Source organism: Talpa europaea (assembly GCF_964194135.1).
Source record: "Talpa europaea genome assembly, chromosome: 8".
Lineage (NCBI taxonomy): Eukaryota > Metazoa > Chordata > Mammalia > Eulipotyphla > Talpidae > Talpa > Talpa europaea.
The window spans coordinates 110,578,406-110,721,166 of record NC_140075.1 but is presented as its reverse complement, the minus strand read 5'-3'; the positions used below and the strand labels follow the sequence as shown (position 1 = coordinate 110,721,166).

Genomic DNA, 142,761 nt, shown 5'->3' with positions numbered 1-142,761 from the left:
GGTTACACGCACGCGGGTGTGTGCACACACAGTAACCTACTGGCACGCTGCTCCACACTCTGCTCCATTTTGTGTTTGTGCAAATACCATCCGGGCTGTCCAGAGAGCTGGGACCTCCGAGGCTCTTCCTGCCGCTGAGCTGCCGCCTTTTCCCAGCCTCACCCAGCGGTTGCTCATATCACACACACACAGGGAGCCTGGGATCCCATCACACAGATGTGACAAGATTGACTTTATGTGCCCTCCTGGGTGAGCAGGGTTGTTGGGCTTTATTGATGCTGTCTCAGTTCTTGGTGAGTACCTGCCTGGGCCGTCAGCCATGTGGCTGTGCACAACGGTTAGAAGTGGGCGCCAAGGAGTGACCGGCCCAGTGGCTGGGCCTCTCACACTCACACAACACCAAAAGGCACCAACCCCCCGGGGTGAGAGGAGATGAAATCGAGCTTGCTGGGCATGTGGGCGAAAGTCAGCTCCTGGGGAGAGGGTGGAATGGGGTGAGGGGGGTGGTGCTGCCTGAGGGGAGGTTGCCCAGCTCCTCTGCTCAAGGCCACCAGGCTAGTGAAGTCCCCGTCCGCAGGGGAGTCCCTGTGCTCGTGGTGGGTCAGAAAGATTCACGCCAGTGGACACCACCGCGGGCAGGGAGCCAGCTGGGGGGCCCAGCCTGACTGGAGTCTGAGTAAGGAACAGGCCTGCTTTCTTGCTGAGTCACTCCCACTGGGATTGTCAAGGAGGGGAGCAGGACTGGAGAGAGAGAGCGTGTATGAGACAGGGAGAGAGTGAGCAGGAGCATATGAGCTCACACACATATACACACACACACCCCTGCGACACCCCCCACACCCTTCACATACAAACCCCCTCACACAGCCCCCCCACCCTCGTGACACCTCCCCACACATACCCCTGTGACACCCCTCCTCATACACACCCCGACACACACCCCTGCGACACCCCACACACACCCCTGCACACACCCCATACACACACCCCTGCTACACCCCCCAAATCCCCCACATACACACACCCCATATACACAGTCCCTACACATACCCTCGTGACACCCCCACACACACCCCTGCAACACCCCCCCACACCCACACCCCCCCACATACAAGCCCCCACAGACACCCTCGCAACATCCCCACACATACACCCACACACACACCCCTGCAATACCCCCCCACACCCACACCCCCCCACATACAAGCCCCCACAGACACCCTCGCAACATCCCCACACATACACCCACACACACACCCCTGCAATACCCCCCCACACACACCCATACACACCCCACACATACCCCTGTGACACTCCCCCCCCACAAGCCTGAGACATCCCCCCCACACACATATACATACCTCATATTCTTTTTTCCCCACAAAATGTAAAAGTCACAGGGACAAAGGGAGAGCAGCTCCTATTGCCTCTCTGCCTCAGCTGCCATTTTGCACCCCATTTCCACCAGCCCTCTCCTCCCTCAGCCCTGCTTCTGCCCTGGAGTCACCAACTGTCCTGGATGGCCCAGGATGATGCGCAGCCCTGGGAACTAGTTGGCCACCCAGTCACCTGACTCCATTCCCTCCTCATCTGGTCTCTGTCCCTGTGAATTACCCCAACCTGGCCCCTCTCAGGGGATGGAAGTTTTCTGGCTCTGAGGTGGGGCTCCCATGTAACAGGCTTTGGGAGACTCATCCCTGTGCCGTGGGGGCAGAGATGAGTGATCCTGGGTCCGTATGCCCATTATACTCTGGGGGTGAGGAGGTGCTCATTTCCCCAGAGCTGGCTGGCTGGGTACCGGGCCCCCTGGGAAGAGGCAGCCAGTGAATGGCCGGGCTCTGGGTGGGCTGGAGACTCAGGGGCTGGACAGAGTGTCTCATGCTTCCTTCCATTAAAAGTCACTTTCCGTGGTAGAACAAAATTCCAGCACCCAACTGCTATCTTCCACACACCTTTCTATTCCTATGGATCTGGCTGTGGAAAAGTCTGGATATGACAGGATTCAAACAGCACACGTTTTTGCTTTGTCTTTAATCACAGCTTTCAACCAGGCTTGTCAAATCTCTTCTGGCCCAAACAATACTCCTGGCAGAATCCTAGTTCTCTGCTCACTTTCAATTATTAAAAATCCAGGTTAGTCTAGTCCAATTTGAAAGTTAAACATCACCTACAAACACAAGGTGATCCTGCCTTTCCCTCAGAGCCAAGCAAGGCTAGGAAAGGGGAGGTGTCTTCTCCTCCCACCCCCTCAGAGTGCTTTCATCTCTGAGGTTTGCGGGACTGAGACTGGGGTGGGACGCAGGGGTGAGAGCTGGAGGGGCCTCATGCTCGTGGGCCAGCGCTGCTAGAGAAGTAGGCTTCCAAGTGGGGTGAGTGGTTGAGTTCTCTGGGGAGACAATGCCTCTTCCCAGGCCAAATCCCTCTAGCACCTCCCAAGGTTTACTTGACTCACAGGAAGCTCCTGCACCGTGGCCTGACCACCTGGGGACACAGAGGCCTCCTCTGCTGCTCTGACCCTGCCCATCCTGCTCCCCAACTCTCCTCCTCTAGGCCATGGGACAGCTGAGACAGTCAGCTGGTACCGCCTGAGGAATGGGATGCACGTCCCTCCTGGCAGACAGCCCACTGCTGTGAGCAGCTGGTGCCCTCTCTCTGCTTGCAGATGCTGGAGGGGAAGCCAGAGCACTCTGTCCTGACCAGGGATGTCTGGCCCTGAGGTCATCCAGGGGCCTACCCAGAAGTGCCCCACACTTGGCCTAACTGCTACCTTGACTTTCTTCATGGTTTCTGAATAAAGAACCACACCTTTTCATTTTTCACCGCTCCCTGAAAATCAGGCATCTGGCCTCCCTGGGACTGACTGCTCTCCTTGTCCCCACCTGCTTGGGGAAAGGGTGGGGGCGTGCAGCTGGTTTGGGCAGCAGAGCAGCTTCTGGAGCCTGCAGGTCTCCACAGTGACCCCACCTATCCTCAGAGGGAAGGATGCCTGCACCACACCTCCTCCCCTCTGGCTTCCAGCCGGTCAACACTCAGGCAACAGGGCCTGAACTCATCAGCCCCCTGTTGGGACACGGTCACCCTTTGGCTGCTCACACATTATCCACATCAGGAATCAGACTAGCTCAGGTTACATGCTTTGCTTTTTTTTCTTTTAGCAACAATGAAATCATGTTGTATATATTGTTTTATAGCTTGTTCTTCTCACTTAGCAGTGCATACATATCTTCATGGTGAAACCACTCAACATAACCTGCTTTTCAGTGTATTTCCGCTACACCTGCTGAGCGACACACCACCCCAAAACCCAGAGGCTTAAATCAGCAGTGACTCACTGTTCCTCATTATTCTGCGGGTTGACCAGGCAGTTCTGACCATCCACCCAAAACACACCATCTAGAAAGAGAAAAGCTGAGCTGCAGCATCAGTGGAGCCACTTCCTACTTGCGTGACCTTGGCCAAGTTCTTGAACTTCAGATTCCTCATCTGTAAAGTGATACAGATGCTAATAGTGATGTCACCCTTAGCTGAAGTAATTTGAAGGTTAAATGAGAATAATGACAATCGTTTCTACATTGTCATGCTGTCGTGAGGATTAAGTGTTCCCCTGGCTTAGGCATAACAAACATTAGCTATTACTATTACAGACTTGGGCAGGGGTGAGGCCAGCAAGGGAATTTCTGGGGTAGGGGTGTAGTAGGCTCTCCAGCTCAGCATACCGACACAGGATTTCTAGGGGAAGAGGAAGATCCTAAAGGAGGCAGTGAACAGAGCTGAGAGTGATAAGTATGGCTCAGCCATCTCGCTGTGCAGGAAGGCACTGGCTAGCCATATTTTCCTGCACACTAATAATATGCTGGTAATAAAGTCAGGAGTAAACTGTGCTGGGAAGTAGGTAGTTCCAGCTAAGAGGCACCAGACCTCAGCAAATGATCCTTGGGCATTCACAGGCCTATTCCTCTAGCACTCTGTTGTAGGGGCGCCTTCAGCTCTCAGGGAACAGAGAGAAAGACGCGGAACCGAGGAAGCAGCTTTCAAAGGAGGAGAAACTATCAGGGAGAGAAAATCTAGACCCTGTTGGTTTTCTGTGGCTCAAATATCTTATTTCTTTCATTATACTCTCAGACTCTAACATGTAGACAGTCATGTCTGTGTTTAAAAATTATGTCATGGGCCTCCCTGGTGGTGCAATGGGTTGAGTGCAGCACTGTGAAGCTGTCCGCAGCCTCTGCAGTGTGGGTTCAATTCCCGATGGCCAGGGAGAAACCCACATGGCGCAGCAACCTCTCCAGTCTCACCCACTGCTCCCCTCAGCAGTGTTTTTGGTCCATCTGCCTGTTCTGTTCCCCGCTCTGTCTCTGGTGAATTCTCTCACCCTCCCATGCCTCTGGCCTGTACCCCAGTTCTTGTATAAATAAATAAATCTTAAAAAAATAAAATTATGTCATATTTAAAACAGACAAAAAGATTTAAGAAATAACACAAAAAGCCCTGTTCTTGCTACCTGTTGAAGAAATAAAATATTGTCAATAATTAAATTTTCCCTGGTACTTCCCACCACGTTTTCTGACCTTCTAAGAGGTAACCACTACTCTGAATCCTGATGTTGACAATGCCCTTGCATGCTTTTTTATTTTCCAAGTACAGAAATAGATCAGATAGAAAGGATAGACTGCTTCATAGAGATCTGAGGTCCAGTGAAGAGCCTTTCACTGGGTTCCCTGGCAGGATTGAGATGACCTGCAGAAAAGCTGCAGGAGAACCAGAGAGGGAAAAAAGGAACAGAATTTCAGGAGCCTGCCACAATATCAGCTGGATTAATATATATATATATATATATATATATATATATTTTTAGACTCTTGTAGAGGTTGAAAAAGAATGGCTGAAAATTTTCCAAATTCCATGAAAAATATAAACTCACAGATCCAAGAAGTGAATCAAAGCCAAACACAAAGATCACCCCAAGCACATATTTAAATTGCCAAAAACTTTTTCAAGGAGCCAGAGAAAGAAAAGCAACATTACATACAAGAAAGAAAATATAATAATAACTCTGACTTCTTATTAGAAATAATACAAGGCAGAAGATGATGGAATTAAATCTTTAACATAATACAAGAAAAAAAAGAAAATACTGCCAAATTAGAATGCTGTATTCAGTGATAAAGCCGAGGGATTGTATTGCCTGCTGACTTGTATTTCAAGAAAGGGTGAAGGCTTGAGGAAATGACATAAGATAGAAAGTCAAATCTCCACAAAGATTTGAGTGAAACAAACACTGGACATGGTAAAAGTAAAGATATTTCTCCTCATTTTTAAACTTATGTGAAAGATAAGTAACAGTTTAAAAAATAATAGCAATATACTGTGGCATTTAAAATGTATGCAGGGCCTCCCTGGTGGTGCAGGGGTTAAAGACAGTGCTATCAAGCTATCGCCAGACACTGCAGCATGAGTTCGATCCCCGGCCAGGGAGCTACCCACATGGTGCAGCAGACCTCTCCTGACTCGCCTGCCACTCCCCTCAGCAATGTATTTCAGTAGATCTGCTTGTTCTGCTCCCCACTCTGCCTCTGATGAATCCTCTCACCCCCTCCTATACCTTTGGCCTGTGCCCCAGTTCTTGTATGCATAAATAAATAAATCTTTAAAAAAAATTTTAAAAATATATGCAGAAGCAAAATGTACGCAACAGGAACACAAAGGACAAGTGAAGAAGGAAAGGGTCCAGTGTGGGGAGCTGCTGGTGTAATGTGTGAAGCTGTATCATGTCATTTGAAAGTAGACTGTGAGAAATGAAAGATGCATAGTGTACATTTTAGAGCAACCACTAAACAAAGGAGAACAACAGCAGTAGGCCAACAGAGATGAAATGGAATCCTAAAAATATAGTCAATACAAAAGAAGGTAGGAAAGGATGGAGGAGAACTTTGAAAAATTATTCAAAGTATAAGGAACCAGTCTTAAAAGGCTACACATTGACTGCACTTATATGGAACATCTAGAAAAGACACATCTATGAAAATAGAAAGATTAGTGTTTTCCTAGGACAGAGGAGGTGGGTGGGGGATGTGGTAGGGGACTGGAAATGGCTGCTAATTGGTAAAAGGTTTCTTTTGGAGGTGATAAAAATGTGGCGGTGATAGCACATTTCTGTGTGACTCAGTGGTAAAAACTATTGAATGGTACACTTTAAATGGGTGATTTGTATGATCTGTGAATTATATCTCTACCAAATGGTTTTTTAAAAATAAATGAACTAAATATTCTAAGAAAGGCATCAAACAGCTAGTAAGAAAGTAAGGAACCGGACAGCTCCACAGACATCGCGAAAGTCAAGACTGATCACAGCCTATGAAATATAGGCTTAGTATTTTTAAAGAAATAACAGTTCCGTGTGAAAAAGCTGCAGACTTGGGCTGCCAGGCTGGCACCCCAAAGGTCTGGTCTTAGAGTGTAACTCACAAAGAAACTGACCCTTGCGTAAGTCCTTAGCCAGGATTTTTCTCAGATGGGTGACCAAGCAAATCCTCTCTAGGAGAGATATTGTCATGATTGGCTCAAAGAATTTTAGCAAATACCTTTTCAAATGCAATCTCTGGTTATACAGCACATAATTAAATCAAAGATAGCCAAGTACACAATGAAATAATACACTATGAGCAAGAAACAGAATCAATCATTAGGAGGAAAAGACTCAAAGAAATGAGGCATTGGAATTCTTGATCACAGGCTATGAAGCATAGGCTTACTATTATTAAAGAAACAAAAGTTCAGTTTGAAATATCTGCATGGTACAAAAAGAATTAGAACAAAATCTGTTAGAAATGAGAGCAGTCAGTGTAACATGGCACTATATTTATATAGTGCCTCTCCTGTATTCACCCACTGCTCCCCTCAGCAGTGTATTGCAGTGGATCTGCCTGTTCTGCTCCCCACTCTGTCTCTGGAGAATCCTCTCATCCCCTGCACCTCTGGCCTGTACCCAAGATCTTATATGCATAAATAAATAAAAGAAATCTTTTAAAAAATTAAAAATAGTTCTACCTATGATCCATTAACTCTCTATATTATATGTCAGAGCCATGTTGACATTTAAAAGGAAAAAAAAAACCCGACCATTTTATTGGATATAGTTGTGTTTGATAAAATTCAATATCCATTCATCATGAAAACTAGGAATATTAGCCTAGGCCTTAATTTGATAAAGGGAATCTGTAATCATTACAGCAAACATCATTCCTGGTGGTAAAACAATAAAAGTTTTCCCTTGAGGTTGGAATCAAGACAATACTATCATATCTTCTATTCCACATTCTAGCCAGTTCAGAAATATAAGAAAAAAGCAATGATGAAGGAAGGAAGGAGAGAGAGAGGGAAGGAAAAAGAGAGGGAAAAGATATAAGGATAGTGTATAAGTTTGCTCAGGCTATCATAACAGAATTATACCACACTGGAGTCACTTAAACAGCGGAATTTATACAATTCAAGACATACAGTTGTAGAGGCTGGAAGATCAAGGTCAAAGTGCCAGCAAGGTTGGTGAGGTGTTTCTCCTCACTGGTCATCTTTTCTGTGTGGCATAAGGAAAAAGGGAGTTCTTCCTATTGAATTAGGGTTCCACTCTTATGACCTTACTTAACTATAATTACCTCCTTAAAGGTTCTTTCTTCAAATATAGTCACCTTGGGGGTTAGAACTTCAACATAAAAATTTAGGGGAGGGCCTCACTGGTGGCGCAAGGGGTTAAGCACCGCACTATGAAGCAATCTGCAGCTTCTGCAGCCTCAATCCCCAGCTGGCCAGGAAGCAACGCACAAGGCACAGCAGACCTCTCCCAACTCCTCCGCTGCTCCCCTCAGCAGTGTACTTCCGTCGATCTGCCTGTTCTGTTCCCCACTCTGTCTCTGGTGAATCCTCTCGCACACACCCCCCACCCCCTGCAGCTCTGGCCTGGACCCCAGCTCTTGTATGCATAAATAAATAAATCTTCTAAAAAAAAATTTAGGGGAATACAATTTAGTCCATACCAGATAGAAAAGGGAAAAAAATTGTCATATTGATTATATGCATACATAGAAAATCCAAAATAATCTAGGAATTACTAGAATTTGGCAATGTTAATACATAAAAATCAATTCTATTCCTATATAGAAGCAACAGATGTTTCAAAAATAAAAAATTTCAAATTTATTTTATACCATATAAAAATATCACAAGTTGGAAATACATGATTTGTCTTTAATGTAGAAGTTCTCTGTAAGGAAGATTATAAAATTATACTATTTTCTTGATGTGATACGGCAATATGCCATATTCTTGGGTTAGGATATTCAATACTTTAAAGATGTCCATTCCCAAATTTTGTATAGGTTTGATTCAATGTGAGTCAAAATATTACCAGGTTTCTTTTTAGAACTTGGCAAGCTAATTCTAAATGCAAAGAGCCGAGAAAAGTCAAACTGTTTTGCACTGAGTTGCACCATTTTACATTCCCTGCAGCAATGTATGACCTCTCTGATTTCCCCCACATTCTCAGCACTCCTTGTAATTATTGCACTCACCCTGGAGGGTGTGAGGTGGTATCACAATGTGGTTTTGATTTGCTTTTCCCTAAGGACTAATGGTGTTGAACAAATCTTTTTATATGCTTATTGGCCACCTTCTTTGGAAAACTGTCGACTTAAATCCTTTGCTGATTTTTTAAAAATTGGGTTGTCTTTTTGTTATTAAGTTGTCAGAGTTTTTGAAATACTTTACTGAAGTAACATTGTCTTGTAACATTATATAGGTTTTGGGTGTACATCATTGTAAATCAACACCTATATATACTATAAGAGTTCTTGATATGTTCTTGATCTAGGTTCTTCTCTCATATGAGATTTTCAAATATTCCAGCCCATTCTCTTGATAATGTCTTCTGATACACGAAAATTTTAAATTTTGATGAAATCCAAGTTTTCCATGTTTTCCTTTGTTTCTTATACTTTTGATGTCAATTTGAGAAAGCATTGTTGGAACAGAATTGAGAGCCCAGAAATAAAACCACTTATATACAGGTAACTAATTTACAACAAAGGAGCCAAGAGCAAACAATGGAACAAGTAAAGTCTCCTCAACAAATGGTGTGTGAAAACTGAACAACCACAAATAAAAGAATGAAACTAGACTATTACCTAACATTGTACACAAAAATTAGTTAAAAATAGATTAAAGACTTGGATGTAAGAACTGAAACTTTAAAATACATAGAAGCAAACATAGACAATATACTCCATGACACTGGTCTTGGTGATGGGGCCTTGATTCCAACAAAAGCAAAAATAAGCAAATGAGACCACATTAAACTAAAAAACAAACAAAAAAGCCAAACCAACCAAACAAAACTGTGCATAGCAAAAGAAGCCATCATTAAAACAAAAAGGCAGCCTACAGAATGGGAGACAGTATTGCAAACCATTACCAGAGGAGGAGTTAGTATCCAAAATATGTAAAAAACTGATACAAATTCAACAACAAAACATACAACCCGATGTAAAGATGGGCAGAGGATTAAAATAAGCATTTCACCAAAAAAAGACGTCCAAATTAAGATGAAAAGATGTTCTATGTTGCTTATCATTAAAGAAATACAAATCAAAACCACAATGAGAGTTCACCTCACACTAGTTAGCATGACTATTATCAAAAAGTCAAGAAACAGTAAGTGTAGGCAAGGACAGAGAGAAGGAACCATTGGGCACTGTTGTGGGGATGTAAATTGGTGTAGCCACTACGGAAACATATGGAGACGCCTCAAAAAATTAAACATAGAGGGGGCCTCCCTGGTGGTGCAGGGGTTAAAGTCTCAGCGCTATCAAGCTCTCACCAGTCACTGTGGCGAGAGTTCGATCCCAGCCAGGGAGCAACCCACATGGCACAGCAGACCTCTCCTGTTTTCACCCACTGCTCCCCTCAGCAGTGTATTGCAGTAGATCTGCCTGTTCTGCTCCCCACTCTGTCTCTGGCGAATCCTCTCATCCCCTGCACCTCTGGCTTGTACCCAAGATCTTATATGCATAAATAAATAAAAGAAATCTTTAAAAAAATTAAAAATAGTTCTACCATATGATCCATTAACTCCACTTCTGGGTATTTATCTACAATATGAAAATGCTAATTCTAAAAGATACATGCACTCCTACATTCATTGCAGCACTATTCACAATAGCCAAGGTATGGGAACAACCAAAGTGCCCAATGACAGAGGACTGGCTACAGAAGACGTGGTACATATACACAATAGAATAGTGCTCAGTCATACAAATATGAAACCTTGCCATATGTGACAGCATGGATGGACACTGAGGGAATTATACTAAGTGAAATAGGTCAGAAGGAGAAAGACAAATACCATGGATTTCACTTACTTGAGGAATATAAAGAAAACAAAGCAAACTAACAAACAGAAAAATGCTTAGGATCCCACAACTGAATGGTGGTTACCAGAGGTGAAGGTGGATAGAACAGAAGAGGGGATTGGTTGAATTTCGAATGGGCAAAAGACCTTACCAGACACCTCACTAAAAAAGATATATAGATCGCAAATAGACCAATGAAGAGATGCTGAACAATATATGTCATTAGGGAATTGTAAATTGTAAATTAAATAGTAAATTAAATTATAAATTAAAACAGCAACGAGGTCCCCACAACACACTTATTAGAGTGATCAAAACCCAGAACATGACAAATATCAAATGCTGACAAGGATGTGAAGCTATAGGAGCTCCCATTCATTGCTGGTGCAGATACAAAATGATACAACCTCCATAGAAGACAGTTTTGTCATACCGTTATCACACAATCCAGAATTTGCCCTCTTTACTACTGAATCAAATGAGCCGAAAACTTACATCCACACAAAAGCTTGTATACAGAGGTTTATGGAAGCTTTTCAAATATTTATTTATAACTTGCCAACATTCAGAAGAAATTAAGATGTTCTTCAGTGGGTGAATGGATCCACTGTGCTACATCCAGACAATGGAATATTACTCAGCACTAAAAAGAAATGAGCTATCATGTCATGAAAAGATATGAAGGAAACCGAAATGCATACTTCTAAGTGAAAGAAGCAATCTGAAATAGCTATCTACTATACAATTCCAACTATATGACATTCTGGAAAATGCAAAATTATGGAGACAGTAAGAGAATCACTGATTGCCAGGGGTAGGGGGAGAAAAGGATGAATAGGCAGAGCACAGAGCATTTTTAGGGCTCTAAGTATCAAGTCTGATACTATAATGTGGGTATATGTCATTATACATTTGTCAAAACCCACAAAATGTACAACACTAAGAGTGAATTCTAATGGGACTTTGAGAGAGAGAAAGGTGTGTAATGTAGGTTCACTATTTTAACAAATGTATCACTCTGATGTAGGATTCTGATAATGGGGAGGCTGTGCATATGTGAGGGCAGGTGGTATATGGGAACTCTCTGTACCTTCTGCTCAGCTTTGCCTTGAACCCAAAATTGCTCTAAAAAATAAAGTCTATTTTAAAATACCATAAAGCTGCTTTTTCTTGATTAAACATTCCCCTGGTTGCTTCAAGCTTATGGTTAATTTCTCGAGATCCAAAACAGTTGACTTGCCAGTTTCTGACAGCTTATTTGTTGCTTTTGTGGAGGGGCAGCAGACTTTTGGAATTATTTCCTCTTCTGCTTTCACTGACATCCCTCCAGATAGATTTTAGACTTAAATGAAAACACAAAAGACTTTAAACTTTTAAAAGACAGTACAGGAGAACATCTTCACATCCTCAGGGCAGGGTAATGTTTTTTAAATGTGATCCAAAGAAGGTTAACTTTCAAAAAGACATCAATTTTACTAAATTAAAATTAAAGACCCTTGATCATCCGAGACCACTGTACAGAGACTGAAAAGGTCATCATAAAATAGAAACAGATAATCGGAACAACTAGAATGTACAAAAACTCTATAATACCCTTCAAAACAATTAGAAAAAGACAGCCCAGTTTTAAAAAGAAATGAATGAAATGCCTGAACAAGTACCTCTGAAAAAGGTTCTCCAACAAATTTATGACCATGTGCCTCATCTCATTAATTATTCATGAAATGCATATTAAAACCACAACAAGACGCTACTAAAACCCCACCAGCCCGGTAATAAGTTCATCAATGCCAAACACTGGAAAGGTTGTGGAGTATCAGAACTCTCATGCACTGCTGGTGGAGGTATAAGTTGATAGTACCCTACTTTGGGAAACATCTTAGCATTAATTAGTAAAGCTGAAGAAACACACCCCCAGTGTATGACCCCACACATTTTACTCTCCATTTATAGAAGCCTCAATATGTATGTACTAGGCATAGTGATATTGCAAAAAAAAAAAAAAAAAAACAAAGTTAATGAACAAAAAAACTAGAAATAACCCAAATTTCCACCAATCAGGATAAATTATTCATGACACAGTCAAACAATGGATCACCACACAGGAAGAGCAATGAATAAACTACACCTACATGCCACAACCTGATGAATCCTAACTGTAAAATGTTGAGCCAAAGAGCCCAATGAAAAGTAAATACAATATATATGGGCTGAGATTCCATAAATGTCCACTTAAAAAAAGACCAAACCAAGTTATAGTGATCAGGGATGGTAAAGTACAAAGAAGGGCAAGGAAGGGTAACCATAAGGGCCAGGATGGGGTTCCCTCTGGGGTGGCGGGCAAGTGAAGGAGAGGGTGTGATCAGGAAACAGGAATGCCTGGTGATGATGTTCTGGTTCTTGACTTGTTACCCAAGAGTTTCTCTTGCGATTATTCGTTAGTGTGCTCATTCATGTTTTAAATATATTTTTCTCTGCATGTGTATATCTCACCAAGTTAATAAAGGTTATAAAATGAAGCAAGGGTTTATTACTGATTTGACATTACAGATGTCAAATCTCAGTAGAATGAGCATGATGGAGCTGATTTCAAGAGTGTGGCCATTCTACTTTGCAGCCCAGAAGAAACCCAATAGGAAAGTCACATTTCTATCCCATGAGGATCTGCTTCAGGGGGAACTTTAGTCTCAATAAAACATCAACATGAGGACTCAAGTATTCTGTAATGACCTAACGGTGCATGGCGTGAGCTGGGCTCCAGGCAGAATTGAGGTATGGCTGTGCAGGCTTAATACCCACAGATATGTTTGGAAACACTCTAGCTCACTTCTGTATGGGGACCCCCTCCCTCTCCAATGTTTCTAGAGTTCCTGCAAGGCGGGGGGTACAAAAGTGACATCCTTTGTGATGTCACCAGCATCAGCTTCTGACCTGGCCTACCAGGAGTTTTCAATATTGGTAGTGGCTGTTGATGGTGGAGGATGGTGGAGGAAATACAGTCATGGATTTTCCAGGAGAGACGTACTTGTAAAAGAGATGGCTGCTAGCTAAGAGCACCTGCCTGGTGGGGTGCTGGTGAGTGGGGCTCACTCTGAGAGGGCAGGGTGCCAGGGTATCTCAGCAGCTATGGGGGGGGCCAGGGGTTAGTTCTCCGCCATGGAGGGCCAAGTGGTTATAGGACCTTGACTTCTCCACTCTGGTCCCAGCAACCTGGGAATTGCCAGCTTCTAATGAGGAGTCAGTGATGTGTGTCTGGACCTAAGCTGAGGTCTTGTCTTCTCTCAGACTCCACAAACCCATGTCTGGTTAGTCAGTGTCCACTAGAAGAATAGTTTTCCACCCCAAGATATTGCTCCCCTACCCTGTGCACAGGAAATCAAATACCCTTCTGTCCAGAAAAGCAGATTAGAGTGTGGACAGAAGCCAGAACTCCCAAAATGGACCCATATTCTTGGAGAGTCTTAATTTGACCCTTGGGGACAGGGGGTACCCTAAAATATTTGGACCATCATTTCAGATGTGAATAGAGACTTGGTTCTTCCCTGAAGATAAAGTTGCTGGCAGTGGCATCTATTTAGACTCTGAAACCAGAGCAAAATGTGGGGCATCTCACACCGACCACCTCCAGACTTAGGGACCCCTACTTAGCAGTCTCAGCCAGCACCAGGTCTTGGGGTGGTGGAGACACTAGTTCCTCCCTCCTTTTGCTGAAAGCACCAGAGTTGAACTGATGAGACACAAGCAGTGAGCACGCCAAGCTCTCTCTTTCCTGGGCCTCTCAGTTTTGCCCCCTCATTTTGAGTTTTCCTGAACTCATCCAGGCATTGGGAGAAAAGCCATGTACAGGTGTGCAGATTGTGTGGGCAGTTACAGCCAGTTCTGCAATGGTCATCTTTATAGGTAGGTCTCACGAGCACAGGGGAGGGTTTATAATGAAATAATTCTAGACAACAAAGGCCCAAGGTCACAATGAGCTCATGGACCCCCCCTGCAGCTCTTCACTGGGGTGGTTTATGACCTCAGGCAATTTCACTGCTCAATATTCCAAATTACTGCTACCCTGCTAAGCTCTATCATCTAGCATAAATTCACCCTCATAGTCACTAACTAGTATTTATTGAGTCAGGGCACTGTGCTAGGTTCTAGAAATAAAAAGAAAAAGGAGACAATCTGACCTTAGAAGGATTTACAATCTAGTGGCAGAGAAGGCAAATATCAAAGAATCAAAATCTCTATTTTCTGACCCCTGAGGAAAGGTATCATTGGGATGACTGAGCTTTCTGGTTGTTGAAGGTTTCTGCCCTTAAGCATACAAGTTTTGTTTTATGTGAGCCATTTTTTCATCAGAAACACTTTCCTTTTGAAATAAAATATTTGGTCAGAATTAATCTTCTCTTTGCAATTCAAGATTGTTCTGAGCATCTTTCCAGCATTAACCAGTGATACAGTGATGCTCTCAAAGCTTGTTGGAGTGACCTTGCACTAAATGGCCCCAAACTTTTGAGTCTGCTTGTTGTTGTTTTCTATATATGTCCTTTTTCTCCTTCTGGTGCTCCTTCTCATCTGCTGTGAATTTGGGAAACTAGGTTTATCAGCTGGGCTAGTGGCTCAGCTGCTTTAACAGAGACAAAACAGTGAATCTCTCCAAGGGGTCTTGCTCTCTATGGAAAAGTCTAAGGGAGTCACTGGTCCAGGGATCTTCTCTTCCAGGTCATTATGAAACTCAAGTTCTTTCTGTCTCACCTTAGGGTGTTATCCTTGTCATCATCATCAAATCTGCCTGCCCCCACCCCCAGGTCCAAGGTCAAATCTGTATGAAGGCAAGGAGAAAGTAGAGAGCAGACTCCTTCCTTATAAGAATGTGGCTCAGAAGTTAAGCAAATCACTTCCATTCATATATCATTGGCTACAACTTAGTTCCATTGTGGCATCAGGCCGCAAGGAAGTCTGGGATATGTAGTTTCCAGGAGGGTAGTCATGAATCCAAGTTCTACCCTTGAAAGTTCTACTGCTAAAAGGCAGAGGGGAGGAAAGGCTATAAGCCGGGCACCAAGCAGTCTCTGTCACCTGGATCTGTTGAAATTGTGTGCAGAGTAAAATGGAGGGGGGATCTTACTGAAGACACCAGGTGTTCTGAAGAAAAAGCACCTGATTTTTGACAGTGTGACAGTTGTTGGGCTGTTTAGAGGCTTTTATTTTTTGTTGTTGTTCTGGAATGTGTTTCCAAATAAGGCAGTGGAGATTAACAAAGCGGTCATAGAGACAATAATGGTCTTCTTTTAAGATCTTCCGCCTTAATCCACATGAGAACAAGCATGAAACATGTTCTCAGCACCCACAAACCTGTCCCTTAAAAACTTCTCAAGGCTACAAAGACTCAGATTTTCGTTCCCACATCTTTACTAAGCAGCCTCCTAATCATCCAGGTGACTGGTTTTTAGTTGGTTGGGACCTTGGGGTCATCTCATCAGGGTATAACCCACCTTGCACTTCCATGGATTCTCCATCCTGCACCCCCCTTTATTGATCATCCTTGATGCTCATCTATCAGGTCTCATCACTGGGACCTAGAGTGGCTAGATCAAAATCTCCCCTGTTGGCTACTGCTCAAAAACTTTCTATGACTCCCTTGCACCTACTAATTCCAAACTCCTGAGCCTTGCCAAGACCTGCTTCCCATTCTGGGAGACCAAGCCTCCCATTCTGTCCTCCGATCCCAGCAGAGGGCATGTTCAGAGACTGGCGCTCATTTGGTGAAGGTGGGTGGAGAGTGGCTGAAGCCAACTCTGCATCTGGACTAGTACACCCACCACCGAGTCTCCTCATAGGACACTCAGTCATTGTCTCCCACTCAGCATGGGAATTTCAAGGCTAAGATGTCTCCACCTTCTATCCAGGTCCTTCTACAAAGAGACAGAATAACATTAATCAGGCATCTTCTGTGTGTGCAAAACTGAGCTAAGCATCTTACATGCACTTTATGCATACAGCAACTCAATGAAGTAGAACTACTATTGACCACCTTTTGTTTGCATTACAGCACTCATTTTACAGATATTAATCTCAGTATGGTTAAATAACTTATACAGCATGGTTACACAACTAGTAAGAGGCAGAACCCAGATGGGCACCAAGGTTCAACTAGATCCAATGACCATGTTCTTTCCACTTAACACCCTTCTAAAGGAACAGCTTGACCCATATTCCTTCCACCTTGGGGTCAGATACTAGTTCTGTAATGAGAAAACAGAGAACTAGGGGACAGACGGCTGGTGTCCAGGTTTTACTCTTTCCCACCAGTACCATAACAACAGCAACAGGGACACTAATCTGAACATCAGCTTTGTATGCAAGATCTCATTTAATCCTCACAATCAGCCATTAAAGTTGTCATTATTATTATTACTTCACCCATTTACTTATGCAAAGAGAGAAGCAGATGGATTAATTCCATAGATAGATGGCCCAGCTGTAATTTGAAACCAGACAGCTGGAGTTCTCAAACACTACTCTTGTATTTATTTGGTTTATTTTTGTTGTCACCAATCCCTTCCCAAAAGAGAGTAACAATGGTGTTAGGACCAGAGACACCTTAGACCCCAACTAGTGTAGCCCTTTCAGTATTGCAGAGAGGGAAAAACACAGAGCAATCAAGCAAGTCACCCAAGATTGTAGTACAACACATTAACAATTGGTGCTGGGTTAGCACTCAGACCCCTGATTCCTATTGCCATAGCATAACACACATCCTAAAAGCCCTCCTGGGCCATGAACGAATTAATGAGTGAATACATGAATGCACCGATAAATGAATGACAGAATATACCTAATGGCTCACCTTGGGTTTTCTTGGGTGGCTCGGCCAGAAGAACCAGGGAGTGTAGGTGGGAGGCAGGTACAAGGCAGAGGGAGACAATCTGGGAGTATCCACCTGGAGGGGGTACAGTGCTGCTGGTTGGGGTGTGCGGGGGACACCCCGTGCAAGCAGAGCATCTTCTCACCTTGTGTTCCTGCTACTTCTTTATGGCCTTCTTTATCATCTTGCTAACAACCCTAACAATTAGTATCTTACCGCTATAAAACTGTTGAGAGTCACGGTCAGAAATTGTTCGGCAGCCCTCCCACTAGCTGTGGTGCTGCCAGCCTGGATCACAGTCTCCCTGCCCGGAAAGCAGCTGTTACTACTGTCCCTTTCTTTGCATACTGCTCTTTGGGGATCCAAGCCCTGGTACCTGCCCCCCACAGTCAAAACTGGTTATCTCTAGCAAACTCTCTGGCAGATTAGCCAGGAAACTGGTTACCTGCAGGAGAGTAGCCCATGACAAACAGGCCATGACTCAGTCTGCTCGCTCCCAAGGGCCTCCAGGAAGGACTCAGGCCAACCTGTAGATCTTCCCTTTGCTGGGGAAGGAGGAGGCGGAACTGTGCACCAGGCACGGGGCGGTGCCAGGAGCTGGCCCCTGGGCGGGGCAGAGCGCCGTTATCTTTGTGTGGTTGTGTGTCTTTCCTTGCTTTGGCTGGCGAGGTGGAGAGATTTCAGCGGAAGACAAGCCCCGGAGGAGAGTTGAGGGCGGGGGTGAGGGCTGCGGGGTGGGCCCTGAGCAAGACAGCTGCCAAGGCCCGGAACAGCAAAGGGGCTGCAGCCGGGGACCGGCAGCCTCGCGCTTAGCGACGGTAATTTGCAGATGGTTCCTGGCGGCGACAGGGTCTCCGAGGCGGAGCCTGGGTCTTTGCATATGATAATGCAGCCAGGGTTCCCCGGCGGGTCAGACAGCCCCGGGGCGGGGCCAGGGCTGGCTCTTCCCGGGGAGGAGCCGGGATGCTGCTCCCGCGGTGATGCGGAGGGGAATTTGCTGACAGTCCCTTGCCAGGTGGGGCTGGCTGGTGGAGGCTGGCGAGGTGCAGGGCCGGCGGGCCGTCTCCCCCCAGGTAGGAGCGGGCTGCCCGTCCCCGCACCCGACGGCTGGAGCGCGGTGCCCGGGGCTGGGGCCGCGGCGCGGAGCGCGGGATGTGGTGAGCGCGCGCGGCTGGTGCGAGCTGGGACTGATCGCGCGGGGTTTAGGGGCGCAGGATCCGGGTCCTGGACGGTGGAGGGGGTGGGGAGGCATCGCTGGCTCTAAGCTCTCCCCGACCTCGGGCTGGGAGGGCTGGGGGTGGGGAGACTGCGCCACACTCCCTGGCCATGCCTGCCGTCCTCCGGCCTGTGCCAGGAGGCGAGTGGCATGAGCCGCCCACCAGCGCGGCTGTGGCTTGGTCGACCTCCTCCGCGGGCGGGGGTGGGTGGGCAGGAGACACGTTTGGGGTCCCCCGCTAGCCAGCTGCCTTACTGAGAGCTAGGTGGGAGCTGCCTCTCTGGACCACCCCACCCAGGGAGTCCCCGAGCCCAGGCCTGGGACGGGCAGCGTGCGCTCTGGCCCGCAGACTGTACCGTTAGGAGTTGGCCACAGCGTCTCCCGTGCCCTGCTGTTGTGGGGTGGTGGGCGGTGGTCTCCTTCTGCGCGGGCTGGGCTCGGCTCCTGGGTCCCCAGGGGCAAAGAGATGACACCTTTTCTCAGATGCTTTCAAAGGAAGGTTCTTGTCTCTATCCCCACTTGTCCTTGGGAGAAAAGTTTGGATTGGAATAATGGCCGTGGGGAAACTGAGTCCCAGCAGTCACTTAGTAGGTCCTACAGAACTGGTCTGTCAGGCGATGCTCTGACCTGATGCTTTCTGGAGGGGCAGGGGCCATTCTTGCTCTCCCGCCAAGCTGAGGTGGATGGCCCACCTAATGCCCCCTGTGCTCAGGCTCTGAGATTGGAAAGAGGTACACTGTCTGGGGCTCCAGGGTGTCATTCCTGTAGCACTGCAGGGGTCAGAATTGTCTGGGGGCAGGAGAAAACTGCTGAGGAAAAGCCTCATCTGAACAGAGGGGGCTGTGGGCCTCTGCTGTCCTCCTGGGTTCAGGGAAAGAGAGAGTTGGCTTTGGGGAGAGGGAAGGATCCAGGGCCCAGCCCAGGTCCAGGCTTCAGTTTCAAGCGCCAGCATTGATAGAAGCCACTCGGAAGTTCCGAGGCTGCTGTTGGAAGGACAGGATACAAGGAGATGGACTTTCTCCATTACTGTCCCCACATCTCGCTCAAGAAGAGGCCAGGGAACTGTGTTAATGACTCAGTCCTCTCTTTGCATCATTTTCTGTGGTATCATCTTAAACTTGTCCTTTCTCCGAATTCTGTTCCCAGAGAAATGGGCTATCTGGGATCTGTTGTCCTTGGAGGTGAACTTTTCCTGTATCACCTTGTCATCCTCTCCCTGGGAGAGTTGCCTCTCTCTGGAGGGAACAGAGATAGCTAGCAAACTACAGTTTTTTAGAGCTAGGGCCAGCTAGCATCATTGTGCAGGTGGGGAAACTGAGGCAAGAACATGCCATGCGTTGGGCCTGGTCTCTTGTCTACACATAGGTCCTAACTCCCTGCCCCATCACAGGGAAGACTGTAGCCTCCACTTCCTGTCTTCTCTCCCGTAGCTGTCAGCTCCGATAAAGTGGGCCTATGCTCCCTATGGGGGGCCTGGGTGGGGTGGACATCAGGGATAGGGATAGCTCTGGCATTTTCTCCTCCTTTAGGGTATGTTTTTAAGTTTCTTGGGAAAGTAGCAACTTGAAGAGGGAAACCAAAGTCACTTGATTACATTTTCTATCATGTCCCCATGGGTCACACAATTTCTATAGACCTCAAAAGCCAACCAAATTAGTTCCCACCTGCAGTAGTGCCAGCCGCTGTGATCAGAGCTGGGAGGGCACCCTGGGCAGCAGGACTTCAGTTGTCTCAGAAGCATCCCAGAGGTACTGCCCAGCCTGGCATTGAGAGTGAGCGGGAGCTCCCAGTGTGAGCTTGGCTCCTGCACCGGCTTCAGCTGCCGTCTGAGCTCCAAGCCCTGGCAGCTGGCTCCTGGCTATTCCACAGCACAACTTGGTGTGCATGACGACCACAAGTAACCACTGGGGTGACCTGTGGAAGGGGATGAGACTCCCCATAAGTGAGATCAAAACCAGTTAACTGTAGGTGGCAGTACATTGTCACAGAGGGGACACCCACCATATTGGAGAGAGACAGTGTGCCGACTCTTCTGCTGGGCTCCCCATGGGTCTGTTTAAGCCCTTCTCCAGGAGGAGGGCATTACCCATGGCCCCTGGAAGCTGGTGGAGTGTGGCTCCCAGTTAGCAGAGGCAGTGAGGCCTCACAGAGTGGTCCCCCGTGGTGGGAAGAGAATCACTTGCAGAGCACAGCCCAGCGCCCAGTTCAGACCATAACCCTTCTTGGCTGGTACTCTGCCCTCAGTTTCCCCACTTGGCAGCTGGGCATTAAAAACACCTTCCCCAGATAGGTGGGAGGGCTTGGAAACCTCTCAAGTGTTTATTACAGATGGGAAATGTCATTCCCACAGACTCTGGTCTGATTGAAGCCTTCTGTTCCCCGCCTCCATGTGGGAAATATGGCTGTTCCCTCTCAGGAGGATGCACTCTCTCTCTGTGGCCAGTCTGGCACACCTTTCTAGGCTTGGAAGGTAGGTCTTGCCTCCCCAGGCCACTGTAAGTTGTGTTTTGGCCCCTGAGGGCTTCCTTCTTGTCCCTCTCCCTGCCTGTGATACTCAAGGATCTCTGCACCATAAAATGCAAGTGGCTATTGGACCAGTAGCCCTTCCTGTAGGCCAGTGTCTTCCCCACTAACTCTAGAATCCCATAAATTCTACTCGGGTTCTGCCTGGGAAGCAGCTGGTAGAACCATCGAAATAATGTCCTGGGAGCTCTTTACACAGTGTCCGATGTGTGGGAATTCGAGGGACTTATGGCCACGGCCATTCCCACTCCAGGAAAGGCTGTAAGGAAAGTGCTTAGGGAAAATGGTCAGCGTCCAGTGAGGTCAGCAGCATTTAGTGTCCTGTGGCCTGAGGTGGGGCCTGGCCCCTGGGAGGCCAGTGGTTTTCATGGCTCTCTCAGGCATCAACACAGGTGGTAGAAACAGACTCCTGTTCCCGCCCATGAGTTGGTTGGTGCAGCTTGTGCTGCAAGGAAGGGTCACAGGGGTTGCTGAGATGACAACCTGAGTCCTTGAGCTGAAAATGTGAGGAGCTTAGGAGGCATGATGTGGCTTTGTTCTAGATCTGTCTGGATTGCTCTGGGCCAGCTGAGGGTGGCTTTTAGCAGAGCACCTGTGGCTGCACCTCCTGTGGCCCTAGGGCATCATCACCCAAGCTACCCCCCACCCCATCTCAGTATCCCCAGGACCGGTCCTGAAACTTGCAAAGGCAGAAGAGTGGGAAGCACCTCCCTATTGTCGCCTCCTGCCTCCTGGTGATTAGTAATCTTCCAAAAGAGAACTGAAGCCTGGACCCGCTGAAAAAGCCAGGACTAGGGTACAAGTGCCTCAGGCTCCTGCTTTGTTTTTCCCTCTGTGCACAATCACCCTCAAGATGAGATGGGAAAAGCTGGATGGGGAGCAGGGAGAAGCAGTGTAGCACAGTCCTGTGCCTGCACACCCTCTTCCGTGCCAGGTCAGGGCCTCTGCCACCCTCAGAGGGTCAGAGGCAGAGGGGCCATGCCAGCTTCCAGGGGGAAGCCAAGCCTCCCTCCCCATCACTGAGTGGCCTCACCAAGGAAGGTGGCCCTGGAGACCAGAGTCTCCTCACTGCCTGAGTCATCTCAGAATGTTACCAGGGACACTGGCCTGAGGCTAAGGGTCCTGGCACAAGGGCATGGGTCCTGAGATCTAGGGAGCTGCAGGTGAATGAGGTATACTGGTTGACCAGATATACAGCTTTTTGTTGGGCTTCTGATGTGGGAGTTTTGTCACCTCGGGGGTCTGAGTGGCAGTGATTTGGTATAGATTAGAAATGGCACAGAAGGTAACTGGACTGGTCCAGGGCCCCGAGGGGAGCCAGCCATGTTTGGAGAGACTGCCTGGGCATTGCAGGTGCACGCCGCTGCTGCCTGGGGACACGTGGAAGTTGGTTCTCACCTGCTTCTTTACCTGCTCCCTTCGTCCCTGTGAGTCTGCTATTCACTGCATGGCAGAATAACCCCTCCGCACAGGGCCAGTGGGAGGAGGTATGGGAGGAAGCAGGAAGGTGCCTGCAGGATGTGCTTAAAGACTAGGAGCCACCTTTCCTTCCCACTCACTTGTCCCTTTACATCGTGCTTGGTGTGGCTGTCCCGGAGTGTCTGGGCTGGCTGGCCACACTCTGGTGGCAGTGACTTACCAACAATGTTGATTGCTCCAGGCTCTGTTAGAACTGAGTTTTTCCCTTTGAAAGAGCTTCAGACCCCCAGGACCTGGTAGAGTGGGAGATTTGGGTATGTCAGACATTGGGATGGGCTGGGGATGTGAGGGGAAGGGAGGGTGTCCCTCAGCACAGCAAATAAGCTATGGCTGGGCCAGGCATCCCTCCTGGGCTGGGACCTCATGTGCACAGTCCTGCAAGCGACGCCAAGATTTGGGGACAGCTTCTCAGGCACCAGAAGAACAATAGTCTGAGCAATGTCCTGGCCTGGGAACCTGGTGCCACTGAGTGATTTCACATTCCTTGTTGTTATGTTTGCATCTTCTGGATACCTAGGTGAGAGGTAGTGCAGGTGGGAGTAGCTTGCTTGACAGATGCAAAAGCTGAGCCTCAGAGAGGTGGTAATAGCCCCCACACACACACATACGTGTGCATACACACATGTACACTGGTCTGAGTCCAGTGGAGTGTCCCTCCTCCCTAGAGCACTATTGACACATCTCCGCTCACCTGCTATTTCTGCTGCTGCTGGTGGTTTTGCTGAAGTTGCTTAAGACAAGGGACTTGGAAGTGAAGGGCGTGCGTCTCTCCCGTCCCCTCCTTTCTGGGCAAGGCGCCCAGAGCTAGGTTCTCCTGAAGGACAGCAGGGAAAACAGAAGGATAGGATTCCCACCCCACCCCTACCCCACGCCCTTGGCTCATGGCTTCGTGGAGGGCTCCTGGTGGCCCAGGCCCCTGCACAGACCAGCCAGGGTGGAGAGGCAACAGGAAGTGGCTGGCAGCCCTTGTGGGAGTGCACAGAGCTGTATTGGGGAGCAGCAGAAGGGACCCAAGTCCCAGGGCTCTCCTGCAGGAACCCAAGCCAGCTCCCCCATCTTTTCCCAGAGAATGAGAATGAAGGGGAGTTGGGAGGGGGAGGCTTTCTGACCCAGGCCTTATTCCAGGGGCTGGGCATCCCAGCTATCTACCTGCTAATCCCATGAATCATCTGAGCCCCACCTCCCACCAGCTCCCCAGAGCCCACCCACACTGAAGACTCACCTTGGAGTAAGCCCGAACTACCTTTCCAGCTCGCCCTTTTGTTTCTAGGCCTTTATTCACAATATGTCCTGGCTCAGAGGCTTTTCCTGCTTGGGACAATGATGTACCAGATCACATTGAAGTGTTTATAACATACACGTGCCTGGCTTTTCTACCCCATCCCACCCACCCCCAGCTTGCCTAAGAACCACTACTCTGGCACATCGGATGTGCCCTGCACTGCCTGACCCCCCTCTCCTCCCAGCCCAGACCTTGTCCTTGGCCTCAGCCTCTCCTGTCAGAGTCTCTCTGCCCTTCAAAGCTCAACTCAAATGCCACCTCCTCCAGGAAGCCTTCCCTGGATCCCAGCCAGAGGAGGTCTTATAACCTTTAATGCATTGTTCCATTTAAGTCTCTTTCCTGCTAAACAATGAGCTCATCCTTTCATTTATCAAGTGTTTGTTGTGTGCTAGTCACACGCATGCCCTCCAGTAATTCATTGGGAAGGAACAGCTAGGCAAGCCAACTGATAATGACAACAGCTTCAGATATGTTACAGTAATGGCAGAGCAAAGTGCCAGGGGACACTTGAATAATGGCAATTAAAGCTGAAAATGTATATACTTTATAACCAACAGCTTCACATCTAGGTGTATAATTATCTAGAGAAACTCATACTTGTGCAGAAGGCGAGAGTTGCAAGGATATCTAGGGCAGCAATGTTTGAAACACAGGAGATCTCAACCTTAATATCTTCAAAATCTGTAATAACGGAGCAGACAGCTAAAAATGTAATGTTAGGCAGCAGTTAGAATATCCATAATTGGAGAATTTTGTTATGTAAAATATACCTCTATATACATAGATCTCATAGTTTGCATTAAAATGAATAAATCTCACAAACAGGATTAAGAAAGAAACTGCAGATTAATTCCATTAGCGAACATTAAAAAAAAAATCACAAAACAACACTATTTACAATTTATGGATACAAACCATGGCACAATTCCTACAAAGTTCATGCTCCAGGGGGACTTTAGAGAAGGAGAGAAGTTTCTGAGACTGAAAGGGGAAAAGGAAGGACTTCTAATGTGTCGGTAACTCTTCAAAACAGGCCAGAAGCAAAATGACAGACTGTTAGCATTTGTTAATTACGTTGGTTTTATTCTTCTAACTTTTCTTGCATTTTAAATTCTCAAAATTAAAAAAGAAACATAATCTGGGATATGAGAGCAAAGGGGCTGACTTTTTCCAGGGAAGTTAGGGAAGGTTCCAGGAAGAGGTGGCCGCTGGCAGAATCACCGAGTATGGGGGGACAGAGGGTGTTCAAGCAGGCTCTTTGGACAGAGGGTGTTCAAGCAGGGTGCTCAGAGCAGGCTCTTTGCACGTTTTATTTATTTTCTTTGGACTTTTAAAATGTTTGTTGAATGACTGGTGGTCAAGCTGCCCCTCCACTGCTACCCTCCTCAACCTCATCTCTAATTCCAGCTCTGCTCTTTCTGGGCTGTGTTCATAGTAAATAGGCTTCTAGATGAAAAGTTCGGGTGTTAGATGATTTTTTTTTTAAGGCTAAGTTACTCTAGTGGGGGCCAGGAGAAGAAGGAGCCAAATATATAAAATTAAACATTAAAATGGGGTAAGAGCCACTAATATTGAGAAAATAGAATTTTTAACAGATACTGTGTTCAACAGTATGCAAATTCTATTGAAAACCAGCTGGAACTAGTTTTCTCAGAAAAACTGATATTTTTCTAAGAAAATATAAAATTTCAGTTTGACATCAGAACTAGAAAAATCCTAACAGACCAATAATCATGGAGGAAACTAAGTTTTCATCAAACTACCCTGTTTAGACAGCTTCTGATTTCTATCAAATCTTAAGGGAACAGATAATTCCAGTAGCATTTAATATGCACCAACTGTATTGGATTATATTGAAAGGTTCTAAATTATTCTATGACACCAGAACAACACTGGCAAAGACAGCACAAAAAGAAAAATTACTGAAAAAAAATTGCATGTATGAATTGGTATAAAATTTATAAATTAATAGTAATAAATAGAATCAGGTAGCATTATGTTTAAAAAATGAATAGAACACAAGCAAGTGGAGCTTTCATAATTCAACAAATTAATGGTTCAAAAGAGAGGAAAATCATATAAACAGCTCCAAAAATGCTAAAAATACCTAAAGGCATTTGATAAAAATGCCTAATATCTCTAATTTTAACTCTTATTTAATGAGACTCACTGTATATTGCTTAATATGATTTTATATCTGTGTAATGTGTGCGTATTTGCAGACTTACACATATACCAGGAAAAAATGAGCACCTATATACACCTTCATTCTGTGACACTTCTCTAGAAGTATAAGCCAATACAAATTTTGAAAGCATAAATTCTAAAAGGAGGCAAATTTGTTAATTAAAATTATAGATGATATAATGGACCACTTGGAGAGCAAAAGGACAAGATAGTTCACTAAGAAAAACTATTAGAAATAAGAAAATAATATTCTAAGGTGGATGCTAATATGTTAAATATATTTATTAAAAATATTAAAAACAAAATGCATAGCTTTCTATAAACTTTAGCCACATTTAAAATATAATGCAAGGAAACATTTACAATACCAGTAAAATACTAAAAATGACTAGAAAAGTCTAGCCAGGTGGTGGGTGTGCCCTTTTTTACTGCTTGCCACTTTTGGGCCCCCAGCATCTGTCAACTGGGTCATAGAATCAGTGGAACAGAAAAGTGTATCTAGATAAAGACCCAGGCACATTTGACCTGCAGTGGTAATAACAGTAATCACCAGCATAGTCTGGTCATTCCCACGTGCCTGGCTCTGTTCTGTGCCCTCTCCTGTAGCCTAACATGTGACCTATCCTGGAGAAGATTCCATGTGTGCCTGAGAAGAATGTGTTCTGCTGCTGTTGGGTGGAGTGTTTTGTGTATGTTTTGTTTAAGTCTGTGGGGTCCAGTTGTTGAATATATTCAAATCCTCTGTTTCCTTATTGATCTTATGTCTGGTTGTTATATCCATTATTGAAAGTGGCTTATTGAAATCTATTATTGTGCTACTTTTTTTCCTCTTTAAGTCTGTGTTTTTTTCACATATTTAGGTGCTTTGTTGTTAGGTGCATGTGTTTGTAATTGTAATATCTTCCTGGAAAACTGGCCTTTTTATCATTTATAGAATATCTTTGTCTCTTGTGGCAATTTTTGACTTAAAGTCTATTGATTTATTTTGTACAAAGGACACTTATTTATTTCCTTGTGACAAGCAAAGGAGACAGAAAAACTGGCATTTCTAAAGAAACTGTCTCTTGGAGGGGATAGTTAGGTAAAGTTATATAGTATTATTTCTTGTGGCAGGGGGTCTTCAGAGATGTCTTTGTCTCTGGTTTTGGTCCTTATCTCTGTGAAAGATCTGTGGTCTGTGTATCTTCAGGGAAAGTTTGTCATGCATAGGTTCTTACTTCGGTTTTATTTATGGTCAAGAAGCTTTGCACAGAGTGACCAATGCCTGGTGATCTGGACCAATTTACTATCATGTGCTCACAAATTCTCTTGTCTGAGAATACCCATACCTCATTCTTGAAGGATCATGGACAGAGGTCTCAATCGTCTATAACTATGCCTTACTGATTGTGATTATAGCAAGTATTAGAGGCATAGGGTTACAAAGATAATCCTTTAATTAATATCTTTACCTCTTTCACTTTATGAAAAGTTCTGCTTAACACTGATTAAGTTCCTGGTTTAGGCTGTCCTTGCCTGAGTGTTTAGTCATCATAACCTGTGCCCCAGAATTTTCTATTTTTCTCTTTCTGCAGACCTGACAACACTCCATACTGGCATGTTCAGAGGTCCTACATCTCTTCCTCTGAGAGTCATTTTGGGGAAACAAGCAGCTCCAGCTGTCTGATAGGTCTCTTGGCTTTGGAACTTCTCAAGAAGTTCCATGGTTCAGAAGTTGAGTTGTTCATTTTTTTCATAGAACTGATTTCTCAGTTCTGAGACTACATGAGTCCAAGTGAAACAGTTGTGTCCAATTCTTAGTGGCCTTCTTGTAAGTGGATAAAGAGTATAGATAGTGCAAGAAATAAAAAGCATTTCTTAATTTAACCAGCTCTTGTCAGACACTCAGGATCTCTCTCCATGGCAGCTTTCAGAAGCAAGGGGTGTCCACTCTGTAAAGTTTTTTTCTGGTAGCTTGCAAACCTTTCATATGAGCTTTCCACTGATATGAATTTAATGGAGTAAAAGGCACAAGGACCCAAATCATATGTGACCTAAAGTCTATGATATCAGTAGGACCCCCTCTTTTTTGGTTACCATTTTTGCCTGCACTATCTTTTCCAGCCTTTCACTTGCAGTCTATGTGTGTCTTCACATCTAAAGTGAGTCCCTTGTACACAACACATGGTTGCCTCATTTGACACCATTTACCGGAAATAACTCATTTAATCTTCACAATAACCTTATGCAGATGTTGCCACTGTTATCCCCAGTTTTAGACCAGACTGAGGCATAGGAAGGTTAGGTAACATCTTCAATCCAGTGAGGCTAATGTTTGAACCAGCACTTGACATAAAGGTTATATACTTTGTATGTAGCCTAGTACATACTTAAACTGAGATTTTTAATATAGAGGGAGGGTAGGACATGGATTAATTAAATGTGATTTTGGGATAACGAGCCTCCTTGGGGAAAAAATAAAGCTGAGCCCTATCATACTCCTTGCACCAGAATAAATGCAAGAAAGAAAAGATTAAAAAGAAGGAAAGATTATAAAGACAAGCCTAGCAATAAAAGTGGAAAACAAATTATCCGCAAATGGGAAATACTTTTAACTACAGAGACATCTGAAATTTCTGTAAGTAAAAGATGCCATCATACAGTCAAAGAGAAACAAATGATAATTCAAATACATGTGACTAAAAGCCAATTGCTTTAGTTTAGAAAAACTTAAGTCAGAAAGAAAGATAAAAAGGACATAGAACATAGACATGGCATAAAGGCCAATCGGTCAATAAATGTGAAAATCCTGTCTGCCCTTTCTGATAATTTTTTTTAAAGATTCATTTATTTATGCATTCAAGAGCTGGAGTGTGGGCCAGAGGTGGGGGAGGGGTGAGAGGATTCACCAGAGACAGAGTGGGGAGCAGAACTGAAATACACTGCTGAGGGAAGGAGCAGGTGAGACAGGAGAGGTCTGCTGCACCATGTGGGTCAGCTCCCTGCCTGGGGATCGAACTCATGCTGCAGAGGTTGCAGATAGCTTCATAGTGCTGCATCTTAACCCCTGCGCCACAAGGGAGACCCTCCCCCTTTCTGATAATTAAAGTTTGCAAATGGAATCAAGTCCTCATTTTTCAATTCTCATATTGGCAAAGTTAAAACTTTGATAATGTGCTGTGTGGTTGAGGGTGGAGGGTAACAGATACTGTCACGTGTGACTAGGTTGGGCAAACTGGCTCATCCTCTTTGGAGGACAATCTGGCAATATTGATTAGAATTGCAGATCCACCTAACTTCAGCTTGTCACTCCTAGGAATTTATCCTACAGCTCACCTCACACATGTGCCCATAGATATATACTCAGACATGTTCATTGCAGCTTTGCGCAGCAAAAGAATAGAAACAACCTTAACATTCATTAGCAGGACATTCTCATAAAAGATAATGCATCCTTAGTGGGGAGGACGAGTTGCTATGAGAATAAAGATCTGTCTGTGTTGGTGTGCTTAGATGTGTGATGTGTACTAAATAACAAAGATAGAACACCAGGGCTGTTGCTGGTGAGGTTAAAATAAAGTGCAGGCTTAAGTATTTTTTGGTTAATATTTCTGGAAAATTCTTAAAGAAAACTTGACAATGTTTGGGACAGAGGTCTGGGATAGCAGGGCAACTTTTCATTATGTATTATTTAGAATGGTTTGATTTTTTTCCCTCCTAAGCATATTATTTTCAGAATTTAAAAAGAAGCCAAGCATACAAACTATTTTAAAAGTCTCTCACCATGAACTTTCTTTTTAAATTCATTTCTCCGTGGGTTTTGTCACATATTTTTTTTTTAACCACATCACAATTTTAAATCTGGAATGGTCCAAGTGATCATCTCCAAGCTTCATTTTGTCCATGAGGAAAACAAAGCCCAGAGAGGGTTCAGCAAGTTCCCCAGCGTCTGCTGGTAGAGACCGGACCCCTCTGATGCAGCTTTCGGGAGAGGGGCTGATGACCCCTTTATCTTATCATCAGAGCCTCATCTTTGGACTTGGCCACTTGCCAACATGCAGTCCAGCCTGTCTTGTTTTCTATCATCCACATAGGAGACTTGTTTAAATGCATATTCCCAGGCACCTCCCTGAAGATTCTGATCAGTGGGTTAGTGCATGTGTGCAAGTCCCTCACCCCCAAGATGCTTCCAAAGTCCTACCTGAAGTCACCTGATGGCTCCCAGCTTACACTGTCTGTATACCTAAGCTGAAGTCCCCCTAATCCCAGTAAGGAAAGTGGGGAACTGCAGCTTACCAGGGAGAAGGAAAGTGGGGTCCTCCAGCTCACCAGAGGGAATTGCCAGGGCAGATCTAGGTGCTTATATTCCCCATATGGTGCCCCATGCACGGTTCCCCTGCTCAGCTGAGAGGAAGGAGCTGCGTTTAGAGTTTTTGAGGGGGGTAGACTAGAGAGGTCATTGCTGCATCTAGGGTGCCCCTGACCCCATCAGAACTCTGCAAAGGCAGGCCTTGTTGGAAGATGTTGACCTGGGAGGAGCCTGGTCTGCTTGGGCTAGGAGGGTGCCCTGCAGAGGGGGGGGAGGGGGGGGACTGGGATCCATGCCCGCCTGCACTGAGAGTGCTTCATTGTCTCCGTGCCACAGAGCCTTGGAGAAGCCACCTTTGTGGCCGGAAATCGAGCAGGAACGCATCTGTCTGGGCCACTCAGAAACACCTTTGCCTAAGAGCTGATCAAGAGGAGGGAAGGCAAGTGACAGCTCATCTGTCCGAAACCCAGATCTCACCAGGTAGGTTTTCTGCCATCATACTCCCAGCAGGGCTCAGCCCTCAGCACCAGCTCCTCCCTCAAGCCTGCGAAGGCTTTCCTGAGCCCCCAAACCCACAACCTGGCAGGGAAAGGCAGGAAAGACCCAGTCCCTTCGCCAAAGGACAATGTCCCAGGTGACTTGGGAAGGGGACTAAAGACACTTTCGTCTTGGTTAGGGTTCCCCTGTCACACAAACACCTCAGGCAGAACTGCTCTTCTCCAGTCGATGCAGATTTGGGACAGGCCCAGAACTCAGCCAGACCTGAAAGAGTCCCTTCTGAGGGTCCCTGCCTCTCGCACCTTCTCCCGGGAAAGGATTAAGACAGATGGTATCTTCATAAATTGCTGGAGCTGGAAGGGCTCTTTGTGATACAATACAACCTCGGTCTCTTTTTTCACATGCTCTCAGGCGTTCCTTATATCAATAGTGTAGTTTAAAATGTTGTAGCTGAACATCTCAGAGGAATCAAGTATAATCTTGTCAAAATAGCACAGGAAGCCCCTGGGTCTCACCTTGCCCTTCCTGATTTAGCTGCCTGCCCCTGTCCTGCCCCAGCGTGGCCTTTGCCTCCGACTTTCCCTGCCTTCCACCTCCCTGGTGACTCCTGGTACCATGACTGCTTTGGGACAGGGACACTGGCAGGGATTGTGACCAGACATCCAAAACTAGAATGTGTTCAGGCCCATTAGCATCTGATCTAGTGAGGCTTGCTTCCCTATAGTAAATAGATTAATAAATAAAATCAAGAAAGGGTTGGAGAGTTGATAAGATTTCTCGATTGGAGAGTGTCTCTAAAATTTCTTTTCCATGAAAGAAGTTATTCTGTATGGGATGGTGGCCAAGAAACTTGTGATGGCTGCTATTATCAATAAAAGTGAGCGTAGATAATGCTCTCTTCTGCGCAGATCAAAGTGCTTAATGACACATCTTCCCTATTTCCTGATCTGGCCTTGTGAGAGCCTTTCAAGGCGAGTAGTGTTTCCTTCTGAATTTCTGGCCATGCCCATGGTCCCAGCCCTGCCCCAGCCCCTTCCCCTCCTGTCTAGATTGCTGTGAGAGGTAACATCAAATAGTGGCAAAGAAATCAGTCTCGGGAGCCAGAGGGCTGCAATCCCCAGCTCCTCCATCTGCCAGCCCTGTAATCTCTAAGTACATCAGTGTTTTCATCTGTAAAAATGGGGATAGCAGCAGTAGTGAGGATTCGGGTTAACATTTGTGCCATGCTGGAAACAGCATCTAGCACTCAGTAAGTGCTTAATATAAGGTAGTGCTGATCACTACCAAAGTCTTTTCTACTACCATACTCTTGCCTGATGAACCGCCCTACAGCACAATGCCCTCCCCTGCTCTAAAACCATCAATGGCTCTCTATTGCCTACTTAGTGACTAAGCTCTAATTTTCTCTTTAAGGCAGAAACCATATTGTTTACCTTGCATAGAATAAGGAACAGTGATGTGTGCTGAGAGAGAGGGTTTCCACCCCCCAAGTAGATGAACATAGTCTGAAGAAGCAGAAGTCCAGCACTTAAAGCTCCAGAAATTGAGCAGGGGTGTGTTTAGCCTACTCAGAAGCACTTTTTCCTGAGAGGTTTGATCCAAGCTCTTTGCCTCCCTAACTAGGGTCCCATTGTGTGCAAATGTGGATGTGGGGTGCTGGGTCTGGACACAGGGGTAGATTTGGTTTCCCTTGGGCCTTTTGGGGCTGCAAATGCAGGGCACCTGACTTTGGGCTCCATCCCTCATGGTACACATCAGCGTGAGGACAGGACACCTGGCCACCAGCCAGCACAGGCAGTGACCGTACTCTCCGATGAGTTCAGGCCGGGTGGCAGACGTGATGTCACTGTGCTTGTTCGTCACTGGGGGATGGGCAAAACCTCCATTCCCAGAGCTCAGGTGGGGAGCCTGAGGCCAGCGCAGACCCCTGGATGCTGGGACCTTGGACAGAAACTCAGCAAGCACCACACCCTGCATCTCAGCTGCTTCTGCGGCAGAAGGACAACACTGTGGAGGAATGAGCACTGGGTTGGAGTAGGACATGGACCTGTGTTCAAAACAGGCTCATCTCCTGGTGGGGAGACATTGGCCGTGCCAGCAAACTTCTGTGAACCTCTGTTTTCCCCAATTGTAAAATGGGAGGGTAATGTCCATTTCTTCGTGTTGATGGGAGGACAAAAAGGAACAAAAGGCCCAGAGCCGCTGCCCAGCACCTCGCTGGGGTGGACACTCAGTAATTTGCCATATGCTGATCATCCACCTAGTCCTGCAAGCCTCTGTCTGCCTTTCCTTGGTTGAAATTTTCCTCCCCCGGCGTCCACTCCCAGATGCAGGAAAGTGGTGGTGGTTTGGTGGAGGACGGGAAGAGGAACAGGCTAACTCTCCCCGGATTCCTGGCAAGGGTGAGAGGCCCAGCAGGGAAGAGCAGAGTTCTGTCTGGCTTTCTGAGATTTTTCCACTCGGGTGCTGCCAAGATCGGGAAGCCAGGAGTGAAGTGACAGGGAGGGAACAGCCAGACCATGCTGGTTCATGCATCGGATGGGGGTATTTTTCTTTCAATTCATTCAACAAGTAAATGATTTCTTGGGACTCCAGGCCCTATTCAGCACCATGTAAAGCAGACCGTGACCCTGCCCTCAAGGGCCTTCATTCTAATGGGGTTGAGGCAGACGATAAACAGTATAGACTGTCAAGTACGCTCCAGAGATAAATGCTGGGGGTGGAGGGGGGACAGAGAAGAAAAGGGCAATCAGGAGAACCAGGGGAGTTGTGTTATTAAACACGTGATGCCGGACCTCGCTGAAAAGGTGACATTTGCGATGCCAATTGTGTGCCTCCCTGGGGAGCCCCTGAGAAGCCCTTGAGCAGCTCAGAATCCAAGGATCGTGCTTTTCATGAACTCCCAGGCTAGGAGCAAAACCTGGAAGTCCTCCTCCCAACCCAGACACTGTCAGGTTCTCCTCCTAAATCTTCAGTAGCTCCCTGTCGCCTGCACAATTACGTGCAAACCACTCAAGAGTCAGGGTCTTGATGGCCCTGCTTGTTAGCGCACCAGACAGCCCTTTCCCCACCCCCTGCTTTGCTTTCTCACTCATTTGTCTACTCTGGCCAAACTGCCCCTGTCCCCACTGGTTTCTGTCAGCATAGAAATCCCGCTGACCGCCGCTCTGAAGCCCTTCCCGACCGCATGGAGCTGTGCTCTCTGAGGCCTGTAGCTCTCTGAGCCTTGGCTCAGACCTCTCTGGGCAGGACTCACCCAGCTCAGAGGCCCCGCGCAACTGGGACTAGCTGGGGAGGGAGGGCGCGGTGCCTTTCGCCCACCCAGGTAAGGAAGGTAGAGGTGACATACCAGCATGGTAGTAGCGGGGGAAGTAAAACCTACGTGAGATTTGATGGAGGAACTAGTGCTAGAAGGGGAGAAAGCCCCACCATATTTTCCCCAGGGAGGCAGACTGTCAGAGATGTAAGCGTTAGTCTCTCCCCACCCCCCCCCCAGCAATGACTACTATTCCCTTCAGTGTCCCAGTCAGTGCTTCCTTGAGTCTAATTAGAATACCTCGTGCTGCAGCTAGAGCTCATTTCTTCTGGCTCCATCCCTCTGGATTCAGATTACTTAGTTTTCACCCAGCATGGATCAGAGTGGCTTTCCTGATACCTCCCCTTCCTCACACGCACCAGGGGCAGAGACATGGTGTCTAACACCTCCTCCATGCAGCCTTTCAGGATTGCTCAGGGCTGAAACAAATGTTCCTCCTCTGCTTCCAGCTTGTGCTCTAGTTGAGGAGGCCAGTGACTGCTAGAGTCATACAGAGACTGTCTGGGGTCTGTCGGTATGGAAGCTGTGCCAGCAGCTGTCCCTCAGCCTCTCTGCTCAGCCTCCCTTCAGGGCCATACTTCACAAGCACATTTCTAAATGGAGCCCCCAGCATGCTAGCACCAATTCTCAGGCCCCTCAAGTTCCAGGCCCTCTCGGCCCTCCAGGCCCTGTGTGGCCATTTGAGCCAGACCTGCAGCCTCTGCCATCTGGAGCAGCTGTGCTCTGGAGAGCCCCCTCAATCCGCCTCCCTTCAGCTCCCGCCCATCCCACAGCCAGCTGCCAGCCTGCCTCCTGCCCTAGTTAGACAGATGGGACTAAGCTCGTGCTGCCCCAGGGAAAGTGGGGCAAGGTGCATTTCCACCAGGCGGGCCCTCAGCTCCCTTCAGGAGAAGCCTCAAAACAATCTCACCCCACCACTGTCCTGTCCCCCTCTCCCTTCCTCCGTGCGTGCATGATCTCCTCTCGGGATGTCCTGCCCCACCTCCACAAGCACCTGAGACTGAGAATGTGGCTGGTGACAGTAGTTCCCATCTGAGGATTGTTGTGAGGGTGAAGGGAGATAGTGCTTTCCGAATCTTGCTACAACAGCCTTAAGATGGAATGCTGCCCATCCTCCAAACACTTCCTTGGTTAGTACCTCCTCCACGCTGCCTTCCAGGATTGCCCAGGGCTGAAGTAAACGTCCCTCTCTGCTCCCAGCACCCCTTCACCAGGTCTCCAGAATGCACTTAGGCTGTTATCATTTCTTTGGGGGTCTATGTACCCCCTAGAATCTTGTGCCTAAGCTATAAGTGCCCTGAGTGCAGGGAACTAAGCCTGCTCCCTCGTTTTGCTGAATAAATGATCTCCCAAGTCTGTTTGGAAGACAGACCAAAGAGTGAGCTGTGAGGTCTGACTTCCAGGGCATGCTCTTGAAGACCAGGAGGCCCGCACTGAGGCTTGAGAAAAGTGAAGAGGCTGAAGAGGTCTCCCCACCCAGTTACATGTCTAACGAGGCCATGATTCTCAAGGCATGTCCCAGTCCAGCACATGAACAAATCACCAGGAAATTGTTAGAGATGCGGATTCCCAGACTCCTTGACCTACTGGATCAGAAACTGGGCAGGGCCAAGCTATCTGCAGCAAAAAGAGCCCTTCAGGTGACGCTGAGGCACCAGAACTTGAGAAACACTCTTCTGTGCCTCAACGTGACTCAAGTTCATCTTCCCCTATAGTAACCCAAAGAGGAGAGAGGGTTAGAGCCTCCTTGGGGGGGTCTCTACTCTGAAGGCTTCCAAGAAGGCTCTCAGCTTGTGCCAGAGTGTGGCATCTGCTGGAACCACATTCCTGAGTTTGAGACCCTTTTTGCTGACAGGACAGGCACCTTGGGGGACACTCTTCCTGTAGACCTCCCATTTCCTAGGTGAGTCTAGACCTGGGGGTGGGTCTTTAACCTGACCTTGATTCTAGTCCCCCCCCTCTGCCATTGGCTAGCAACCCCTTGAGGCCAGGCCCTGTAGCAGGGACTGAGGCAGACTTCTGGAATGTTAGGGCTAGAGAGACCCTAGAGATCATTTGTTATACACACATATGCTCACACACACATGCATAAGCATGCACAACTCAACACGCACACATACAAATATATAAATGTGCATGTATCCCAAAATACACACAAGCACTCCAAACCCAAATTGTAGTCACAGACATGTTCCCAAGCATATCCAGATACCCAAAAGATGCACAGATACCCACACACAGATTACATTGATACACACATGCAAAATACACAAACACAAAAGCATAGACCCATTGTCTTCATTTCCTCGGGCACCTGCAACAAGTTATCATAAACTGGGTAACTTAAAACAATAGACATTTCTTCTCACCATTTTGGAGGCTGTAAATCTGAAACCAAGTTGTTGGCCTGTCTGTGCTCCCTCTGCCGCCTCCCGGGAAGAGCTCTACCATCTCTCTTCCAGCTTCTGGTGGTCACCAGCTTCTGGTGGTCACCTCCTCGAATACCTTGGCTAGTGGCCACATCATTCCAGTCTCCACCTTCACGTGGCTGTCTTCTCTGTGTGTCCCCATGCAGCCTTCCTAGAAGGACACCATTACAATGGATCATATTTGCAGAGACCCTGTTTCTATAGAAGGTCATGTTCTATGTTTCTAGGGGGACATGAGTTTTGGAGAGACATCCACATATCAGAAGTGCACTGGTATGAAGAGAGGCAGACAGACAGACAGACAGAGAGGCACTCCTTGCAGATGAGAACTCTGAAGTCCTAGGGCAGACAAGTTCCTTGATGCCAGAGCTGCTTGTTCCTCCCCTTGGGCTCCAGCACAAAGTAGGTCACACTCTTTCTGTGCCACTCATCACATGGTGCTGCTTTTCATCTTAGTTTTTGCTTTTTTGATTTTGTTGGAATTGGTTAGGTAGGCATATAAATTCAAGCAGTGAAAATGATATAATGAAAAGTCAGTCTTCATCACCCTGCCTCAGCCTGCAGCTAGTCCCCTTCTAGAAGGAAACACTCTCAGGAGGTTCTTGGGTCCAGAAACAATTGACCCAGACAGGTGCACAGAGGCAGCTTTCCCTGTGTGCCATGCACACCGGCATCCTGCACTGAGCAGCATCCACCCCCCTCTGCTCTCATCATTGCTTTCATGTGTTGGGGCCTCCCCGGAAGACTGTGTGCTCATTAAGGGCAGCCTGCTCCCTGTCTTTCCTACCTAATTCCTTGCCCAGTGCCTGGAGAGCAGGTGTTCAGGTAAGGCTGGTTCTATCTACACATCAGTGTCTCATCAACAGTTCTTTGGGTCTGATTGGGGCCAGGACTCAGCCTCCAGGTTGCAGAGCTTTTGTTCTATCTCCCTGAATTTGGGGCACCATCCCCCAGAGCCTGTCCTCAGGGGAACAGGGGGTGGAAATGGGCATCCTGCCCATTTGCTCCTGCTGCTGAGTACTTTCTTCTTGGCTCTAACAGGGGCTGACTGGGGTGAGGAGGGCCTCTGCCATGGCTACATCCCCCCTCAGTGCTCTCAGAACTCCTGCACAGGCATCATCAGGGAACAGACTGGGGAGAGAACAGCACTGCTGGGATTTGCTAGTGGAAGGCTGAGTCTGGACCTGTTGCCACGGAGACAGGAATTACAGCAATAACTCAGACTTGAACTGAAGCCTGCGGCTTCACCCAGTGGTGGTGGGAATGTATCTGCTCCCCACACTCAGATATGACATGTGCCACACTTTTTTCTAAATCAAGACAGGAATGACTGCCCTGGCCCGAGATTTCCCCATGCCCTCAGAGTCCCAGGGGAAGGGGCAGTGACAGGGCCGCCCAGCCTTGTGAGATTGGAAGCCCAAGGAAACACTAGCCAGCAGCTCCCTTTACTGGTCTACGAAAGAGGGAGGAACTTGTGTTAGATTTTCAGAGCCTTTTCAGCCAAAACACTGCACCAGTGAGACCCACCTTAGCCCCACTGCCAATCATTCTTTCCTTCAACAAACATTGTAGAGCACTAAATTCTCCCCAGCACAGCAGCGAAAATGAGGAGCTACTGCCCTGGGCTCTGTCGTCAAGGAGCTTTCCATCCACTGGGGGAGTCAGCCATTTGCTATGTGGTTCCCTAAATAGACACCCAATGTACTAGGTACTGACAAGGAAAGTAACACTCGACTGTATTGTGCCGCTGCTGTGTGCTGGGCGCCGGCCTGGTACTTCACCAGAGCTCATTTATTTTATCCTCACAGCCATGCAATAAGGTAGATGCTATTAACATCTCTGTTTACAAATGAGACTGAGGCACAGGGAGGTTAAGAAACTTGCCCAAAGACGTGGAGCAAGTAAACAGCAGACAGGATTTGGACCCAAGGAGCTGTAGGGTGCCACCCCTAGATGCTACACTTCTTCTGTTTCCCAAGATGCTCCGAGGCTAAAAGATGAGCATATGGAATGGAGGGGTGACAGGACAGGCACCTTGGGGGACACTCGTCCTGTAGACCTCCCATTTCCCAGGTGAGTCTACACCTGGGGGTAGATCTGTAACCTGACCTTGATTCTAGTCCCTCCCCTCTGCCATTGGCTAGCAACCCCTTGAGGCCAAGCCCTGTAGCTGATCTGGATTTCTTTTCTAAGGAAGCAAAAATTGAAATTACCTAGTGAGAGAATGAGTTAGCTAGCGGGAGGGGGGATATTCCAGGGAAAGGACTAGCATACGTTAAGACCCTGTGGCAGAGTGACGGTGGCTGCAGGAAGTAAAGGAAAGACATGAGAGGCCGTGGGTACAGATGAGGGATGGGTAGGATGAGGTGAAGCAAGAGCAGCAGGTTGGCCATGCTGGCCTCGTTCAGGAGAGCTTCAGACATCCCTTCTAGCTGGTGATTGCAACCTGCAGGGCTACTTGGGCTCAGCTTGTCCAGGAAGACCCTGGACACTACAGGTTGTGTTCAATGGCTTCACCTGGACTGCTCAGCCCTTCCCAGTTATAACTGCCCTTAGTGCAGGCCTTTATCACCCTGCTTCGAGAACCAGGTTGTGAGGGAGAAGCACATCTCCTCCTCCTTGGCGCCCAGGTCTCTGTGGGGAACTCGGGAAAGAATAAGTGCGTGGAGGGAGGACATCGTTGCTGAGGCCGGTGCTCGGGGAAGGCTGCCTTGTCCATTGTTGACCTGGAGCATTTCCACTGGGGGCAGGGATCAGAGGCTTCCCACAAAGGGGAGGCTTGGAATGGGGAGAGGAAGGCCTTGAGGAGGCAAGCAGCCACCCATGTGCAAGAGCTGAGGCTTCTAGTAGGGAGATGGGAGGGTACCGGAGCCTAGTGAGCCGCCACTGTCCCAGCCTCCACCCCGGAGCAGGCCGGGAGCCTGGAGCTCAGAAGACAGAAGGATCAGGTAGGCCCTGCTAACGCCTGGGCCTCGGCTTCAGGCCGCACACCTCCCTCTGCCCCCCCCACCCCCACCACATCTTGCTGTGCGACCCGGGCAGGCAACTCACCCTCTGCAGGATGGGACTCAGTATCTTCGTTTGTAAAATGAAGACAGTCATCACCCTGCCCCATCAGGGCTGTTGTCCTGCCAGGCGGTGACTATAAACACTCTTGGGTACCTGGAACAAAGTGTAGTCCCGGTCAGGACCACCAGGTTGCAACCTCACCCCAGACTCCTGTTTCTCTTTTATTTCCTCCAGTCTAGCCTTAGTCCACACCTCCAAATTGGCTATAGGAGCCTCAGGGGCCACCATCCCCCACTGACTGATTGAGGGTTGGTGGGAGGGCAGGAGAAGTGGAGCAGGCGGAAGAGGTGGAGCAGGCAGGAGAAGGAGCAGGTAGGAGAGGTGGAGCAGGCAGGAGAAGGAGCAGGTAGGGGAGGTGGAGCAGGCTGGAGAGGTGGAGCAGGTGGCAGAAGTGGATGGGGCCGGGCAGACTGGCCCCCAAGCAAGAACTGTGCTGGGGAGGCCACCAACCCCACCCGATCACCGCCCCCAGGTGCTGATGCTGTGGTCAGCTGCCAGGAGGAGTTCCTGATCTGGAGAGGGAGGGCACCCCGGCTTCTGGGCAGACCCCCTGGTAACCACTGAGACCTCATGCTGCTGGGTCCAGCCCTGATCTTCCTGTGCCTGGTGCTATGTGGGGAGGGTGGGGTGGGGGGCAGACTCAGGCCTTGGCTCTCCTGAGGAGGCAGCCCACACAGGAGCCGCTGAGGCCTCCGTCTCCTCCACCCCCTCACCAGCCCCTGTGGGAGCTGCTCGAAACAAGGGCCTTTAAGGAGCAAAGAGGAGGATTTGGTGCAGAAGGAAGCTGACTGTGCCTGGAGATACCTTGAGATACCAAGTCTTCCTTTTTAAGTCTTTTTCCCCCTAATTTTAATCACTAGCACATGCTCATATGAAATCGTTTTTCAATTCCAAAATTTCTTGTGAAAGACCACTGCAAGAACACAGTCCCTCCCCACAGAAACTGGTCTTTTTTTTTAAAGATTTATTTATTTATTTATGCAAGCACTGGGTACAGTCAGAAGCACGGGAGGGTGAGAGAATTCACCAGAGCCAGAGCGGAGAGCAGAGCAGGCAGAAGGACCGAAGTACACTGCTGAGGGGAGCAGCAGGCGGCAGGAGAGGTCTGCGCGCCATGTGGGGCCCTCACCGGCGGCCGGGGATCAAACCGGCTCTGCAGAAGCTGTGGGCAGCTTCGCAGCCCAGTGCTCAACTGCTGCACCACGGGGGGGGGGGGGGCCTGGTCTTTTTTTTTTTTTTATCACAGGTATCATTGGGGTTTTTGTTCTTTACCTTCTTTTTTTAGAATTAAGATCCTCTCATTTAACAGCTTTACATTCTGCTGTTTTTACTTAGCGCTTTGTCTTTTTGGCACAAGCAGGGAGTCACCCCTTCTCCTCCAGTGTCCCACCGAGTCACTGCTCACTTCCCGGAATGTGGGTGATGACCCCATGGAGGCCTGGCCCCTGCCCCCATGTGGGCATTTTGGCGGTGGCTTGCAGACTTGGGGCCAGGGGCTGAAAGTCATGGGTCACTGGTGGGGACGCAGAGTCTGGAAAACAGGCGATGGAACTTTCCTGGCTAGGGGGGCTCCTGTAGCACCCCAGAGGTGGTGGGGTGAGGGTAGGCTACACACTCACTTCTGGTCCAGGTCCAGGTGGCTGCCCTCTCCCCTCCACCCTCTAGCTGCCTCTGCCTCCTGTCCTTCCCTTTAGCAGGGAGAGCCTTACATGTTAGAGCATACCTGGGTGGTGAGCCTGTCTTCCTGCTCCCCAGAAACACGGCCCTCCTGGAATGGGCAAAGCAGCTCTCCCTAGTTATACCCGCAGAGGCCACCAAAAGCTGTCAATTCCAGTCCTGCCTCTGTCTCTCTAGCCTCTCCTGCCTGCTCCACCTCTCCTGCCTGCCACCCACCCTCAATCAATCAGTGGGGGATGGTGGCCCCGGAGGCCCCTATAGCCAATTTGGGGGTGGTGTGGACTAAGGCTAGACTGGGAGGAAACAAAAGAGAAACAGGAGCTTGGGGTGGGGGTTGCAGTCCTGGTGGTCCTGACCTGGACTACGCTTTAGGCCAGATACTTAACCCCTCTGTGTCTCCATTTCTGTGCCTATAAAATGGGGATACTGATAACCTCCCTCTTAGGCTGCTACCTTTTAGCTTGCTCGGGGAGCATAAGTGATGGTCAGTGGGGTGACGGATAACAAGAGGGCACACATCTCACAAATGTCTGCTTCCTCTCCTTCCCCTTTCTTCTTTTGAGGTCTTCTTGGGGCTGTGCCTACTTGGGCCTGGAGTGCACCCCCGGAATTCCCCATCAGTGTTAGCTTTTTTCTGCCTAGCTTGTCTTCAACCTGGGTACTTCATTCTTATTTGCTGGGCTTGGCATTCTCTGCTATAGGATGGCATCTAGCAAAGGGGTAGGAGGGTCTGCAGAGTCGGCTGTCCTGGGCATCACTCCTTGTGCTCACTGGCTGCTGACCTGGGCCAGTTGCTTAACTTCTTCAGAGAGGTGGAAGACTCCATCCATAAGATGGGATCATAAACCAACCAATTCTTTGCACAGGAAGCAAAGCCACTCTGAAAACTTTAAGCAAAATTAAAAATTTAACCCAGGGAATTACACACTCGCAAAATCACCAGAAGGGTTAGGACCTGGATCTTCAGAGCAGAGCAGCACCGACCCATCTCTTCAGCCACAGCCAGAATGGGACTCTTGAAGCTTGAATTCATGCCTCCTCATTTACAAACCAGGGATCAGGGAGCCTCTGCAGCCTGTGCCACAATCATCTCGCCCCCACCGCTAGAGCCAGAGACTGGGCATTGATCTGCTGCACGCTCCTTCCTCTCCTCAGCCTTGCTTATCAGCAGAGCATGGCCCAACCTCCAGGCAGATGAGTGCCTCCTCCTTCCACTGTATTCTCTATGTCCAGAGCATCTAATTGATGGAATGGAACCTGATGTGTATTCGGAACTCCACTGCAAGGGAGTGTTGGAAATGCAGTTATTAGCTTCCCAGCCTCTGCAGCTTGGGAAGGCCCACTGGGAAGAGCTGGGGGTGAATGCTGATGCCATTGGCCACATCCAACATACAATCTGATGGGCTTGTTCATCCCAATAATGCATTCAGACATCTGGCATGGTTCCTGCACATAGAACTCATTCTGTAGCTGTCAGCTGGTATGACTGGGCGAGGGGCACCCACCGGCCCTGCCCAGCACTGTCCACAGAGCTTGGGAAAGAGACAGCAGCGCAAATATATTGCCCAGTGTGGTGCTGTCCATAGTGCTGACAGCCTCTTTTGCTGGTCCCAGCTACTGGCTGCTTTATTTTAGTGGACCTGATGGCAAGGTGGAGCCCCAATTCACTCACCCCATGCCGGAGCTTCAGAGATGACTGAAGGGGTCCATTTAGAGGTTTCTGAAAGAAGGCTGGCTTCAGTCTTAGTAAAAGGGCTGCAAAGACACAACCACTATTTTGGGTATTCATAGTTGACAAGAATGTCTGCAGGTACTATCTTCTTTATCCTCATAACCATCTTGGCATCAGAGAATGAATGTAGTTACATCCTTCTTATAGAAGAGAAAACTGAGCAACAAGGGGTTCAGTAGCTGTTAATAAATAATAAAACCAGATTGGCACGCAGTCTCCTCATCCAAACATGCATGCTCCCTCCACTGCATGCTGTGACTTGGGGAACAAGCCTTGGTAACCTTGGTGCTGTGGGGAGACAAAAATGAGGGGCTCGGGTATACTCTGCACCCTGTGCAAACCACCCCATGTTATGTCCTGCCCTGAGAACGGTCCTGGGTGAAGGGTCATCCGTCTTTCAGATCTTTCACTGGGACCTCCAGCTTGCATCCTCATTGTGGAAGAACTATGGAAAGTTTGAGAAAGAGACATGAGTCCTGCTATCAAAGAGACCACAGATACACTGGGGCTACTGACTGCTCATGTGCGTGGAGAAGCAAAAGGACAAAGCCAGGCAGTCGTGGCCAAGGCCAGCTTGTAAAGAGAGTGGGGATGAGATTAAATCCTGGCTGGTCATTGGAGAAAGCCTGGGTAGGAGGGATTAGGCTTTGAGCTGCACCCAGGGGCTATAAATACTGCTGAGACCAAGGTCCCATCAAGCCCAGGAAGTGGCTTGAGCTCAGGTGGAGCAGGATGAGCAGCTCTGGGAGACATGGGGCGGGACAATGGGTGGGCACGGTGCCCGTGGAGGAGTGCCCGGGCCAGTGGCCTCTAGTGTAGGTGGAACTTCCAGAGGTTGGGGATTCCAGGGAAGGGGTGATGTGGTCTTTGCATGTCTCCAGCCAACATCCACAGATTCAGAACTAATTAGGACAGGGGAGTACCAGGGAGGCGGGGATACAGAGAGGTCTCCTGAGAGGAAAATATAAGGACTCCCCTCAGGCGCTAACCCGTTACAACATGATTTAAGGGGCACTGAGTTACCATCCTTTATCCCCAAATCTCCCATCGTCTGTCCTTTCAGAGCTTCAAGCGAGAACTCAGGAAACATTTCAGAGCTTCAAGAACCTCCAATCTAGATGCAAATAACTCTAGAAATCATAAGTTGGTGTTTCTTTATTTTGGCTGCAGATAAGAACTGATTAGAGATTCTCACTTTTAAAGCCTGGAGTGTGGCATCCAGATCCAATATCTGGATCTAAACTCCTTCCAGGTGATTCTAGCATTTCCCCACACACCCATCCCCTGCAGGCTGATCCCAAGCCTGGCAGCACTGAATGGAAAACCAGAGAAGCCAAGTTTGCATCCCACAGCCCCTCCCTTCCCAGCCGCGGGTAAATCTCCCAGCCTGCTGGCCCCCCGTTTCTTCATGTATAAATTTGGACAAATCTTCCTTTGCTGTGAAGATGTGAAGTGATAGATGCTGAGGGCACTGAGAGCAAGGGTGGGCTTACTGACAGTTAGGGGAAGATGCCTGGCCAGCTGGCATGGTGGGTGGGGGTGCACATTGGCCAGAACCCTCGCTGCAGCCGCCCCCCCCCCCCCCCCTGCAGAGCACCGGGTCCCCAGCAGTGAGAATGAATCTGAGCCATAGAGCCGACTTCCTGGAAAGGCTGGGGGTGGGGGACAGAGGGAGGAGGGGAGGAGGTCTAAGTTCAAAGAGCACAAAAGGGGTGATGCAGAGAGACCCAGAGAGGGGGAGGTGCAAGAGGACGCCCATGGCCAGAACTCCGGTGTATCTGTTCAAGGCCCAGAACCATGGGAAATAATCATTCCTTATTGTTAACATAAAGGTGATGAATTATTGAAGAGACAGCGGAGGCCAGTTGGTGGGGTGGGGGGGGCAGGCCCTGTGGCATTCTGCACTGTAGGGTGAGCAGGCAGGGGGCGGGGGAGGTGGAGTTGGGATGGCTGTCCACCCACAGCTGCTTATCCTAGGATGGGGCTTATGGCTACAGGGATCTTCTCCAAACCAAAATGCAGGCCTGAGAACCCACAGGGTGCTGGAGGGTGGGCCTGGGCAGAGCTGGTAAATGCAGGCTGAGCAGCTGTGCGCTGTGACTCTGGGACACCTGGAATCCTGGGGCTAGCCAGGACCTTAGAAATCTCCCCCTGAAACTGCTCATCTTGCAGACAAGGAGACTGTGACCCAGATAAAGGCAGGCATCTGCCAAAGGCCGCACTGCTGGACCTGAGCCCCGTTCTCCTGGGGTCCCTCAGGCCACAGTACTCTCCACGGCACTGCCCCAAAGGCCTGGGAAAGGTTTTACCCTTGAACTAGGGCTTGAACAAGGTCATCCTCTTGCCCTGCCCCTGCCCAGCTCAGCAGAGGCCCGAAGGACTTGCGATGCAGCAGAGCAGAGGGTGACAAACTGGCTGGGCTCAAGGGACAGTCTGCCGCTTTAACTTGTGACCATTCGCATGTCTGGCCTTTGAATTTTTATTTCGTCTAGGGATGATTCCAGTACCTTAGGAGACTTGTCAGGATTAAACGAGCTGTTTTATAAGTGGGAAGTATTTATCCTGTACTAAGTGCTCAATAAATGTTGGCTGTTAGTAAGATTGGCCCTTCCCTAGGACTTTCTGGCCACGCTAGTCCTGGGTTTTCGGCTTCTCACACAGAGGACTTGAACTTGGTGCCCACCTGACCTGGAGGGAAAAGTGGGGAGCTACGTGCTGGTCTGGTCCAGGCCAGATCTGGAAATCTGGGAGTGAGCCTCCAACTGCTGAGCCTCCAGCCTTGCCTCAGGAGGCTAGGATTGGGGGGCGGGGCATGTGACTGGGATGGGCACTCGGAAATCCTGACTCACTGAACCAATATTAATACCACCTTTCATTGCCCCTGCTCGGCCCCCAAAACAAGGCTGACGTTGGCTTTTCATGCACAGGGAGACCACTTCCAGGCTGCAGTTTGAGGCGCGCAGGACCCCTTCCCATAATCCCCACCTCTTCCCTTGCCTGTTGAGGACAAAGCCGGGGGATGGAGACTCGGACTGGTCAGGAAGGCCCACCAGTTAGCTGTTGGTGATGACAGTACCGCCACATACTGAGCGCATGCATTTCCCATCTACTGTGCGGAGGGCTTCATCCGAATTATTTTGTCTACACGATGATTCTATGAGCCAGGATTGTCTGGATGTGGAAAGTGGGGCTCAGAGAGGTGAAGTCGCGGCCTATGGTCACACAACTATCAAGGATGGATCAGATGACCTGGCTCCGGGGAGTCCCTGTGCTCTGCTATGAAATTCATGCCCCTAGAGAGGGATCCCTGATGCCCCCCACCAGGCATGTGGCCACCCCTGCTCTTTGTTCCTTTAGCACACCCAGATTTCAGGGTCCATTCTCCCCAGTGCTGATGCGCTGGCCTCCAGAAAGCTTTCTGTACCTTCCTGAGCCCCCCGAGAGGTAACTCCCTCCAGAAAGAAGGAAGGTCAGGGCATGGTGAAGGGGTAATGACAAAGGCCATGTGCTGCTCTAGGTTTCCACGGCAACAGCCTCCCTCATTCCTGCCTCTTTGCTGCTGAGAAAGCAGAAAAGGATGGCAAGATGGGGTGAGTCTCTTCTGTGTTCTCCTTCCTCATCTCCCCTTCCTGCGGGGCAGCCATGTTGAGGGGAAAGCGTGTCCTGACCTAACCCTGCTGGGTGGATTCCACCCCACTGCAAGCTTAGAGACTGAGACCATGTAACTGGGATCCTCCCAGGCAGAACAGCAGCCAGGAACAGGCCTCCCCAAACCCCAAAAGCCATGAACACCCCCAAAAGACCTCATGTTCGAAGTTTAGGTTCTATCTGGGATCAGGCAAGAGTAAATACTCGACAAATTCTTGTTGAAGGGAGGCCTCCCTGGTGGCGCAAGGGGTTAAGTCGCAGCACTAGGAAGCAATCAGCAGCCACTACAGCAAGAGTTCGATCCCCAGCCAGCCAGGGAGCTACCCACATGGTGCGGCAGACCTCTCCTGTCTCGCCCACTGCTCCCCTCAGCAGTGTATTTCAGTGGATCCACCTGTTCTGCTCCCCACTCTGTCTCTGGTGAATCCTCTCACCCACCAACACCTCTGGCCTACCTCTGGCCTATACTCCAGCTCTTGTATGCATAAATAAATAAATCCTTGTTCAAGGAACAAATGGACAAATGAAAGAACGAACAGGTGCTTCAGCCTCCATGCTTGCCAGGACTGTTCATGTTCACTTTCCCAATTGCCTTGCTCAGTCTCCCTTTGCCCATGCTCCCCACCCACCCCCTCGCAGGAGCTTCTCTGCCCCCTCAAGAGTGAGGGGACACTCTCCTGTGGCCTGGGTTGATGGAGGCCTCGGGGGTGTGTGCCTGGCATACCTGCCTGTCTCCCCAGGGTCTGGGACCCTCATGCAGGTGGGAGCAGAGGTGCTAGACCCCCAGAGCCTGGTTTACAGTAGGTCCTCGGCCCTTCTTTGGGGGAGGGAGGAGAGAGGGATACTTTCAGAATGGGAGAAAGGGGAGTGGGAGCTGAGGAATGGAAAGAGCAGCATCCAGGACTCAGACCTCCGCAGAGAAGATAGAAACCTGAGCTCCTCACAGCCCGGACCCTGCCCTGCCTCGCCATGTGCTGTATTAACCAGCAACAGCCACCACAGCCCCGTGACTGTGTAGTGGCCCCAAGTGCTTTTTACATCCTTGGCCTGGCTCCCATCCCCAGGAAGCCCCCGGGGGTGGGGGTGGTGGGGGTGGTGGCTCTGAGCTGTTCCCTTCCTATTAAAGATAGTGCTGCACCCCTATGTTTATAGCAGCACTATTTACAATAGCTAAGCTTTGGAAACAGCCCAAATGCCCAAAAATAGATGACTGGATCAAGAAGATGTGGTACATATACACCATGGAATATTACTCAGCATTCAAAAAAGATAAACTCATGCAATTTGCAGCAACATGGATGGCGCTGGAAGGGATCATGCTCAGCGAAATAAGCCAGAAAGAAAAAGAAAAATACCGGATGGTCTCACTCATAGCAGGAATCTAGAAAACTTAAAGAAGGGACCAGGAAAATGAGTAACTATAAGAAAGTGAAAATCAAAATCAACAAACAACTATGAACCAGAGACACTTTTTGGGGGGTGGGGGGCGGGAGGGGAGGGATTGGGGTCAGAATGGGGGGGGTTTGCAATTGTATGGGGGATATAAAAATAAAATTTATTATTTAAAAAAAAATAAAGATAGTGCTGGAATAACTGGACATCCACATGCCAAAACATGAGCTTAGAACCTACCTCACCCCAGACACAAGCCTTAACTCAAAACACATGGCAGCCTTCCATGCGAGAGCTAAAACGATAAGATTTTTTGAAGGAGACATTGGTAAAGACCTTCTAAGCCCTTGGGCCAGGCGGAGCCGTCTTAGATGCCAAAGGTGTGGTCCATAAAAGAAAATTGCATGAACTGGACTTTGTCAAAATTCAAAACTTTGGTGCTTCAGATCCACCATAAAGAGAAGGGGAAGACAAGAACAGACCGAAAGTATTTGCAAGACCTGTCTGTGGTAAAGAGCAGCAACCTGGGCATAAAAAGGGCTGATGCCAGAAAAGATCTGGTCCCTAAGTCCTGTGCATCTGCCTCTGTTCTTTTGCAGCAGCCCTATAGCTGAGTGGAGCCTGCAGGCCTGACTGGGAGCCTCTCTGGAGACCCCACTCAGGTAGGAGAGGGAATCTTAGGCCTCAGCATGCCCTGCATGCCCCACACGCCCCTCTGCCACCTGCTTCCTCGACACTGGCTTCCTCTGGTGGCCACAAGCAGAACTGCAACTCCCTGCCGGGGCTCAGAGTTGCTCCATCCTCCAAGAGACCCCAGAAGTGGCCTTGCAGCTACTCTGATTCCGGCAAAGGCTGACTTGCAAAACGTGCCATGTTCAATGTAATCTAGTGTATGTTTACATTTGGGTAAACGTGTCTTTGTGAGTTTACCAGTGACCTGGGATAATAAAACTGGGCAGCCTAGGCAGAAAAGGCAACAGAGATTAGGGGTACTTAAAAAGATAAGCAAGAGGCTTCCTAGTCCAGTGAGATGCTAGCCAGGGACATCTTCTTCCTTTATTATGCCCTTTGTTCTGTTTTTGTATGTTAGCACCAGGAGCCTCGGGCTTCCAGGTTACCCCCATCTCCTGGTCATGGCAGGAGATTTATTCCCTTTTCTGTCTCCCCCACCTCTCCCCAGATGAAGCCATTAGTACCCCAACAAAACTCTCCCAGGAAGTCTGAGTCACCCAGTCCTCATGGTCCCGGGTTTGGGAGGCTGTTGTCTCACAAGGGAGGCCTGCGGCCATCTCGAGGCTGCCCTGCCTGCCTTCATCACTTACAGGCTGGCACCGGGCACTGGGTCTGACGTGCACTCACTTCTGTGTTTTCACAGTGAGGAAGAGGCCTTATATCCGACCTGGAGACCCCTCTGTTTACCAGGGAGCCTTCCAGAATGGCTGTCTCGCAGGCCAAACTGAATGTGGTGGAAAAAACACATAACATATCGATGGACGAGTGTTTCCAGTCTCAAAGCACCGTCCTGAAGGGGCAGCCCTTTGGAGGTGTCCCCACAGTGCTGTTCATCAATGTTTTCTTGTGGCTGGTGAGTCTGGGCTCTGTGGTGGGTGGAAGTGAGGTCTGATCTGGGGCAGACAGCCCGGCTCTCACACGTGGTGCAACGAGGGCCTGAGTTGTCCCCACAGACACTGGTGGGAACTGTGTGAATGTCAGCCCTGCCCACGGTGGCCCCTGTGTTTGGGCCTCGGGACCTTGGGGTGGAGGAGCAGGAAGAAATCCCAAGATTGTCTTCCACGCACCGCTGTCCCAAGGCCCACCTGGCTAGGGCCCGTGGACTCCGCTCTCTCCCCTTGCTGATTTCTTCAACAGTTTCCTTGTCTGGTTGTCCAACAAAGCGTGAGCATGCACTCTGAGCCAGGATGCCACTGGGCACTCGGAAAACAAAAAGTCATGGTCCCTCCCTCTAGCTGGGGGAGCCCCCTAAGGGCCTCAGGGACAGGAGCTCCCCTGGGAATGCAGGAGGCTGGCCAAGGGGAAAGCATCCATGAGTTCTCTTGCCCTGATTCGCCTGCAGGTCATCATTGTGGTTTACTCCTTCCTCCGGAAAGCTGCATGGGACTACGGGCGCCTGGCTCTGCTGATGCACAATGACAGGTGAGGGCTGGAGTCAGCTGCTTGCTCCCCTGGGGGATGCTGCCATGACCAGGTGCCCCCGCCTAGCCCACCCTGACAAAGGTGACTTGGAGGGCAGCCATGGCTGGGCACGAGGCCACTTTTTTTCTCAGATCTCAGACTTTCTGGATCCTGTGACTCCCAGATGTGTGGGCACCTGGCCCCAGGGTGACAGCTCTTTATACACAGAGCTGTGTGCTCACAAGCACGTGGACGCGTGTCCACTACTGGGCAGGACTGGCCTGCTGCCCTCAGCCCAGGGAGCGGGCCAGAGACCAAGGCGCTCCTTAGCCTTTTTCCTCCTCTTCCACCTCCCTCTGCCTTTCCTGGCCCTCAGCATGACCTCGCTGATCTATGGGGAGCACAGTGAGAAGACTTCTCCCTCGGATATCTCCTTGGAGATGGAAGACAAGGACAAGGTGAGTGCTGGGGGGCCGGGGCAGGGGTCCCTCATCCGGGCAGCAGGATGGTGTGTGCAGGAAGGAACGAGAACATCTTCTGGCTTGGCAGCCAGCCAGGTCACTTCTAGCAAGGTGACCTTAGGCACATTCTTCAGCCTCCCCAGACCTCGGTTTCCCCATCAGACTCATGGCGTTGTCAACCATAGCTACCTTCTGGGGTGCTGAGTAACTGTTCGCTAATTCTATTGTTTTGAAGAGATTTTTAAATCTAATTTTTCTAGTTTTCTCAAATGTCCAACCCTTCTCACAGCCCCAGTCCTGCCCCCAACCCCCACTCTGAGCCAAGGACTTACTTCCCATTTCATATAGAAGATTCCAGACATCAGGCAGGAATTACCTCAATCTCTTGCCACCCAACCCCACCCCGCGGAGAGTGGTCTTCTCTTCCTCCCTCCCCTCCTCTCAGATGCCACCTTCCACCTAAATTGCTTCGTCACTCAGCTCGAAGCTTTGGAGCATGGCTGTGTGCCAGCTGCTGGCCTGGGCACTGGGCAGCGAGCCAATGAGCAGGTGAAGTCCTGCTTTGTGGCACTGTCTTCCTGGGTGAGAGACCCCCAGACTCGCCTGTAGGGTGGTGGCAAGTGCATGAAGGAAGAAGGGGGGCAAGGATCCTCCCAGCAATCCCAGGAGCAGCTCAAGTGGCATGGCTGGGGGCTGTGGTCGAGGGGGAAAGACCTGGAGGCCTGAAATGACATTGGAGCAGGGACCTGAGTGCAGGAAAGCGTGGGGGAGAGGGAGGCTCTGGAGCTTCCCTTGCACCTCACACCCCCACGACCAACGCCTGTCTCGACCCAACGCCTGTCTCGACCCAACGCCTTGTCTCCCTCGCCATCACAGGCGCTCCCAAAAGGGCAGTTTGCGCGGGGCCGGGCGTCTCCATTTCGCGCTTCCCCTCCTCTACCCCCTCAAATGTGGTGCCACCTCATCATCATTCCACCCAGACGACCCCCCGTGCCACAAAATTCGATGGACTTTCCCCAGTTCTCATCTCATCCCTCAGAAACCTGCCACCGGGCACCTTTCATACCCAACAGGCACTTCATCTGCTTCTGTGAAATGTAGCTGTGGGTTCTCCTCTCCTGTCTGTTCCTCCCCTGCCCCCTTTGCAAGTCCCCCCACCCCATTGCCGACCCCCCGCAGTCCCCACAGCTGACCCCAGGCCCTCCCCACCTCGCTTCTTGCTTTCCCTCCGTGCAACGTCACCCACACTCACTGCTTTGCCTCCGCATTCAGGGTTCCCGCCCCACCTCCAAGGTGGGTGTGTGGGGACTTCCCCACACAGCAAGCAATTCTCAGCCATCAGCAGGGGTCAGAGAGCTCAATCCAATTCCCACACCGTCTACCCAAGAGAACGTCAGGATCCACGGGTGACAGGCTCAGACCCCCTCCCTCCAGACACCAGCAAAGCCCAGGCCCTCACCTGCTCTCTGGGCCGGCTGGCAGCAGCTCAGAAGCACGCTTGATGCTCCACAGGTGTGATTCACTTACTAGAGCGGCTCACAGGAAACCCCTTAACTGCTTAGATCACGATTGATTATAAAGGACTTAAGTGGGGAACAGCCAGCTGCCCGGGGTGCAGAGGGCCAGGTGTGAGGAGAGGGGTCAGCTTCATGTTCCCCTCCCCCCAGGCTTGCTGTTCTCCCCAAATCTCTGCCACCAACCCAGAAGCTCTCTAAAGCCCCTCCTTGGGGGGCCTGTGAAAGCCTCATTTCTCAGGCACAACTGATTAAATCACCGGTGATTGACCTCAGCCTGCAGGTCTCCTCCGCAGAGGTCTGGGGCCGGCCCGGAAGCCCAGCCTGCTAATCTGCGCTTGGTTCTGCCCACCAGCCCCCCACCCCCATCCCGCCTGGGGGGGGGGCTTTCCCAGAGTCACCTCCTTAGCCAATAATAAATGCCTTTATCACTTCACTATTTAGGACATTTGTAAGGGTTTTGGGAGCTGCAAGATAGGAAGGGTAGAGGAAGGCCACATAAATGTGAGGAAAATGTCCATGGAACTGATCACACTTTGGTCATCTCAAGAATTTGCTGCACACGCACATAAAATAAACATCTGCAGATTTCTATCAATCTTATTAATCACAAAAGCACACTTCCCTACCTGATCCCGCCTAAGTTTTTACCTCTGGCCTCCAGTCCCACTTACCCAATGGCTTTTAGACGATCTCCACATAGGCGTAATACAGGCATTTCAGATTCAGTGTGTGTGTTTGAAACATCAGCCACGGTCTCCCCGCACGCCCACCTGTCCCTGCATCTCTGGGCTCCATCTCTTTCCACCATCACAACCACACACGCTCCCTTTGCTGCGGCCCAGGCCCCTGGCCGTAGCCAGTTCATTATCAAGTTTGTGCTGCTCTCGCCTTCTCTCATCTCTCCCACCCTCCCCCAGTCCAGGCCTCCATCAGTCCTTGGTGGATGACTGCAGCAGCCGCAGGCCGCTCTGTTTAGGTCCACACTTGCCTCCTACCCCATCCAGAATGATCCCCATGAACCAAGCCACCCACACCCCAGTGGCTCCCTGTGCTCCTGGGTGAATTGCAGACGCTTGTCTTGGTCTCATGATTTGGCCTCTTGCCCACCTGTCCCTCCTCTTTCTCTTTCTAACTCCCCCAACCCCAGCCACTCTTGAAAAGTGCTACCTCCTTTGCCTGCACTGCACTTCCCTCTCCCCCTGCCCTAGTGGCTCCTCTACACACACACAGACACACACACACACACACACACACACACACACACACCCTTGCTTCAGATTTCAGCTCAAACACCACTTCCCCAGAGAGCAGGCACCCACTAGTGTTCGCTCCCATTGTCCCAGCCACAGTCCAGCCTGTCATGTCATTAGCTTCTGGTACCTATTTGCTGGATGCCATGAGAGAGTTGAACCACAAGCCTTCTGTGATCATCCCTCCAAAAGACCAGGTCCCTTTACCTGCCAGGACGTGCCTGGAACAGAGTGGGAGCTGCAGAGAAGCCTGTGGCCTGGAGGCTCCCTCCGCCGAATCAGGACGGTAACACCTGCCTTGCAAGGTGGCTCTCGGGGCTATGTTTAGAAACATCACCCTGGCTCGTTGTGTGCTTGGTTTTGTTTGTGGGATTTTTTTTTTTGTACAATGACAAAAAGAGCGTTATGTTCTTTACAAACAGGAGACAAATCAGTGTGGCTGAGTGGGGTGGTCAAACTGAGGAGGATAGAAGACAGATAAAGGGGACCCTGTAGCAGTGGCCTCTATAGTAGTGGAGCCAGGATGAGGGAGCTCGGCCAGGCTGCATGGTGTGGGCAAAGCCAGTGGGTCTCACCACAGTACCCCGGGTAAATCAGGGCAGGTGTGATCACTCCCGTGTGTGGAGTGGGGAGGGTGGCGCAGTGAGCCAAGCACTGTCACTTGGTTCTGTCACCTGAGCTGGCTCCTGTTATCTTGTGGGTGAGGTAGGGGGATAGAGGGTAGATGGCATCTGCCTCTCAGCCCTGCTAAGTTTTCTGAATGGTTTAAGCCTTTTAGAGCTTCCATGTATGTGCAGGAGTGTGTGTGTATGTGTGTGCACACGTGTGTGCACGTGAGATGGGTCCTCACATGCTCACTCACATATCTGTGTCTATAAATTTTCATCATGGGCACACAGGTCACACCTCCTCATGACCTCTGCCCTTCCATGAATGGTCCAGTCCTGAGCCATTTCCAGGATGCACCTGTGCCCTGTGCAGTGCACCCCCGTGCATCCATCTTGGGGTGAAGCGATTCCCAGGAAGGTGTGCCCTCCTTCCCCAGGGCCCACCAATAAACCTACTTGCTCCTTTGGTAAATTGCACTCCTGTTTGTCCAAAGGTTCACAGTGGAGAAAATCCCCCCAGAAAGGGAGGGAAGATTGGACTCAGCCCAACCCCTCCCTGGGGCTTCCCAGTCATGCTGTCCCCCTTCGTGTCTCTGACTCACACCCGGGCATCTGTCCTGATTTCAGCTTCCCAGGACACAGTAGGGGAATGGTCCCCCCCTGAGGCTCACACTCCCCCAGATGGGCCTTCCCACTGTTAGTCAACCGAATACCAGAAGGGGACTTAGAAATGGGCCTTATGCCGGAGGGAGTGGGGAACTTCCCTCTGTTTCTTGTTCGCCTGCCCCTCATTGTTTCCTTTGGGAAATAGTCCTTCCCGATGCCATGTGGTTCTGGGGGCCTGTCAACCAAGTGGGCCTGCCTGGTTCACTCATGGAGCAAATCAAGACCTGCAGCCCTTTCCAAGATTTTGCTAAACCCACTGAGATCACAGAAGGAAGCTCGTACCAGGATACAGTCCACCCTCATGCACATATTTCCCAAGTTAGCCCCCTTCCCCACTCCCCCATGGCCAAGGTCACCTTTCCCCACCACCCAGAAACTCCAGACAGCAAAGCCCCCCTGAGAAAGGCACAGTTTACAGGATCCTCAGATTCAGGAGAAGAAACCCAGCTCAGACTAGGCCCTCCCTGGTGGCACAAGTGGTTAAGCACAGTACTGTGATGCTATCTGCAGCCACTGCAGCACGAGCTTGACCCCCGCCTGGCCAGGGAGCTACCCACATGGCACAGCAGACCTCTCCTGTCTTGCCCGCTGCTCCCCTCAGCAGTGTATTTCACTCATTCTGCCTGTTCTGTTCCCCACTCTGTCTCTGGTGAGTCCTCTGGCCTATGCCCCAGTTCTTGCATGCATAAATAAATAAATCTTTTTTTTAAAAAAAGAAAGAAACCCAGCTCAGACTAGCATTACAACAAAAGGGTATCAAGTGGCTTGAGTGTGGGGAAATCCAAGAGAAGTACCTGCTTCAGTTGCAGCTTGATCCAGGAACTCCAGCGATGCCACCAGGATCCTTTCCCCACCCCGTCTTGCCCCCTGTCCTCTGAGGACAAGGCTCTTTTTCTCAGACAAGCCCTTGGCATGTGGCATCAAAATGGCACCAAATCTCTAGGATTTATGGTGCTTCCCAAGGCTCAGGAAGTCAGAAGAGGAGAGACCCTCTCTCCCAACACCAATATCAATCCCTTTAGTAGAATTTTGATGGGTCCCCCAGGGTCATGCTCGCATTGGTGGGAGACAGACAGTGCTCCAGGCCACGGGCCTCGGGGAAGGGCATGTTCCAGAAGGAAGCAGTGGATGTCCACTCCAGAGCAAGTCCCTGCTCTCCCTTAGGTCCACTCCAAGCCCCCATTTGCTCTAACAGGAGGGCCGGGAAATGTTACCTCACTGCTGGGGAGACATCTCCCTCAACCGCCACCACTGATTCAGGCCCAGCTGGTTTCCTTCCAGGACCCAGACTTTCCCCGTCTCCTGCCTGGAAAGGAGGCCCTGTCTGGATGCTCCTCGCGCTCCGCCAACCCCAGCTGCCTGGGATCTTAGAACTGGATTTTCTCACACTTTCTCTCCCTCTCCCCAGGGCTTCTATACCTGGTTCTTCAACACCATCTCCATGAAGTAAGTGCCTGAGCTTTCGAGCTTCTGACAGTGTTGCCTTCTTTGGGGGAAGGGGCTGGGGAGGGGCCCCCAGCCTGCAGGACTGGGGTTGGACCTGAATTCTGAGCCCCCACTGACCACCTCAGTGGCCCCGGCTGAGCACGCTTTCCTGGGGCACAGGGGGTGAAATGCCTCCTGGACAGAGCCCCGGTGCTTCTCTCTCCCGCAGCCCCCAGGCAAGGCCGCTTGCCCGTGCCTGTGAAAATGCTTTTATGAAAGCCACTCTAGAAAAAGACGTCCATCCTCTATTATTATTTGTTTTATTTTTGTGAACATCATTCACCGTATTTGTCAAAAATGGCAAGAAAAACAAACACTGGGCAGAAGAGCCGGCTTCCTCTCAGCTAACTGACTTCAGAGAGCTACTAGCCCCAGCCCACCCCATCTTCTGGGTATCTGTAGTGCCAGACCCCACTTGACAAGGAGACAGACCCCAAGTCACCTGTTTTCTCCTCACACCCCCATACCAGCCAGACACTTTCGCTGAGCAGACCCTTATCAGAGCTCTGTGCCCAGTGCAGGTGTGTGCACACCGGGCACAGCCACACTCGGCTCTGCCTCCACCCCCAGAGCCCAGTTCATCACCGGGTTTTGCCTAAATAGCCGCATCCACCCTGCCCTACCATCCTGCAGACGCTTCCCCAGTGTCCGTCCACACCTGCTGATGCCTACATTTGAGGTATAGCCTCCCTGCTCCCCAGAGGCCACTTGCACCAGGGGGTCTGACTGGACCTGCTAATTTGCTTCTCTCCAAAGGCTCATAGGCCTTCTTCCCCACATGCCTGCATTTAAGGATATTGCTGGGGGCATTTATACATTATCACAAGACCCCACCAACCCCTGCAAACCCCACCAGGGCACATTTTTCCCAGACTGATTGAAGGGCCTGGGACCCAGAGGGGCCACAAGTCACCCTGCCCTGGCCTTAGGAGCTGAGAACCAGGCTTCGGACCAGCTGCCTCTGGTGTCTGAGCCCCAGCCCCTCTGATGGGGGTGTCCCCAAGGCCTTGGCCTCCAGTCTGCTTTCCTGGTCGTCCGAGTCCCAAGAAAGTGACTTAGCTAGTTGGTGTGGGGGTCAGGAATCTTACCACATGTAGTGGGGGGGGCGGCGCAGAGCCTTTATTTCTTGGCACCTTCTCTGGTTTTGCTTTAGTAATTTTTAAATAAGCATAAGTGCACATAAACACGCTTGCCTTGAGAAGCATTAAAGTCCACCTCCAGTCTCTCACGCCCCTCCCACGACCCCTCCACTGAGGTAATCTGTCAACAGATTCAGAGAATTTTACTTTTCAACAAGCACTTACTATTCTTGCATTTTAAAAATAACCAATAATGTGTACGAACATTTGGGGCTTGTTATCCGAAAAGCTGTACAGACTCATTCTGGGTTCCCAGATTTAGAAAATTCATGAATGATGAGGAGGAGGGAGGGTCACGCAGCCCTCTGCGTGGTCAGAGGAAAGGATGCTGAGACGAGGGGGCTGCCCGAGCTGATCACATCCTCCGGGTGGGGAGAAAATGGACCCCTTAGTCTACTTTGAGACCGACTTTCTGCTGTCTGCTGGCGTGTCGGTGGGTGTACACAGGCAGGAAAGAAAGTCTGTGTTGGGGGCGGAGACTCATTTCATGCAGAGCCTCACAAGACTTCACGTGGGTCAGTGTCTGTCGTGTGTGTGATGTGAAGTCCGAGATGCGGGTCACTGCGCTGGTGCAAATCTACAGGGGCAGGTGTCTACATGCGAGCCTGACCTGCCCGCAGTGGGAGGTCAGCATGCACAGTGGGGTGTGTCTGTGTGAGAATCCTCTCCCCCATCAGTGTGGACCTTCCCTCAGGCACAGGAAGGAAGGCTGGGCCTCCCGCTCTGCCTCCTGCACCCTCCCAGAGCAGCGTCCATAGACACTTAGTGCCCCACCTAGAGGGACCCAGAAGGTCAGAGTCCCCATGCACACAGCCCACACGGCCTGGTTAGAGAAACAGGACAAGGGCCTCCCCAGTGGCACAGCAGGTTGAGTGCAGCGCTGTGAAGGTGTCTGCAGCCTCTGCAGCACTGGTTCTATTCCTGGCTGGCCAGGGAGGTACCCACATGGCGTGGCAGACCTCTCCTGTCTCGCCCGCTGCTCCCCTCAGCAGTGTATGTCAGTCGTCTGCCTGTTCTGTTCCCCGCTCTATCTCTGGTGAATCCTCTCACCCTCCCATGCCTCTGGCCTGTACCCCGGTTCTTGAATAAACAAATAAATCTTAAAAAAAGAAAGATTTAAAAAAAAAGAAACAGGACAAGACATGCCCACATAGTTCATAACGGGGTGAAGTGGGGAAGGTGCTGGGGGGACAGGGGCTATAACTGCCGTGGGAAGGGCATTTGGGAAAGTCAGAAATTAATTCCAACAAGGAGCTTCAGGAGAAGCATCGTTTTGAGCAAGGCTGGAGGAATGGAAAGGATTTTGACAGTGGATGAGGACGAAACATCAGAAGGAAACGACTGAGCAGACTTGGGGCAGAGTGGCAGGCCCGTCCAGAAGGCGCACCTGCTGTGGCTAGAAACCTGGTACCTGGCGAGCAGGGGGCTTGAAGACTCGGCTGGAAGGATCAGCTGGCGTCTTGTCATTCAGGCTTTATTCTGCAGGCAGTAGCGGACCCAACTCAGGATAATGATCTGTTTGTAGGCAGGAATATCGTGGTGGCAGGTAAGGGAAGATGGTGGCCAGTTGAGAAAGTGCAAAGGCCAGTGATCAGCTGAGGAGGCTATTCCAGTGTCCAGGTGAACTGTACTAGTGACCAGGGACACAACAGGGAGAAGACAAAGGGGAAGGAGAGGAGGGGCTACTTACTGTGGCTCATGGTGTCCACCTGCCAACCACCTGATTAAGAAAGAGAAAGAAATTGTCCATGAGAAAGAAGAGACTCCTGCCACGGAAGATAACACGGTGCTAAGTGAAATAAGACTGAGAAAAACAAACACTGTAGGACGTTTCTTATCTGTGGACCATAAAAGAGTCAAAAAGCACAGAAGCAGGGGCTAGCGTGGGGGGTCCCTAGGGCCTGTGGGTTTAGGGAAATGGGAAGATGTTGATCAAGAGTAGAAACTCAGGCCTCCCTGGTGGTGCAAGGGGTTAAGACGCAACCTATGAAGCAATCCGCAGCCTCTGCAGCATGCGTTCGATCCCTGGCCGGCCAGAGAGCAACCCACGTGGCACAGCAGACCTCTCCTGTCTCACCCACTGCTCCCCTCAGCAGTGAATTTCAGTCAGTCTGCCTGTTCTGCCCCCCACTCTGTCTCTAGTGAATCCTCTCAGCCCCCCCACCTCGCATCTCTGGCCTGTACCCCAGCTCTTATATGCATAACTAAATAAACATTTAAAAAAAAAAAGTAGAAACTCAGTTATAAGATGAAAAGGCCTGGGGATATAACTGCATTCTGGTGACGATGGTTAATGAGGCGATTATATACTTTAAAGTTGCTGAGACAGTAAACCTTAAATGTTCTCACCGCAAAAAAAGAAATGGTAATTATGTGAGGAGACAGAGGTGCTAGCTAACTGGTGGTAACTGTTCTGCAATGTGTGCGTGAATCAGGTGAACACGCTGTACACCTCAGACTTCCACAGCTTGTAAGTCATTACGAGGTGACCACAGAACCACCTCCTGGGTTAGTTCCGTCAGTGAAGCTGGAAAACATATAGAATTAAAATGATGCCTATCAAGATGATAAGAAAAGCCAGGAAACTTGGGAAAGAAAATGTCCTTCCATTGAACAAGTATTATTTTTTTATTAATTCTTTTTTTAATTTTTACATCATTGTTCATTTTTAAACAATAGTTGCTTACCCCACCCCCTCAGGTGTGGTCCCCATAGACTTTCCTTCCCCAAGGCACCCGTGCACCATCACCTCAGTCCCCTGTGCTCCTCCCGCCCTCCCTCTGCTCCCTCTCCTGCCTCCTCCCCTGCAGGATGTCTCTGTTTATAATCGTCTGTTTTTGCTTTGTTGTGTTTTGTGCTCTTATTTTTTTTTACACTGATGTCTTACTGGGTTCCCCTATATTCCTGCTACAAGTGAAACCATCCGATATTTTTTTTTCCTTCAGGTTTATTTCACTGAGCACAATTCCTTTTAGCTCCATCCACGTTGCTGTGAATGGCATGAGTTTATCTTTTCTGATGGCTGAACAATATTCCATGGTGTATATGTACCACATCTTCTTGATCCAGTCATCCATTTTTTTTTTTTATTTTTATTTTTATAGAGGCATGCTTTATTTATTTGTTTGCTGGTTTGTTTGTTTGTTTTGTTTATACATGCACTGGGTACAGTCAGAAGCGCGGGAGGGTGAGAGAATTCACCAGAGCCAGAGCGGGGAGCAGAGCAGGCAGAAGGACCGAAGTACACTGCTGAGGGGAGCAGCGGGCGGCAGGAGAGGTCTGCACGCCATGTGGGACCCTCCTCTGGTGTCCGGGGAGCAGCCGGGGATCGAACCGGCGCCGCAGAGGCCGCGCGCAGTTTCGCAACCCAGCGCTCAACCGCTGCGCCACCGGGGAGGCCCCAGTCATCCATTTTTGAGTATTTGGGTTGTTTCCAGGTTTTACCTATTGTAAATAATGCTGCAATAAACATAGGGGTACAGGTAACAAGTATTTTCTTAATCAAAATTGGCAATTGTAAACATAGATTTTTTTTTTTAATCTGCCTATAGATGAGGAAATTGTCCCATCTTTCCAATTCATTTTCTTTCCACTATTTGTCAAACCCTAATGGCAAAAGTTTCTAGAAGTAGTTATTGTATATATAAAATCTTTTGTGGATATCATGAATATATTTGTTCACTGGATTTTGGTATAGTGGAACTAGAGAACCCTGTTATCATTTAGAGAGCTAAATTTATGATAAATGTATACTAAGTGTTTCTATGAAACACGGTGCCCCCACTTAAGCCGTGACCACACTGGCTCCTGAGGAATGTCCCGTCTGTGTCTCTTCCAGGAACGAAGATCTAATCAGCAAGTGCGGAGATGACGCCCGCATTTACATCATGTTCCAGTACCATCTCATCCTCTTCGTCCTCATCCTCTGTGTCCCCTCCTTGGGCATCATTTTGCCCATCAACTACACTGGAAAAATTCTGGGTAGGCAGAGCTCAGCAGGCCCTGGGCCGGCACCAGCAGACCTAAGGCAGCTTGGCTGGCGGGCCAGGGTGTGGGTCTTCGGCATCTATAAATCTGGATTTTAATCATCCTCCTGGAAGTTAGTGGTCATGTTAATAACATGTTACCTCTCTTCAGTCTTCTGTGGAGACTGGGGGTGCTACTTCCTTGTCACGTTTGGCCCAGTCCTGGAACTGACTCTTTGTCTATAACCCCCTACCAGTGCTGACCAGGTATTCACCAGGCCCTTGTACGACCCACCGCAAAGAGCCCTGAACCTGATTTCTCCCTGGGCCCACTCTAATGGACACAGCTCCCAGCGTGTGGTGTGCCTCACGGGATGTCTGCCCACAGTTGTAATAACAGGATCAGTCCTTGTGACAAAATTACATATGGGTGAGAGCCTGGGCTTTAAAGAGAGAAAAACCATAACTCCACAACTTGGACCCACATCTGCTTTCTGGAAAATACCTCTGTCCATCACTCCATCACATTATTTCACCTTACAGTGGCAGATCTCAAGGCCTCAGTTAACCTACTGCTGTGGGGATTGGGAGATAAGCAAGGCCCTGCCATGTAGGAGGCCCTCAATAATAACAGTCACTGTTTCCCCGACAAATAGATGCAGCACAGGGCTCTGTGCACAGGTGGCAGGTGCAGCACAGCCCCTCAAGTGCCCAGCTGGCCACCCGCTTCCTTGGGTTGCTCCTTGTTTCCCCTCGGCCAGAGGTAGACCTCGGTTAATTCGGTGTAGCACGCTGAATCTCCAGGCCACCAAGTACTGCTCCCAGAGTAAATAACTTCCGAGTCCTATCGTTCCAAATTCTAAACACTAGCATGTTGGCAATAACACAGGATTTCCAGACACATTTCTGATGATGTGCAAATTGACAAACTAAGACACTTAGCCAGAAAGGTTGGTTTTGTGCAAGTAAGACAGCATCACAGTCTCTGGTGTTTTGGATTCCGTGGTTGGTGCCCGTGGTAACAGTATTGCTCATGTCATCTCTGCCCATGGCCTGCAGCCCAGTCCCTTCCACAAGCATTTTCCTGTGTCTCTGGGCCAGTCCTACTCTGGGGGGGGCCACACCCCACACACTTCACAGCCCGGGAGTCCCAATCAGCAGCCCCAGGGAGAAGAGTCCGCTGCTGTTTTTGTTGCAATTGGAGACGAGAAGGAAGCGTGTGACAGAGGTGGGCACCTTGAGACCTGGGCATTCATCTGGGAACATGAATCCTGGCCCCCAAGCAGCCAGGCTGAGGAGCCAGGCTTGAGGTCAGCCACCTTCTTCTCTTTCAGAATGGAGCAGTCACTTTGGGCGGACCACCATCGTCAATATCTCCACAGAGTAGGTACCTGATCCTCTTACCTCCCATTCTGTTGGCTGGGAGGGGCGTTGGAAGAGAAGGTCCATCACCTGGGCCTGTACTGTCTTTGCTCAGAGAAAGGCCTGCTTTCCTTGGGCACACGCGTCCCGGGAAGGATGCCGAATTGCATTCTCAGCGGTGTGGGCAGGATGCTGGTGCCTCGGTGTCCCTGACTCTCTGGTGGGGACTTGGAAAGATGATCCTATTTGCTTAATATGACCCTAACTAGAGGTTTAACATGTTTCCCTTCCCACAAAGTGGGTTTACATCAACCCTTATGCACCGACCCGACTCCCACGGCAGAGGATGTGGGAACCTCATGACCATTAGCTGGCCAGAGTCTGGGCGGTACTCCCGCCCTCGCTGAACCTCCTCCCTAATCCCTGGCAGGAGAAGAGCTGTTGGGCATGATCTCCAAGCCCCCTTCATCCCTGATGCTTCTGGACCCTGTGAATTTTACTATCACTTCATACAATTGGTAGCTAAATCATTCTGTTCTGAGCCAGATGTGGCCCTGCTGGTCCATCTTGAGAAAATAGACCCACTGGTACCTTGGCCAGACCTGGTAGACTTCCCAACAAAGCTGAAGCAGCACTTCCCACAAGTGTGAGTGAGGGTTCCCAGGCTCCCACTCCACTCCGCTCCCCCACCTGGCTCCCTCTGCCCCTGCGTCCCTGCAACCCATCAAATGCCAAAGTCAGCAGAAGGGGACCCCAGCATCCTCTCACCTCTCCTTCAGCCAACTCCTCCAGGTGCTGCCAACCCCAGTGCAGTGTCTACCAGCCTCCCCAAGCCGGCCCCTGGTATAGGGGTGCTTGTCCCTGCCCAACAGGGGTGAATTTTAACAGGGAGGCAAAGAGCCTTCCACACCCATAAATGTGGCAGAGAGCTGGAATATTCCTAAGAGGCCACATAGCCTCACCTCTAAGGAAGCTGCGGATAGAGCAGCCAGAGTTGGGGAATGTTAAGTGAAATGTCAGCCTATGGGACAAATCGTGCGGATACATTTTGAAGTGAGGCAGCCTTTCTCTCCTCAAACCACACTATAGAAAGCAGACCCTATTTCTGAACAGCCACCCTGGCCAGAGGTCTCCAGGCAGTGTCACGTGAACCCAAAATCCAAGTGCCCTAGTCTTGGTACCCCAGGAGACGAATGGCTGGGTCTCCTTCCTTGCGGGCCTCTAGAGGGCCCCTAGTCCTTCACCACAGACTGTGTGGCCTCTGCCAGGCCTGCTGGGCAGCTGTGGGGTTCTAGCCCTCAGCTGCCGCCAGCCTGACATAGCCAAAAAGAGTCTAGGGCTTCTGGGCCTCCCTGGGGTGGCCTAGGGGTTAAGTCTCAGCACTATCACCACTATGGCCTGAGATCCATTCCTGGCCAGGGAGCAACCCACATGGCACATATCTTGCCCGCTGCTCCCCTCAGCAGTGTATTTCAGTCAGTCTGCCTATTCTGTTCCCCACTCTATCTCTGGTGAATCCTCTCAACCCCTGCACCTCTGGCCCACACCCCAGTTCTTTTATGCAAAAAAATCAAAGGAGTCTAGGGCATCTGCAGCCCTGGCTGCCACCCCTGCCGGGTCACCCAGCTCTGTGACCCTCTTTGCCTGCAGGTGAAATGCACATAGTTACAGCCCCACCCTCACATGGGACAGGAGTCTAGAAAGTATCTTGTTCCTCCGGGCATGGGCTAGAGTGGGCACTCAGTACATGTTAGTCTGGAGTGGGACACCCTTCTCTCCGTGGCCACCCCCTTCCAAGTGCCTGGGTGCTGGAGCACCAGAAGGTGGTCCAGGATGACTGGGGGGGTTGGGGGAGGGTGGCCTCACCCTCCTGTGTCTTTTCCTGGTAGGAATAAGATCCTGTGGCTCCACTGTTTCTTCTCCTTTTTCTACTTCCTCGCCAACATCATCTTCATGGCTCATCACTGCTTAGGGTTTGTGCCCAAGAGGAGCTACAAGGTGAGTAAGTAAAATGCGCTAGCGGAGCTGTTCCCTCCCAGCTGTTGGCCCCTCCCCTACTGGACCCTCCCACTCCAGCCTGCAGAGACACCCCAGCTTGGCACCTCCTGCATACCTGTTGGAGGTAGTGTCCTTGAGCCAGGCAAGCCTCCTCTTAGCCCTGTGAGGCACCTGGATGCCAGAGCTCCCCCTTGCGATCAAGTGCCCGTCACCCATAGTGGTGTCCAGGTGTAGGGCATCCAGCCTAGGGGAGAGCCCTGGGGCACGGCACCCAGTCCCTCACTGGTAGAGGACTGCGTGGGGTGCTTTACCTCCTCCACGCCTTGCTCGCTCTGGAAGTGGGCTGAGTACACCCCCAACACCAGAAAAGAGGGTGCAAACTGAGCCCGGTGTTTGAAGTGCACAGCTGCCTTTGGGGCGGCCCAGGCAGTGGCAGTGCTGCCTGGCTCTTGAGCGCGCCAGCACCATGGGAAGGGACACGACTGTCCGGCACCGATGGGAAGTGAGACAGGTTGGTGGAGTGTCCTTGGCGCCCATCCTGAGCCTATCAAAGTCCAGCGAGTGGGATCAGCACCTTCGAGTTCATCCAAACTGAAGGACTGATTCCCTTGGCCCCACCCCAGGATGCAAATCTACATAGCCGTGAAAGATTCCCTGAACGTCCTGACCTGCCAGGCGTGGAGGCTCAGGCAACCTGACTAGTCTTTCCATCTTGTCACCAGAAGCTTCTGCCAAGACCCCCTCTCTTGCAGCAGTTTCCCAGGCTGTCACTGAGGCCATGAGTCAGGAAGACGTGCCCCACTCCCAGAAGAAAATTTGGTTTGGACAGTTTCTCAACCCTGCCCGAGCCCAGCTGGCCTCTCCATCCCCACCCACTTTGGCTGAGGGCAGCCCCCACCACGTGGGACTTCACACGGGGTTCAGAGCCACCAGATTCAGTGCAGGGCCTTTGGGCCACCCCAGCCCCATCTACAGGCCTGGCTCTTCCTCCCTCGCCACAGTCATCAGCGGCTGGGGCCAGGGCGAAGGGACTGGGAACGGCAGGTGTGATTTACCTGCCTGCGGCTCCACTGCCTGATGACCTCAGGGATGCGGCCTGAGAACCTGGCTCTTGGCTGACCCAGTAGGGGGCCTACTCAGAGACTTCGGGAGAACACAGCCTCCTTTCTCCATCCCTCCCTCTCTAGGCCTCAAAGACGCTGATGATCGCCTTTGTCCCCAAGGACATCCAAGACCCAGAAATCATCACTAAGCATTTCCAGTAAGTGGGGTGATGGGCTGAGGCGTGGCTTGCCACCTCCCAGTCACCCTGCATGGATCCTCACTTGGGTGGTGAGCTGGCACAGGACGGTGGGCAAGTGGTCCCCAGGTGGGGACTCCCCTGGTACTTTGCTGTAGGATCAGCCCTTCAGAATGGGGCAGGCGCTGGGACTGGAGCAGGTTCTGAAGTTAGGGGCTTCCTGCATGGCATGGGTGTGATGGGGTGACACTAACTTCCTTTCCCTTCGTTTCTCCAACTACGAGGCCCAGGGAATTCCTGGACCAAAGTTACCCAGCAGTTCAACAGGAGACCCTTTGTGACCCAAGCTCCTAACCCCAGCTCACGATCTGCCCCAGCCCTGTCCCAGAGGCCCGCTGGAAAGAATGTGGCAAGTCTCAGGGAATGCTGGAGTTTGGCTTTAGGAGCCAGGGATGATTCTCCTGCCTAAGACCCAGGGAGCACAGGCAGCTGGGCCACCCAGCCTGTGGGCCGGAGCTCGGGCAGAGTGGAGACCACAATCTCCCAGCCCCACAGGGGGCTCAGCATCTGTGTTTGTGGCTGCAGGGAGGCCTATCAAGGGTGCGTGGTGACCAGAGTCCACTTCTGCTATGACGTCAGGACCCTGGTTGACTTGGATGATCAGAGGTGAGCTGCCATCAGCTTGTCTCCCCCTGGGGTGGGGATGACAGGAGGATGTTTCTGTTGGTCCCTGATCACAAGAGTCTTCCCACCCCAACCCACCCACCCCTCTGCCCACTGACCTGCAGACGTCATGCCATGCGGGGCCGGCTCTACTACACCGCCAAGGCCAAGAAAAGTGGGAAGGTGATGATCAAGATCCACCCCTGCTCCCGCCTCTGCTTCTGCAAATGCTGGACCTGCTTCAAAGAGGTAGCCACCAGGGTGGCAAGGGCACAGCAAAGGAGGTGGGGGGGGAATACTGGGGCTCCAGGCTCTGTCCAGGGCTCTGGACAGTGCCCCTCATCGAAATCTTGGGGCCCCAGACCCCCTTTGGGTGGTCCCGGGGCTGTGGCTCCTCCCTTCCGTCCCCCCATGTCTCACTCTTGGCTGAGAATGCAGAGGAGCTGCAGCCGTTCTTGGGGCCACCTCTAGAGTGATCCTGGAGGCTTGGTCTTGGATGGGAAGGCCCGAGAGCACGCAGCAGGCTGTTGTCAGCAGCCAGGCCTCAAGCTGGGGCAGGAATAGTTGAAAGCAGTGGGTTCCAGCTTCTCACCCCAATATTACAGCTGAAGGAGGCCCCAGACATGAACTCTGCTCAGGGCAGGAAGAACCGCCAGCCTGTCAAGGAAAAGGATCATCCCCTTTCCTGAAAATGCTGCAAATGTGTTCTGTCACTTCTCTAGAGTCCACCCCGAGTCTGACAGCACCTCTTACCTCCTCCCCCAACACCCCCTCCCCCCACCAGTGCCTAATGGCAGAGTCAGAGCCTCTTCCTGTTCTAGAGTTGGATCTTGGAGCCCACCTGGGTGGGCTTCAAAGGGAGCTGGAACTGGGGCCTCAGACCTGCGCCCCCTGAGCTGCAGAGGGGAGAGAGGCCCACATCCAGGCGAGCCCTTCCTAGCACTCTGACCGCTTCAGCTCTGAGGGCCACATCTCACCCCAGGTTGACGCCGAGCAATATTATAGTGAGCTCGAGGAGCAGCTGACCGACGAGTTCAATGCTGAGTTCAACCGAGTCCGAATGAAGCGTCTGGACCTGATCTTTGTCACCTTCCAGAGCTCCAGGATGGCAAAGCAGTGAGTGCCAAGGCCGGTGGCTTGCTGTACCCAAAGTAGCCCCAAGAATAGCCTTTACTTCTCTGGAACCATGCCCTCTCACCACCACTCCAGCCAAGGGGAGGAGAAAGAAGTTCCCTCCATTCCGCCATATTCTGACCCTCCCTTACCCCTCCTTGCTCCTCACAGGCAGTGCCATCTTGCTTTCCAGAGCATGGCCACGTCTCTCCATTTTCTCCAGCTGCCAGGCTCAGCTTGTGTCCAGATTTGCATAGGCCCTGGGCAGCTTATTCCCATAAGCCCTTACTTCAACACAGAGATAGGTAGAGTAGCTTTTGACCCCTTGGTTCCTGTCTCGGGCCTTGACAAAAATGATATCCATTTTCTCTCTCATTACATGTCACCCCTCTCTTCACCATGAGTGAGAGTCAGGGCAGAGAAGGCCCGCTTGACCTCTCTCCTCTCCTGCTTCATAACCTCCCTGTTTCCCCCTCCTCTTCTCTAGCGTCTGGCAACCCCCCTTGGTAGGGAATGGGTTAGACCCACTCTAGAATGTTCTGGAAGGATCCTTAGGACTGCATCAAATAGATGGGAGCCCCAAAGTCATTCTCCTAAGGTTTATGGGGGTCTTTCTCTCTCTGAGGGGGCCTGATCACAACATGATCAGGATTTTGTCCTCACCCACCCAGCCCTACAGAGGAACATTGGAACAGCCCCGAACTTAGTCACAAAAAATTGTGTGCAATTAAAAAAAAAAAATTGTGTGCAATTTTGCAAGTTGTTTACATTCTCAAACTCCTTACCAGTCCAATTGGATTACTTCTGTCTTCCCTGTCTACCTCCTAGGGGGACAATTTAGTGTGCATTAAATATGAGAACATGCCTGCATGAGACAATGTGGTTTATTGTCCAAGGTACTGTCACTGGGTAGACAGGAGCTGGGGTTTAATTGCAGAAAATTGTAGTCAAAGACCAAAGACAGGGCGCCAGTGCCAGCATCTACCCCTCTTTGGCTGTATATGCAGACAACTCAGACCTCAATTTAGTAATCTGTGCAACCGGGATGATGCTGATCACCAGTTGTGCAGTATCTGGCTCACAGAAAGAACTCAATAATTGGTAGCTGTTAATATTACGAGAAGACCGATATTAGTACCTCCCCACCAACCTCCCAGAAAGGGCCTGTCTTTGTGGCATCGCTGCTGTTAAGAGGGAAAGATATTAACTGAGAAACATGTGGCTGTCCCCCAACCCCCATGCCACCTTCCTGGGCAGTCTGGGGCCTTGCAGTACCTCTCCCCTCCAGCCATTAGGCCTTAGGCACTGCCCACCTCTGAAATTCTGAGACTATTCAAATCCCCGGGGAGTAGATGAACCCTCACAGTAGACCTGGGACCTTGGCATGAGATACTCCCCTTCCCCACAAGCCTGTTCTTTCCCCCAGACCTGTCCCCTTCTCCCCTCTGCAGAGTCCTGGATGATTACAAGTTCATCCATTGCGGCATACCCCCCAATCAGTCCTCGGTCACCACCGTGGTCAAATCCCACCAGTGGAGGATCTCCTTGGCCCCACACCCCAAAGACATTATTTGGTAAGCTCCGTCTCTGCCTCCCTCTCCTCAGAGCTCCTCTGACACTGAAGAAGGCAAACAATGGGGAAAGGAATTGGGCCTGCGCCCCACTTCATTGCCCACCTGCAGCCATGTCCTCTTCTGGGCACTGCAGCCCCTGCCCTCCTGAAACCCACCTCGCCATGAGCATGAAAGGCACCGCACCCTGGAAGAAAAGGGTTTTCCTGCAGGAAGAGCTCACATCAATTTCTGGGCTCAGCTGTGGGAGCCCCAAGGGGTTGTATTGGGCCAGGGCAGCCTGGGTGCATAGCTGGCATGCAGGAAGCAGCATGTGGGCTCTGTCTCAGGGCTGGAACCCGGGGTCCTAAGTGCACCTCCTTCTTCCTTCCTCCCCAGGAAACACCTGTCAGTCCGCCGCTTCACCTGGTGGGCCCGCTTTATCCTAATCAACACCTCCCTCTTCTTCCTCTTCTTCTTCCTCACCACACCTGCCATCATCATGAACACCATCGACATGTACAACGTCACCCGCCCCATCGAGAACCTGCAGGTGCCTGCTTTGCTCAGCCAGGCGTGTGGGCCCCAAAGAGGTGAAGGAGGAGCTCCCGCGAGGATGTGACGGGCCACGGCACACAGCTCCAGGGTCCACGCAGCATCGTGGAGGTGGCAGCGGTGCTGATATGGCTTAGAGCGCCCCTAGTTTTAAAGGGGGTGAAGACGGGTTATTACCCATCTCTGACTGGGGCTGGAAAAGAGAGGGAGAGTGGGGAGCATAGGTAGCTTCTGGGGTAAGTTTGGGGGGTAGGCAGTCCAGACCGGCCTAGATTCAGAGGGCTTCTTTAGATACGGTCAGTCTAGGCCAACTAGAGGTACAAAGGGTGAACAGAGGGTGTGGCGAGTGTCAGCTGTGTCCCCCACCTCCCCTAAAGCTAGGGTCCCTGGTTTGAAGGGTAAGGTGGAAGCTGGGAAAAAGGAGGTAAGTTCCATACTCCCCTCTGAGAGAAGCAAGACTTCCAGATCTGTCTCCTCTTCCCTCACTTCCAGACACCCCTGCTCCAGAATGGGAGTGCCCCACCCTGGAGCGCTGTCCCTGAGGTTGGAGGATGCCTCCTTCTGGTGAGGGCATCCGAGGAGTGCACTGGCCTGTTTCCGAACTCTGTAGCCTCAAGGCTGTTATAACAGGCTTCAAAGGCTGCTCCTTCCATATTGTCTCCGCCATTCATGCACGCATACATGCACACACACGTGCACACACGCACTCATGCACACATGCACACACACATGCATGCACTCATGCACACACGCAGGCATGCACACATGCTCTCATGCACAGGCCACCCGCTTCTGCTGCTTACTTGCCCTCTTTAGTCACCCTCCTTGGAGCTCCACAACCCTCCTTGGAGGTTCTCACTTCACATCCCCTCACCCCTTTCTCTGCCACTTCTCGCACGAGTGAGACAGTCAAGGTCTTCTCCCTGAGGTCTGAGACGAGTGACATGCTGCTCTGGCCTTCAGGTGTGGTCACTAGAGGAAGCCCAAGCTGCCCCCCCAGGGACCTGCACACAGGAGGCCTGTGCTCCTCTGTGTCCTAGGGAGCACCCCCTCCGCCCCTGGGGGTGCCAGCCTCTGCCCACCCCCAGACAGGTAGATCTCTGACAAGGAAGGTGGGTGAGAAAGGCCAGGCCCACTGCACAGCCGCCAGGGAAACCAGGCCTGCTCTGAGTCTGGGTGTGGAGAGACCGGGCAGCCTGGCGAGGAAAGAGCCACTTCTTGTGTTAATGTCCCTGCCCTCTTCCGCTCCACCCCTGCAGAGCCCTGTTGTGACCCAGTTCTTCCCCTCACTGCTGCTCTGGGCCTTTACAGTGATACTGCCTCTGATTGTCTACTTCTCTGCCTTCCTCGAGGCCCACTGGACCAGGTGAGTAGGAGGGACCCCAACCCTGTCCCTCTCCCCACCCTCAATTTGGTGCTCTGGCTTCTCATCTGGCTAAAGGAATAGAATTGATGTAGGATGACTCTGATACCCAAAACTACCAGATCTTTTTTTCTTTGGATGGAGGGCACTGAGTTGTCTTTGAGCCTCTGGCCTCAAGAATATTGAGATATCTCACCATGTAAGGGTGTGAGGCCAAAACCATGTCATCTTTGGGCTGCTCCCTGAGCCTCCAGCCAAGCACTGAGAGGATAGAGCTGTGAACAGAGATCGGGCCATGCTAGGCACTCCAGGCAAAACGCACAGATTAGAATAAGAAGAGACCCCCCCAAGAAGGCTCCTGTAACCATATCAGAGGAGCCCATGAACTGTGTAGCCCTCACGGTACTTTCATTTTATACAATCAGGAGCTTTTTCTTATTTGTTAGCCCTTATAGTGCCCTTATAGTATATATGCCTTATAGTAGTTAATTGGCTAGAAGGTATTTTCCATGTCCTGGGACAAGTTCCTGCTTTGACCTGAAGACTGTGTGGGTCTTAAAGTTATTCTCTGCATCAAAAACTCCTACCATCCTTCCAGGCAGTAAACTAGGAGGTTTGTCCTAACAGAAATCCTGACTAATCTTTCCCCTGGCCAAGAATAAAGCTTATGTCAATTATCGAAACTCTAGGTAATGTCCCTTTAACACAAACATGTCAAGTATTAGACAAATCAGAGCCCTCCTTCCCTTCTTGTGCCCAGGGCAGACATCACTAGTTGATCATGCTCATCTTTACTGCTGGTGCCAGTTGCAGCACAGCTCATCAGGGTCCTGAGATGGCATTGAAATACACTCAAGCCAATTTTCTAGGCCAAGTAGCAGTTTCTCTCTTCATTCTGTAGTTAGATCTTTGGCTCTTATCTCTCACTGATGAACATCTCTGTTTCCTTCTAGATCAAGTCAGAATCTGATCATAGTGCACAAGTGCTATATCTTCCTGGTGTTCATGGTGGTCATTCTGCCTTCTATGGGGTTGACCAGGTACTACACTTCCTCTCACAGCCAGACTCACCCTAGAGTTGGAGCCTCCTCTTGTAGAAACTGTAGGCCTTCCTGTGGTTGCTGCAAATCTAGTCCTCAAATGACAGCCCAGTGCCTGTCATGAACCTAGCATGAGCCAGGTACTCTCAGATTCAGCCATAAACCCTGCCCTCAAAGAGTTTATCATCAGCTGGGAAGAGCCACCATGCCTATCAGCTGCCTGCCAGCCCAGGTGGGGGAAACAGCCAACTCGCAGTAGAAATTCAGGAGAGAACACCAGGAGAAATAGCTGACAAAGGTTTGCTGGAGGAATTGGCCTGAGGTTGAAAGGCCAAAGGGTGAGGGACAGGGAAAGCCCCACACTCGGAAGGAAGAGAGGCGATGTGGACTGGCTAGCTGGAATATTAGGTGGCAACATCTTTGAGGGGTGGGCATGGGCGGATAGAAGAGGGAAGCCAGTCTAAGAGGCATTGAACTCCTGGGTTCATAGGCCTTTGCTCATAGGTTCATTAACTATGGGGCCTGTCTTGCTCTTGTTTCTAGCTTGGATGTCTTTTTGCGCTGGCTCTTTGACATCTACTATCTGGAACAGGCATCCATCAGGTTCCAGTGAGTACCAAGTGCATGTTCCAGGGGACACTGGGCCTTCCCTGTGTGTAGTTCACATCAGCCAGACATGTGTAGTCTTATTTTCCCACACTGGTAGCGATAAGAGCATGCAGGCGCCCTCACTAGGCAGCCTCCTACTCTTTCCTGGTGCCATGGGCCGCTTTGGCCATTCTCTGAATGATATTTTTCAAATAATTTTAGATCCATAAAAAGAACCCCATAAATGTGCTGTGATCCCTTCCCCCAGATTCCTCCAGCGTAGCCTGTTGCATAACTACAGCATAATATCGCAGACAGAAACTGGCCTTACTGCAACCCACAGACAGCATTCAGATTTCGCCAGTTTTTCATACACGCAGAAGAGTTAGCTTTAGGTGCACAATATACTTGGTTTTCAAGAAAACCAAATATAGTGAAATGTTTGATGAAAATATTCTAAAACTTAAATTTGTAGTGATCTCTATGAACACATTTAATAGTAAGACAATGCATTTTAAATGCAGGCAAGGCTAAAGTTTTGTTGTTACTTCGTTGCAGTGTGCATCAGTGTGAGAGCTGATAGAACTTAAAAGAGCATTACATTGGGGCTGGCGTGGACCTTTGACAAGGCAACATGCAGTGGTATTAGACAGTCATTTGAGTTTTTTGTTTTTAGGGGTACAAATGTTGAAAAAGTTTTCAAAAGTCAGAATGTTGCAAATGACCATCAAGCTTCCCTAACTATAGGGCAGGAACCAGAATTCTCCAAGGTTTCTGCCATGGAACTAGAATTGTAATAAATTGGGTTCTCCCCCCCCCCAAAAAAAATGAATGAGTCCTTCTTCTGACAGGTCAGTGTCTTCAGGATAGTTTACGTATGGGGAGGGAAGCAGTGTGAGCCCATCACTCAACTTGGATGTCATCCAGAAAAAAAAGCCTTTGAAAGAGACCTGAAATATGTCCAGGGGCTTTCAGATCTCTCTTTTCGAGGAAGTTGACAAGATGTCTCTTTTCGAGGGAGTTGACAGAATTGTGTAGATGTGACACTGTAAAGCCAGAGTCGCCCTGGTCACCAGGGTGAGGCAGGCAGCTCGCCCACTGGGTGACTGAAGGAATCCATCCCAGCCAACGTTGGCCCGAAACATCTGATACACATGTGCAGACAGGACGATGGCAGTCTCGTGTAACTTGGCTGCATGCCTCGTAGCTACCATCACTTTAAGGGGTGACGAGCACCCTGCTATTGTGAGCTATCAGCTGTGACTGCTCCATGATCTGACACAGCCCTCGAGGGACAGACTCACAGCTGTGGCCGACATTGCTGTGGTTCGTTCCCATGTTCACAATCAAAAGAAGTGCTAAATTGTAGTCAGAGGTTAGTGAAATAAAAATGCGATTTTTTTCCCCCATTCATGGTCACAGTCCCTCCAAATTCTCCTTTGGTTTGTGGCTCCAGACCAAATATCCCAGCTTCAGATCAAGCCAGAGCGTATATCTCCTTACATCGTCACACTTTCTGCAGACCATCCCCCTCCCTGCTCTCGTTAACTTCAGTTGCGCTGGAAGCACACTTGTATATAGGAAATTCATTTTCCCCATCTCTGCCTCCACCCCCCCTGCACTCCCTCGGCTCGCTCCCTCCCCTACTCTCCTCTTCCTGCCCAACACCTCTGCCCTCTGCCTCTCCCCTGGCTCCTGCTGCTGTCTTCCCTTCTCCCCCACGCCCAGGTGTGTGTTCCTGCCAGACAACGGCGCCTTCTTCGTCAACTACGTCATCACGGCAGCTTTGATTGGCACAGGCATGGAGCTGTTACGCCCGGGGTCTCTCATACTGTACTGCACCCGCCTCTTTTTCTCCAAGTCGGAGCCAGAGAGAGTCCACATCAGAAAAGTGAGGGCGGACCCTTCCCTCAGAATGGCCCTCAAGGTTCCCCTTGGGAGGGTGTCAGGAACGGGGCCTGTTGGAAGCACCAAGGGGCCCCAAAAGGGAGGCCTGCTGCAGTGGGGCTGGTGCTGCTCGGATCCCAGGGGTGGAATAGGCTGTCTCCAGGCCTGAGCTGTTAGCCAGCTCTCAGGGGATGGAAAAGGAGCAGCCACGGAAGCAACCAAGCCTATGCCAGCAGGCCACCTTAGTGTTACCCTGCCTTCTGCTCTAGGACCAGGCCTTGGACTTCCAGTATGGGCGAGAATATGCGTGGATGATAAATGTCTTCAGCGTGGTGATGGCATACAGTATCACCTGCCCTATCATTGTGCCTTTTGGTGAGTCATCCCTGATCATCCCAGGACTGCACACCCTCGTGATGGGAGGAGGGGCTAAGCCCCACCACATGGGCCCCAACGCTGGAGCACAAGGGGACCTGGTGCAGGGCATGGAGGTGTCAGGGCCAGGGCCAGATCAGGGGGGAGGATGAGGTAGTCAGGACTGAGGATGGATGACCGCTTGAGATGACTGTGTACGTAGGATGCTTGTTGAATGAATGCATGAGTGAATGATCCAGAGGTCGGCACCACAGCCTCCTCTTGGCCCCTGATGCTCTGACCACCCTGGATCTGGCCCCTCGGGCCCCTGGGGGCCTTGGGACTGCACGGGTCTTGACCGTGGAAGCAGCAGCTGAGGCTGTCTCCATCTTCCGGGCCCCCAGGCCTGCTCTACCTGTTCATGAAGCACATGACGGACCGCTACAACATGTACTACTCCTACGCGCCCACCAAGCTCAACGAGCAGATCCACATGGCTGCAGTCAGCCAGGCCATCTTTGCACCGCTCCTGAGTCTGTTCTGGATGCTCTTCTTCTCTGTGCTACGATTAGGTGGGTGCCAAGCCTGCTCGGCCCTTTGCTGCTCCGTAAATCCCTTAACAACTGTTAGAACAGCAAAACCCCGAAGGAGCAGGGATTATCAAGTGCAGCCAAGCCTGGTGGCTTCTCTAGGCTTAAGGAGTTCATCCAAACCCCACAAATCCTTGCAGCCATGGGAAGGGCTTGAACCAATGCCAACCACACTGTGCATTTGGCGTATAGGCCCCAGGACAAGAAAGGTCCTCTTGCTGCGTTGTTACTCCAGGCAGGAAATAAAATGCCAGCTACCAGGGGCCTCGCTGCCCGTGACATTGCCTCTGGGATCTGAGAAGAGTCTGGTCTCATGGGTGCCTGAGAGCCTGGCAGACTCGCATCGTGCCCCAGCTGCCAGCTTCTTTCCTACTCTTGGCTACACAGAGCGGCCTGCCCCAGTGAGCTCAGGGACACCCTTCCAGAGGAAGTTCCTATGGGCTCCAGACTGAAAATTCCCTGAGACTGGCTCATCCCCCTTCCTCTCGGTCCCTCTCCCCACTGGCCTTCCCACAGGGACTTGACTTAACCCTAATCTTCCCCGTGCAGCGTGCAGCGAGCAGGGCAAGTCCCTCTTTTCTTACCCTGCCTGACTCGCAGCAGTCAGTTCTCAGTTATTGGGGCACCTGTCCACGCCTTTACCCCAGCAGCCATTCCCTGCCCCCTAGCTGACTGCATGTCTTAATGTAACTTCTCTATAAGTACGAAGGACGACCATTTGTTATCAAAAATAGGGAAAATATAAAGATCAAAATTCAAATGACCCATCCTGTCCCCGAGTCTGAAGTCTTGCTCCAGATGCCATTCTGTGTGCACATCTGGGGAAGGAGGGCAGAGCAGGAGTCAGTTTGCTACTTTACAAAATTGTGGCATCATTTGATAACATTCAATCTTGTCTCCAGAGTTCCTTCACTGAACATTATGTTCCTAGCTAAGAAAATAGTGTGTTATTCAAACTCTGAGCCCATGCCTTTTAAACAGCAGCATTAAATTCTGGCCACTGCAGCCCTTCTCCAGCCTTGGATGTTAAGGTTTTCTGGTTCTAAAACTCCAACCATAAGCATCATTATGCAGTAACCTCTACCTGTAAAGACTGATTTTTAATATTTACCTAATGCTACTTCATTAAAAAGTAACTGTATATCCCCAAATGAAATGGACAGAACTTAAATCCTTGATTGCTTTTTAGTGCTATTAGCTCAGATCCCGGAGCGCGCGCACTTCCAAAGTTCTGACAAGGCAAGGTGTGGGTCAGAGACTCCATTTGGGGGCCGTGGCAAAAACGAATGACTCAGAGATTCTTCCCAGGGACCTTGATGGCGTGGGAGGTAACTGACAGTGGAGTGAATGGGCACTTTGTGGATGCTTAAGTCAATTAAAAATTTGTTATGGGTTCCACCAGATGCCAAATTCTAATCTTCTTAAATAGCAGAGGATGAGACCACAGCGGCAGACGCAAGCATCCCAGCTGTTAGGCGAATGGGGAAGGGTCCTTCTGCCCTCGACTCCTGAGTCCCTGCAGAGCTGTGGAGGGGCTTCCCGGGTACCTGCCAGCCTGGGTGGCCTCTCTGCCGGCGTGCTCCTCCCGCAGCGCCGGTCCTCCAGGACCCCGTCCCACGCCCGCTTCTCTCGGCAGGTTCGGCCCATGTCATCACCTTCTTTTCCCTGTCCATCCTCGTCCTTTCCATGGTAATTGCCTGCTTTGGCACTCTTCTGGGGAGACTTCGCACGGTGCATGAACTCGCGGTGAGTTGCAGGCCTGCCTTCCCTCCGCTGGTGCTCCCGGGCCCCTGGGGGGGCACAGCTCTAGGACCCCCTGCTGACCTAGGCAGCCACAGCACCACAGGAATAAAGAGGTCCTTGCCTTCCTGTGATTCTGGGGTGAGGTCCCCAGGCCTGTGTGTGCACGTGCCCATATATCCTTGCCCCCCGGCCCAGCTCTCACCCCTAGAATCATACCTCAGGGGTGGGGAAATTTGGAAGACAGCTGTCCTCTCCTTCCTGCCCCTTCTGTCACCTCCTCCAACCACGGGCTCCTGGCCCGTCCCTCCTACACTGTGAGGCTGTCCAGCCACTGAGCTGGGAGCAGCATCCCAGTGATGGGGAGTTGAGAAGAGAGGGTGGGGGTGGTAAGGGATGGTCACCTGCAGAAGGGGGACAGTCATTGTCTCCGCATTCCAGGGTTTTGAGCCTGAGGTTGTCTGTAGAACAAGCCTGGCCCTGGGGGCCCAGATCATTCCAAAAGGGAGCCAGTCCTTTCCTGTTGGGAGTCATGCCAGGGGCGTGTGTGCGCCCCATCAGCAGTTCTCAAAGTGGGTGTCTGCAGGGGCGTGTTGGAATGAGTTCCAGTGCACTCAAGTATTCTTCATGGTTCCCCATGAATTTTTCTACTTAACCTTCTGTGGATGGCAACTGACAGGCTTTCTGTCAATAATGGTGAATTATTTCCTTCCCCCTTGTATAAGGGGAAGAAAGTAAGTTGATTTAAAATACTGGCATACTGCCGAATCAAAGGAAGAGGACCGTCTTGCCTCCCGCGGCTCCCTGTCTGGCGAGCCCCCCTGCCTGGCCCCCCTCCTGTCCCCTGGAGGGCTGAGCGTCCAGCTCGTGAAGGGCCACAGCCAACCGCACCTCTGGCTTTTCTTCCCGATGCAACGACGCCAAGTGATCTGGGTGCCCGAGCGTCTGCTCTCAGGATGAAGGTGGCGGAGGACCTAGAGCACCTTGGTGTTTAGGGTTTGTTCCCGATAGAGGGGCCTCCCGGGAGGAGAGAGTTGAAGTCAAGGATTTTTTCTAGAGCCCAAGCAGGCTCCTCTTTGAACCCCAGTCTCCACTCTGCTTATGTCCTCCATTACGGCCCTGGAGAATGGAATGTGCCTGAAGGTTCCCCTAACATCCCAGTCCCCTCTCTACCACCCTGGGCTTCGGTCCTGTCCTCGGGTGAAGGCCTGGGAAACAACAGAAGATGAGATCAAGGGGAATGAGAAGCCCAGGAGCCCCCCTGAATGTGGGGAGGGCGGGGGCAGAGGGCAGACCCTCTGTTTATGACCCTCTGCGTCTCTCTCCGCGCAGCATGAGGAGGAGAGGGAGACCGTGTTTGACATGGAGCCCAGCAGCACCTCCTCCACGCCCACCTCACTTGTAAGTCAGCGCCTCTACCCCAGGGGGCAGGCCAAGAGGGGGGTTGGCCACAGGCTGGACTACTCCAGCATCATAGTGGGGAGCACCGGCACCTGGTGCCGGTGGAGTGGGGAGGAGACGGTGGCCCCCGGGGTCCCGCCTCTGATGTAGCAGGACTTGGCCCAGGTCACCTTGCTGCCGTGGCCCTGGCTGAAGACCTGGGAAGATCGAGCAAGCAAGATTTACCGGAGATTCTCTGGGAGGAACTCAGAGAGGAAGAAAAAGGTCAGGGCAAACCCAGCCACAACGAGCTCAGTTGTGTAGATGCAGACATGAGCTGGGGCTCAGCCTCAGGACCGGAGGTTGCCCCCGGGGCACAGGTGCCAGGCGAGCCGCAGACCCAGCTGCAGGGAGGTATTGGAGGCCTGGCCGCAGTGGGTAAGTGAGACCACAGCTGCAAGTGAAGACCAGGACCAGGAGCCCAGCAGCGGGGTGCTGACTCCCACGCCGTAGCTCAGCCTGGAGGGAGCACTCACCCGCCTCCCAGCCACGTATGTGGACACGGGCTCACCAAGGCACTGAGCTGGGTAGCAGGTCAGCCCCTGCCCTGATTCCAGGGTCCTTGGAGGACCACTGAGATGGGCATCAGCCAGCCCGGGCACTCACGGAAGGGGCTTCCTGGAGGAGGGAATGTCTAATCTGACTCCAGGTATGGGGCTGGAGGGGGCGCCAGGTGGAATGGGGTGTGGAGGTGTTGGTGGAACTGAAGGCAAGAGCTGAAGGCAGTTTCAGCGTGGAGGTTGATGCAGAGTGGGTGGCAGGGCCTGGAGGCAGAGACGGCTCCCATTCTGGGCAGGGATGGAGGGAGGCAGACACAGCGGTGGTGGCCATGCCCACTCCCGGGCACAGAGCTGCGGGTCAGCCCCACTTTGGAAAAACCTCCACGGAGGAACCGTGTCTGGGAGGTGGCCGGGAAGGAGGAGCTTCGGGGCTGGAGGTACTAAAAAGGTTCCAAAGTCTCCATTCACCTGGCATCTTGCTGGGGCCCTGCCAACATGATCCCTCTGGAACATTATTAGCCATCGGCTGTTGAAATCTTCTGAACCTGATGCTTTTCCACTCTTGCTCTTAATCTTTTTTATTCTTTTTTTTAAATTTATAGTCCATTTTTTTAATTGTGTCACATCTGTAAATATACATTGTCACTGTTTCTTCAGTAGTAGTCAAGAGGTGTTAGTTTTTTTCTTTAGTTCATAGTTTCCTTTTCTAATTTTTAATTTTTTTAAACAATATTTGCTTCCCCCCACCCCCTCAGGTGTGGTCCCCTTAGAGTTTCCTCCCCCAAGGCACCCGTGCACCATCACCTCAGTCCCCGGTGCTCCTCCCTCCCTCCCTCTGATCCCTCTCCCGCCTCCTCCCCTGCAGGATGTCGCTGGTTTATAATTGTCTGTTGTTGCTTTGTTGTGTTTTGTACTGTTATTATTTTTTTATACTTATGTCTTATTGAGTTCCCCTATATTCCTGTTATAAGTGAAGCCATCTGATATTTTTCTTTTTCCTTCTGACTTATTTCACTGAGCATAATTCCTTCTAGCTCCATCCATGTTGCTAAGAATGGCATGGGTTTATCTTTTTTGATTGCTGAATAATATTCCATTGTGTATATATGCCACATCTTCTTGATCCAGTCATCTATTTTGGGGCATTTGGGTTGTTTCCGGGTTTTACCTATTTTAAATAGTGCTTCTTGCTCTTCATCTTTATGATAAAACTACAAGTAGGGATTTTTATCTCATTTTATAGCAGAGGAAACTGAGGCTCATGCAGGTCAGTTAATGCCGCCCCAGGGCACTGAACAAGGAAGTGGCCAACAAAGTTCCAACCAGTTCTATCCAGCTCTAAAGCCTGAGCTTTAAAAATTACCGAAATCTATTTTTTTAAAGCTTGCATTATTACAACAGGGGTATAAGAATACTGTAGATAATTATAGGGGCAAAACAAGTCAGAAAAAAAGGAAATAGTCACCACATTCCACCACCCAGATATGACCACTGAGAACCCCTACCATTCCTTTTTCCAGATAGATTTAAATATAAAATTTTTGCTAAGATGAAATACTGCAAATAATTTTTTAACCTGTACTTTTAGTTCACACTCTCTACATTCCCATATATAAATTTTTGCCTTTTCAAATATTATGTTCATTTGCAAATGAAAGTATTCCCAGCCAAGACCCCATCCAGTCTTTGTGCTAGATTAATCTAACACCTGTGTAGTACCTGTGCATGTCTCTTTTCTATCAGCACCTTCTCTTTTTTTGATTTGCTGGTGAGATCAAGCCAATATTCCCGCAGCATGTCACACCTTCTTGATTCTTCTAGCTGTTTTTCATGAGGCCCTACAGCATTTTCCACTAACTTCTCTATTTCCTGAAAGCTAGATGTTAGCTCCAAAGGCTGCATCATTCAAGTTCAATGTAGAGGCAACAATACATTCCAGGTAGCACAGCATCTGAGACACATGGGCTTACCTCATTCATGATGCTAAAGTGACCCCCTGATTAGGGGGTGACAGCTGGCTTCTTCCAGGGTTAGTTTCTCCTTATGAAAGGTCATCTGCAGAGTTTCCTTTGGTATTATGCAAATATTCTAGACTCTTGTAAGAAAAGAGCTCCCTCATCAACTAAGGCTGTTTGGTTTCATTGAAATGAATTCCTATAGGAAAGGCTTAGTTCTGTCCCATAATTACCTATTTTCAAATTAAGAAGTTGGTGTTAAAGTTTCTTCAAAGGATGCCAATAACTCCCCCCACCCCCACCAACCCCCAGTTCTTCCTGCATTTCCTATCCTGCTGTCCTCCCAGGCAGTCGTGGGACCATCCTGGGTTTGACCGGCCACGTGACCCAGACCTCAGCTGGCAGTCTCAGTTGTAAACCCAGATTCACAGGCCAAGCAATGTTACATGCTCAAAGGGATGCACCTCTGAAACTGTCTTAGAAAGTGCAGGAGCTCAGGGAGGGGGTCTCCCCAGGCTCCAGCTGGGGAAGCCTCCTGTTTTCTCCCTGTGGGTTCAGCCTAACCTGGAACCACAGATGAAAGGAATGTGGCTACAGGACTAGGGGTCAGGAGCCCTGCATTTTCCAGCCCTGGGGGCTGATCAAGAGCAGCTGGGCTGGGGGTGGAACGGAAGGACTCAGGACGCAGGGAAGCTCTGGGGGTAGGGTGTGAAGGGGAAGGGTGTGCCCAAGGCCTTGTCCCAGATGTGACCTCACCCCCGTGTCCCCTCTGTCCGGAGCAGCTGTACATGGCCACCGTGCTGCAAGAGCCAGAGATGAACCTGACCCCAGCTTCCTCCCAGGCCCGGCTAAGCTACGGCAGCATGAGCAGACAGCTAGGAGAGGAAGAGGAGGCGAGTGTTGCATCGTCGGGCTTTGTGAGGGAGCTGGACTCGACCCAGTTCCAGGAAGGGCTGGAACTGGCGCACGAGAGCCAGTACCACTGACCAGGACCCAAGGCCTCCACCTGGCAACTCCAGCTGGGAGCAGCAGCCAGGGGAGGGCCTGGCAGGAGGGCAGCCTCACCTCCTGGCCACTTCCTGCAGACTTTGGGAAGGCCCAAGTGGAGATGCCTGCTGCCCTGGCTATCGGCCTGTGGAGGCCCCAACCTGCCGACCTGCTGGGCAGTGCAAAGGGACCCTGGATGGGTTGAAGGAGACAGGCTGGCACCACCTCTTGGGAGAGGTGGCTGAAGCTCTGGGCGCAGAGACTGAAGGTTGGGGTTCCCACTGGGATGGAGACAGAGGAGATATGCAAAAAGGAGGCAGCAGAAGAGGCCCACCGAAGACTCTGGGGTCTTCGCCACCCTCTACCAGCTGCCCTGCCAAGAAGCTTCCACTGCAGTTGCCGCCCCAACCCACCCTCCTCCCAGTCCATCCTGCCTCTGCAGTCTGAGGAAGCGAAGGCTCGTGTGCTGGGCCTCATCGACAGGAGGCCGACGAACACCGTCCCAGGTTCCCTGCATGGGCATCCATGAAGAGAGAGTTTCTGCATCGTGCGGGGTGAGGGGTCACTGAGAACACAGACCTGAGAGGAGCTGTCCGAGCCCCTCCTACCCTCCAGCCCTCATCAGCTGGCCCCAGGAGCAGCAGGGTAGAGGCCCTTCTCCTTCCTATTCTTGCAAGGGCAGCTGGGACACGGTCACTCGGGCTCATTAAACGAGACCTGTGTGCATTTTGATGAAGGCAACCTCGGCTGGTTAATATCAGGTGGGGAGGGGCAGAGGCAGAATCCTTGGAGGGGGGGTCTCTCCCCAAATCCTGTGTGAAGGGTATCTAGGTAAACCACCCCAGAGCCTACTGAGAGGACCCCCAAGGCCAAGACTGTGGCCACTAAGAGCCCCTCCTGCCTCATCCCCTCTGAGTGCCCTGGCCCCCGCTCACCCAGCAAGGCCAAGATGAGAGGCAGCTGGGGAGAAGTCCATCCTTCAAACTGAAGGCACTGACCATTCCTTGGCCTCCAAGCAGGGGCCCTTCTGCTCCTCTCGGGTCCACCCTGCACCCTAGAGTGAAAGCCACTCCAAGTGGCCTCCAGGGTAGTCCTAGCTTAGAACTGGGGTTGCCCTGCGGGACTGAGGGGGCTGTGTCTTCGATGACGAAACCCTCTCTGCCCTCCCAGAGCTGCCAGCACCTGAGGCCTGAAGGAGCCAAATCCTGGGTAGGAACAGTGCTGGTGACACCTGGCACCTGTGCTGCAGGCGGGGGTGCAAGCCTCCGCCTCTGGGGACAGACCCCACCAGGACCCCTAGGCAGCCTAGTGGAGGACAGAGAAGGACCAGCAGGAGCTTCCATGGGCCAGAGCCAGTCCAATCGAATGGGGTCCCCATGCTCTAGGGTTCTCCTGAGCTCCAGAGACCTGGGTCCCTGCAGCCAACCTGCTGAAGGTGGGCCCCCGCCACACCCCTGCACTCACTCACCTGGGCCCAGTCCCTTTTCCACCTCTGCCTGCATCTCAGCCTCAGACGCTCCAGGCTTCACCCCAGGCAAAAAATAGCACTTGAGGAGCAAACAGTGCCCTCTCCCAGGTCTTGGCCCAAACTTTGGTGTGAGGGATCTTTCTTCAGCAGACCTTGGATTGACTGGGGAGGTGGTCTCTCCCCATCCTGGTCCAGCTTGGCCCCACAGGACCTCTGCCCTGGCATCTCACCCACCCACAAGGGGAAGGGTCCTTTCTGGAGCAGAGTGGTCAGGGCCTCAGCGGGGATCCCTGTGGGAAGGGGGCCGGCTCAGCCCTGCCCAGCCCGCGGTGTGTCACACACTGTGTGTGCTGGGGTGTCTTACCAGAAGCTGGCCTGTGGGCGCTCCTGTGTCAGCCGCCGGTTGCTGCTGCCTGGCCCCCTCTGATGCGGCCCCCACTGGGCTGTTTCTGCTACTTCTTCTGTCCCTCTCTGCTCCGCTGACCACCTCAGCCTGTGGACGCTGCTTATGGAGGCCTCCCAGCAGATAACATGGCCGCACTATTGGCGGCTCCTCTCTCTGAATTTGGGTTAAGTGTAGTCTGGTTCTGAGAAAGCAGAGGTGTCGGCCTGCTTTAGCTCCTCACACACCACATTCTAGCCTCCAAGTACCTCCCCTCCCTGCTACCATCCCACCCCATGCCACCAACCCCTTCCCAGCTGGGCCTGCCTGTCAGGGAACCACCCCCTCTCAGACCTAATCCTTTCTGGAGGGAGCTGCCCCAGGTGAGGAGGGGATGGAGTGATATTGCCTAGAACCTCCCAGAAGTGCCCCACGGGGCCTGGAGCAGCTCCATGCCTGCCTGCCTCTTTCTCAGAAGCTTCTGGAAGCAAAGTGCCTATCAGCAGCATTGCATCCTCTGGGGGCCCGGTGGGGGTGTGGACTTCCCTTGGCTACCACCACTAAAGGAATGTACCAGAATGCCGAACCTTCTTGTTATTAATGCTATGACCGTGCCTTGAATAAACAAGTCCTCCCAACCTCTGCTCGCTCGAGCCTCTGCATTTGGACAGGCCCAGCAGGGCCTTCCCTCTGCTTGGAAGGAGGCAGAGCTGCTAAGAGATGAACCTCCCTGAGGTTAGGGGCTTTGTCCCTTGGGACCAGAGCTGGCCCTTCTGGGATCCCCTCACCCCTGAGGTCTTCCCTGGCCCCCTCCTGACAGGGCAGACCAGGCAAGTGCTTCCCCAGGTCTGCTGGAGAGACAGGAAGTGAATCCATCTCCCCCTTTCAGCTGTGGGTGCTCTGAGCCCTGCCCCCCAGCAGGAGGGGAGGACTTTCTGGTGAGTACCTGGGTTTTTTTTTCAAAGGCAGGAGCCCCGTGAGCAGGTGGCTGTATGGACGAGAAGGAGTGGGCTTGAGGTCGGGCCTGCACCAGCCCCAGCCAGCCGCACGGAGCAAGGGAGGTCAGGGTGAGCTTGGGCAGTAGGACCGTGTGGGGGGCCGCCAGGTCAGGCCTGGATGGGAGAAGAACAACCTCTAAGAAAGGCTGGGACCTTTGCTGTCACACCTCCCCGCCCCGGGGATGTTCTGGCCTTCCTCTAACCAGCCCAGTGACCCCGGCTGGTCATCTCGTCCAGAGAGTAGCAGCAGAAGGGTGTGAGGTGACCGCTCCGCCTTACTGAGTCGAGTGGATGCGACGGGGGGAAGTGTGGCGAGCCGAGGGAGCAGGCTGGAGAATGTGGTCCACTGATGTCTGTGAGGTCACACACGACACCTCCAGGACAGGCTGCCCAAGAACGGCTCCCCAGGCCCCTTGCTGGACCCTGTCCTCACGCTTTCATAGTCCATCAGTGGACATAGGCTCAAAGTATCCTCGCCCATGGCATCGGCCTGGGCATATGGCCAGGGCCCGGCTTCTTGACCCCTGACCCATCAGAGTCATCACTTGTCAAGTCAGGTGAATCCATAAGGGCTGCTTCAGGGGGGAGAGAAAGAAAGAAGACCACGCTGGCTGAGGAGGGAGGGGCCTTTCCCGAGGATCCAAGAACTGCCGTCTGCGCGGACTCTGGGAATCCCCTCCCCCAGACCTGCAGCCTCCAGGGTCCCCCAGATCGCAGGCCCTGGTTATTCTTCAGCAGACCTCGCAGGAGACTTGGCCCAGGCAGAGACAGATGAGCAGAAGTGTAGAAAGACAGAAGCTGAAGGAAGGTGGAAGGGAAGGTGGCCCTCGGAGAGAAGGAGGGCCTGGTGCCAGCAGCCTTGGGGCAGGTGCACTATTGAGTCATGCAGAGTCCAGGAGCTCTGGACTTTTACAGGCTTCAAAGCTCTCTCAGGGACACAGGCACACCAGGCAGGGATGTTGGGGACCAGAGTCCCAGCCCCCAGGGAATCTGAGCTCTTCCCCTGGGCGCTCCCGCTCTCATTGTTACGTGGTCTCACCTCTTCTGTAGTCACGCCACTTGTCTTCACGTAGCCGTCGTCCATCGCTGAAGGACACCGCCCTTATAGCCCTGGCCTCTAGGCTCAGGTATGCACACTTATGCATGCGCACACCATACTCCAGGCGTCCTCCATCAGGCACACGTGCCCACACCCACACCCAAGTGCCTTCTAAATTAACGCCATAAAACCACGGGTGATAGCCACAGTGGCTAGTGGCGTAAAAAGCCTGATTAATTCATGTACCCTACAGAGGGGATGGCCAGGCCTCTCCATATTCAGGAGGCCTGGAGGCCTAGAAGGTAGAGCTACCTGGACTGGGGGTAGGAGGGAACTGGGGACAAGCCAGAGGCCTGGTACCAGGTATTGTGCAATCATCCCAGGCCTGGTAGGTTCATTATTGATTGAGGCAGACGAAAAGAGAGTTTTTGAAGCCTTGAGTATATTGAACATACCTTTAATGCTGAATCAGGGAAACAGACAACAGGCAGAGCCGCAGGCAGGGAGGCAGCAACCAAGTCCCCTAGCCTCAGAGTGATGCCAGAGCTGAGGAGCCCCTTTTAGCCCTTTTAGCCCAGGTGTCTGTAATCATAGGTGCACGTGCCCCGTGCTCGTGCTCCCAAGTGCTTTTTGCATCAACACAGCATCATCCATGATTAATGCAACCCGGGAGGAGAGCAAGGCCGCGGGTGGCAGTTGCAGAGGCTGGTGGCTGGAGGCGGGAAGGGCCTGAGTACCCCATGTTCCTTGTGCCAGGGAGGCCCAGACGCAAAGGGGATCTGCCCGGGGCACTGGCGCACTGTCTGAGTGACTTGCTGGGCTCTGCAGGGCTGGAAGCAGGAGGCCAAACCTGGGGCGGGCACCTCCAGGCACAGCTCCTCCAGACCTGGTTCCCCCCTCCACCTTCCCAGAGTCATTCTGGGGGCACCTCTGACCTCCCCTGAGGGCTCTCCATGCTGGCTGACTCCAGGTGTCCTAAGTCCACTCCGTGGTGGCCCTGGGGAGGTGCACAGTGGTTGTTTTCTGAAAAGGTGACAGTCCTTTTCCCTTGACAATAGCAGTCCCACTTCACTCAAGCTGCAAATGTGGGGGTTCTCCATCCCAGCTGCAAATGGGAGATCTTGAACAATCCCAGTGTCCAGACCCCATCTCTGAACAAAATTCTTGGAGAGGGACCTGAGCTCTTTTACAGATGATGCTAGAGTGTAGGGAGGGTCATAGCCTCACACCCCTAGAATCAGGGAAACGATTCTCAGCTCCCCACTGTCTCTGAGCCTCCTGCCGTCACTTGTCCTGCAGGAGCTCAGCTGGCAAGGGCCTGGTCGGCAATCAGAGGTTAACTCCAAAGAGCTGCCTTCTGGCTTCTAAGATACCTGGCACAGACACAACTATGTTACGTCATCTCGCTGGGCACTGAGCGGCACTGTTTGCACTGGAGGGACACACCAGGCTCTGGCCACTCCAGGCTCTGGCTGCTTCTCATCTTTGGCAAGGGTCCGAAGAATCTCCTCTTCCCTCCAGACACACAGCCCTGTGGCTTCTGTGTCAGCCTCCCGTTTCTACGGCAATAGGTTACGAGTTACATAACAAATTATATCGTGGGGTGTCAGGTACACATACATTGAAGAAAAAATAAAGTAGGATAAAATAAAGTTGGAGTTCAGGGGGACCAAGGACACCTTCTTTGGGGATGAGTCCTGGGAGCTAGTAGAGGCTGCCGAAGATCTGGGAGGCCCAAGGGAGCAAATGTGGGGGTTACTGGGGAGGCCAGAGCGGCTGGAGCAGAGTGGGCAGCGGCTTTGTAGGCTGAGCTTCTGGGGAGCTCTGAGCAGGGGAGAGACATGGTCTCCTCGGGTGGAAGCAGCCTGCCCCATTGGAGGGAGGCCTCCAGGAGAGAGAGGTAGCTCGACCAGGACAGGCAGGGAATGAGGAAGGAGAAGGAGACATTTGGGTCTGAAGATCCATGGCTGGACTTGATGTTGGGACCGAGAGAGCAAGCAAGAAAGTAAGGACGACTTCCAGCTCTTCTGCCAGAGCAACTGGGCACACCGGTTTGCCAAGGCAGAGAGTGCTGGGAGGAGCAGGTCCTGGGAGATACCAAGAGTTCCATTTTGGGAAGTTACTCTTGAGATGGGGACATGGGGCTAGTGGGAGGGGAATGCAGGAGTCCAGGGGAGGGAGAGTTGGGCTGCTGATGTGAAATGGGGAGTCATCAGTCCCTGGCTGGTGTTTAGATCATGGATGTGGGTGAGAACACCATAGAGACCAGTGCAGAGAGCTGGGAGCAGAATCTGCTAGGGAGACTGAGGAGGAAAACCAGGAGAGCCCCATGTCCCCAAAGTCAAGGGAGGGACTGAGTAGGAGGAGGGAGGCCCGGCTCTCACAACACTGGCAGCAAATACAGGCACAGAGGGGTGCGTTCCACACCCCATGAAGAGGCATCGCCCCGTCAGAACGCTGGCTGTGCCATCAGACAAGCGGGTGAGTCATTGGGACCTGGTCCTGGGCCCCGCCAAGCCCTTCTGATTAGTGGTGTCCTCTCCCGGGGAGCCAGCCTTGTGGCTATAACAGTGTATCCACCTTGTGGATAGAACATACATCACAGTATGTTCTACACCCGGATCTCGGGGTCACTGTGGGGTCTGCATGAAGCCAACAGAGCAGTGACAGCATGGAGAAGGGTGCAGGAGTTTGGGGGAGATGGGAGCAGGTCTAGAAGGGGTACACATGTCCACACATTTCACTGGCCAGGACTCAGTCACATGCCCCACCTAATTGCAAGGGAGTCTGGGAAATGTAGACCAAGGTGTGCCCAGGAGGAACTGGGTTTGGTGCCCTGCCAATCAGTTTCCACCCCAGCCCCTAACTCCGTCTCTGCCACTGGCTGCCCCAGGCCTCTCCTTTTCACCCATCCTGGTCTTGACTCCTTGGCCCCATCTTCCCACCGTATTCTAGATTCACTGCCCCACAGCTTCCTCTGACACAAGTCAACATCCAAGAAAAGACCAGTCCAGGAAGGCCATGGAGGCTTACAGAAGAGGTTTATTCCTTGTGAGTTTATATAACCACAACACAAAAGATTAAAATGCAGGTGACTGAGGGTGAGGACAGAGGGCCTCAGAGCTGCTGCTTCTATCTACCAGCCTACGTACAGCACATGCCAGCTACTAAATATGGGGCGGGGGGCCGTGGACCCACACCTAGAGCAGGCAGAGGCAGAAAAGAAGTTGGGGGAGAACAGACCCAGGCCCTACTGGAGGCGGGTAGTGAGGAGGAGCCCCGGCATGCAGTCTCTCTGGGCAAAGTCACCCCTCTTGCCTGCCCCTCCCCAAGCCCTCCCGGCCCAGCAGCTGGCTGGGTTCCTGCAGGGTGGTAAGGAGGTGCCCACCAGGAATGCTGAGTGAAGGGAAGGGAGACACTGCAAAAGAAAAACTATAGTCAGGTGGCATCTGAGGAGGCCCTAGACCAGGCGAGCCCATCATAGATGCAGGTCACCTGTCTTTTCTCAGCACTTACCTACGCACCTGCTCCTGCGCCCTGTGATACCACATGGAGCCTAAAACTGCCCCTTCTCTTTATGCACGAAAAGCTAATACCCCTGGGAGAGAAAGGCATGGAAGGCAAGATGGGAAGATGCCCAAAGCTCAGCCAGCCGCCAGCCTGCTCCCCAACTTGACCCAGGCACACCTGAGAAGGGTGCATGATAGACACCCCCTCTCAAAGTCCTGGACTTCCCCAGGTGCATTCCACCTCTGCCACAGGATGGTCCCATTCCTCCGCCTCATGACAGAAGAGGGGGTGCCAGAGGGAATAGAAGGCAGGCAGGATGAAGCTACTGGGGATGCAGGGAAATCCAGGAGCTGCTCCTGAAGTCAAAGCCGCCCCTGCTGGCAGGATGGGTTCTGAGACCCAACCCTGCCCCAACACTCTCCACTGTGGCCAAAGGGGCAAGGCCAGGATGCAGGGAGGCTTATGGGAGCTTGGCTACAACAGACACAGGCCAACAGACAGACACAGGCAGGTGAGGGCCGCCAGGGGAGGCCACTGGGCAGGAGCCGCCTCTTACTCGCCATCCCAGCCTCGGCTCATGGCCTGTACCACGGCCCCGTAGAGCTGGCTCCAGGCCTCCCGCGTGGCTGGCGTGAAGGCAGGGCCCAGGCACTTCTCCAGCATGTAGAGCAGGGACTCACCCACCGTCTGCAGAGGCAAGGACACCTGGTCACTCCCGGAGCCATTCCACAGGTGAGCAAACAGCCCCAGGCCTGCTGAGGGCTCAGGGCCTGTCTTCTCTGTGACATAGGGCTTCCTGGGCAGAATTCTGCCCCACTCCCTAGGCACCGTACTGCGCCTACCTTTCTCCTTAAACGCAAGACTTGAGAGTGAACTATGCAATTCAATCCACCCTGGACCTTTTGGTCATTCCATGAGTGAGCAAAAGGTCCAAGGCCTGCCTGAGCAAAGTCATTGCCCCAGGCCTCAGTGTCCTTCTCTGCAGGACCAGGATGTAGAATCAGAAGGTCCTGGGTTCACTTTCTGATACCACCATTTATAAACTGGGTCAGTGACCTCTGGCAAGTTCTGTGACCTCTCTGGGCTTTAGTTACTTTCTCAGTAAAACAGAAAAGGTGAAAGTTCAACTCATGGAGCCGCTGGGTGATTAATTGAGATCATCTGTCCGCAGCTCTGAGTACAGCACTCTGAAAGTGGCTGTCATTTGTTACTCTTCAGCAGAATAAAATTAGCCATCTTGACTCCACAAATATTTACTGGATAGTCACTCAAGACCAGCACTACCAGAGATGGAGACGAAATTGGACACTGTCTCTTCCTCAAGTGCTCCGTGGCTGGCAAGGTGGCTGGCCTGTGAGACAGGTGGTCATACCAGTGGTCTCCTATGAGTCACTCCTGGGGGTTTCTTACTCTTGAGCACCTTTATGCAGGGGTGCATCTCGGGACCAGCTTTGGCCAGGAAAGCAAGAGTAATGTGAGCAGAGGCTGGAAAAGCACTTGCACCCTGGGTGTTCCTCTTGGGACTCAGCTGCCACCCTATAAAGCTGGGGTAGACTACCAGGTGATAAGGGGCTACAGGGAAAGAGATACCAAAGGGCAATAGGCTAGCTTGGACAGTCCAGCCCCAGTTCCTAGTTGCTTATAGAGTCTGAGTGATTCCAGCCAGACCATGTGGGTCAGAAGAACCACCCTGCTGAGCCCCCATCATTGGAAATCATTTTTTAAAACCAGTTTCTTTGGGGCAAGTTTTATACATAGCAATCAAAAACTGAGCTGACCAGTCAGCCCCCCAAGGCACCTTAATTTCCTGTGATTCTATGAGAAGCCATGGAGAAAAGAATTGAAGGTTCAGAGAGGTCAAGCCAGTATGAGTGTCACACAGCAGAGAAGTAACAAATTCAGCCCTGGTCATCTGAGGCTACGGGGAAGGAAAGCGCGAAAGAGCAAGTGGAGAGGGGAGGTTGGGGAGGAGCCCCTTGACCCACCGAGAAGGAGCTGAGCTTCACGCCCACTGCACGGTGCCTCCTGCCCAGGCTGGCAAGATACTCCTCCAGCGAGGACAGGTCCTCCACATTGGTCACCGCGGTGTCAATCACCAGCATCACCTGCCGAAGCCGAGGTACCAGTGAAACCAGAGCCAGTGAAAGCAGAGGCTGGAGCAACCCCACCTGGTTACAACCCGCATTCAGGAGGGCCCAGCCGGAAGTAACAGGGCACCAGGGTCTCAGTGTCCCAGGATCACACCTGGAAGGAACACCTTGTGTTCCCATACAGTGCTCAACATGTGGTGGCCAGACTGTTAATGTCACACCGTGAGGGGAGTCCCTCTTCTCTGAGGGTCTCAAGGCCCTGCCTGTTGCCTGGGGAGTAGGGAAACTGAGGCCTTGCCAGAGTCACCAGCTCCAGCTTGGCCTATAATAGGTAAGTGCCAAAACCACCAAAAGGAGCTAGGGGTCAAGGTCGAGAGCAATGGCGGAGCTTGACCAGATGAATGAGCATGGGGTGGGGGAGAAGGCTGCGCCTTGTGCCCTGGACCAGGCCAGCTCAGTGCAGCGGGGAGCAGATGGCCCTGACTTGGGGAAATAGCAGGAAGGGAGTGAGACAGGCCCGGGGCATTTGCCCTGTGACATGTCCTTCATTCTCTCCCAGGAAACCACGCTGCTGGACCCCAGAGACCACATGGGCTCCCCTGTCCCCTCACCTTCCTGATGTGGTCCAGGAATTCCGGGGAGGAGAGGCAGTCCTCCGGGCTGGAGAACTGGCGGCAGTTGTACTGGAAGAGCGGCAGCAGGTTGGGCTCCAGGTCAAACAGCCTGCAGGGAAGGCCAGGCATCAGCCCTGGGGAGCACCCTGCCCACCCCAGGCAGCCCCTCACGGCCCATCAGTGGAGTTGGGGGAGGGGGCCGAATTTGGGCCGTAAATACAGCACAGCCTCCGACCTGCTACTGACCGCTTTGCTAGCTTTTCACCTCTTCCTTGGGCTCTGACGCGCACCCTGGCAGGAGACACGTGTCCCCAAACTTCTCGAAAGACCTGGCATATTGTAGCTCCTCCATAAATAGCAGAGGAGTGAGGTATGGACTAGGACAGGAAGGGCTCCTCAAACACGAAGACCATAGTTATACCCTGGGGAGGTTGGGAGAGGGAACTCTCTCTCCCTCCCTCTCTCTCTCTCTCTCTCTCCCCCTTCCATTCTTGGGTCAGAATAATAATAGTATTAAGAACTCTCGGGGCCCTCCTGGTGGCGCAGGCGGTTGAGCGCAGTGCTGTGAAGGTGTCCACAGCCTCTGCAGTGCCGATTCAATGGATCCCCGCCAGCCGTGGAGATAATCCACATGGCGCGGCCGACCTCTGCTGTCTCGCCCGCTGCTCTGCTCAGCAGTGTATTTCGTCAGTCTGCCTGTTCTGTTCCCTGCTCTGTCTCTGGTGAATCCTCTCACCGTCCCGCACATCTGGCCTGTACCCCGGTTCTTGTATAAAAATAAATAAATCTTTTTTTAAAAAAAGAACTCCTTATACTTCACATGTTATTAATCCATGTATTCCTTACGCTCCTAAGCAGTATGTACAAACTGTTATCCCAATATACCGGGAAGGAAACAGAAGCCCAGAGAGGTTAAGTAACTTGCCTCAGGTCACACAGCTGGCGAGCAGGAGTGCCTCAGCAGGTGATGAGAAAAAGGTGGTGTTGGGAAAAGTGGGTAAGCACAAACAAAAGCTCTCAAGCAACATCCTGACCTCATTAGGGTTTTGTGTAACTGTGAATTTATTCCCCTTTTGCTGAGAGGAGGAGCAGGAGGGATGGTTTTGCAAAAGCCCCTCGGAAGTTCTGGGCTGGCACACAGAGCCAAGGCTCCCGAACCTCTGATGGAGGAAGTGCTGCCTCCCTCGTGATGGCAGAGGGGTACCTGGAGACCCTCAAGCTTGACTCCCCCTTGGGGTCTCCCAATCCCTTTATCATCTCCCCCAGAGGTGGTGAGACTTGGGAATCTGTCACCTCTTCCCTGGTGGATTTCGGGTGCTAGCCTGGTTCTTTCCTCGGAAGGGTTTATCTTTCTGCTGGTTCTGAACGCACACACCCCTGGGGGGTACCCATGCCTCGCCTCTCAGACCCCTACATACCCTCCCCGGCTTGGGCCCTCAGAGCAGTCTCCCCAGGCTGTCAACTGTGGGCACCCCAGCAGTAAACACCCAAGGAAAGGAACGCTCAGGGGGCAGTGAGCCCGGCGGGGGCGCAGCGCGGGAATCCGAGTCTGCAGCCCCGAGGGTACGAAGCTCCTCAGAGAGGACGCGCCCTGCACCCGGCAGACCCAGCTGGGATGGGGCGCGCGGCGCGGCTCGCCAAGAGGCGCCCACCGCGGAGAGGAGAGCAGAAGGGGTTCGCGATCCTTCCTGCGCCCCGCTCCGCTGGCGCACCTCTGGGGTGTCCCAGCGCCGAGGCAGTGGGCCCGCGTTCGCCCCTCTGTCTCTGACCCAGACACCTCGAGCCCATACCTGGCCAAGCAGCCCGCCGCCCGCACCCCGAGGGGCCCGGCCGCGCTCACCTGGCGAACAGGACGGCGCCGTGCTCCAGCGGGCTGCGGCTCACCGCGCGCCAGCTCTGCCGGATCAGCTCGGGCTCCGGGCCCTCCATGCTCGCCCGGGGACGCGGGGCGCGAGGCGGGGACCCTCGGGCGCGGGCGCCGTCAGCGCACGTGCCGAGCCATCCCTGCGGCGACCCCGGCCGCTCCGCACCCCCTCGCGCCCCCGGCGCCTCTGCGGGGCGGGGTGCAGCCCCCGCTCCTCGCCGGCGGGAGGGAGGGGAGACGTGCCGCCCGCCCTGGGTGGAGGCGCCCCCGCCTTGCCGGCCCCCGTGGCGCTTCCAGGGACCCTGCTCCGGCCGCGGTGCCCTGCGCCCCAGGCTGCGAGAGCGCCCCGCCCCGCCCCGCGCCACCGGGTTGGGGAGTTTTCAAGCCACGCTGCCCCCGCCCCCATCCCGTGCTTCAGGAGGCGCGTCTCGGGGCTACTCCTCTCACCCCGGACCCCCCAGGCCTGAGAAATACCCCGGGCGCGGCGCTCAACAGAAATCCTCGAGCATCCGTAAGCCTCGGTTTCTCCTCTGGAAACTGGAGATAATATCATCACTTCGTCGTGGGGGCCCCGTGCTGCCTGGGATCGTCCCGGGCACGCTCCTGGCCACCAGCAACACTCAAGTGCGGCCCCAGGCCTCTGAATTTGCCGGCCCTTGGCACGGGTCTCTCCTTCCGCCCCGAACTCGGAGCAGGGGCTGCCAGGCTGTGTGCCCAGGCTGAGGCTGGGGCACTCTGCCTGGCTGTGTCTGTGCCTGGGGCACCAGCCCTTTGGGGGCCCACAGAGTCCTCTTAGAGACAGGCCAAGAAGCCAGCCACTGGGGCCTCCCCGGTGGCGCAGCGGTTGAGCGCTGGGTTGCGAAGCTGCCCGTGGCCTCTGCGGCGCCGGTTCGATCCCCGGTTCGATCCCCGGTTCGATCCCCGGTTCGATCCCCGGTTCGATCCCCGGCTGCCCCCGGCCACCGGAGGAGGGTCCCGCATGGCGCGCAGACCTCTCCTGCCGCCCGCTGCTCCCCTCAGCAGTGTACTTCGGTCCTTCTGCCTGCTCTGCTCCCCGCTCTGGCTCTGGTGGATTCTCTTGCCCTCCCGCGCTTCTGACTGTGCCCAGTGCTTGTATAAACAAAACAAACAAACAAACAAACAAACAAAAAAAACCATGCCTCTATTAAAAAAAAAAAATTAAAAAAAAATTAAAAAAAGCCAGCCACTGGCAACCAGCCTGAGTTTTCTGTAGGCTCGTCTTGGGAAGTCTGGCTGCTCAGCCCCAAGCTCAGTTCTGCCTGACCAGGGTAGGGAGTCCACAGCGGCTGTGAGCTTGGCACGATCTGCACACCTGGCTGTCAAGCCCCAAACTTCTACTGCTCCTGGAGTTCCAACAGGCTTTCTTCTAAAACTTTACACAGAATGGGCCTCCCCAGTGGCGCAGCGGTTGAGCGCTGGGCTGCGAAGTTGCCCGCACCCTCTGCAGCGCCGGTTCCATCCCCGGCTGCCGGGGAGGGTCCCACATGGTGCGCAGACCTCTCCTGCCATGCCCGCTGCTCCCCTCAGCAGTGTGTATCATCAGTCTGCCTGTTCTGTTCCCTGCTCTGGCTCTGGTGAATTCTCTCACCCTCCTGCGCTTCTGACTGTACCCAGTGCTTGTATAAATCAATCAATCAATCTTAAAAAAAAACTTTACATAGAAGCATTATTTGTGTCTTTAGACAGAAGAGCAGGCGGCCGAATTTCATGCTTGCCATTCAGTGTGAGTTTAGACCAAGTAGGCCCAAACTTTTCTTTTTCAAGCACAAAAGTTTCTCAGGACCCAGCCAAGTTCTAGAAGCCCAGGCTTGGCAGGACACATCCATTTTCACCCGCATGTATCTTGTCTCCCTGGATTAGAGTTTCCTGTTCAAGTCAAGGGCAGATGCCAGGCAAGGATGGCAATGCCTGTGACATTTCCCCAGCTCCTCTTGTCTCTAGAGTCCCTGAGCCTAGCTCCTGGCAGTCTGTGGTTTCCACAGCTGCATGGAAAGAGGGTTGGGCCTCTCAGTCCACCTCCTTTGGTTCCACAGATACAAGATGGATGCATTTGGGTCACTGAGCTCTGTGCGAGGCATGGAGTGTTGAGTCCTTGCCTTCTAGAACTTCTTCTGACCCTGACTCAGGACTGGGGCCTCATTAAAACGCTTTCCTGCTCCCAGCCAAGTACAGTGAAACCATCTAACTGCTCTTCCAAGGACTTGGGGGTTTGGAATATACCCTATTCCTCCCTGCCTCACCTCCCCACACATCGGCAGGGTCTCTGGTTTGCAGCAGGTCAGCAAGACGCTAAGGCAGTCTGGCTTATGTCTTGCCAGGCAAGAGCTCAAAGGGACCAGGGGTGACAAGAATGGGCGAGTACTCAGGGAACTCGGCAGCCAGGTGAGCAGCCAGGTGGCAGGCCCCAGGAGAAGACCATGTGTCTCCAGTGACCTTTACCTTTCAGAGCCAGGCACCCGGTGTTCTGTGCCAGCCACCTGGCTAACCTCAGGCTGTGCTTCCAGGCAACAGGCTACCCTCACGATGCTTTTTGCCTCCTTTCTCCTTTATAGAGTCTGGGGTGTGAAAATGCTCTTAACTGGTAAGTGGATGAGCCAGGAGAGGCTAAGTGCTCTCTAATCTCTGCTCTCCTGAGACAAGAGGCCTGACAGGCTGGCTGCATCCAAGCAGCCGGGGTGCTGTGGTCCAACCAGGACACCCAGGGTCTGAATCCACATTCGAGGAGCTGGGGAAATGTCACAGGCATTGCCTACCTTGCCTGGCCTTTGCCCATGACTTGAACAGGAAACTCTAATCTAGGAGAGTTCAACAGGATTCTAGAGCTAGTATGTCACTGAGATGGATTTATCATCAATATTTATTGGGCATTCATGTCCAGACACTGTAAGATACTTTGCCTCATTAACCTTTTTCATCCTTTTAATAACTCACTGAAGCAAATGCTATTTACTATACCCACATTTTGCAGCTGAGGAAAAGGAGGCAAAGAGGTTAAGTTAGTAGCCTAAGGTTCACACAATTAATAAGTGGTGGGGCCAGGATATGGTGTAATTGAGATCAGATTCTGGCCCAGCCTCTAGGCCTCCATGCTCCACTGCCTCCCTCACCTCTTTAATGGACAGTGACCAAGTCCTGTGTCCACATTCTAGACTAAGCCAAGGTCACCAGGGTGTTGGAGGCAAATCTTAGACGGTTTTTAAGAGCCAACTGTGTGCATCCTTCCAACTTCCCAGTCTGTGACATCAGGTTGGTAGCTTGAGATAGGGGAGAATTTACACCATGGAAATTGGCAAATGTTAAAACTCAGGACTTTTTACCCCCCAACAAACCACTGGTCCAGATGTACCAGGAAACATCTGGCCCTAGATGAGCTGTTAACAGTTTGAGAATGGAAAGTTTACGTGCTGGGTCTGGACACCTTGGCCAGGCCTTCTCCCCAGTGGGTCCAGGGCTGTGCATAGTTCTGGGAAGGTGTCTAGTCCCAGGATAAACAGATAAAGCCCAACTTGGCACCCAGTTCTGGCTCTGCTATTTACTAACTCTCTTCCTCACCTCCCCACACATCTCTGGGCAAGTAATGAACCTCTCATGGGTAGAAAAGGGACCAAACCAGCGCTGAGTTCCCTGCTCCATGCAGTCAGCGTCACAGTAGAGTGGGGACTTGATAAATGCTCCTGGCAAGCCAAGCAGAGTGACTGGTCCTTTTCCACCTGCCCATCCTTAGCATCTCCCATCTCTGAGGCTCTGCCTGTCCCCCTAACCCCCGCCTCCAGCAACGCTTGGTCATAAGAGGGAGGGGGAGTCAGGCCACTCAGAAGACACAGAGCTGCTGCCCGCCCTCACTACCACCCCACACTCGCCTCAGCCCTCGCCTCCTCTGGACCCAGACGACCCCCACCAGATGGAGCCCCTGTTCAGCAGGAGGGAAGCAGCTACAGAGTCCTCCCGCCTTTCCATGCTGTGTGGGCAGCTTGAAAGAGAAAAAATAAGGCCCAGTGTTCTACTTATTATGGAATGGATAAATAAATCCAAATACAGTCAGCACTATTCAAAGTGTTGAGTAACACTACTCCAAAGGTCCAGAGGCCCCCGCAGGCACGGGGCTCACCTGCCCAGCCAGAGCCTCTGCTGTCACTAGAAAGGCCTCAGACATGAGCAACATGCAATTGTTCTTCACTCCAAACATTCTCTTCTCTCTGGGAATCCAAGGGCAAGTCAGATCCAATTAAGTACAAGAACAACAGAGCAGTCAAAATGAGCTATTTATTACAAAAGTAAATGGCCTCGGATTATCTCTAGAAACATATATATATATATGAGGTGGCTCAAGAAGCTGGCTGGAGGTTGGGCCAACTACAGATGTCTTCTCCACTAGCATGTGAGTGAGGGATGTCACATTTCTGCCAGTTCCTGGGGGCCGGCGTCCATATTCAGAGTGCCATCCTGGAACCCCGATCCCCAGCACCTTCCAACAACACAGCTGGAGCCCTTGAAGCTGCATCAAGCCATGTGGCTTGTCCCCAGACAAGCCAGCCCGTGTGGCTTGTGCCCCATCTCCCCTGTCTGGGCGAGGAGGAGGGAGTAGGCAGAGAAGGCGTCTCTTCTCCTCGGAAAGCAACGGGGATGGTGGGGGGAGATGAGGGATCCTTTGTCGTCAGTATGGACAGATTAAGGGGGATGACAGTTTGCTGGATGGCTTTTCCTTGCTCACCCTACTAGAGTGGCTTCCCCCGCCCCCCCCTTCAAGCTGCTCCTGCTAGGAGATTAAGAAGATGTGCGGAGCGGAACATCAATTACCTCCTGGTTGGCATTGGGGGGCCACTGTTTTCTGCTAAGAGCCCAGCATGGATTCTGCACCCTACCTCCAGTAGAGCCCCACCATAGCGGCCTCCTCCAGCTCAGAAGCAGCCCACGCTCAATGGGGGGCGGGGGGGAGGGATGGAGGTGGGTGCAAGGGGCAAGCAGGGGCTCTCCACCCCTTGCCCGCCTTCCCTTCCAGAAATGCAATTAAGGGAGCTGCCCAGATTCAGCACACAGGCAGTGCTTCCTGCTGGGGGAAGGCAAAGGGGCCGTAGCCCTGAGAGAGGGAGGTCATCAGGCCCCAGATCTAATTAACAAACTAGCCTTGCTCTTGACATTGCTGCATTTCCTCTATTAACATTAATGATGTCTTGTCTGAACGTCCAAGCATGGCCAGAAGCTTCCCTCCCCACCACCCAGTGGGTAGCACAGCCAGTCCCTGGGACCAATTTCCAGTCTCCGTGGCAACCGTCTCCCAGAGATGCTCTAAAGAGCTCTGACCCCGCCTGAGCTAGTGGGGACTACAGAGGAGGGAAGACGGAGTGTGGCAGAGAGTCATCATTAGACCTTGAAGCATCAGAGTCCCCAGAGACAAAATATTTTGTCATATACCAGGAGGAGGGAGAGGAGCTGAAGGGCTGGCCTTGGTTTGGTTTGGTTCTGCCCTGAGGGTTTTCTATTCCTTTTCATTTGGGGAGGAAGTGAAAGGAACAGCTCTGAGCTTCTTGCTTGGGTGTCGAAGCCATAGAGAGAAGCTGGAATGTACCTTTATGTGCTCCGGGTTTTGGTGGAAAAAGACTGGTGAAACAATGACACAGAGAAGGGGAAATGAAATGGAGTGAAAGGGGTGTCAGCAGGGAATGCCCAGCTAGTAACATGGACATCAGCCCACGGGGGCTGGAGCAGCCCACACCCAGGACCCTCTCAGCCCAGCACCACACAGATTCCTGCTCTGCCTCATGTCTTCCTCAGCTGCCAAGAGAGCCTCCCCCATCCCAAGGCTCTCCCAGGAATCAGGAGAAGGCATCTGTCCTGCCCTCGAAGCTAGGTTGGCTGCAGGGGGAGGACAGTTCAAGAGATAGTGCCTCTGACCCGCAGGGCCTGGGAACACAGCAGGTGAAGACAGGTGTTGCTCCCACCAGCCTCATGGCAGGACATCCTCTGAGGGCGGGCGGGGCCCCTGGGGCTGAGGAGAGCCAACCAAGAGCTGAGGAGTTCTCGGTCCCTGGCTCTGAGGCCTGGTGCCCCATCCACAGGGCAGCCACCTGCTTCCACAGAGGAAGCCACCGCAGGGGCAGCAGCAGAGGCACTGGGGTGGCCCCGCTCCGGGCTCTGGGGCTCTGCTGTGCTCATCTGTAGAAGGGCAGTGTGGGTCGGATGGTCCCATCTGCTCAGCCCCGGTGGTGTCCCAAGGTGAGTCAGCACTCTCAGCCCTCTTGGAGGGTAGAGAACTTCTGATGCGTTTTGCTTACAAACCAAATCCAGTGTGAAAAAAATACCAGAAAATACTACGGTAGCCCTGGACTAAATCTTAGAGTTTATGACACTCAGCTGTCCACAGTCAAGGTCTGTATCCCCAGGGATAAGGGCACACATGCACGCACACACACACGCTCACACCCACCCTCTTGCACACTCATTCTTCCTCGGGGAAACGGGCCTGAGAGATGTTGTCCTCTGACGCTGAGCCACCTCGGTGGTGGAATCTGCAGGCAAAACCATGGCTCTCTGGTGTTGGGTTAAGTTCCAGGCATGCGCCCAGAGCTCCATCCTGATGGGCAGAATTCCTCAGCCCCTCGGGAAGCTTCCTCCGCAGCTGGGAGGGTCCAGGGGCTGGTTCCACAGCTGGCTGTCCCAGGGAATCTCCTGGACTCAGCTGGAGTCCTCGCAGTAGTCTCAAAAGTCCCATGATTCCAGCCACCTGAGTCCTGCCATGGGACTTCGGGGATCATGGGCGAGGGGACCAACCATCCCGTAAGCCAGAGGGTGGAAGAGGTAGAAGCTGTTGAGAGACAATCCAGAGGGAAGCAGTTGGCATCCCAGCTGGCACCTGTGAGGGCCTTACAGATCCCTGAGATTCAGCTCCTCCTGCACATTCAATCTCTTCTATCTACAAGACCCTTCCCTTTCATGCCCAGTCTGCTTTGGGCACACGGCAGCTCACGCACTAAGAGGATGCTGGTTCATGACAACGAAGGAAAGGGGTCCCCCCAACAGATCCTGGAGAGGGGCAGTCCAGGGGCCTGATCATGGGCTGTTTGGCCCACAGTGCTCTCAGCTCACACTCCAGTCCCTGTTCACACTCTGACATGGCTCCCCATCCCAACAGGCCAGTGATTCTCATCAGGGGCTCTGTGACACTGGCAAGAAGATGGGGAGGGAGGGTGGCTTTCGACAACCTTCCTGTCAGTTATACTGGGAGGACCACACTATACACACACCCTTACCCCATCCTCCCTCCCACCCCTCACCCCACTGAGAGGTGTTCTGGTAGGGAGCCACTGACACTAACATGGAGCCCATTCCAGGTGTGCCAGTGAGGGGGCAAAGGAAAGAAGGCAAAGAGTTTGTCCATGTTCCTCATGCCTCTGCACCTAAGGGTCTCCTGGGGAGTTGCGCAAACTGGCTGACGAGGCCCCACCTGGTCACATCTGAGTTGGAAACTTCTGGAGCTGGGGTCCAGGTACCAGTACGTCTCAACAGCAGCCCGGGGGATGCTGAAATGCATCTTGTGCTAAGGTGTCACATGTACCTGGGCTGTGAGGGTGGCAGTACAAGGTGCAGGGACGCTCACCTGTAGGCAGTTCCCAGGAGCAGGCTCAGGATTCCCAGCACATGGATGCCCTTGGCCAAGGAGCATATGGCCACTCTCCAGGCACAGAGCCGCAGGAGTGTGTCCCACAAAATGCCTAGTGAAAGAAGAGGCTGCTAGCATGCAGGGGCGACTTCTGGGGATGCAGGAAAAAGGAGCCACCGTCCAGGTCAGGGACACTGGTGAGCGCTCTCAGCACTGCTGCTCCGTGGTGGCCTCCGCCCCAGCCGTCCCCAGGCCTCCCCACTCAGCCCAGGTGGCAGGTGGCAGCACTGACCTGTCAACATGCTGGAGAAGAGCATGGCTGGGAAGTAGTGGTGGAAATAGAGGATCCGGCCCATCAGGAAGAACGGGAAATAATGGAGCATCCAGCCAAGCAGGAGCTGGCCCCCTCCTCGCAGCAGGACCTGGGAGAGCCCTGGGCCCCAAGCAGCACAGCCTGGTCAGCAGCAGGGAAGGGGCAGAGGTTCTGTCCCCTCCTTGCAGCATCACTTGATCAGGCCACGTAACCTTAGTGGGCCTCCCTTCCCTCACCTAAGCCAACCCGAGCAACCTGACAGCAGCTGGAGGACGAGCAACAACTGGCTCTTGACAGGCCTTAGCCCCCACAGCAGGAAGCAACCTGGTCTCTCAGGAAACCGCAGTCTTGTACCCCTATAGATGGGTGCTTCCCCCTTCCTCCATTTCCCATGTCTTTGCTGCCATATAGGTCTTTGCAGCGCAGACAGGGAGGAGGTGAGGTCAGAAGTGAGGAGGGAGCTGGGCAAGAAGGATCTAGGACTGCGGCCGTGCAAGTGGGGAGCTGCAGAGACCCAGGAGCCTGTGAGCAGGTCTCAGGTGCTGTGGTCGGCCACGTGGCAGCTAGGGACCAGGAGCAGCACCACAGACTATGCCCTGAGGGTTCCCGCTACCCTCTAGAGCGCAGGCCCTGTGGAGTAGACGACACCTGCTGACCTGGGACCCAGCTACCCTCAAGATCATGGGACATGGGGCGGGGGGGGGGGGACAGAAAAGATGGGCAGCCCTGAACAGAGACAGGCATTAACAGGGAAGGCAGGCTCCAAAGCCAGACTACCTGGGTTTGACCCTCATGCCTATCACTGACTAGTTACACGTCCCAGGACAAGTTCCCTTCACCTCTTTGTGCCTCAGTTTCCTAATCCATAAAACGGAGGTGATAACGACCTACCCTGCAGAGCTGTTGAGAGGGTGTGACCTGATTAACACACCACTGCGCATTTGGTGACTGAGCTTTAAAGCAGTAAAGGAGAGGGGAACAGGTGGTGGGTGGCGGAGGAGAGCCTGGCCCAAGGGAGGTCCCCTGCTCCTGGAGTCAGGGGAGTGAGACCCCCAAGGCCCCTGACCTTCAACCTCTGCAGGCAGTTGTGTGCCTCTCTGCACAGCTATGCTGAGGATGCTCCCTGAGAGGAGGTAGAGGGCGATGCTCAACAGATTCAGCCACCAAACCACCTGCGTGGGAAGCAGAAGAGCAGGGTGAGAGGAAGGCCACGCTCTCCACAGGCGCAGCTGGAGGGACCAACTGGAAGAGGCGAGGCACTCACCGGGTTGCCGAGCAGATACACTCGGAAGTCTGTGTCATTGACCCCTGAGAAGCGCAGGCCCTGTGGAGTAGACGACACCTGCTGACCTGGGACCCAGCTCACCCCAGCAGCATGGGGAGTGGGGAAGTCAGGGAGACTGGTCCCCTTTCACGGACAGGGAGCCTGCACAGAAGTCACAGGACATGCAAGCCCTACATGCACTCTCTAAAAGGCTGGGTGGAATCAACAGAAAACTGAGCCCTATGCTAGCACAGGCCTCGGGCTGCCATCCTCGCACCCCACCTCTACTGAGTCTCGGCAGCCTCCTTGGGCTTCATTTCCTGGGAGGAGCTCAACCTTGGGCCCTACCTGATAGTTGATAGGCCAGTGCCAGGGTTTGGACGTGAACTCGTTGTCCTTGGGTTTGAGGCCATTGTTTCCCTGTGGGAAAGTGGCAAAGAAAGTCAGTCAAGACAGATCTAGAAAGCTGACAGAAAAGTGAGGTACAGTCATATCAGATAAAAGGCCAAGTGGCAAAAGAAACCCTCCTTCTCTGTCTCCCTCGTTAGTCACCGTGCCCCTGCTCTCCCAACAAGCTCCCTCCATTTCCTACCAGACAGTCCATTCAGCCTCTGCGTGCTTGACAGAAAGAGAAACTAGGGACTTGTTTCCCATGGAGACAAAATATGTCCCCGTCTTCCAGGTCTAGGAGAAGGTATAAAGAGAGTCTGGGGGGAAGGGGTATAAAATTAGGACTGACATATTTGTTCCCTTGGAAGGCCAATTCTAGACAGAGAACCTGAAACTCTGGTAAGTTCCTGAGCTTTTAAAAAAAGTTACTATGAGTTTTTTTCCTAAATGCCCCCCCCCATGCCATTTTATACCACAGCTATACTGAAACCTTGCTGTATACATTTTTTTTTTTAAATCGAGACTGTTTTGTGCTCCCAAAATGCATTTTCATCATCGGAAGCGATGTTGTGAGGGTTGAGAATACACACTGCAGCCTGAAGGAACCATACTCACTTTACACAGAAGCCAAGCATAGCCAAATCAGGCCCTTGCTAGAACAAGAAGGAAAAAGATCAGGATCCCAATACTAACCACCAGGCAGGTCTCACCGTGAGATACTACACAGGCCGTGTCTTGCTCCTGAGGGGGAGCAAGGGGCGTCGAGCAAGGTCAGGGTTCTTAACCTTGGCACTACTTACACCAGGGGCTGGAGAAGTCTCTGATGTGAGGATGCTCTCGCAAGGGGTAGGATGTTTAGTATCCCCTGCCTCTACTCATTAGACACCAGGAGCACCTGTACACATCAGCTATGCCAGCCAAAAATGTTGCTAAACGTTGCCAAATATCCCAAGAGGTGAAATCACCCTCTTTTTGAGAACCACCGACCTAGCCCAAGAAAGATCCGGAAGGTCTGGTTCAGTCAACTGTCAACCAGCATCTTACTAATCCAGCTCAAGGGGTTAGGACTCACTTGAAGGCCTCCCCCCCATGGTGGCTTGGTTCCTCCAGGATCTAAAGTGCTAAGTGTGGCCTCCCTGGTGGCGCAAGGGGTTAAGTCTCAGCACTAATGAAACTATCAGCAGCCACTGCAGCATGAGTTCAATTCCTGGTCAGGGAGCTGACCCACATGGCACAGCAGACCTCTCCTGTCTCGCCCGCTGCTCCCCTCAGCAGTGTATTTCAGTAGATCTGCCTGTTCTGTTCCACTCTGTCTCTAGTGAATTCTCTCACCTCCCCCCCTTGGCCTACACCCCAGTTCTTGGATGCATAAATAAATAAATCTAAAAAAAAAGTGCTAATTGTATGTGGGGGGTGGGTGGGAGGCAGGGAGGGCGCCATATGTGTCAGACTCAAAGATCAGCCCAGTCCCAGTCCCTGAGCCACTCCAGCCATCTGAAAGGTCTCAGAATGAAGACTGAATCATTTTGGACTCCTGGAGCAGCTTCTAAGAGAAATCAATTCCTTCAAAGCAAACAGTCCAGTCCTAAACGCAGAGATTCCAGCCAGAGCCGTAACAAATTAAGGGCATCTTAGTCATTACATTAAATTGTGAGAAATTCAGCTCCTTTACTAAAGCAAGAAATGGAAGAAAGAAGAAATCTGTAGCCATTGCAGGCATGTGCATTTGTATGGTGTTCTCTACCCTTAAAATCGAGAGTGGGCTCGGTGCAGCCAGCCTCCCCAGGCAAGGCGGCCTGCTCTGCCCGAGTCTCAGCCCTCCACTCAGCTAGCAGAAAAGCCTTCAGTCTCTGTAGCCCAGACCCACTATTTTGAGCTCCCTCCCCATCCTGACTCTATTGGTTGAACAAGAAAGGTACTCTAGGTCCCTTTTCTTCCTTGACTCTACCTCTCAGACAATGAAAGAAATAAATGATTTAGACTTAGCCTTAAAATTCTACCCAGACCTAGAATGATATTTTGACTGACAGGCATGTATTCCAAAGAAATATATCATCAGGCCCCAGTGACAGCTGCAAGATGCGGGTCAGAGAAGAAGCGACCCAAAGATTGCTTAATGTCAACTCATCACCTCCCAATGTGCAGAAATGACAAAATTTGAATTTTTCATTTAATCTGGTGAAATAAGTCAACTATATTTACTGAGAACTGCTTATATAATCACTTCTAAGAAAATCCACTTGACAGGGGCTCACCAGGGAAAAACAACAACTGCTACACCTCTCTGCACCCCGTGGGTGGAGCGATCATCATACATCTGGCTCGAGATACAGCTGATTCTTAAACATCATTCCTGCAGACACTGGTTTTCCATAAACCTGGGTAAAGAGGTCTCCCCCTAAACATCAAAGCTGCAGCAGTTTCTCCAGTGCACAGGGAAGATGTAAGCTAGAAGGTAGAATTATCTCATGTAAAGATTTCCTCTCTCAGTTGCCTTAAGTCCTTGATGCTGTGCTGACCGCCATCAGCTACTAATGAGAGTGCAAACAATAAGTCTTAGAAAACCTTAAAAAGAGTCAACCATGCCCAGGGGTTGAAAGGGCTCATGGTTGGGATTTTATATAGCACAGAAACACCATGCTCAAATTAGCTTTTCACTGAGTTGGTCCAAATTCATTTGATGGAATGAATGATCGGTCAAGTCCCAGGATCTTCAACCAAGAGCATGGTGATTTTGCAGGCGCTCTGCCACTTGAACAGATTTGAGAATCACTCCGAGGCAGCGGAATGTAGTAGTAACTAGCACTGACTCTGAAAGGCTGTCAGCCTGGTTTTGAAGCCTGGATCCACTTTGTACATTTAGCTGTGTGACCCTGGGCATGTTCCTTAACTTCTCTGTCCTCCAATTTCCTCAACTGTAAATAGGGAACAATAGCCTCCACAGGCTTGCACTAAGTATTAAATTAGTTAATATATGCACAGAGCTTAAGAGCAGGGCCTGGCACAGAAGAACTACATAATGCTGACAGGTATCGTCATTGTTAGCACCGCCACCACCACCACCATCGCCTGACAAGGGAAATGACTACACTTTCAAAGTTCTCCACTAGGGGGCAGTGAATCTATACCATGGCTACTGGTCTGTGAGCCAAATTTGGGGGATGATCAAGAGCTCCCTGAGAGAAGCCACCAAATGGGAAGGCACCATATACCCGAATCATCACCATGTGGGACTCCAGCAACATCTCAGAAAAACTGGGCTGCAGCACGTCCAGACTGATGTTTGGCACTAGAGGAAGAAATGACAAGAGGAAAATATTTGTCACATATTCTCTCACAGCTGTCCACGGATATCCACATGGCCACCAGAGTCCAGAGCCGCTTTCCTGACGAGCTGACAAGTAGATGCGTGTTGAGGAGTTGGAAGAAAGTGTGGCTTAGTCCTTGATCATTCACTCAGCTTGTCCTAACCACCCGTCAGATTTCCGAGAAATACAAAGGCAAATTGTTAACAAGGCCCAGGGCTCAGACCATGCCCTTTGCTGTAGTTCTGGTTCGGTGCCGCTCTCCTGCTAAGCAGAAGGTCTTTGAGGACAGGGGCCAAGTCTATCTCATTCAACAATATATCCCAGGGCTTATCACAGTTCCTGACATATTCAGTGAAGAGCTCATTAACTGGCTGGTTAAACTTGGTGGTAAAAAGAATAAAATGGGAAAGACAGAGAAGAGAAATCAAGCAGAAGTTTGAAGGGGCAGAGTTTAGGATGAATGATGAATCCAAAAACTTACTGAGTTGAAGATGAAACTGAAGGAGGAATTGGAGCTGGGGGTACAGATAAGGGGAACAGAGCAAGGGCTGTGGCCTCACTTTTCAGAAAAGTGTTGCTGGATGTGGGGAGGGCAGGCACTCTCCACAGGGGCAGAAAGGGAAAGAACTGGCTGCTCTGAGTCTTGAGGGTGGGAGGTGTCCATGGTGCAGTAGATAGAAAAGCCCAGAAGGAGAAGAGGAAGATGGACCTGCACTACAGGTGGCAAGGAAAGAGCTAACACAGTGAAAGGCAAGGACAATGAAAAATGGCAACTCACTCTGGTGCCAAGTGAGGTCACTGCTTATGTCAGGGAGATGAGTCTAAGGCTGGGAAGACACAGGAGCTACTTATCTAGATAACTCATCAAAGAGATTATGCTGAAGAAAGGAAGCATATGGCAACAATAAGAGGAAGTGGCAGTAGAGTCTCTAAGGGCCCACTTTTCTAGGAGTTCATTATAAATGTTTCCCTTCAGAGCCAGCCCAGAAGTGACCTCACTCACATTTGGGATTGATATGATCCTCCACATTCCAGATGGAGCTGAGGGTTTCCTTTAGATATGGTGTGCAAGTAACTTCCAACTGCTCCCAGCCCCTGTGAAAAGCAGTCACAGATGTCTCTCGTAAGGCCAGAGAATAGCCCTGTCAGCTGCTCTTAAATTTGTGGAACCCCTTTTTCTCAAGCCAGTGACAATGCTTTTTTCAAGCTCCCACTTTTATATCCCGCAACTCTCTCACGAGTAGTCTAGGGTACATATTCCCATTTTAGAAAAACTCCTAGGTCCACAGAGCTGCCACAAGCCAGATGTACAAGTGTTCCACTGTCAGAAAACACTGAACACCAAAGCCACTCTGGAGCTCTGTGTTCCAGAACACACCTGATGCCTTTGTTCCCACCACCTACCACTAAGAAAAAGTGAGCATGTAGATAAACATTGACTATTGTTAAATGGAAGCTTCTAGTATACTCCTTGCAGTGTGAAAGTATGAGCTTCTACTGGGACATTCAAACACCGAAGACTCACCACTTGGGCAGGACCTTTCCTGAGGAGCCCAGGACACAGCCCGTGACCAGATGGATGAGGCGGATTCGACTTCTCAGCACCTTGATCCGGTTTCCAAATTTTCTGTTTACAACCTCAATCCGCCAGAAATCATTGGAGTCTCCTGTCCCATTCTGCCACATTGATCAAGAAAAAAAATACCAAGAAAGTAAGATGACTTTAGAGAAGTCATGTCAGAAAAGGAAGAGGGCCACCACTTCAGGCACCACTGTTACAAAGTCAAGACAAAATTCGCCTCAGTGATTAAGATATGAAAGGGAACAAGAGGGCCATGGAAATATGCTAAGTGATGGCCACTACTTCAGCATATTACATACAAGAAAAGTAGCATAACTCCTGGAATTTGAAGTCAAACTGTATACTTCCAAGGGCTAAAGCTTGAGTTCTAAATAAACGCTTTTGCCCTTAAACCAAACTAAAGATACCACCCTGAGAGAACAGATTGAGCCATTTGCTTTCATTTCCTTGGACACTCGCTCACCTCAGTCAGAAAGGTCTGTCTGTATATTGTATTTTGGAAATAAAACAGTTGTGTCCACTTCTAAGGAGATGCCCACCAGAAAAATATGAGAAAGTTCAGTGTTAGTTGTGGTTCAAGATGGGACAAGCAAATATAGAGGGCTGGGAAGTCAACTTAAGGAATCCCGAATCTTTAGTGACACACCAAAGCCCCTAGAGGGGGATGCAATAGTCATAAAGTCTAGTTGCCCACTAATTGTTTTTGTTTTCAACTTACTCCCCAAGTCATATAAATATGCATAGAGCTTCCCCTGTTAACTGCCTCATCCAAAGGTAGTGAAAATCCAAAAGCAATGTGGGTAATATTCCTCTGCAGAACAGGGAGGTAATCCTTTAAAATAAAGCCAGTGAGAAGAATTTGGATCTGGCCAAGGATAAACATAGTCATCTGGAGCCAACTGTAGGTCTATGGCTTCTTTTTTTTTTTTTTTAAGATTTTTTTTTTTTAATTCATTTTTGCGTAGAACTGGGGTATAGGCCAGAGGTGTAGAGGGGAGGGGGTGGTGGTGAGAAGATTCACCAGAGACAGAGTGGGAAGCTGAACAGGCAGATCTACTGAAATCCACTGCTAAGGGAACAGCAGGCAAAACAGAAGAGGTCTGCTGCGCCATGTGGGTTAGCCTCCTGGCCGGGGATCAGTGGTTGTGATAGCGCTGAGACTTAACCCCTAGGACACCAGGGAGGCCCGGTCTGCGGCTTCTAAGACCAATGTGATTTTAAAAGAGACCCAAATAACCATATTTGACATTTATTATGTGTCAGAACTTAAAAATGGCATGATTACTATGGGAGGAAAGAAATGGAGACAGACTTCATAAGCTACTTTTTCCACAGCAACCACAGCCAGAAAAGTTCCCAAATGTTACGAGTCCCCATGCAGCCTCCAATCCAGAGGAACATTCCATAATTCTGGGGAGAATGTGTTTCACCACATGGTCCCGGGCCAGGCCCCACAATTTACATTCTGCTCATGCTCCAGTTGCCAACTTACTATGCCATAGCCAGTGACCTGATAGTGCTTCCGGGTCAGTGGGGCCTCATGATAGTGACTGTGCAAGTTCCGAGAAGTCCTGGAAGTTAAAGGAGAGGTGCCATTACCCTGAAGAAAAGAAACGTGATGTTCCTGTCTTTGCTGAGGATAATCCAAGTTGCTTCACAAAAAATTGGAATCTGAACTATTAAATAGAACATAACCAAGGAAGTTCTTGCTTATTTACTCAAAAGAAATATCCAGAGAATTGGAGAATTGCCCAAACCAAGAAGGACAGATGGTAGAAGTACTAGATACATGCCAAGAAAGGGACTAATTCAGGTGGGGCTGTGGGGGGCGGGGGGAGATAACGCCCTCGGTAACTTTGAAGTACTTGGCTTGAATTACAGTTTATAATCTACACATGCCTGAGATAGGTAAACTCCTACCATTCACTTTTCTACTCTCAACGCCAGTTTCATAAATTGGAGATCTGTGGAGGAGGTGGGGGTTTAACTTAACATCTATTTACTTGCGCTTTTAATAATAATCCTCACTGTTGTCATTAATAAAGTTTCATGATAACAATTTTGGAAATTTACAAAAACACAATTTAATAATTAAAACTTATTTAATAATAAAATACAGAATCTGTAAGATGTTGACAGAGTGAGAATACAGGGCTCCTCTCCTCTACAACAGGAGCAAGCACCCTAGGGAAGGGCTCTGTCCTGGAAAAGTAAAGAGAACAACTCCCAGCTTGTGGCCCCGCCTCAAATGCAATCTGTGCCCACCAATACATCTAATGCTCAAACACAGCCTAGAGTTTGAGGTTGGTAAGATACTAAAGGAGACATTTAGGTTGATGAGTTGGCCTAAGGGGAAGGGATCGGTGTGGGTCTCTACCATGCAACTCTCTTCCCACTGTACAGTAGGGAGCTTGGATTCTTGCTGCTCACTGGGGGCGACCTTATTGCCCAAGCTCCTTTCTCCTTATTACCCCTCACCAGTACCAGGTGTGAAGGCAGCAGTTTGCAAGTTTATCCCTATTAGAACCTAAAAAAAAAAAACCTAAAAATGAAGAGACATAAGATTATATCACAAACACTGGAGCAAAATAACCCCAAGAGAAATCTCAATCCATCAGAACAATGGAATAGACCTGAAGAGAAGTTTGAGGTAATATTTAAAACAATGCTAGCTGAATTAAAAAAAAAATGAATGATGCAAAACAGGAACAGAATAAAGAAAACATGAAACTACAATCAGAACTAATGAGTCTAAGAAATGTCTATATATGTGAATTTTAAAATATAGGAGGGGGAATCACAGCAGACAGAGAAAGGTAATGACGAGAATTTGTGAGCTCAAAAGCACAAGAGAACACACAAACAGAACAAGAGAGATAAAAGAACCAAAAAATGAAATCATGGAAGAGATCTTTGGAATAACCGAAAAAGAAATAACATCCATTTCATAGGGGTGCCAGAAGGAGAGACAGAGAAAGGCATAAAAAAATGTATTTAAAGAAATGATTGTTGAAACAAATGCCTGGGAAACAAACCAAACATCTTGATCTAAGTGATCCAAAGAGTCCCAAACAAAATAATATCAGACAAACACACTCCAAGACACATTATAACAAAAATGCTGAAAGGCGATGATAAGACAGAATATTAAAAACATTGAGGAAAAAAAGTAACCTGTAAGGGAACAACATCCATAGACTTTCCATTAGAAATCTGACAAGCAAGAAGGGATGGGAGGAGATATTTAAAGTACTCAAAGAAAAGATGTTCAGCTGGAATCCTTTGCCCTGCAAGATTAAGACAGAAGGAAGGGTAGGGAGCCTCACTGAAAAGCTAAGAGTTTTATCAACCCCAAGCTGCACATGAAATAAGAAAGGGGTTATTACAAAGCAGCAGAAAAACAAATATAAAGGTAACAGACACCTATTTTATACATCACCGAAGAGTAACGTGTCCCATCAGAACAAGTTTAAGACCAAACAATCCAAAGAGCTACAAAAGTAGTCCATTACATAATAACCTCAACAGGACTATCAAACAAAAATCAATGGAAATAACACAGAGGACAACAGAAATGGAACCTAAACAAAACTTAATAGGAAGATGCAAACAACAAAATGACAAAACAAACAAAAGAATGGCAATAAGAGCAGAAATAAATGAAATAGAAATGAAAAAAACCACAATTTCCAAAGAATGCAAAACTATCAATTCACTAAAAAAAAAAAAAACAACAAAAAACAACTATAAGGTCCCCAATGTTTATTTACAATACTTGGGAAAGGAAAGCAATCTAAATGCCCATAGGAAAAAAACTGGATGAGGAAGATGTGGTCTAGTCACTTTATGGACTACTACTCAGCGATGAGGCAAGATGAAATGTTGCGGAACTCTTCTGCACTGTTGGTGGGAGTGCAAACTGGTCCAACCACTATGGAGAGCTGTGTGGAGATTTCTGGACCTACTACACATAGAGCTTCCACAGGATCCAGCAATTCCACTCCTAGGTATTTACCCAAAGGACACAGAAACATCAATTCCAAAGAGCACCTGCACCCCTATGTTTATAGCAGCACTGTTTACAATAGCTAAGCTTTGAAACAACCCAAATGCCCAAAAATAGATGACTGGATCAAGAAGATGTGGTACATATATACCATGGAATATTACTCAGCATTCAAAAAAGATAAACACATGCAATTTGCAGCAACATGGATGGCGCTGGAAGGGATCATGCTCAGTGAAATAAGCCAAAAAGAAAAAGAAAAATACCGGATGGTCTCACTCATAGCAGGAATCTAGAAAACTTAAATAAGGGACCAGGAAAATGAATAACTATAAGAAAGTGAAAATCAAAATCAACAAAAACTATGAACCAGAGGCACTTTTTGGGGGGTGGGGGGCGGGAGGGGAGGGATTGGGGTCAGAATGGGGGGATTGCAATTGTATGGGGAATATAAAAATAAAATTTATTAATTAAAAAAAAAGATATTCAATAAATAGAACTTTGGTTGGCTAGTTGTCTTGGGAAAGAGAAAGGAGAATTAAAGATGATGGATTTTTCTGAAAAAAAAAAAAATAGCAAATGGAAGGAGCTTGAGGGAATTATATATAGTCAAAATGACAAAGACAAATACTGGACATTTATACAGCAAATGATTCAACTAAGTGAAATACTTATGAAATAAGCAATCATTAATAAATGAAGTGAGGTCACTGAGGTTTGGAGGGAGGTGAGAGAAAGGGTCAAAGAGGATACAAGGGGTGGTGGTGGGAATAAAAATAAAATAAATATGTTAAGTATCCCCAGTCCTCACTAGGAAAAAAAATATACATTGTCTTTCTATATATAATCACTGTTTTTAAAAAAATCTGTATCTGATAATTCTACTATATGAAATGTTTGCAGGGCTGCTTCTGTGTCTATTGTTTATTTGTTCTTGTACAGAGTGCCCTATTTCCTTCTGTGCTTAGTTATTTTTTACTGTGTACCACTCACTGTCACTGAGAAACTATTTATGGGCATGGATGACAATGTCTTCCCCAAAAGAAAATTTACATTTGTTTTTTAGCCAGGCATCTAGGAGACATTACCACTTTGGAGGATCGTATTCATTTAAATTCATGGCTTCAAGATGTTGAGCCCTCCAGGAGAAAAGCATTTGGGCTACAAATCCACGTGAAGGTAACTGGCAGTTACAACTTCTCAGGAGCCAGAGGTAATATCCCCTCCCACCCCACCCCACCACACCAGCCCTCCCACAGCTCTGCTAGATACCAAAATCACTTTTCCTGGGCACAGGTGGATAGAGCAGATTTACCTTTACCCTGTCTGTGGGGGCTCCAAATTGGGGGGAAGGATCACTTAATAAATTACCCCTTTGGGTGCATATGGAGTTTTTAACTTTAAAACTCCTCTCAGGAAGCAGCGCAAACCACAGATCAAAACGCAAGATTGTGGGATAAAGGCAGAAGCGGAGGCTGTGTCCTACTTATTTCTCTGGATTCCGTCTTCCACTTAGATTGGCTTAGAAATTCTTTACTTCCTTGTTAGCTCCTTGATGCTTTTAAGAAGCTTATATTATTCCATCATTTCTACTCATCCTCAGAGAGAACACTGGGTAAATATACCAGCTTGCCAAATTCTCAGAAACAGACTCCTACGTCTTTCTATAGGCAGCCACTTAAGCAGCAGCTTTGGGCAACTCAAATTGTTTTCTTTTTCCCTCTAGGAAAAGAGAAAGTGAAAAATACTCTCAAAACTTAAAGTTCCCCAAAGTCAGAATAGGCAGGCAAAGGCTGGCCTGCTTATTTTATCAACCTTAATAAAATAATCCTCCCATTCTAGCACACAGACTTGTTCCATTTACTAGAACCTCATCCAAATTTGACTACTGTTTATTTCCAGCCTTAAAGAACTCCCAACCTTTGGTGCCCACACCTTATTTAGCCCAAAAAGCAAATTTACTTACTCTTTGTGTTCCAGTCGAATGATGTCTCCATGTCTTACAAACTCCACTGGAAATGAAGGGTCTAAGGGATCTGCCAAGAAGAAACAAGCATTGATATCTGAAATCGCTCACTCCTTAGGTTAGTATTAATTGTTGGCCTACCGGTCAGAGCTATAGCACCACGTGGTATGTGCTAAAGATACTAACAGAGCACTGTGACAGCAGACCTCTCCTGTCTCCCCCGCTGCTCCCCTCAGCAGTGTATTTCAGACAATCCATCTGTTCTGCTCCCCACTCTGCCTCTGGTGAATCCTCTCACCCCTTGCACCTCTAGCCTATACCCCAGTTCTTCTATGCAAAAAAAAAAAAAAAAAAAAAAAAAAAAAAAGCCAACAAAACCAGCACTGTCAGGGCAAAGAGAGAGGGTTCTTAACTATCTCAGAGGGTGGAGAAACGGTGAAGATGAGATGATGATTGAAGAGACTCTTAAAAGAGGGGGAAATATTGTCAGAGGAACAAGTAAGAGTACAGAGGTAGGAAAGGACAAAACTCAACTTGATCAACGGTAAATGGCTTCACACATTCAGAAAGCAGAGTGGGAACAGACGAGGATGTGAACAAGGAGGCAGCCTGTACGCCAGGCTAGGAACGTGGTCCTTTATCTGAAAAGCACTGAAGCCCCCACTGGGTGATTTTTAAGCTGGAAAGCTAAATAATAAGATTTTCCTCTTAGCAGTACAAATACAGTGTTCCAAAAATTAATCCATGTAAATGACCATTTGTCTGGCTCTCTTTCAGACCAAATTTTAAGCCCTACAAAATTTGTTAGTGGTTGTCTGGCAATAGAGGAAAATAAAATGATGAGAGAGACTACTTGTCTTCATCAGCAATCAAGACTGAGCAGGATCTGGAAAGGCAATGACAATGGAAAAGGACATGGCAGTAATCAGAGCAACACGGAGGGTCCTTGAAGATTTCTGTCTCCAGCAGTGACACACTAACACTTGAGGTCAAGAGAGACAAATCTGCCAGCACAAATCACTGGCTCTCATGAGAATCAGAGAACTCGGCTGTGGAGACACCCATTCCTACTCTGCCTTTTAAGTTCTCTTAAAAAGATTAATCAGCAAGATGACAAATCAAATACGTCAACTGGGAAGGAAGTTTTATTTCATATGGACTTGAGGGGAAGGATGTTTATGGCCATTAAGAACACAGAGACCTTCGTATGCACAGTTCCCAACCCCAAAGTGCTTGTAAGATCTCTACAGTCACATAAATCCTGAGTTGATTGGGTGAAATGCACCCATCTTTACACAGAAGTCACAAAAGAATAACCAGCCAGCGACGTTCAGAGCTGTGCCCCTGTGGCTTTAGAAGTAAAGCTGGTCTCCCTACACCCCCTCACTGTGGCAGGCCACCTGCGCCTGGCCTGCTGGACCTGAACACAATCAACACCAGTATCACAAGGTGCAGAAACAGACCCTGTGGAGTGGCGTCATCATCTGTGACTGAGGAGTAGACTGCGAAGGCAGAGATTGTGTATGCCACATTTCTAGGCTAAAATCCACAGCAATCAGAGGAGGTGTGGAAAGGAACAAAGAAGGCAAATTTAGATAGTAGCCGCCCACTTCCCCCACAAAGGCTGTGGTGCAGCAAACAGGCTGAGGCAGGTGGTACTTGCTGAGGAGACAGAGAATAGCTGTGGCATAGACAATCAGTGAGCTCCTCTCAGCTGCAGCAAAAGGCAGAGGCGCAGGTAACAGGCTATCTGACCAAAGAGAAGAAGATCCAAATATAGCCCTAGTCATAAAGCCCCAAGAGCTCCACAGGTGTGCTCAGAGCAGCTTTGCCCAACCCAATCAGGGGGAGTCCATCAGCAGGCATCAGGTGAAGGCCCAAGCACCCACTGAACAAGCCCAGCCACAGGACTGGGGGGCTCAGACGCCCAGCTGACTGGCACAGGCCAGGGGTAAGCAGTGGGCAGCAGCACTGGAGCAAGCACAGTGACTTGAGCTGCACCATATGCTGGGGTCTGCGAGGTGTGGCATGCTCTGAACAAGAAGCGAGAGCTGTCACCTGGTGCCCAGTGTTGGGCTATTCAGCAGCCCCAAGCGGCATGTCGAGAGAACCAATTCTAGATTAAGTCTGAGTCTTGGCCTGGTTCTCTGGCCTCAAAATGACAGCTCCAAGAGTGAGATCTCATCTGTCTTGCTCACTGCTTATTTCGTGGGCTGACAATAATACTTGGAACACAGCAGGTGCTCACTAAGTAATTGTTGAAAGGCTAGCTGAGATCATTACAGATGTTGTTAAAGAATATGCAGCGTTCCAGCTCAGTATCACTCTTTTCGAGGAAAGATCAACATTAAGGAGACTCAAAGTAATAACACAAGAAGCATCAGTTCCCTACCACATTACCTGCATTTGTGTTTTGTTTCTTGATAATCCAAAGATTATTGTAGTCCTTGTGCAAATAGGTGGTGACCTGAGTGGGGTGGGGGAGGAAGAAAGGGGTGGGAGAGAGAAAGACCATCACTGTCAGCAAGGTTGGCCACAGGTCAATCAATAGCAAACCAGTGTGGCTTAAATGTCTTTCAGAACCCCCAGCCACCAAGCTGAGGGGCCATGACCCCCAACGGGGTTCAGAAGTAGCATTAGCGAGTGGGATTCTCTACTTTCTTTGCATTTAGGAAGTCTTATCCACAAGAACATTTTTGATTCCTCTCTTTGTGTCTTTCAACTTTATCTTTAAAGTTCCAGCCTCCAGGGGCCTCCCTAATGGCACAAGAGGTTAAGACGCTACCTATGAAGCCATCCGCAGCCACTGCAGCACGAATTTGATCCCCAGTTGGCCAGGGAGCTAACCCATATGGTGCAGCAGACCTCTCCTGACTCACCCACTGCTCACCTCAGCAGTATATTTCAGTCAATCCGCCTGCTCTGTTCCCACTCCGTCTCTGGTGAATCCTCTCACCCCTCCCCCAAACCTCTGGCCTGAATTGGGGTTCTTGTATAAATATGCATAAATAAATTAAATAAATAAATATGCATAAATAAATAAAAATAAAAATAAATAAAATAAATAAAGTTCCAGCCTCCAAGGGAAGGAACCATTACAGCTTGTGTAACGGTCTCCAGAACATAGAGGATATAGAGCATTTCAAAAAGTAATTAAGACCATGGCTCAAACTTTCTAAATGAAAAATTCACATCATATTTTCTAGTATGTGGTCAAATGAAAATAAAAAGCTCCATAAATATCTCACCAGAGATACCTAAAATTTTAACCCATAGTCATTTTGTGTACTGATTAAAAAATTACTTGTGTGTGTATACACATGCACACCCCTGTAATGTTGCAACAATCTAATGCCAAAAATCTGGAAAGAGTATAAATGTCCAATAACGGAGGAACACTTAGCATGATGGTATGTCCACAGGACAGGCTATTATTACACAAAACGTGCTGTACAATAGTTTCTGCTGGCCTAGGACAAGGCCTGTGAAAAGCTGACTCTATCACCAGGCTCAGTTCTGAGCACAGGGCCACACGCATCTCAGTTAATAACCACTATACTTCACTCATCATCCACTCTTGTGCCAGGCCCTGTGCCGAGCATGTGAGCCTCGCAGGAGCTGGCAGTCACATAGCAAAGAGGCGGGAAGAAGAAGCAACCCGATATGAACAGGGTTTGCACAAAGGCTTGTAAAGGGTGTCAAGAAAGTCGCTCCTATGAGAGAGACTCCCTCAGGGATAGGGGGTCACAGTGGCCAGAAGGAATAGCACAGATTACAGAAGCTGGAGTGGGTCAGGGGAAAGAGAAGGGTGCAGGAGGAAGAAAGTGAAGCAGGGGAAACAGCGCAGGCCAAGGACGGGAGGCAAGAAAGGGGCGGCTTCAGTCTGGCCAATGGGTTGGTGCTGGGGCAATGTAAGTGCAATAAAAGCTCACTGACCTGCTGCTGGCGGGCGCCGATGCCCTCCGGATAGAGGTGACTGTGGGAGTGGAGATAGCCAATGGCCATCCGTAGATTTTTCACAGTGATCACAGAGCCGTAGGCCAAGTCTGGGCGAAAGAGAGAGGGTGTGAGCTGGTAAAGGGCTAGAGCTACCCTGGAGGGGCCTCGGAAGCCACAGGATGCACTGACCCCTAAACTGCACGGGGCCCAGGACTGCCTAAAGCAGGACGCAGCTGCCCTCTCACTCCCAGAGTCCACCCAAAATGGAGCTCACTACAGGGTCTCACTGGTGCCCCCAGCACCCCCTCGTAGGAATGTTAAGAAGTTGGGTATTAGCAGCATTATTATCAAAGAATTGTTTATAAGTGCAAAAGATTAGAAGCAATTTGTCCTTCAGTCAAGGTCTACACATACACTCAGGGGAGTAAAGAAGGAAGCAGCGTTTTATGTCTTCAGCTGGAATGTTCTCTGAGATATAATATTATGACAGATGTGAAGATCAACTTTTCACTATATAATCTTTCTTCCCTTTAAATCTAGTGCCATTGAAGTAACCGTTCAATGGTGTTTTGGGGTTATGTCTTGTTTGTTTGGTTTTTCACTCTGAATTTAAAAGACAGCAACAGAGTAAATAGCTTACCCAAGAGCGTCCCCGCTTCTTGCAGGCTTGGCCATTGGGAAGCCTTTTTTCCTTATTACTGTCCACCTTCTCAGTCACCTAGATTCTGGCTGCCCCATCACTCCCCACCCCAAAGAAACAGGCCTCACTCCACCAGTGCTGGTCAACTCCTATCCTCCGTGGCTCATTCATCTGGTCAACAGAATCTGCCCATTACACTGTGGCTGCAGGCCTGGAAGAGCATAGTTTCGGAGAAGGTGGCTTTACACTGACAAGCTCAGGACAATGGGCAAGTGCGCCAGCAAAGGTGTGACCATGTGCTCTGGTGGGAGCACAGAGCAGGGCAATGATTTCATGTCCAAGGAGTGAGCAGAGGGTGGCTTGAAAGAAGAGATCCCAGCTGAATTAGGACTTCTAAATAATGAGTAGGACTCTGCTAATCTCACAGCTCCACTTTTCTGAGTTCTTATTCCAGTCAACATATGCAGCCCCACATACTGCTGACCACCTTTGCTTCTTAAAATGCTCTCTGCCCCCCTTCTTCCCTCTCCCCTTCATGGACTACCCCTTTTCCATCCTCTTCTCTCATTCTCCAACCTCCTGCTTTCTGCAGTGGCCTGACCTAGGCCCCGTTCTCTTCCTCATCCTAGTTTCCTTACAGATCACAGCCACTGCCACGGCATCAATTACCTGGTTGTCAGCTTTGAAAGCATCGACCCCAAGCATCCACTGGCTCCACTGCACACAATCCCCCAAGGACTAAAAGTCAGCATCTCTAATGTGGAATCTGCCCTTCCAAACCAACTTTTTCACCTGCTTTCCTATTTCTCGTTCTTTCCCATTTGGCAGGCCCTCTGTGTTCCAGGCACTGTGTAAGCCACAAGAGACTGACAGACGTACGTAATCCTTGCCTCCAGGAAAAGTCCCCTGGACTCAAGTCTTCAGTGACATCTTCCTTTCTCCCTGTCCATGTACAATCTCCTTGAAACATGCTCCTTTGCCTTACCCCCGTGGCTCCTATCACCCTGCCCAGCTCAAGACCCCGCAACAGCTCCAGAGGATGCCCCCCGTTCTCCACTCCCCTCCACTTGTAGCCGTCCTACATCAGGGTCATCTCCTTACAGCACAGCACAGCCTTCCTGGCTGCCTCCTGCTCAAAGACCTTTACCAGGTCTCCACTATCTGTTTAAAGAAGTCAAACATCCCATCCAGACACTCCACCCATCATAATTTAGGCCCAACCTATCTTTTCAACCTTATCTTCCAGTACTTCTCTGCATATAACCATTGACTTGACTTTTGCCCTGTCCTTGGCCTTGACTGTGATATGCCTTCTGCCCACTGTGCCTTATCCTGCCTTTCCATCCCTTGACAGCTACTGATTCTTCCAAGGCCTGGCTCCAAGGCAACTCACTCTGTGTACCTCTGATCCCCTCCTCAGCCCCAGCAGAAGTAATCTCTCACACCCTTCAATCCTCACTGCTGTTTTCCCTCTTTATTATAAACTCAACACAGTCACCTCATGTGGGGCCCGACATAGATGCTATACTGAGGGCATCCATCCACAGCCTCCTATGTGGCTGATGCTTGTTCATTTACTATCTGTGAAGAAGTGAAAGGATGTCAGTCAAAGAACACCGTGGTGGACAGTGACCGCTGGCTGTGAAGGGCCTTGTTCTTTCACCAGATTCTCTGATTGGTCTTTCCACAGAGCTACTTTTGATGTTACAGATACAGTGGAGAAGTTATGGTTCAGGGTGTTTTCCTCTGCACTTCCTGTGCCCCAATTCACTCTCTTGAGCACTGGGGCCAGATCTCACTGGACCTTTCTCCCACTCTGCCATCCACAGACTAAAATAACTCAGTTTATCATCCTTGTCTTCTCCAACTCAACTCCCAGGAAAACCACCTGTCCTTCTACCTTTGTGATGGCCAAGAGATACTCACGTTCAGGGATGGAAGCATTGTGCAGGTTGTTTCCTGACAGGCGGGCCTGGAAGGCAGAACTGAAGAAGCCGTCACCAGGACCACTGTGGGGAGGGGAGGAGCAGAAGAGCGCCAAGTCAGTGGAGCAAAATTGTGATTTCCCAGGAGTCTTAGGAAAAGCTCTGCTCCATTATTTTAAAAGAAGTACAGCAGGAGTGGCAGCATGACGCTGTGGGGCAGAGACAGCTGATGGAGCCAGAGAAACCGGAGTCCAAACTTGACTCAGTCCCTTACCAGCCACATGACCGTTGGCACACACCGAACCTTATATTGTCTCAGTTGCTCATTTGTTAATTGAGAATTTTTAAAAGATCAAAAGAACTAAGGAATGATTATAATTAAATGAAATAATGTATACATGCATACATGTGCAACATATAACATGTGTTGAACATAGACCCTGAGACTTGGCTGCTACTCTTTAAATGGGAGTTACTATTATCATCCTCTCTCCAACTGCATCCTCTGAAGGCCCATCTCTGCTAAGCGTAAGGGCTTCATTTAGGGATAAGGGCAATTTGGCTGTGAAAAATTCTCCTCTGCTTTGGGCCAAGGTGCTGGCCTTTCTGAGTCCCTTGGATTCATCCAAAAGACAGAACACAGGCGGAAACAAAAAGAAGAAAAACCCTGGGGCCCTCTGCTATTATCCCACCCACAGACACAGGAGGTCACAGGGCCTATCATGACTTAGAGGCAAGAGGAGGACCAGAATGATGCTGGAAAGGCTCTGGTTGTACCTTTTATTCAGCACCATGAAGTGAACGGCGTAAGTGGCCATGTAGAGAGCCAGGGGCAGCACGATGAGGCACAGCACGCGGGCAATCAGGTGCTTCCCCACAGTCACCTGCGAACACAGAGGGCACAGGGCACTGTATTATACCTTACAACCAATATGCACATTATATGTAAGTTTTTACGTGTAAGACACAATCATAAAAAATTGAAAAGCTAATGGCCAACAAGAAAGACTATCTGGAAACCTTAAGCCTTCCCCTAACACCCCACCACCCAAGCACAACCAGGGGTTAAACATGGTCAGTCTTCTGCTGCCTGTCCCAACACATAGATACCTGCTCCTTTTCTCAACTTCAGGCTTCACCTTCCTCCCAGAAGCCTTCCTGGAGCTCCCGAGACTGCCTGGTACCCTCCTCTGTGCTCTCACTGCACCCGCTGACTGCCCTGAAATTGCCTGTTTACTTATTTCCTCTCTTCCCATGGTCTCCAAGGGCAGAACTCTTGTTTTATTCATCTTCATATTTTGTGTTTCACACTTAGTGGATGGTTTGTCTATATTTTCTGAATGGACTAGGGAACGAGATAGGACAGCATTATAAAGCAAAACAGTTCAGGCCTGGAATCCGCCTCACTCAAGTGTGAACCCTAAATCTACCTCTTACTACTTGTATGACCTTGGGAATGTTATTACCTCTCCAGGTCACGATTTCCTCATTTGTAAAGAGGTAACAAATGCCTGCTTCATAGGGTTGAAATGAGGAATAAATAAGTGTAATGATAAGTATGATAATGATAATGAAAGTAAAGCATTTAATGCCTGATTTAAGAATCAGTTCTTAAATAGTACTGTAATAAACCCTAAAGGCCCTTACTGGTCTCCAAAGCTCAGGAGCCTGAGTGAAGAAAAAGAACTGTTTGTTCAGGTCATCTCACGCACCCTACCTAAAGTCCAAGCATATGTGTGCCGGCCACATATTTGGCGTGAGCCCAGCTGGACAGAAACCCCTGGGCAGTTTATAGATCGTTTTAAGAACAAAAGGAAACAGCTGCCAGAAGAGAATGCCAAGTCCATCCCCTCCTTTACCTGTTCAGCCTCTCAGTGGTGGCCACTTCGTGTGGTCAGGCTGCCCACAGACAATAGCCGAATCCAGCCCACCTCAGACCCAAATGTGGCCACTCAGCTGCTACAGCAGAGGTGGAGAAAGGCTGCTGGCTCTGCCAAGCAATCCCAGGGAGGAAGACATTTCTACAAGTGCTTGTGTTCTCACCAATGAAAGACTGAGGTCTCCGAACAGCTGCCAAAGTTCTGAAACAGTGTTCCAACCCACTTGCAGGATGATAAAGAGGCCAACAAACTTGACCCCTAAAGCACCAGCCAGATTAATGCCAGTCAGGCTGAGCCAGAACCACCAGGGGGCAGAGAAGGGCCTGAAAATCAAGAAGACACAGAGTTCAGTTTGGCTGGAACCAAACTCAAAGGCACAAGCAAGGGAGGGCATGGACTCTGAGAGGCTGTGCTGTGCCCTCTTTCTAAGGCTCCCAACCTCAGGGGACCATATCTTGGCTCAGGAGTCCATGGTCCGTGACAAACCTGAAGCTGCAGGAAGCAGGGGCTAAGAATGAGTACTGCTGGAGAGGGACCGCAGCTTTCCTGGCTAAGCACAGGGCTTACAGAAATCAAGGAGCTTATTCTTCAGGAGTGACCAATCAAGTGGAAGGAAAAAGAGATCCAGAGAAATCGCTGGACTCAGTCAGTTCTCTCCTGTGCCACTCGGGAGCTCACAACACGCCAGCATTTATCGAGTGTTTGCTATGTGTCAGGTACTTTCCAGGCACTTTCTACATATTACCTCCTTCCCCTCACTATCACCTCAGGAAGCAGGTTCTATCATTATCCTCTCCTTAACATGAGGAAGTTAAGTACAGAGAGGTAAGTGACAGCTGGCAAGCAGTGGAACATGGTTCTAGCCATGGCAGTGGCTCCAAGGTTTGGTGGACACAGAGCACCAAGCCCACAGTGCTGCTGTTGTTTACCCAGCTGCCTTGCCTGTTCCTCCACAGCCCCCTCCAATACGTTCCATCTCTGAACCTCCAGCTCCTAGCACAGTGCCTGGCACACAGCATGCATTCAAGAAATGGTTAGTGGAGAGGGTGAGACAGAAATAAAAGATAACCCAAAGGCAGTGAGAGCTGCTGGTCACCAGGTCAGGTCTGATTAGCACAACGTAGTTTACCGAGCTCCCCAGAAGCTGACTTCTGGGAGAGCCTAAAAGGAGTCGGCTCTCTTGGTGTCAACTGAATGAATGATCTAGTCTACTCTCTCAGAGAAGAATCATATGGAAAAGACTATTCTGGAAGAAGACCAGGTCTTCCAGAACAGTTGTAGAACTGATGAGGACCTGCAGGGATCTTCTGGATGGGTATGGAACATTCAAGCCAACCTTTACAGACATTATTTCCATCATCAGGACTAGGGCAGGGGGATAAACTGCTCCCAGATAGCCTCTATCCTGGTACCCTTCCTTCTGGGATGGAGAATACAAAGCATAAAGTTGCCCCAGGATCTCTTAACCCACATATGTGCTGAGGGATGGCTTAGAAAATGATGGGTGGGAGAAAGTATCCCTACATAATATCCACACATTCCTACCCAAATCAACCCCACTGTAAAAATAACACTACTCTTGGAAAAGTTAATTGACATTTCTTAGTCTCACGTAAAGCAAAACAATCTATTTTTATAAGCAAAAATGTACAATCTAAGTTAAAAACAAAAAGTGTTTTTGCCTTAAACTCAGTTTTAACGTATGTGTCTAGACATCCACCCCATCCCTGGCCATTATGGAAATTCTGGAGCTTCTGCCCCAACCCCCCAAGATGGTGTTTCTGACCTGTCAGCGCAGGAGTTGTACTTGACCATACTCAGCATCGCAGCCATGATGAAGAACATCAAGATGGGGTCAAGGAGGATGTACTGGGACAGAGTGAGGCATCCTGTGTCTGAAAAACATGAGCTCAGTGGTCAAAAAGCAGAATCAGAGATGAGTCCCCTGGAGAACTAAACACCCCAGTACTAAGAAACAGCTTTGGGGTATATCAAAGCCCCATGACAACAAAGTATCTCACAATGCTTCTAGGCCCTTGAGCCAAAAAGAACCATCATTTACTCAGAGCAGTCCTGAGACAGGGTTCTTCCCCATTTCCATCATCAAAAAGGGGGCCCCACCCACCCAACATGGGTATAAACAGCCTCTACCAGGACATTTCACATGAAGTCTCTGTTGGGAATTGATTCTCCATACAAGCGCCTAAGTGATTTTTTTAAACTAAATTTCATTTCAACATGTCGTTACTTAAATCCGCCCATGTCTTCCCATCTCACACAGACTAACGAGCTGCTGAGTGGTCTCCCTACCTACCCAGCCTGCTCCCAGTGCACTCTGTCTCTCACCAGCCCTGCATCACTGGCCCTCCGCTGTGCCTGGGAGCCGCCAGGGGCTGCCTGGCACGGGGCCACTGCACCTGCTGTCCTCCACCTGAACACTCTCCCTTGGATCTCCATGCGGCTCAATCTTTTCCATTTCTCCAGTCTCCGCTCAAAGCCACCTCCAGGGAGCGCCTTGTTGACTACCCTAAAAGTGACTCGCTTCCCATCACTCTATCCTTTACCCTACTCTATTTTTGCCACAGCACTTATGGCTTAAGATGTTACATTTATTAATTAACTTGATTATTTCCTGTCTGCCACACTAGTGGCGTGCTCCATGAAAGCAGGTTGTCTCGTCAGGGCATCCTTTGAGGCCAAGAAACGTGACCTGGCACAGGGTAGATGCTTGAAAAATAGTTGAATGAAAAATGAATGGATGAAGAATTGAAAGAAATTAAAGATGCAAGGGAAAAGCCACCAAGCAGCCCCTTACGGCGAGACCCTCTAATCTTACAATTTATCTGTCAAGACAAAGCCAGAAACACCCCCAAAATACCCATTTAAATTGGTCTGGACTTCTTCAAATATTAAGCTCTATGAGGTCATGCATTCATTTTCATAAGAACAAGGGTCACAGAGCATCAACTCTCATGTCTCCAAGGAGGCGTAGCCACAGTAAATGTTTAAATTCCCATTTTGCTATCCCCTACCACCCAGCTACTTTGGAGACATCTATCCTTGTATCCAGTTGAAATTAACTTAAAGAATAAAACTAATCTTGATAGTAACCTAAGAGAAGCAGAACTGTAAGCCTCCTTCCCCCCACACACATACAAATTTATCTTTTTATCTATTCCAACACCAAATGTGGATAACTCAGAGATAACCTATTCCTTGGGATTACCCAAGTCAACTCTACCCTCCAATAATATAAAAACTTACTGCATACAAGCATTCATATATATATTCATATATCTATATGTATATATGACTAGTGTATAAAATAAGATGTGTAACACATTTCCCCGATCCTAAAGTCACTCGAGAACTGAGCCCATGGATAGGACCTGGAATACACTGATTTCCAGCTACGCTCATGGCGTGGAGTCAGAGCAGCAAGAAGTGTGGGATGAAGCTACCTACCAAACGTGAGGAGGGCAGCCGCGATCAGTGCTGCCGGAAGGGACCTGGACAGCTCCAACACCGTGAGGTAGGCAAAGGGGATCAGCAGGGAACCCAGACACGCACAGAACTATGGAAGGAAAAGACAATCAATCCAGTAACTGGTTAAGCTAATTATCTTGATCTAAACAAAGGTTTAGGACAGAGGACCGCGAGGAAAGCATGACTTGGTGAACTAAAGTCACCTAAACAGTATAAATAACAAAGTGGCATTTAAACAGGGAAGAACCAAATCAAATAGCTTGTGCCCTGACATGAATCCAGCAAAGTTCAGCGAGGAAGGTGTGGGCAGAACAACACAATGGCTTCAAGTGGGGGGCTCTGGGGCTGTACTGCCCCCATCACTTCTGGCTATGACCTTGAGAAAGTCACAACTCTGGAACATGCAGTGACAGCCTTCCCATCTGTGGAATGTGAAAAGTAATGAGTTTCCAACTCATAGGCTTCACTCACAGATTAAATGAGCCAAGGTTTTATTACACATACAAAATACTTGATAAAAAGTACAGTTTCTATTAAGAAATTGTGGGCACAAGTTGAGAAAGACATCTCTGAAGGTATTTCACAATTTCAGAGAATTCTTATTTTATTTCTCCCATGGCGCTTCCTTCAACCACACCAGAAGTCACTCTTCAATCTAGAGGATATATTCTGTTTTTGAAAAAGATTGCCTGACATGTCAGTATCTGGAATGTTTTGTTTTGTTTTGAACCACCAGCCTCCTCGCCATCCCTCTACTCTGCCCATCAAAACTAAATAGACAAGCTCAGGGGAATGGAAATGCTCACAATTGGGCTGTCACTTTTCGTCAACAGAAAGCAATGTGTCCTGGTGTGAAAGGGAATGAGGATGCTCTGTTTGGGCTTTCTCAATTTCCATAGCAAATCCAGCCTATATTCAATTATGTATGTTATGAGATATTCAAATGTCATTAAAAGACAAAAAACCTCTTAACAGATGTACTTGAGAGGGGCACTCCTTGTTTAATATGGTATGATACGACCACGCAAATCATTTAAGGATTAGCCCAAATAAGGACAGAACATTTATCTAACGTGCTTTGAGCTCCTCACAGGAGGCTCTGTCACCGCAGGCTGCTCTGAGACACTGTGCTGAAGGTCAGTTGCTCTGGTTTAACTTAGCAGGGGCCCCACAGAGTTGGGTGTTCAGGCCTGTCATGTTCCATCAAGGCTGGTATTGAGAATCAGAGCAAATACATGGACTCCCTTAAAAGACTGGAAAATCCCTAGTGTGTGCTTGAAACTTTCCAAGGAAAATAGGAACCACTGAGGCCGACGTTGGGGCTGTAGACGAATCCTGACTACCGAGGTCCCAGGCTGTTCTCCAACCTGAAGTCTGCAACCTCACATGGGTGGGGTAAAAGGTGACAGGGTGGGCTTGTTCCACTACATGTAACCTCAATCTCACCTCTCACCTTCCCTTCCCTTCTTACCCACCCAGTTCTGAATCTCTCCACAGGGTGTGGGTCCAGTCACCCTTCCCTCCCTCCCACCCCAGAGCCCCATTATCTACACCTGCCACTAATCCTAGGCTTCCAACTGTTAACATTTCTGACTGAATGTGAATCCAGGGTTCAGTCAGGTTAGATAAAGTCAGCGAGCCTTACTCCTCTCATTCCCAAGTAGCTGTGATGTTCATATTTGTCCCCAGGCTTCTGGAACAAAAAGGTGCCATCATATCCACTCAGGTAACCAGCAAGACCTATGAGCATCTGAGGGAAGGAGACAAACAAAAAGAGAACTTTGAGAGAAGATTCCTCCATTCCCTGAACTTCCCTCCAGCTGCACCCAAACTGGCTTCCCCTGACAACTGTCCAGAGAACAGCGGCCAGTGTGACATTTCCTCCAGCAGCTGTTACAGAGTAAAGAGTCTTTTGTCTATAGAGCTCATTGCTTGAAACAAATCCTCTCCTGTTTTAAAGCCAAGTTCCTGGAAGCAGTGTAGACTGCACGCTTAGGAAGAGAAAAAATCCCACAATGTGAAGGGCAGGCCCAGTGAGGGACTGTCTGTCAGCCTTCTTTCCACAGCCATGAAGCAAAGACCCCGGTTCTCAGGGGAGGCGAGGGGCTGCTTCCTGGGAGAAGGCCACTGAGAGACAGGTGAGGGCCTGAGTCAGAAGGAAGAGGGAGGGCCTCCGGTTCGATCCCCGCCGGCGAGGGTCCCGCATGGCGCACAGACCTCTCCTGCCACCCGCTGCTCCCCTCAGCAGTGTACTTCGGTCCTTCTGCCTGCTCTGCTCCCCGCTCTGGCTCTGGTGAATTCTCTCACCCTCCCGCGCTTCTGACTGTACCCAGTGCTTGTATAAATAAATAAAGATCTTAAAAAAAAAACAAAACAGAAGGAAGAGGGAAAAAAGCGGCCAAGGCGCTATGGACTGGGAACAGGGAGAAGGACAGACAATGGGAAAGAGGAACCAAAGACAGATGCATTTCCCGAGAGAAAGCTTCACCTCCCAACAGGAAAAGGGCCCAAAGACCAGAGACTGGTTTCTAGTTCCAATATTTCAAAGGCAGGCAACGTTGGCCTATCGCACACCAGAGCAAATCAACGACAAACTGAGATTGTGAGGAGTGAATTCTTCAAACTATTGGCGAGGGTCAGTCTCTTCACTTTTCCTTTCCTTGGCTGTCAGTAATGTAAAATTTTCTTTTCCATACAAGCAATTTGAAGCAACTGTCAGCAAAAACCAAGCATCTGTGAGAGCCGCAGCCCGTGCTAGCCTGACCCCTGTGCTCCTTAGACCGTGAGCAGGGCCAGGATACACTGGCTGTGTCGGGAAAGCCCTCCTGGCTGAGGGAGCCTGGATCTGGAGCACTAACCAGCTTGCTTGTTTCTCTGAGCAGCTGTAAGCTGAGTCACTCAAGGCATAAAAGTCAAACTTCAGCAACAAATGATTATAAGCCTTGTTTTAAAAAAAGGGGTGGGGGTAGGGATCCCAGGGTCCAGAAGTTAATGTAATATAATTTTTAATTTTTTAAAAATTTTTTATTTATTTTTGCACACAAGAGCTGGATTGTGAGCCAGAGTTGCAGGGGGTGTGAGGATTCACCAGAGACAGAGTGGGGAGCAGAGCAGGCGGATGGTCTGAAATACACTGCTGAGGGGAGCAGGAGGCGAGACAGGAGGTCTGCAGCACCATATGTGGACTAGCTCCCTGGCCAGGGATCAAACTCAGGCAGTCATGGTGACAGCACGCAGACTTACCTCCCAGGACCCCTATAATTTTTAAAATATAAAATAAGGTATTGTAAAAACAGAACCACCCAAATGCCTAGAGGAACTAAAGCTGACTTGTGATAATCAAATGGATGCTACTTCCTACCAGCCCCTTGGAGGACAAACTGCCTGGTGTTAGTATAAATTCCCAGGCTCTGGCAGGTCTGCCAGAGTAAAGGCATGCATAGATGTGTGGGATCTCAGCACCTTACACTCTAGCTCTCTGACTGCGGACAATATTTAATATCTCTGAACTATAGTAATAAGTCCTCCGCCTTGCCAGGGGTTGTTAGGCCTAGAGGAGGTACTGTAGGTAAAACACCTAGCACTATGAACTTAAAATTCAGTTCCCATTGTTAAAAAAAAATACAAATTCAGCTCCTTCTTAATTTCCTTCAGGTTAAAAGTAGTCCTGAGCTAATTTCCTAAGAACTCATTTAAAGCAATAAGAGAAAAAGGGCCTCCCTGGTGGCGCAGGCGGTTGAGCGCCGCACTGTGAAGCTGTCCGCAGCCTCTACAGAGTGGGTACGATCCCGGCCGGCCAGCGAGAATCCCACATGGCGCGGCAGACCTCTCCTGTCTCGCCCACTGCTCCCCTCAGCAGTGTATTTGGTCAGTCTGCCTGTTCTGCTCCCCGCTCTGTCTCTGGTGAATCCTCTCACTGTCCCCCGCATCTGGCCCATACCCCAGTTCTTGTATAAAAATAATTAAATCTTTAAAAAAAAAAAAAGCAGTAAGAAAAAGAACAACCAACTAGGAAAAAAAGGGAAATAACATTTGAAAAAAAAATGTTCAACCTAAGTTATAAAGATACACATATTAAAACAATGACATACCAGGATTTGGCTCTCAAATTGGCAAATTTTGGAAAGTATTATGATTAGACCAGTGCAGCAATTGTACAGGGAAGCAAGCCCTCATATGCTATGGGTGGGAGTATATATTTTATATTTCTGCAGCAAAACTCATTAGATATCACATCCTTTGACTTTTCAGCTTCGTTGCTGAGAATCTTTTAGATATGCTAACATAATCATGAAAAGATAAGTGTATAAAGATACTTATTGTAGTATCTCTGGAAATAACATAAATACCCACTAATTGAAGAGGGGCAAAATAATTTATGGCACATCTGCATGATTGGACTATACATAGCTGTTAAAAAGAAGGAAAGTGCTAATATGGAAAAAGTCAAGATACAGCAAGTTTAAAATACAAATTGCTAAACAATTTTAGTCTGATCTCATTTGTATATATAATGTGTTGTTCATGTGTATGAATATAAATGTCTACAGCTTTCCTTATATTAAAATTTTTTGAAAGGATATGTAAGAAACTTAACAAAGGTGACCATGGTTACCTCGGAGGAATGGAGGCAAGGCAATTTTTTACCTTTCCTTCCTAACCAAGTATTTTACTGTGCACGGGCATTTTTATTTCTTTTAAAAACTACCTTTCTCTGGTCTCACTCATAGCAGGAATCTAGAAAACTTAAATAAGGGACCAGGAAAATGAATAACTATAAGAAAGTGAAAATCAAAATCAACAAAAAACTATGAACCAGAGATACTCTATGGGGGGGTAGGGGGTGGGAGGGGAGAGACTGGGGTCAAAATAAGGGGGTTGCAATTGTATGGGGAATATAAAAATAAAATTTATTATTAAAAAAAATTAAAAAAAAAAAACAAATTCAGGAAAGAAAAAAAAAAAAAAACTACCTTTCTGACTGGAACCTCCAGGTCTCCAGGGCTGGAGGTCAGTGCTAAGTGGCAGACATTAGCCTCAATATTAGAGGAAAAACCTCCTACTTACCAATATAAAGTGTTTTTTAATTCCTTGACTGGCTTAGCCTTAGAACCTATGTAAGTTGCTTTGCTCTCTCTCCCAGGTTTCCCATTTGCTCATCATTCACTTTCGGCCATCAGGAGAGAAATTAGGGGGGCAGACGGGCCATTCTCCCTGAAGGTAGCCTTAAAAAGAAGCCTCACATTTCCCTTTTTGAATAGGGGCCAGATCTGAAGAAGGGAAGGCTTGAGTAAAAACAAATTGGCCAGTGTTTTCCAAACATATCTTCTCTGTGCTGAGCAACAGGGGACTCCAAAAATGGGCAGGCAAGTTCCCAGCTAAAAGACTGGGCTGGCTTTCCAATGAAAGATCTCCACCAGAGGTCAGCCCGAGGCAAATATTCAGGGCACTCTGTTCACTGATTCCATGACAGTATCAGAAGTGTTCCTAGCACTGGAACAAGTTCATCATGTGGTGTTATGGTTAAGAGAGAAGACTCCATGACCCGGTTTGAACCCTGACTCTGCCACTTACTATATTGTCCCCTAAAGCAAAGTACCATACTTTCTGTTCCCAGTGCCCCCATCTGAAAACGGAGAACACAATAGCTGGGATACAATGAGAATACAAAAGTCATAGTGTTGTTCTGAGATTATGTGAGATAATGTGTCTAGACTAACTAGAACAGTCTAAATTTTCAATGACTTTATGTTTATTATTGTTGCCTTATAAAGGAGAGAAAAAGAGACATACAATTTTTACTCCTTCCCGGGGCACAGCCCCATTTTTGAAATAGGCCCATATCCCCCTCCCTGCCCACCCCTCTCACCTACAGGGGCCTTCTCCGTACGCTCTGGGGCGTCCCTAAACCCATTACCACCAAGGCAATTCCACCTCCCCTGGGCCCCGCCTCATCCCCAGTACTCCAGCCCCCCCCCCCTTCAGGAAGAGGCAAATTCCTGGCCCCTATTGCCCAAGACCTCAGCCTACAATTAGGAAGAAAGGACTGTGTGAACAGGGCTGATTCACTGGCCTTCTCAAAGGTGTATGTTTTTAAGAGTAAAATGAATTCTGATTGGTGGAATTCTAATTATCAAGGAATAAGCTGGGAATGGGGAGGAGAAAGGAGTTTTGTTTCCTGGTAGAAAATCAGCTCCCCTTAGCTATTTCTGCTTTTTGCGACTATTCCTTTTCTCTGTTTCTTTTTTTCAATTGAAACAAAATTCACATACCCTAAAATTTACCATTTTAAAATGTAGGACCCAGTGGTTTTTTAGTATATTCACAAAGTCGTGTGACCATCACCACTAATTCCAGAACAACTCATCACCCCCAAAAGAAACTCCAAACCCATCTGTAGTCACTACCCAATCTCACCTCCTTCCAGACCCAGACAACCACTGATCTATTTTTTGTTGCTCTGGATTTGCCAATTCTGGACATTTCTTACACAGAAACAAAGTCACATAACTGTGACATCTGTTTGACTTCTTTCACTTCGGATAACGTTTACAAAATTCATCCATGTTGCAGCATATGTCAGTACTTCATTCCAGATATGATTATGGCTAAATCATATTTGAGTGTATAGATGTTCCACATTTGGTTCATCCATCCATCAGTTGATGAATTCTTTCTTCATCTCAAAGCCCAAAGGACTCCTAAAAAGACTAAGGATTCCAGAAAGCATCTGGTCTGGGATGTTCTACAAGCCTAAAAATTAGATCCAGAACCAAGACTTGTGACCTTCGGAGACTGCTTTGTCTGCCTGCTGCTCACCTTTCCCAGAGGCGGGTGCACATCAAAGAAAAAGGTGCGGTTGATATAGTAACTTCCCATTTTTCCAAAGTGAGTCTCATCCCAACTAAAGGAAAAAGAGAAAGAGAAATAGGAATTTTTTTACCATAAAACCCAAATAGTCTTAACAAAGCATGGTTAAAATTATAGTTAAGAATAAAGGCTATGAGGCCTCCCCGGTGGCGCAGCGGGTTGAGCGCTGCGCTGTGAAGTTGCCCACAGTCTCTGCAGTGCGAGTTCAATTCCCAGCTGGCCAGGGAGATTCCCACATGGCGCAGCAGACCTCTCCTGTCTCACCCGCTGCTCCCCTCAGCAGTGTTTTCCGTTGTTCTGCCTGTTCTGCTCCCTGCTCTGTCTCTGGTGAGTTCTCTCACCCTCCCACGTCTCTGGTTTGTACCCCAGCTCTTGTATAAATAAATAAATAAATAAATAAATAAATAAATAAATAAATAAATAAATAAATGAATAAATAAATCTTTGAAAAAAAGAATAAAGGCTATGAGCTTCAAGCAATTAATAGGAACATCTGTTTTTAAAAAAAAAATAAAAGCTTTATGAAACTTAAACACTAGCTCTTTTTTTTTTTTTTTTTTAATTCTTACATACAAGAACCAGGATACAGGCCAGACGTGTGGGAGGTTGAGAGGATTCACCAGAGACAGAGCCGGAAACAGAACAGGCAGACTGACTGAAATAAACTGCTGAGGGGAGCAGCAGGCGAGACAGGAGAGGTCTGCTGCACCCTGTGGGATTCTCGCCGGCCGGCCTGGATTGAACCCACGCTACAGAGGCTGCGGACAACTTCAAAGCGCTGCACTCAACCGTCTGCACCACCAGGAGAGGCCCTTAAACACTAGTTCTTGAAGGCTGGCTATAGGAATGAACAATCCAGAAGGGGAGGGACAAGAACAAAGTAGGGAGCACAATGGACTCTGGTGGTGGATTATGGGTGCTTTAGTGGCGGGAGCACTATATTCCCTAAATACAAACAACAATGCACACCGTTTTTTAAAAAAAAATTAAAAAAATTTTTTAAATATTTTTTAAAAAAGCTTTTGACACAAGTAAATTGAGGTCACAATACATCAAGCAGGTCGGTCATTAACCTTACTTTGGATAGATGAGAAAGGTTAGCAAATATTCACCATCTAATTATCATAAAGAGTTAAATCTAGGGCCTCCCCGGTGGCGCAGCGGTTGAGCGCTGGGTTGCGAAACTGCGCGCGGCCTCTGCGGCACCGGTTCGATCCCCGGCTGCTCCCCGGCCACCGGAGGAGGAGGGTCCCACATGGCGTGCAGACCTCCTGCCGCCCGCTGCTCCCCTCAGCAGTGTACTTCGGTCCTTCTGCCTGCTCTGCTCCCCGCTCTGGCTCTGGTGAATTCTCTCACCCTCCTGCGCTTCTGACTGTACCCAGTGTATGCATAAACAAAACAAACAAACAAACCAGCAAACAAATAAATAAAGCATGCCTCTATTAAAAAAAAAATAAAGAGTTAAATCTAGGGCCTCCCCGGTGGCGCAGCGGTTGAGCGCTGGGCTGCGAAGCTGCCAGCAGCCTCTGCAGTGCCAGTTCGATCCCCGCCTGCAGGGCGAGGGTCCCACATGGCGCGCAGACCTCTCCTGCTGCCCGCTGCTCCCCTCAGCAGTGTACTTCGGTCCTTCTGCCTGCTCTGCTCCCCGCTCTGGCTCTGGTGAATTCTCTCACCCTCCTGTGCTTCTGACTGTACCCAGTGCTTGTATAAATAAATAAATAAATCTTTTAAAAAAAAAAGTTAAATCTATATTTATTCTTTACCTTGCATTTCTATTTACTTTAAAAGGACAGAGTTTTCCTAAAACACAGAAAGGTTTGTAGTAAGAGTTTTCTTCCAACTCTGCTAACTTCGATTCCTCTAGGACAAGCTTTGCTACAGAAACACCATTACTTGTGCTATCAAATTTGTGTTGAGGCTGCGATCAGAGAGAGCTTCTGAGTCAGATTTTGATCATCAACCTCGTAATAATTAACCTGCTGACTATGACCGCACTGATCTTCTTATAATGAACTAACTGGTATATAAAAACTGACTATCTTACTAACTTAAAAGCCTGCAAATCTCTCTATATTATACAAATTATTTTGCAAGTCAATCGGTGATTCTAATACATTAGCTTTTAGACACCATGAAAATCCTTGTCCTTCTACAACCATGTAAGCTTTTTCACACCCTAAATGAGGGCTTCACAGCTTCAGCCCGATATCCGGCAGAGCGATGCTATTTCTGTTTGTCAGTGTCTCTCTGCAGCTCAGAACAGTGGCATTCTAGAAACTGTCCATTCCTAGTGAGCGTCCATGAGCAGTTATTACCCACCCACAATATAAGGAGCAAAACATGCTTTTTCCAAAACTTTATAGTTTAAAAAAAAAAAAAAAAAAACCTCAGTGGATCCGACAGAGTAAATTTCCTACATTGCTCAGCACACGGCTTGGCACATGAAGAGAGATCCGGTCCCACCTGGACCACTTACTAACAGCATGACCTGGAAAATCACTCACCCTCTCTGAGCTCTCTTGTCATCTCCACAATGAATACATTAATTTTATCTGTCATGTCCCCCTCGTAAGGAGATAACATAGCTCAGTTCTATAGTCCCACACGTGCTGGGCACCATCTAACCGTTCCAACAGTTGTGGTTCGTTCTGACATCTGGAAAAATACTAAGAATTGTGATACCATTACTCAAAAAATTCCTAAGTCTGGTAGGAATAGTCACATTTCCTTTGGTTTTTGAGGCATGCGTGACAGGAGAGAGTTCCTCTCTGGTTCTTTTTTCTCCCCCAGCTCTTGCAGGGTACACCAAGAATGTAAGGTCCTGCCTGCTTTTAACTCAGGCCATTTCTCAAGGTTATATCTACCTCAAGCAACACTAGTGAAGAGTTGGCTTCTCCTTCTGGGACAGAGCTCAACCCTGCTTATTACAAAACAGCAGATTTCTCCCCATCAACATTCCTCAACTGTGATGCACCTGCTGCATGTGCAGGCACTCATCCAGACCCACAACATCACATGGGACTTTGGGGGCAAGAAGAACTGATACTGACGCACTGATGGTGCATCCTGCTCGCTGTGTCATGAGAAATAAAGTCCTTGTCTCTGAACCAGGACTGTGTCTCAGCCAGCATCCATAAAACAGTGACAGGCTAGCCTAACAGCTTGTGAGTAGGGTAAAATAAAATCCCAGGCCCCGACAGTTCTGGCAACAAGCATGAGATGCTAAGACACAGCTTTCTAAAAGAGAAAAGATGAGACCCTGTGGGTTGAGTGAGAGCTTCTGGAATCTGGTAGCAAATGCTTTTGCCCAAGTGGTGGGCAAGGGAGGTAGTAAGAGTTCCCCGCTGCGCTATCTATTAATGCGGTTGACTGGAAAGAGGCTGGAATGAAATAAACTATCCGAATACTGCCTTGGGCACTGCTCAGTGTCTTCTGGGTAAAGGGCGGAAGAGATGTAATCGTGGCCACAGGGCAGCAAGTTTCCAAAGATTACATAAGTGGTGCCAACAGTAAGGACCTTACCCAGAACTCTGGGTATAGTGAAAACACTGACAGACAGGTGGGAGAGCTATATACTCAAGCCAAAGGTAAATATGCCTCGTTTAGTGGCTCCAAGCTCCTCTCTCTCTCTGTGTGTCCACAGCCCCTCTCCTCTATGATCACCTGAGCAGCTTTAAAGAGTGAGATGACTAGTAAGGTCTCGCTGCCTTATGACACAGGCCATACACACATATGCAGGGTGCTGGGGAACTCGAGGGGAGAAAAGGGCCTCAAACTCAGGATTCTATTAGATACAAGCGCCTAATGACTCCATCCTACTGAATCCCATGGAGAGGAAGATTTATAAGACATAGGCGTAACCAAAGGTGCCAAGAACTGCAGGGTGACCATAGCAGTTATACAGGGACCCAAAGCCCTTGGGCTTGACAGGGAAGCATTCTGGGGCGGAAATGGTGCCATGTCTTGTGCACCCAGCACTCCCCACACCCTTGATTGGGGAACGGTATACTCACTGGCTGCCTGTCCCTGCCGCCCCTGATGCAGGGCTTTTAGACCTACTAGTTCAATGGGGGAAAAGTGTCCAACTTCAACTGATAGGACTGAAGCCACCTCCCAGCAGAGAAGGGCAGGCACAGTAACCTTGGGGGTAGGGTCCTTCTACTATTGTCCTGGCTTCCGCTGCTAAATGTATAACTGGTATTTATCCTTTAAGCATCAAAGAGGATTACCCCATCAGGGACTGTCACACACTGAGACATGATCCTGTTCCCTGCTGGGTGGAGAAATGTAGTAATATAAATCATAAGAAGAGAAGGGAATCACAGATTTACAGCCATCATGGCTGCTAGAGTGCTGAGACCATTTTCCAAGGTAACAGTGCCACCTGCAGTAGGCAGGCACCAGGCACATAACTTTCAAAATTTTAAATGTACCACTAAGTTCCTATAGAAACCAAGTGCTTGACAAAGGTGTTAGGACTCTTTGGCCTGATTTTGCCAACCTGGAGTGGGGTGACTTGGACTGAAATGGAAGGGCTCATCGAGCATTATTGTTCCAGTGGAAATGGTGGGCTAAGGAGAAGAGCCAGCCTGGCTCAAGAGACAACACAATTTTACATGAAAAAGCAGCAGCTCCTACTTTGGAAGAATCTAGTTTCCATTTCATCACCTGAAGTAAAAGCTGCTGGTTCAGCGGGGCATTCATTCACTAAAGTGCCTCTAATGCCTGTGCCCGGTTCACTGATGGAGAGACTGAATTAAAAGGTGGTGGTGTCCACTGAGCAGCAACAATCACACAGCCTCAAGGACACCTCTGAAGGGCCAGCTGTGCTAGGTGGATCAGCACAACAGGCTGAATAGAAGCCACCACCCTGGCCTTAGACAATCCTCCTAAGAAACAGACAAGCTACATTTTTACTGACTCCCGCCATCTGGTATGCTGCTTGGAAGACTATAAACTGAGAGATTAAAAACAGTTCTCTCTGTCTGACAGTCTGCAGCGGGGACAATCTGGACGGCTTATGTAGATATCTGCATTAAGGGACAGCACCCTACTAAGACTGACTGGAATCAAGTCTTAGTGCTGAACAAGTCCGCACCCCCCAGCCTGCTGCCACTGGCCCCTAGATTCATTGGTGCACCAGGGCGGTAACACCTTTACCATCATGGACCCAACGCAAACTAAACAACTCTATGTCTCTGGAGCAGAAGCCATCACTGCGTTGTGGTGACTTATGACTCCTGCCAAAAACTGCCTGTTTGTCTTACAGTAAAAGAAGCCACATTGCATGGGGCACTGACCATGCCTGCTCCAAGGAAACTGACTCTCTTAGGACTTTGTTCCCTTCTCCTGCTCTATCGTCAATGCCTCACCTCTGCGGATACTTTCTCAGCTCACAGTGTCAAAGATGCTGTTCCAGTCTAGTCATCTACCTCTACATATACCACAGTGGCCCTTGAAACTGTACTATGTCATGTTTCCAGGTTTTTACAGCATCTACAGTAAAAATGGTGCCCCTTATCTTTTTTGCAATGACCACCCCATCATGGGTCAATAGTGAAGGTATTTGATGGCATTCCACAGTCCCTACTACACGGGCATCTGATATAATCAAGCATTGTAGGGTTGTCTCAAAAAAATTTCTAACTCTACTTCTCTCATTTCCTGGCTCACACAACTGCTGAGGCCATTTGGGCACCTAACACAGTGCTCCTCACCAGAAAGGATGCATCTCTTCTTGGCCACCGACTGGCAGAGGGTCATATAAACCTGTATTTAAAATCGAAGATTCTTCACTGACCATGCCTGGGCATGATTTGTCTTTCCTTCCCCTAAAAGCAACTCCATATTGGTCTGGAAGGGTCTATAGAATTCAAACTCTAGGTAGGCCAGTCACCAGAATTTTATGGGAGTGGCATGTTTCTAGATGATGTCCCTTGATTGAGTGCACTATTTGTCAAATCCCCACATAGTGGCTCACATGGGTGAAGGTGGGAGACATAATGAGTCTGTCAATTTTCTAATAATGCCTTGACAAAAAGGTCTGGCTATTAATAGGAGATAATTAGAAAAAAGTTGAAATTATAGGTAGTGGGGTGAGACACACTGATTATACAGCAATGGAAAGAAAGAAACAACCTGAGCAATTGGCTTAATATGCAAGAAGTGTGTCTCTTGCCTCGGTGGTGTATCTAGAGGCAGCTGACTAGACTGGAACAGCATCATCGACCCTGTACCCTGAGAAAGTATCTACAGAGGTGAGGCACTGATCATACAGCCTGGAGAAGGGCACAGAGTCCACCTTAACCCCTAGAAATATCAAAAAGAGAGACAAATAATGTTCTCTTTCTCCCCTAGGCCCAGTCCCCTCCCCATCTATCTGTGGCAGCCTGAAGAACTTACCATTGCACTATGACATCAGAAAAACTTATATGAGCCTGGCCAGTTTTGACTTATTCTGATGGGCCTGACCACCAACTCCCAATCATGGACCTCCCTCTCATGCATACAAGGTTGCCCAGACCAGCACATTCTGATATAAATTCATGCGTTTCTCCTGATCCCCTTAGCTGTAAGAGTTCCTATGCATGCCTTTGTACAGTGGCACTGCCCACGTAGCTCAACCAAACCACTGTAAAGGTGATCCAAATCAAAGCTGATGGTGATCCAAATAAAATTTAACAAAAACTCCTGAAGTAGAGAGACCTGTACCCCTTCAGGAAATGTTAGGATCTAGGGAAGAATGAGCCATGGAATATCTTTCCATTGGGCACAGAAGTTGCTTTTTACTTTTTTTTTTGGGGGGGGAGGGGTGGGTCATCATATCTATGACAACTATATGACACCAAAAATCAGATGACACCTGTCTGAAACCCTGTGCACAAGTCATAATGGATAACAGACTGGCTTATAGGAATAACAGACTGGAGAACAGCTGTTTTTTCAAATAAGGCTTACTGGTCCTTTCCCACCAAAAATACATTCACAGATGGCTAAATCCAGGCTCCTGAAGAGTATGGTAAACACCACAGGTTGGCCTCTTTCTGCTGTTTTGAGTCCCACTGACAGGATTCTTATTAATTAGATGCTCTATGCACAAATTGTTGGCCCCTGCTTCTGTCAGACAGTTTTTTTTTTTTAAATGAAACTGTTATGAACATTTGTGAGCACCACATGTGTGCCCTCTTGCACAAATACCTACACATGAAATGGCTGGGTCAAAAGTTCCGATTTAAAGCTACTGCAAGTGTGGTGTATCAATTCCACTCACTCCACTGGCTTAGGAAAATTCTGCCTCCTCCATATTATCAACACTTGGTATTTTTTTTAATTGTCATTGTGCAGCATTTTAAATCAATTTTAATGTACAATTTACATACAAAAAATGCACCCATTTTGAAAGTTTGTTGTCATTGGTTCTTGACCATTATTTTTGTTTTGTTTTGGTTTTTTACTTGTCAGGCAGGATTAAATGTCAGGTAGTTTAACCAGAGTAACCAATGGAGTTGCATATTCATGTGAAAATTTGCCAGAAGCCAAGACAGTGTCAGGTAGAAGGGTGAGATTGTTGGGAGAGATAATCCTCATGGGTCTTCTGTACTTCTACCCATCTTGCTGGGTATGCCAAGGATACAAGGCCTTGAATGCACTTTACCTTGGCCATTTTTCAAAGTTGTGTTTTACCCAGCAACCTTGAGAAGTGAGTTAATGTTTCTCTCCAGGATAAAGACTATGCTTGCTTGCTGCTTACTATAAAGCAACAGACTCCCGATTTGCTGTTCTTTAGCTGGAGGCAATCCACTGCGTGGGCAGTCCTCCATCTGAGCCCACAGCATCGCCCTGTGACACGTGGAAGGCAAGGAAACTAACTCCAATATGCTGATGTTCATCCTGATTCAAGCACACCAGCAATTAGTCCACTGTCTGGCCCAGGAGTCTCATGTAACAGTAACAAGCTAATTTATTAACTTTCCAGTAAAGTAACCTGACAGTTTTTAGCTTGCTTACTTCTTGGTCTAGGAGCTCCATTTCTAAAATCCCCTAAAGTAACTTTCCTCACAGTCACATTAAGAAAACATGGTATCTTTGTTGGTCAAACATATTAACCACCTTCAGACTGTATAAAACATTTCCTTCTTCCAGCTGGAGATTTTTTAAGGTATCTAATGAAATGTGACCATGCCTCAATTCTGCAACTGAATCCTACACCATGAAACGTTTCAGAAAATAAGTTTCTCCACACGGGATGACCCCAGACTTGTTTCCTTGTCACAGTTCCTGGTCACCCAAGTTGTCCCTGCTCCCGAAGATGAAGTGAGGGATCAGTGAGAGATAATCCCCTCCACTGATGCCGAGAAATCCTGCAGATTAGAATTTAGACCTTAGAAAATTCTATACTCCGAATTCTCAGTGCGCCTTGGAAAGTTCAAAGCACCTTTAAAAGTGCTGGAAATGAAGGCTGCTTCCTCAGATCCTAAGAATGCCACTGCCACCCCCCAAAACAGCCTGATCCGAGGGCACCTGGCTAGAGGCAAGCCCCGCCCAGTCTGTTTCCCCACCGCCTTGGCCCCGCCCCTGCCCCTGAGGATCCCGCCCCTTCCTAGCCCCCGGCCCAATCAGAGGGCGCGTCCCGCCTCCGGTTGCCTTGGCGCCCGCCAAGTTCCCACCCGTCACTCACCAGATGTGCTGCGGCTGGTCCAGGCGGTGGAAGCGGGTGGCGAAGGACAGCAGCGTCACCAGGGCCAGCAGGGCCCACCGGCCGGCCACACAGCAGCGCCGCGAGCCCCAGGCAGGCCGTTTGGGGCTTCGCGCTGCAGCCTCGTTGGCCACGTCCGGGCTCACGGCCCGAGCGGCCTGGGGTCCACAGCGGCCCCTCCGGGGGCGCAGCTCGGACCCCGCCAGACCTCCGCCCACCGCCGGCGGCATCCGTCCCCGCCTCAGCACCGCCCTCCGGCCCGCAGGCACACTAGGTCTTGCGAGCCGCCCCGCCAAGAAGCCGCCCAGGGACAGCTCGGGGTGCCCTGGGAAGTGTAGTTCCCGGCGCCGGCAGCGGGGCGCGGGGCCCCGGCCGCGGGGCTGGGCGGGGAGAGCGGCGGCCGCTAGGAGGCCGCTGGTGGCGCAGAGCATGCCGGGCGGCGAGGCCGCTGACCGGCCGGCAGGAGCGGCTCAGGGAACTACAACTCCCGGCAGCGCCGGGGCTGGGGGCGTGGCGGCGCGGCGGGGCGGGCCAGAGGAGCCCGCACAGGTCATTCTGGGCCGGCCCCTCGCTTTACCGAGGCGGAAGCCGGGGCTCTGGTTGTCGGGGTCCCTCCCTCTGGGCCTCGATCGTCGACGGCTCGGAGAATCCCAGGCTCGAAGTGTCCTGGCCCAGAAGAGGGGTCGCCCGCAGTGCGAGATGCAAGCAGGGAAGGTCTGTGCCGAGCACCCGGGGAGAGGGGCGCTGCTTAGAGACACTGGGAAACCTAGGGG

At 50.1% G+C, this 142,761-nt stretch overlaps 3 protein-coding genes across 4 annotated transcripts; 1 reads left to right on the top strand and 2 right to left on the bottom strand.

Moving 5' to 3' along the window:
* Nucleotides 1-49,427: 49,427 nt before the first annotated feature.
* TMEM63C (transmembrane protein 63C) lies at nucleotides 49,428-82,140 on the top strand (the record flags this gene model as incomplete). Its single annotated transcript, XM_084239955.1, has 22 exons — nucleotides 49,428-49,577; nucleotides 50,067-50,146; nucleotides 50,502-50,583; nucleotides 56,036-56,073; nucleotides 61,090-61,232; nucleotides 62,551-62,599; nucleotides 64,468-64,576; nucleotides 65,764-65,837; nucleotides 66,402-66,482; nucleotides 66,605-66,728; nucleotides 67,462-67,595; nucleotides 69,044-69,166; nucleotides 69,542-69,695; nucleotides 70,957-71,063; nucleotides 72,014-72,100; nucleotides 72,644-72,709; nucleotides 74,417-74,579; nucleotides 74,845-74,950; nucleotides 75,334-75,501; nucleotides 77,156-77,265; nucleotides 78,592-78,660; nucleotides 81,937-82,140. 22 exons carry the CDS (start codon nucleotides 49,428-49,430, stop codon nucleotides 82,138-82,140), a joined length of 2,421 nt encoding a protein of 806 aa, XP_084096081.1.
* Nucleotides 82,141-90,090: 7,950 nt separating this feature from the next.
* NGB (neuroglobin) lies at nucleotides 90,091-94,171 on the bottom strand (the record flags this gene model as incomplete). Of its 2 annotated transcripts, none has more annotated exons than XM_084240969.1 (4): nucleotides 90,091-90,225; nucleotides 91,512-91,643; nucleotides 92,240-92,351; nucleotides 94,083-94,171. In XM_084240969.1, the coding sequence occupies 4 exons, from the start codon at nucleotides 94,169-94,171 to the stop codon at nucleotides 90,091-90,093; spliced, it is 468 nt and encodes a 155-aa protein (XP_084097095.1). The 2 variants fall into 2 exon arrangements, with proteins under 2 accessions (XP_084097095.1, XP_084097096.1); XM_084240970.1 differs by having other exon boundaries at nucleotides 91,524-91,643.
* Nucleotides 94,172-100,823: 6,652 nt separating this feature from the next.
* POMT2 (protein O-mannosyltransferase 2) lies at nucleotides 100,824-142,233 on the bottom strand (the record flags this gene model as incomplete). The annotated part of the gene is made up of 21 exons (XM_084240588.1): nucleotides 141,971-142,233; nucleotides 133,243-133,327; nucleotides 128,069-128,173; nucleotides 126,403-126,511; nucleotides 124,724-124,832; nucleotides 123,101-123,260; nucleotides 121,835-121,941; nucleotides 121,059-121,141; nucleotides 118,490-118,599; nucleotides 116,954-117,020; nucleotides 114,554-114,623; nucleotides 110,074-110,152; nucleotides 108,525-108,676; nucleotides 108,003-108,094; nucleotides 106,904-106,980; nucleotides 103,650-103,721; nucleotides 103,302-103,361; nucleotides 103,104-103,209; nucleotides 102,017-102,157; nucleotides 101,722-101,836; nucleotides 100,824-100,929 (listed from the first exon to the last, which is right to left on the bottom strand). The coding sequence occupies exons 1-21, from the start codon at nucleotides 142,216-142,218 to the stop codon at nucleotides 100,824-100,826; spliced, it is 2,253 nt and encodes a 750-aa protein (XP_084096714.1). The 5' UTR covers nucleotides 142,219-142,233.
* Between the last annotated feature and the right edge of the window lie 528 nt (nucleotides 142,234-142,761).